This window comes from Ipomoea nil, unplaced genomic scaffold (assembly GCF_001879475.1).
Source record: "Ipomoea nil cultivar Tokyo-kokei standard unplaced genomic scaffold, Asagao_1.1 scaffold0380, whole genome shotgun sequence".
Taxonomy (NCBI): Eukaryota; Viridiplantae; Streptophyta; class Magnoliopsida; order Solanales; family Convolvulaceae; genus Ipomoea; species Ipomoea nil.
The window spans coordinates 449,886-571,756 of NW_017616808.1; the positions used below are offsets into that span (position 1 = coordinate 449,886).

The window sequence follows — 121,871 nt, forward strand, 5'->3', positions numbered from 1 at the left end:
CACAATATATATAATTTGCCTTGATAATTACCTTGACTATGCAAATAGTGAATAGTCGCTATAATCATGGTCCACTATGTGTATTATATACATTGGTCCAGATTATGTATATATAATTAATATATTATATGTCTTTCGTTTCCTAAGATTTACACTATTATACCATGTACTTTACGTCTTACGACACTCTGGCCTTCAAACTTTCTGTCGTTCTCCACTTTACACCTCATCTCTTCAGTCTTTGCGCTCTGAACCCCAACTTTATTTCTCAATCCAATTTAAGCCTAAGTGGAGATTATGTTCAAAGTGGAGATATCTCTTGTTAGGCATTTGACACTATCCGCTGAATCATTGAGTCACCGTAATTTATATCCTTTCAAATGCTCTATCGGCCCAGGGCGTGAGGGGCTTTGGGATTGTTCACATTTAATCACCTTTAAGGGATTGTTCATGATTAACCAAAGGACTTATTAGGGTTTTCGAAGAGAATCAGAAGAGCATAATAAGAATCTTCCCTTTTCACCATTACTATAAATCTATAATAACTAGTAATTAAAGTGATGAATTAACTCCTAACCAAATCCTCCACTAAAATTTCACTAGTGAGAAACAACAACAACAAAAGAGATAAAAAATGAAGCACTATTCCAAGAGTGACACTTCTTCCTCTTCAGCCTCCTCCACCTCCACCTCCGCCGCCGCCGCTGCCGCCAATATCCATGCCTGGAGCTGGAACTCTCCGGTGCCTTACCTTTTTGGTTGCTTAGCAGCAATATTCGTGCTTATTTTCGTGGCCTTGTTCGTCCTTGCCTGGGCACATTGCAAGAAGTTGCACAGATCATCTTCATCGTCAAGTGCCGGTGCCGGCGCCGGCGCCGAGGTTCAAGAAACCCCTGCCGCAACCGGAACGATGAGTATAGAAAATGATGAAGAATCAATAACAATAATGCAACCAAAGATCTTGGTCATCATGGCTGGAAATGACAAGCCTACTTGCATAGCTACTCCAATCTCCCTCATTTCTATTACCAATTCAATCAGTAGTACATAGTTATTGCATACATCTTGCTGCTACTGCATCTATAATATATGTTGAGTTTCTCTCATATAGCTATTATTATGAATATAGGAGTGAAACGGGTTGAGTTATTCATTAGATGTCTATAAATACATTGGTTAAATCCTTAAATATTATATCACTATTATCATTATCAATTAATTAATAAAAGAATAGTTTCATTTTTATAGACCTAGGCACATTATTGATTTACCGACCACTCAAATATTATTTTCTTTAATTTCTATTATTATTATTGTTTCTAGTTCTTGTTAATAATCTCATAATATATTATTGATGAATCATAATTAATAATTACCACGGTATTGTGAAATTAATTTTATGTGAAAATATAATCCCTAATGCCCCGCTTGGTTAGTGAAAAAATAAATAAATAAATAAATAAATATATATATATATATATATATATATATATATATATATATATATATATATATATATATATACAAATATTTGCTTGATTTCATTGTTTGATTGATGAAATTGATCGAATTGTTGAAAATATATAATTAGTATAATTAAAGACGTAAATATTTTAACGTAGTAATTAAAGATATATGAGATTAACGTAAATATTTGTATGACAATTTTTTCCCGCAAGGTGAAGACAAAATATTAAAGGAGAGTAATTTCATTAATTTTCCTCAAATTTGAGGGAGATCGAAATTCTCAATATTTTCCTATAAAACCAAACATGCCATAAATTCTTAATCAATTGTCTAACCAAGGACAAAGTGTAACTACATTGGGGATGGGTTGGTCCAAATAAAAACAATACTAAAAAAAGTGATGACTAATCTCAATCATGATCATCCCGTTCATCAATGATGGAGGCTTTTAGTAAAAAAAATATTTAATCAATTTTATAATTATTGTAAACTTTTAATTAAGTTGTAATATTTATAAAGCTAACACCACATTTTATCATACTTGAACTATCACTTATATATATATATATATATATATATATATATATATATATATATATATATATATATATATATATATACTTTTGTTCAAATGCAATCGTGCCCTCCGTGCGACTGTGCAGCCGCTTTCACAAAATACACCAACAGTGTTAACGTAACAAAAGACATCAATAGTGTTAGGAAAAAACACAACGATGAAATGCACAAATACACCAAAAAACACACAACACACATAAAAAATGCACCATCTAACTCCCCACCCCTAAGGATGTATTTCCAAATACTGTGTGGTGCTTTTATTCATACCTAATGATGCGTACCTAATTTGTACATGTTTTTTGTCGTGCATTTCCTAACATGTATAATTATTGGTGCGGCCACACTGACCGCACGGGAAGGAGCGACGGCACCTGAACTCGACTATATATATATATATATATATATATATATATATATATATATATATATATATATATATGTGTGTGTGTGTGTGTGTGTGTGTGTGTGTGTGTGTGTGTGTGTGTATGGGATAGTATCCCTAATAATCTTGAACATTATTTCATTCTAAATTCTCATTATACCACTAATTATTCTATCATAAATCCTCATTATTCTCATTATTATATCATAAATCATAAATATTGCTCATAATAACTCTTCATATCCATTGTGAATTGCTATTACCCTGCACCATGAATAATAGTCATTAACGTAGCATAAAAAATGTATCATTTTTCCCACTATAAAAGGGTTCCACAACCAAGGAGGAACACGACCAACTCTACAATTCGATCTACATCAAATTAAACACTCATGTTTGGAGTTAGTGAATAAGAGTTAATGTCATACAAGGTAATAAGTGGTTATGCCATGTTTAGTCCTAAACTCTCAAATTAGTCTTTGAACTTTAATTTCAAAATGTTACAATTTATGGTCCAAGTTAACCACACATGGTCTTTCAATTTTCAAAATTTAACCAGCAGCAGTTCTCCTATAAAGATCATGGGTAGTTAAAATTTGATAGTTGAAGAATCATGGGTGGTTAACTTGGATCATGGTAATATTTTAAAAGTCGAAGGACAACGGGTAGTCAATTTGAAAGTTTAAGACTAAACGTAGCAAAATCACTATACTCGAAAGATTCCAGATCGTATTGACTCGATCTAGTGAATAATCTCTCCAATAATCCATAAGCTCTCAATGCCCTTCGTTAAACTCCATAAAATATTCTAGCCCAAGCTCTATATTCTTCTTACAAAATCCGCAATGTTTAAGTTAAATATAATCCCTATATCCTATTTATTTTACTCTATATTCTTCTCACAAATACATATGAAATTATAAAAATAAACCTCTATTAAAATATTAAATTAGTTCCATCATATTCTAAGACTCAAAATCAAACAAATAAGCAATTGAGCATCATCCACATAATCACATAGCTATATATATATAGGGAAAATGAAGTCTTTGGCCTGTCAACACCTACTGGCCATCTAATTAAAATATCTAGCTAGCTAGCTAGATGCCCTGTCCAGAAAGAGCCTCAAAATGAGCACATCCCTTCCTATCTTTATTTTCACTTCTAAAATTTGTAAACGTGCATTAATATATATGCCCTGTTTGGTAAAAAAAAATGGCTTATAGGCCAATTTTGACTTATTTGATCACTATTAATTGTTTGATTTAGTTAAAATATCAATATAAATATTTGGTTTATTAGCTTTTTGCAACTTCAAAAGGCTAAAATTCAAAAAGCTACTCCAAGCAACTTTTTCAATTAACTTTTTGGAAAAAGAAATTATACCAAATAGCTATCAGCTAACAGCTAATTTACCACACTTTTCTACAATCAGCTAATGTTATCAACTATTTATACCCTCTAATTAACACAATCAGCTAACAACTAACAGCTATCAGCTAACAGTCATTTTATCAAACAGGGCCATAGGTTTGAAGTGATCAAAGTGGTGTCAAAACCCTGGTAGAAAATCATATATTAGGTGACAAGATCAGGAAAAAGAGATACGGAAGAGTGTAGTTAATTGAGTGTTAGTGGATGCCGCGGCTCGGAGGAATGATTACATGACGACACATTATATAACTTTTGTCCACCACTGTGAATAGTGAGCCACGACTAGCGTTGCTGATGCTTCACACCAACTCCTAAAATGCGATTCTATTTCCGAATAATATTCCTTCTTTTTTTCTTTAATAACATATAAATTTCTCGACTTCTTAACACTAAATTGTACACTTCTACAACATAAAAGATCAGAGTTATCCCAAACTTAAACCGCTAATATTTGTGGTAGCTAGGGATCAAACTCCCATTCTAACACCGGAAGAAAATATTTAGTGAGGTTTCACAGCTATTAGACCAACAATGTCCTAAGATATTCCAACTTTAATCACACTTGGCACCATGCAATTAAAGAAAAATGACTATTTATTAATTTATTTATGGGGATAAACTGGTAGAGGAAGTAAATTGCATCCATAGTGTATTGTTCCAGCAGTTATATCATGGAAGGTGGACCTGAGTCCAAAATACATAATTTAGATACTGAATGTTTACAATTTGAGTTGTGAACATTTACTCATTTAGTATGTGATTGTGTATGTAAATTGTGAACATTTAGTATGTAAATTGTGTATTTTTGGACTCGAGTCCACCTTGCAAGATGAACCCCGATTCACATAATAATTTGCTATAATTATGGTTCATCCGTGGTATTTTTGTCACAATTATGAACCTTTAGTATGTAAATTGTATATTTTGAACTCGGGTCTATGGTATAATTATTGTACAATAATTTTCCCTGCTATGGGTTAGAGTTGGGCCACCTAGTTTACCTCTTCCAATCTGTTTGTCCGACCGAAGTAGTGTACAATTTCCTTTGATCTCAGGCCAAGGAGCCCTACACAGATTCGAAGCCCAATTGGGCCCAGTCACCTCAAACACGCAAATTATGCCCTGGAAACGTGTTCACCGTGAATGGTGAACACAAGTCCAAACGATGTCGTTTTTACATTAAAAAAAAAAAAAATCGCGGATGTGGAGTTAACGGCGCGCGTTTGATCAAATTATGAATTTTCTGTTATGAGATTATGAATTTTTTGTTATGAGATTATGAATGTAATGTAGATTCATAATCTCATAACAGAAAATTCATAATCTCATAACTGAAAATTCATAATCTCATAACTGAAAATTCATAATCTTATAACAAAAAATTCATAATCTCATGGTTCCAAAGTGAATGTGTAGGCATGGTTCCAAAGTGAATGTGCAGGCATGGATTCATAATTTATGGATGTCCGTGATTTCGGACGGGAATGTGTAGGCATGCTTCCAAAGTGAATGTGCAGGCATGAATTCATAATTTATGAATGTCCAAAATCATTGCTTACCTCAAATTAAAGTGAAACCGCGAAATGTGAAAATGAAGAAGAAAAGTCATGCAATTAATTAAGAAAAAAAAAAGATAACGGTGTACTAACACCGTTGGAACCGTGTTCACCATGAATGGTGAACACGGTTCCATGGCATAACGATTGCCTCAAACATCAATTGGAAGATACAATTTTCCTAGGCAAATTATACTCTGAACTATGATCCATCTTGAATTATGAACTTAGATCCAAAACAATATCCATATTATGTATATATAATTAACATATTATGTACTTCAGTTAACAAATTATGTACATATAAATAAATTGAAAGTATATAATATTTTTAATTTAATAGGTACAAAATTTATTAACTGAAAGTACATGATATGTTAATTGCAATAAATAAACTGGACAAGATTCACTATGCGCATGGTAGATCTTAGTCCATAATATAACAATTTATTTTCTTATTAATAGTTATATCGTGGACTAGTGTGCATGTAGTAACATTCCCCCCAACACATCCCTATTTTTTAAATTTAAATTATTTTGTATATAAAATTAATGTATAAAAAATATATTATTAAAAAACTCTAATTGAGATTTTATAAATTACACTTATATTACTATATTTTAAAAATTAAAAATAAATTTATAGGTACATAAAGTCATTGTTTTAGCGTAAATGTGTAATGTTTATTTACATAAAGCTTTGTTTCTATGAACATATAGAATAAATATTATAAACTTACTACATAGTAAATGAATTGCAATTCTCTCATTTTCATGGAATTAAAATTCCATGAATTTTAATAAGAAAAAAAAGATAATAATGAGACAAAATTACCTCTCCATTTGTTAACCTAAAATTGATGCCGGCCAACAACAATGGACATTTTGAATTTTATACCACTTATTCCCTTTCAATTCTCATGTATATCAAACATTGGAATTGAAATTCTCAGTAATTTTATTATGATAAACCAAACATTTGAAATTTAAATTCTCACTTTATCACCAATAATCCATAAATTACAATTCATTTCCCACGTAATTCGCTCCCCAACCAATCGCCACGTAATAGTCCGCGATATAATTTACAGTTTTTCTACACCCGGTCCTAGTGTTGGTGGCCCGATCCGGGTCATGCCTCAAACCAACTGAACCCGCGGACACGACATTTCAAATGGAGCTACAGTTTCTCCAACGCAGGTTTGAGTTCAACATTCATCGGAGTCCAGATAAGCTCCTGATTTTGCCAGAACTTACTATGGAATTCATATAATTCAACTTTATTTTGCTCGGTAAGCACCAGATGAGCTCCTGATTTTACTTCTAAAAACATTTCTGATATCTTACTTCCAGGTGAAAATGATCGGTGTAATTCCGTAACGGAAGCATCGATCGAATAAGCAAGCTTCTAATCTCACATTACGATTTTGTTTCAGCATCAAGTTTGCAAAAATTGGTACGACTTTTCTAATTACTCCGTAACTTCTTTTTCAAAAAATGTTATTAGAGGAAATAGAGGTAGATTATGAGTTTTTTTTTTGTGTCCTTGAAAGATATTACTATCTCTATAGTTTGACGTAATATGTATTTTCAGTGTTTGGGTTTTGATTTCTAGACGTATTTCATAGAAGAAATGATGTTATACTATGATTCTTAGTAGTGAATATACTGTAGTAGTTTTATCAGCCAGTGTGTGTGTGTTGATTATGAGAAAATCCAGGAGAAAATAATTAAGCTAAAATGAATAATTTGAGGAGGAAGTACAAAAAAGGGGTTGGAGTTCCATTGGATTCTTGAGAGGCTCCCCCTTGTCTAGTTAATTCACAGTAGACAAACTGATCCTGCAAGGTCAATTCAGGGTGGACAAAATGATAGGTGTCCACCTGAAACCATTAGCATATATAAGAAGTTTGGAACAGTAGATCACAGGAGTCAGTGGAGTGTTACTTTGTGTTTCTCTTATTCTAGCAATTCTTTCCATTATCAAACATGTTAAACTATGATCAGTTCCTCTTTCTATCCTGTTATTCCATATTAGAGTTACAATTTTCACCTTTGCTCTGTTAGTCTGCTGCTGTTTGTTTTCCCTGCTGGTGACAGAACTAGTAATTTCCATCACTGTAATCTAATGTTACTTCAATTTTTCCCCTTTTATTTTTGGTTCTTTCCATCACAGGTTTTTAGCATTGTATTTCACATGCTGGTAGAGGAACATAGTGTTTGACTGTTTATTGTATTCTGACCATTAAGATTTTACGTAAAATTAACTATCAAGCGTGCTCCTATCAGTCATTGATTCCGTATTATTTCGTATTTTAGATGTTTGTGATAGTAAAATTGGCTCCTATTTAAAGGATGAATTATAACCTTACACCTTAATAACACCAGTAACTTACAAAGTCTAATGCCATAATGAAATCTAATACTTGAAATACTTAAAGTTTACCTCTTTCTATCTACTGCTAGGATGAAATCCTTATTGAATAGGATAGCACAGAAGAGAAGGAGAGACAAAGGAAAAACTAAATGAAGTCCTTCATTTCAACGACAAAAGCAGTAAAGGGTAATACTGAACCACAAAATTCATCTTAACTGGTCGTGATTGTGGAATTTGCAACATACTGAAGTACTTGTGCAGTTTTAAGATCAATCATGAAAGTGGTCACCATCAAGATCCTTTAAGCTAGGATAAGGACTATTAAGCTGCAGCTCTGTGATCATTTGGCGAAGTTCTGAATTTTCTTCTTTTAGTTGAGCATTCTCTTGAATTACTTGGTCATGGTGCTCTGATACATGGTTTAGTTTTTCTAGGAGCTGGTGATTCTCATTCCGGAGCCAGAGCACTTGAGACCAAAGCTCATCCAGATGCTTTTGTTTGCGCATGCGTGACCGCCTTGCAGACTCTCGGTTAGATATCATTCTTCTTTGTTTCCTCTCAATTATCAGGCTTAATTGCTGCTCATCAGCTTCATCAGATGTTGAGTTACTGCTGAAACATGTTGCTTTCGAATTGAGTTCTTGAACATTGGGAGCGATCTGAAGATAATATGAAGGGTTACAAAGTCTGCTTAGTTGAAATTCAGGGGTGTTGTGACTCAATCCAAAATGAGTGGGATATAGACTTTGGTTTGAAGGAAGTAGGTAATTGAGCTCTGTGATCTCAATGGGTTGCATGGCTAGATAGTGCCTGGGTATACAGAGACACGATTATGTCTTAGTGAAGGGCTTGGTGGAAGAATTTGTTTGAGAGCGAATGGAAACTAGAAGGAGAGGGGGTCCTTTTATAGGATAGGGAAAAGATAGTGGGCCCCGTTTTATTGTTTTGGAGAAATTTCAGGAATAGTAGAGTACCTTAATTCCTCAAAGATAAGACCACCAGACTATGATGGTGAGCGTGTGCAAGTACTCGTGTATATACTATAATGATAATTGTGTATTCAGAACAAGCAAGTACATATCTAATTAAAGGTCTGTATATCTTGATACTTACTGGGGTCCCTTTGCATCATTCAGTTGCTACATGTTCACATGATGTTGGTGAACAACTATAAGCTTGGAAAAGATAACGTTAATGAGCATGATAATATTATGATTCAAAAATTGCTCACAAATTTGAGAATGCACATGGATTCTGAGAGCTTATTAAATTAAACTGTTGGGAGTTTATCTGTTTAAATGAAGGAATTCATTGAAAGGAAGAAGATAGATGAATGATGTTCAAGAGCAGATCTGTAATTAGCACAATTGCGAGGCCCCCAGAAATGTCTTTCACTCTGCTATGGGCATTAGCCATTCATGCTCACTGATCTAATGTAATGGGAAGAAGAGAGATAGGAAAGGCATGGTGTTTTCTGCAAGTGGAAAGTCATAAGTTGTGAATGATGTCATAAGTTGTAAATGATGACTCATGTACCAGTGTACCGCTTATATGTGATCTATAACTGAAAGAAGAATTAAAGTCTGCTCTGTAGTTTCTACTTTCTACACAGTAAATGATTTATAGAGTCCCTAGATATGTGTTGAATCTTGGTTGGAAGGGTTTCTAGGTGTTGAACATTAAACCGTTCATAGCCGGTAAAATTAGTTTTTCTCTGTACCAGATTTTACAGTAGTTTCCTTCGTCATTACATGATAAAGCTAAAGTCAAATCCACTAATGCAATACTGATTTCTAACCAGGTTGCTATTACATCTTACTAAGGCGTGTTTAAGTTTCTGATTGAAAGGCAAACTTCACTGTTTTTCACTTGAGAATATTAGACATGAACTGGTGATTTGCTAGCCAGATATATGTAGCGGTCTAAAACTTCTTTAATTTTCTTTTTTGACTAACACTGGAGATATTACTAGGACCAAACAGTCACTTATCCATGTAAATTACTTGTTCCTGTTGCTTACTACAGTGCTAAACCTGACTTTAAGTCACAGTCACAGTCACAGTCACAGGCACCAACTTCATAAATTTGATGCACTTGAAAAGTCTTGTTATATGGTTGGTGGGGGAGAAATAGGTGGTGGTAAATTGGATGTACTTTGAAATTCAGTCCTCCACTAGTGAAAAGAAATGCATAATGCATCCAGAACTATAACTCTCATGGAAGCAAATGTTGCTCTCCCTACTTCATTGTGGGTCAGGCTGAGCTGACTGTGGTCAACAATATTATTAATCCATATTGACTCTTCTTTCTTTTCTTGTCTTCAATATCTTTTTCCTTGTTCCCATTTTTTCTGTGTTCTCCTGTATGCATTTCCTTTTCTGATAAAGACCCTTTTCAGGTGAGGACTCTGCAAAGAGTGATTAGTATGTCTACTTGTACTGATAAGGTACTCTTTAGACTGCACGTATTTCTCCTATGAAATGCTGCACAGGAAAGCAACTACTGAAAATATTGTCTTTCCCCTCTACTTGGTAATTGCATCTGGTCAAAATTATCATTCATGAGCATTTTATTTTGATCATCAAGCACATGGGCATACTTTATAGGATAGCTATTTAAGTCCAAGTATATCACTTAGCGTATGTTTGCTTTTTTGATTTAGTAAAGATTCTAGCACTGATTTGTGTGCTTTAAGCCATTGTCTTCTTTGCAAAAGAAAGGGAAAAGAGAAAAGAGAAAAGGAGAAAGCTGGGTTTGGCTGGAATGGTCTTCAAAGCCAAAAGAAAAGGTTAAATGGTGCTACCATAGTAGTGAAAAAACAGGATATGATAATACCCACTGAGAAGATGGATCTTATCTTTGAATTACCATTGCTGCATCTGCTCTTTTTTTTTTTCCCAATATTACCCCTGTGCTAGCCTGGTTCATCAAAATTCATGGAATTAAAGGAGATCAATGTCCAGAATCTAAAGAATATGGCTTCTAGTGGCCTGAACACAGATGCAGGGTCTTGCACGGATCGGAGGGATACTTGATTTGACATCTGACCCTTGTGATACAAACAAAACATCTGTTCTGTATGTACGCATGCAGAGTATGAGATGAGAAAAATGTGGGCGCACTGCGGTGGGCCCTCATTAACATGCACTCGTGGGTGGCAAGCACACCGGCCTCTACCAATAGGCTACCGGTCAGCTCATAAGTGTTCAACCCAAGGTCCTAACAAATGCAAAGCGAGATTTTTGTTGTTCAGGTATGCTCTCTCTCCCTCAAGCATATAGGTATACACCATCATGAACTAGAGTCCACCTTATTGTGGACACTGGTTCAAAATAATTTTCAGATTATGTGTATTTGTGCATGTAGATAAATAGAAGACACATTAATTACAAACACATAATGAGGGTGTTTGGTAAATAGCTATTAGCTGATTGAGTTAGTGGGTTTGACTAGTCTCAACATTGACGGATTGTAGAAAGATGTTTGGTAAATTAGTTGTTATATACAAAATGACTTTCTCAACCATCTGATCGAATTTGAATTTTTTAGTATTTTGGAGTGATAAGTTGTTATAAAAAGATAATTAATCAAACACTCATATTGGTTGTTTAACTAAGTCAAACAGTTAATAGTAGTCAAACAAACTAAAATTGGTTGATAAGCTAACTATTTTATCAAACATGGACAATATGTTAACTGTAAACACATAATATACTAACTGCATGTTAGTTATAGTATATTGTAGTCACATAATTTATTAATTAAAAGTACTAACTGCAAACATATAATTTTTGAATTAGATTCACAATTTAAAATGAACCCTAGTCCATGATATAATAATTTGGCATACACACACGCTTAGTCACGCCAATATAATCATGAGGGGCTTTCAAATTTGTGGTACTGTCACTTGTACCTTATGTGACCCATTCGTGCACCCCACTCAAGTAACCCATGCAATTTCCTTTCCTTTCCTTCGTGGGTAGTGAAAGCATTTACTTTACATATAATAATCACGCATTGAACCCAATCAAGTTTTTGGCCCCTATTGATTGGGAGACACAGGACAAATTGCTCTGTTGTTGCATCATGTTTATTCAACTTTGGTTGATTAATTTGAATTCTTAGCAATGGTATCCTTTAAAACTTTGTTTGTTCACTGTACCCCCTTTAAAATAGCACAAATGTACAGGTATCATGTTCATTTTGGCAGTATATTTGGTCAAGCCAATTACATTTTTAGATTCATAGAATGGATAAGAAAGGTTGTGTTATTTAAAGAGGTGAACAAATTTCTTTTGTTGTGTGGTTCTTGTTTAGTAACATCTCTTTCTGACTATACTGCTACTGATCATGTCCCAAAATGATTAATGCATTAATTAAGTCCCTGGAATATATATTTATTATTGCTTTATGAACACAACAGTAGTTTTAATAGAAAACTTAAAATTATGGTATGGTATCTCCATAATGAGGTCATCTGATCCTGTAGATGGATGAGAATGGGATAAGTTCAATGTATGCTGACTTCTCTTTATATCTTCATCTCCTTTTTTTAGTCAATCTCCCTTTGAAGTGGGTTTTATATTTTCTTATTAATTAAAATTTTTTAAAAAATAATTCTGGAAAATACATTACAAATGAATAACTTTAATTTATTAGAAAAATTGATTAACATTGGTGTTATTTTAAAATATACTCCGTAATAAATAATAATTGAATCACATGAAAAATCATTTCATGCATATGAGGAAAATATTTTTAATTTCTAATATATCATTGTCATGTGTAAATAACAAAAGGTTATAAGGGACAAAAAAATAATTTTATAGATTTTATGCCCCTTACTAGAAACAAGAATCATGTGACCCCTAACTTAGAATAACTTTTAAAAATTCATAGTTCTGATCTAAACTTGTTCAAATTAAAATTGCATCCGATGAAGTAATAAGTTTCCTTTTAAATTGAAGTTTGAATTTTCATGCTTACCAAACAACCTCTAATTAATGAAAATGTATTGCCATCCTAAACCAATTTTAGGTTAGATAGTTAAAGATGTTTTCTTCTATTAAATTTGACATCTTTTCTTGTAATATTTGAAGTATGATATTTCAATGATTTGTGCATAATACAAATTGTGCTTGTGTACCATCTGGTAAGGTTAGATCCACTAGCAATTTGGATAGCAAAGGTGTTTGGTTGTTTATAGGAAATGTGGCCTTTTCTTTTTATCTAAAATCATACTTTAATTGAGTCTTAACACATTAAACTAATGCACGCAAACATTAGACTAATGCACACACTTAACTTTGTTCTTTGCCATGTGTCAATTTCATAAGCTCTAGCTATGTTTTTTTTCTTCTGCTTTTGCAATCTTGCATGGTTTTGAATAATATAATGCTTCAATAATTGGGATTAGAGTGAACTAATTACATTTTTTCTACAGGATGAAATATATCTCAACTTCATTACCAACTTGCACCTGACACCAACAAAATAGCAGTCAAGGTAAAGATTGAGGTAATACATCATCAGATTTGTCTAGATGCTCTCTGTAAAGCAGTTTTATCAAATTTGCACGCTTGTTTTTTTTTTGAAATACTATATAAAAAAAAAAAAAAATCATAGTAGTATGATATTGCAGCTTTAATGAAGATTCACTGTGTCTAGTTGCTCTAGGCTACTAGGCTTTAAACTAGAGATGATATATGTAGGCTAGTCTGCAGACACTGCTTATATTGTGGTGCCTCTGTGTTTATTTGCAGAATTTGTTGCTTTGTGCCCTTCTTTCTTTCTAGTCTTTTGCTTTGGAGTGTCTTCTCAGAGATCAGGTCACAACGACCTTAATTATGATTTGTTTTACCAATATTATTTCTTGATATGATAAGAATAATATAATTTAAGATATTGCATGATGTAAATAAGTTTGGCATTTAGCAAACTAGCTGGTTTCCTTCAGTCTGGAATCGAATTAAATACGTTTTCACCGACCTATTGATAAAAAAAGATTCAGAATAGGCCACTAAATTGAGAACTAAAACCATTTCGAACAAGATTTGGTCTCTCTAAGTAGGATTATTTTGGATGAATTATTTTTCAGACCATCTCACAAATTTTTATCCGTGAAATGAGTCGTATTTAGATGAAAATATAATATTTATGATGAAAAATATAATACTAAGATTGTTACTTATAAAGGAAAGTGTATATTTATGAGGAAAATTGTGATATTTTGAAAAGAAAATGTTAATTTAAGTGATCTTTCTTAAATGTTACATTAAGATTGACCTTTAAATGTAATTTTTTTATAATAATTCTGATATTATAAAATATTAATTTAAGTTATTTATATTAAATTAATTTAAAATTAATAATCCCCTAAAAAGTAATAGAAATCATATTAAACAAACCATAATGTATTAACTTTTTTATTGATATTATAATTATCATTTATGAGTTAGTTTGATATTGTAATTCTTTACCAACTCGTTCTTGCATTTTCTCTCATTTTTTAAAATTTTGTTGATATTATAATTATCATTTTTTTTTATATAATAATGATCTTTTATGAATTTTTAATATAGAATAAGAATACGATCTTATCTTAATAATATTAAAATAACATATATATTTATAATATTACTCAATATTAGTAAATGCAATTTATATATCTATTGTATTGTATTACTTTTATAAATAAAGTAGCTTTCTTAAATGCATTTCGATTGGCTGGAACCAATTACTCCGTATATTGGTAACTTTAAATAAATAAAATAAAATAAACTTTTTAAAATAAAATAAACTTTAAAATAAATGAAATAGTGGGATAGTTATCGACTCATGTTCAAATTTAAACACATTTTTCCAAGATATTGTATTGTATTTATAATAAAACAATGTTTTATAAATCTATTTAATATGTATGTCATTAAAAAGGTTTCAAAGTAAATCTCAAATAAATTTTAAGTCTATTTAAGGCTTACATGTTAGTCTTTTTAAGACCTACATATATAACTAAATCAATAAGACGTAGGCTTGAAGACTAAGCCTTGTACATATAAGCTTGAGCCAATTTGCCTAAATAGGATTTAAGAATGTCTAGGCATAACCTTTTTACTAAATACGTCAGGCTAGGCTAGGCCCAAACTAAGCTAGGTTATAGGTCCTTACGAAGCAATCGTTATGCTGTGCAACCATGTGCACCATGCACGGTGCACACGGTTGCAAAACGACGCCGTTTCATTTATAAAAAATAAAGGAATAAGGTTCAAATTGGCCACTGAACGTAACCTGAAAATGCAATTAGGCCACTGAACGAAAAAAAGTGCAATTAGGCCACTGAACACTCCAAAAATGTGCAATTTCACCTGATAGCAGGTTACCCTCAATTTTAGCAGGTTATCTGCTTACGTGGCAGTTGAGTTGGCATTTTTAATAAATTTTAATTAATTTTTAATAAATTTTAATAATAATTTTTTATTAAATTTTTTTAAAAAAAATAAAAACAAATTTATTTTATTTTTTATTTAATTTTTTCCAATTTTTTATAAAATTTATTATTAAAATTAATTATTAACAATTATTTAAAAATTATTAAAAATGTCAACTAAGCTGCCACGTAAGCAGGTAACCTGCTAAAATTGATGGTAACCTGCTATCCGGTAAAATTGCATGCGTTTGGAGAGTTCAGTGGCCTAATTGCACATTTTTTGAGTGTTCAATGGTCTAATTGCACTTTTTTTTTTTTTTTCGTTCAGTGGCCTAATTGCATTTTCAGGTTACGTTCAGTGGCCAATTTGAACCTTATTCCAAAAATAAATAAATAAATAAAATTGTTCGGATTGTCATTAACCGCGTTAGGCGGTTTCCTTTCGTATTCAAACAGTAGGATATATCTAGAATTACATAACTATATATCCAGAATTACATAATTATATATTCATAATTTGACAACAGTAAATTCAGAAATAATACCTACACATTCATAATTTCATATCCATATATTCATAATTTCACAACTAGACATTCATAATTACATAACTCCATATTCAGAATTCTTAAAGTGCTTGTTCACAGAGAATTATATCCATAATTGCATAACTACACATCTATAATTTCAAAACTATATATCCATAACTTCATAAGTATATATCTATAACTTCATAATTATATATTCAGACTTACATAACTATATATTCATAATTACACGTCAGTTGTAATTTTTTAATAATAATAATAATAATAATAATAATAATAATAATAATAATAATAATAATAATAATAATAAAATTATTTGATTGGTGGAGTTAAATGGTGCCACTAATGGCACCGTTACTCCATCATAGTAAAACGGTGTCGTTTTACAACCGTGTGCAGCATGCATGGTGCACACGGTTACACAACATAATTTGCGCCTACGAAGGGGCATGACATATTTTCATCCATATTTCTAACCATTGATCATGTGAAGCCTAGTTCTATACACACATATTTTCCCTTCAACAAATTTAACATTCCATTTATTTCATTTTATGTGTCTCGTTCGATTAATGAGGCTTGACTGAAGTAATTTTGAATTTATTTTTTCATAACATTAAGTTTAATATTAGTATATAAAATTTATATATTTAGAAACTACATGAAAAGTACTATAAAACACAATTTTAATATAAAAATAATTAAAAACTAATAAAAAAAATAACCAAGGAAGAAATAATTGATTTGACCAATGAATAACAAAGACGATAGATAAAATGGGACAGAAAAAGTAACATTTATTACTCACTCCGTAGTTACTAAAATGTTCTTAAAACATGAATTTGAAATAAAATATACAGTTAAAGTGAAGTTCTATAGTGCTATACTGCTATATTCTCAAAATGAAAAGTGGTAATGTGATTTCAGAATTTCTGTAAACAGTTAAACTTGCACTCCTTTTTATTTTTAAAATAAACATTATGGCATTTTCTACATTTCATACTCTCATTTATAATGAACAAAATCGAAAATGTGTCACTTATTTAAAATATAAACATACTTTCTTAAATTTGATTTTTTAAAAAGAGAATACTTGTTACTGTATAGAAGTAATACAACATACCAATACATCCATTTTCACCCAAAGAATAGAGACAGGCTTTTAAAAAGAGAGTCAAGCTTTTTCGTTTGTTTTTCTTTTCTTTTCTTTCTTGATGCACGAGTGTTTTGATAGGGATTGAATTAAAAATCTCTTTTATATCTGTGGGAAATACAGACCATCTGTTTAATCTTTTAGCTCGGACTTTTAGGCAGCTTTATTCCATTGTTAATTAGCTTCCATCATTTACTTGGTGCTGGGCAATTGGGCATTCAAATGTTCAATTCCACAATGATTGAATCAATAATCTTCAGTCCCCACTCCACCTCTGGTAAAAAACATCATAGTTTCTGCCAAAAAAGGGGTCAGTAGAATGATAATCCAATGCCATAAACAAGGTTTCCTAGTAGTGCGGTTTTTCATTATCATACGCAGGCACTTAATGACCCATACTCACCCATTCTTATCACAATTTTTTTTTTTGGGAAGTTGCACCTTCTTGAAAAGTTGGATATGATGATGCTGCATCAATAAATCCATAGCTGAGCAAAGAGGAGCAGAGCAGAAGTGGATGCCATTAATTTATAGTATTTCCTTTGACTACACTATTGTAGAAATCGGCCTAGGCAATCACCTAGGCTCCGATTAGGCACTAGGCACCCCTAGACTGAAGAAATTGACACCCCTAGACCGAAGAAATTTCACCCTTGAACGGATCTTAGTCAACCAACTAGGTGACCTAAACACCCAAGACAGCCAACTCGGCTCCTGAGTCAACCAATTTGGCCGTGTTTTTTTTTTTTTTTGGGATGTGCAATGTGTTGTGTTTTTCTTATTATTATTACTCACCCGCCTATACACTAGGCAGTAGGCACCCCGGGCACCCCACTAGGTGGCTAGGCGCTAGCGCCTTCTACAACATTACCAAACCACTCAACAATATATTGGTATGATAACAGGTATTTGGGCAGACCCAAATGTCTTCAACATTTGCACCTTTAGTCTGCTGATGGCAAGCAAATGTGCCTATGAAGTTATAAAATTAGCCTAACATCACTACCTGCACATAAAGATTTTGAATTTTTTTGTTTTTCTTTGGCTAATTCCTGTCTATACCCAGAGACTGAGCAATATTGATGTCCATTTACCTTCATTCTGGGAGCAAACTCTAGCATTTTTGCACTTTGGTAAACAAGTATCAACCCCAGAATTGTGCAACAACTAGGCTATGAAGTTGCTGTCATTCTAGCATAGAGATGAATAGATGATGACCCAAATAACACCCTGATCTACTACATGCAGCTTGAGGATAAACAAACCAGGTTAGTGTGTCACCAGGTTACGACGATGCCCTAGCAACCCATATGGTACATATTTCTGAATTCTACTCCTCGACTCCCCCAAATCAACCGAGTATAAACCAGGTTGTGTATCACTTGGTTCCCCAAACCAGACTATTAGACATAACACCTAAGACTAGCACAGCTAACAACTATAAGGAGTTATGCAAACCAGAATTCAAAAGGGACTGAAAAAATCCGCTTTCTAATCTCAAAGGACAAGTAACCTCAAATTCAGAACAAACAGGATGACTAGGAGAAGCAAAAGGACCGTACGTACATCATGATAACCACAGAATTTGCAGACTTCACCAATTTGAACAGGAGTTACAACTGTCCAATCTCTTACAACATAAGAGTTTCAACACTTGCACTACATTATACATGACCCCAAAAAAAAAAAAAAAAAAAAAATCACATATGCAAAAGAGGTGTTTGCTCTGTCCAGGAATTCCTAAGTTATATATATATAAAAGGGATAAAATCTCATAATAAAAGTTCAAAATTATACCCAAGCTCCACAATCATTGATAGAGCCAGCTCCAGCCTCCAGTTGGCCTCTCACTTTTATTCTTCTCATAATCAGCATCATCTGTGGGCAATTCATAACGACAAACAGGGCATGTGTTCCGAATGCTTAGCCATGGCACAATGCAATCTCCATGGTAATGATGGGCACAAGGTAGCCTATTCACCTTCTCTCCAACCAAAATATCATCTTTACAAACCGCACAAGAGACGTTGTTTTTGCTCGCCTCCTCATTGGTGAAGACCACGCAAGGAAGACTTTCGACTACAGATTTGGAAGCAGGAGGACTACCCTTCAAAGCACCTTCGATCTCCAAAAGTTGGCCAAAGAGGGCATCATAGTCATAGTCTGTAGCATAAGCATGATCATCATTAACAGCTAAGTATGATATCCCATCACCAATACTTTCATTTTCGAATTCAAGATGTCTTTCAAGATCATTCATTGCCAACAGCACCTCCCATTCTAAACTCCTTTGCCCATCCTCTTCTCCTCCTCCATCACCAGAAATTGAGTTCTCCCCCTCAGAAGAAGAAATCTCTGAGGAAACTGAAATTTCTTCGATTCGATCAATCATTGAACTCAAATTATCCCTCTCCACGACCCTTTCATTCACTTCTTCCCACTCGAATTCTTCTTCTTCGTGCCGATTATCAAACCGAAGACAATTCAACAAAGCTGGCACATCCCCATTTCGATAACTAACCCCAGAATTCACCTCTGAATCCTCCGTGTCTGACTCCGAGGCCATCCCGACGATTCGAAGGCCATCAGTAGATGGAAAATTATGCGATTCGAAAGGAATAATTGCCGGATCGAAATCAGATCCAAACCCTAACCCTAACCCTAACCCTAACTCTAGCTCCTCCGAACTACTTACATCATTCGAGCCACCTGTATAAACCCTATCTATATCCCCATCGTCGCGAGAATCGAACAAATCGGTGACGAAATTCATTTGGTCTTCATCGTCGTCGTAAAAGAGGGAATTGGGAAGAGAATCGGAGTTGTCAGAATGCGAGGGTGAATTTGGGGCGAAGTTGAAATCATCAAAAGAAGCTGAAAGCGTGGGAGTGGGAGGTGAAAGAGAGTCATACTCGAAGGCGTAGAGATTGGTTTCCTCCTCGGCGAACGCCGCGGCTGCGGCGGCGGCGGCGGAACCGCCGGTGTTGGTGGTGATTTGGTGCTGCAGTTGATGTTGAAGAGTAGAATCTTCGGCTTCCGCTTCCGCATCCGCCATCAAAACGGAAAGCAGATTAAAGTGTAGAAGTGAATCTGGCTGGTTTTAGGTGAATTTATTTATTTTTATTTTTTGGAAGAGAATAATAAAAGGGGAGATTGATTATTTGGAAATTGTTGCGCTCAAAAATCAAAATCAAATGAACCTCATTTTTCGGCTCTCTTTCCGTCATCTTGCGGGGGTTCGGACTCGTAGGAAGGATACGTCCCTTTCTGTTTTACGGATCATTTTCTATTTTTTTCTTAGCATTGTTTAAGGTTTCTTCAAAAATTCAACTTCACAAAATTGCTAATTTAGTTCATAAAAGAGGTCATGCCAAACATAAGTCACAATTTTTTCGTCTCTGATAATTCGATCGAAATAATCGATCTTTATTTCGAGGGACTAAGACAACAAAAAAGAATTTAAAGAGCATGACAAAAAAATGAAATGTTTTTAATTTTTTTATTCAAGTGATTAGCAAGTTTATATCCAAATTGCATGATTTAATAGGATCATGCTTTCCTTTGGTATTATCTTAAATTGCATAGTTAAATAAAGAGTTAATTCCACAGGAAATCTCTTGTCTTTGGTGACAAGTCCAAATTTAATCTCAGACTATCGTTTTTGCCATTTTACATCTCAAAGTATCGTTTTTCGGACACATTTCTCATAATTTTTTCTATTTTTAGTAAAGGTATTTTTGTCTCTTCATATTTTTCTTTTGTTATTTTTCCGGTTTCAACCAGTTTAATTGGTTTAGAACTTTACTAAAATCTAGTTAAAAATATGATTACTAAAAATCAGAGGTTATCTAAAATTCTAAATCAATTAAACTGGTTGAAACCAAAAAAATAACAAAAGAAAAATATGAAGAGACAAAAATGCCTTTACTAAAAATATAAAAAAAATTATGAGAAGGACTAAAAGTGTCTAAAAATGATAATCTGGGATGTAAAATGACAAAAACAATAGTCTGAGACTAAATTTGAAATTATCACAAAAGACAAGGACCTCCAGTGAAATTAACTCTTAAATAAATTTTGAAATCTATTAAATATATTTTAAGTGATACAAGTTTATATTCAAAGTGAACAATTAATTTAAAAAACTGTGAACATTTAACAGTTGCATTGCATTATAGTTTTGATATAAATTACTCCGTCATTTCAGATTAATAATAATAATAATAATAATATTATTATTATGGACATTTTGATTTTATACTACTTATCCATTATATATATATATATATATATATATATATATATATATATATATATATAAGCTACTCCGCAGTACAATCAAAATTGTTTGAAGTTGTTAACCAACGGCTGCATATATTAATTATGACCGAAATATGAGTATAAATAGAGAGCATATTGTGATCAAACAAGATTCTGTTTCTTTCTCTAGTGTCTCAACACTGTTCAAAATTTTTGTCTAAACGAAACTGGGTTCAAAATTTTACCCTAAAGATGAGTTCATATGCTGATACAGAACAGCTAGGAGAGCAGGAATCATAATCAAAAGAGCAGCTGTGATGAAATACTTGGACTTAAGCTGCCTTGCATCTATGTCCCTTGTGGAATCAAGTTTGGATGTTGAAACAGCGTGTTCTTCTGTCTTTGGCTCATCCTCGAAAATTTCTTGAGATGTTTCACTTTCATCCTCATCCTGCTGCTCAGTATTCAAAAGGAAAATCAGGTTAGAGAATTTCAGAAATGAGAAATAAATAATCATTGTGAAGAAAGATAGTTTGGGATAAGCGTCTACGGTTCACGTGTTGCTGGCTTCGAATCTCTACGTCACCCGATAAGCGGCACACGTGAGGGGGCGTGTTGAGCATATAACCATTAATGTGCAATCCAACTATTAGCTTAGGCTTTTAGATGAGATGGAGCACATGCTTCAATTGTTTGTCGTATTGAGCATTTGATTTGATTTTTTTTTCTTTCTTTCTTAGAAAGTGAAGTCATCATATATGACTTAAGAAAGCAGATGAATTGGCACAATCACCTACCATGTTATCAGACAAAGGGACCTCCGTGGCTTCTTTTGTGCTCTCTTTTGGTGAATTTGCACTACACGACTTGTGCTCAGTGAGCATGGACTCTCCCGTATTTTCTGCATCATCTCCACCGAGAACTGCATCAGGAACCTTGTCCTTTTGCTCCAACTGCTTCATCAGAGTTTGCTCAAACTGCTTCATCAGCGCCTTTTTCTCTTTCATCAATGACGATATCTGAACATACCATACAAGTTACACAAATTTTAATTGAATATAAAGATGTAAATAATCAACTGTTCCATAGGAAACCCACCTTAATCAAATAGGTTATTCAGGAGAATGTCCTAAACTTATCTGTACACATAATTTGACCACAAATATCTTTATAGATTTGAAATTTGTATTTGCATTGGTTCGAGGGTATAGTTCTAGCATGTTGTACGTTATTGTGTTTTCGACATTTCATAAACCTAAATGTAGAACACCGGGCAAAAAGGCACTTAAAGCTCTATCAAATATGAAAAGGTAGGAGCTAGATTAGAAACCTGCTTATGAAGTCTTTCTCTTTCAAGTGCCAATTGCATAATCAAATCTGTTATCAGTTGAGTACGGAAGCTAATATCTCTGGCAGTTGCCTTCTTTGTTTCCTCAGCTTGATGCAAGGATGCCTCCATGCATTCCATTCTACTCCTCAGAAAATTCAATTCATCATTGAGACCAGCATTAGCTTCTGACAAGATGATACACTTTTCTTCAGCACTCTCAGTTAGAGTTTCAGCTTTAGAAACCTTCGACTTTAGACCCTCAATTAGATTTTCCATATCCTTTATAGTAAAATTTAACATCGTTTGCTTCTCCTGACTGGCTTCAGCAGATGCCACTGCATGTTGAAGATGAAGCTCAGATTCCTTCAACTGCCTCTCAAGCAGATAAATTCTCTCAGAAGTAACACTACTACTATTCCTAAAGAGACTGAGATCTTCGTTGAGCTCCATATTGACATCTCTTAATGATTTACACTCAGCTTCTGCAGTTTCGGCTCTTCTTTCAGCTATGGAACATTTTTCAATCAGATCATTTATTCTAGCTTCCATTTCATGAATCTTCATTTCCAAGTTTTTCTGAGCAGAGATTTTAGCAGTCTGTAAGAGAGAGTCAGAATCTTTCAATTGTTTATCAACTGAGTTCACTTTTGTCCTAAGTTCTTCACAGGTATTCTCTGCCTTCTGCAATAAGCTGTCTTTGGCTAAAACTAGTTCATTCAAATCTTTCAGTTTAGACTTCAAGTCTTCCTCTCTCTGTAAAGCACTGTTTAAATTAAAGTGTGTTCTTTGAAGTTTTCCCCTTAGCTCTTTTGAAACCCCAAGCAGGACTTCACTAGCATTTTCTGCTGTAAACAGCCTTCCACAAGCATCTTCGAGCTCTATTTCTAAGCAGAATAATTGTTGCTGAAAACTAATATTCAGCTCTTCTTCACGTTGTTTAGATTCAGAAAGTTTATTCTCAAGATCCAGCTCATTTGCCAGAGACTTTTCCAGCATTTGCAAAACCTGTCTTTGATGCTCTGCAATCTGCATTTTTATCTGTGTATTTGGAGTTAAAGGAGCAGCATTTTCAAGAATTTCCAAAACTTTTTCATCGTCTTCCCCTGCCATATTAAAAAAAATTTCACAAGTTTGATTGTATTGAAGAAAGTACTTGATAGAAAACTTTGTTCTTTGTTCTTCTATTTTATATATTTAATTATTATTAAGAAATAAAAACAAAAATAGGAAGGGGTGGGGTAGCTCTGATTGAATATGATACTCCACTTTCAATTTTATGAGTATATGTGTGTATAATATATATATATATATATATATATATATATATATATATATATAACAGATGTCTCCCATCAAATAAGAGATAAAATACAAGGAACTTACCGTTTACATTTTCCATGGTCAATAGAATCCTTTGAAAATTGGAAGATTGCTCCATCAATTCCGAAAGCTGTTCTTGTGACTGCTTTAGGAAACTCTCGGCATCATTCAACTTTTCTTCAATCACCCCATAAAGTTCTCCTGCATCCTCACATGAAGGTATGATCTGGCGGGAATACCCAATCTCCATTTGAAGAGAGGACAACAAAACACTTAGTTCCCTTACCTCAGAGTCCAAGAGTACAGATAAAAGCTCAAACTCCATCGCCTTCTGAACAGAATCATTTGAACTTTGCTCCTTCTCAGCAACAAAAGCCTCAAATTCATTTTCCCTTGTTTCCACATGCATTTTAAGTACACCTAAATTGGCAAGTTTCTCTGAGGAGCCTGCTAAATCTACTTCAATCTTAGCAATAACCTCCTCCTCAATACTTCCTAGTTCTTGCATGGTTTCTCCACTAGATACAATCACATCAAGAGAGTCAACATTCTTCGATTCTTCCTCCAGTTCACCAGAGCAGTGTTCATCCTTCCCAGAGTTGGCATCCATGATAGTTTTTGAGCTACAGACAGACGATCCTTAACAGTCCACAAATCCTGACAACTCCGTAAAGGTTATTCACCCAGGCTCAGGAGACTACATTTAAAAAGGTCCACACATCACGGGGCTATATTGCATGTCAGAAGTTCCAACAGCACACAAGTAGGATATGCATTTTCCAGAACATAGAACGAATCACAGAAAGGCTAAAAATGCATCCAGAAAGATCATGGATTGATAAATGTCAGGATCAAGCGTTTATCACTATACCAATAGCTATAGTTAATAGTGAAAGCGCAACTTTATTTCCTTATACTTGCGTAGCAGTCGGTGTCATGTTTCAATGGCAGGATGCTGGACTCGGCTCTCTGAGCCACCCCAATAGCTATAGTTAGTAGTAAAAGCGCAACTTTATTTCCTTATACTTGCGTAGTAGCAGTCAGTGCCATGTTTCGACGACAGAATGCTGGACTCGGCTCTCTGAGCCACCGCCCAACAATAACAATGGAGACAAATGGAACAAGGAAAGGGAAGTAAGCATGCAATCTAATTACTCCATATACAAATGAAGAGCATTAAGGAGTACACATTCTAACAATGAAACAATCGAATAGCTTTTGACAACCTTTTAATATCCTTATTTCTCAATTCTAGCAAATAGCTAATTGTTTTCAGATTCTGTTCAAATCCCTTCCTCCCTAAACACAGCTAAACCCATCAAAAGAGATAAGATCAATACAAATAACAGATGATTGATAAATGAAAATTCCACAACTATTCAAACACATCAAACATGACAAAATACAACCAAATCTTTAGGAACAAAAATTTCTTAAGAATTCAATAGTAATTACCGACACGATTCAAATTGCCCACATCAATAAATTGAAATATTCCTCCCTCTTTTTTTTCAACAATCAAGAATTTAAATGCTAAAAATAACAAAAACCAAAAAAATAAAAAAAAATTCTTGAATTATCGATAAAGTAAACCAAATTTAACGAGCGTTCACAAATTCAACACACCTGTTGGAAGAGTAGAAGAGCTGAGAGTGAGTCTGAACTGCTGAACTTCGTTTCGGTGGAAAAAAATAATTTCTTTTTGAAAAAGAAAAGAATTCGATCGATACTCGTACCGAAATGACGACATTCGAGACAGCGCAGTGCGTGTCACGTGCTGGTCATGTGACTGCCTTTGGTGGCCACGTGGCGTGTTTCGGTCTTCAGGCCAAAGTTGGGCCTCGTCGTTGAAAAGTGGGCCCATTTCATTATCAACCCATTTTATTTAAAGGAATCTGAAATCGGAGTTTTTCTCTCTCTTCGCGATCTGCAATTCTGCACCAAACGCACCTCGCCAAGGTATCTTCATTCGCTCGTAGTATTTTTATTTGAATTTTCCTTTTTTTTTTTTTTTAACGAAATGAATCAATTTTACGGATCTTTATGACACTGGCGATGCGTAATTGCTGCTTGTATTTTTTTATTTTTAGATTTTTTCTTCTTTAGAAATCAGGAATTTCTGTTTAATGATTCCTGGTTGTTATTTAGAGTTTAGGCAGTTTGGCTGATTATCCTGCAGAAAGATTGTAGCTTTAAGTATTTGCAAGCCACTGAAGAATCGTTTCAAAATCTTGTGCAACTCCCATTTGATAAATGTAGCTATTCTTGGGAGTTGGGACCAACCCATTTGTGAAGTTTGATAATCACAAGTTCTAAGTTCGAACTCTATTGGCCTTCTTGGTTTGAGCTGGTCAGTTGTGGGTGCCAATTAGGGATAACAAGCAAGCTTCACATAGAGTGTACCTTCAGACTTTTCCGTAAATCAAAAATCAAAATGTAGCTATTCTTAATCATGTTCTTGTATATTATATTTGTATGTATAAAAACTATGTTTCTTGTTGTTTTAGAATAACTGAATAAGGGGTGTAACTATATAGCATTCATAGTAAGGTTTTCATTTGTTGCTTTTCTGGCTGCATATTGCATTTTCTTCGATGGCATAGTAGTTGGAAGTTTAATATCCTCTAGTTTCTGCTCACTTCTTGTTTCAGGAAAGAAAAGAGAAGGGAAAACATTGAATTTTGCAAACTAAAATGGCTTCTGGAGATGATCGCGACCACTTGGCTGAATCACTCAATGACCTATTCACCAATGTCTCAAAGATGGTCAAGGGCGAGCTTCAGGTATGTGAAATATCTAATTATTAGCTTTTCCTTAGAATGAGTTTGCCCAATCGAGTGTGAAATTCTTGGATTTTAGTTCTCAAACTTCAAATAGAAAAGGATTGTTTAGTTCTCTGAAACATAAGCTCTTTCCACTTTTCATTTTGTCTTTGCTAAAATTGAATTTTTCGTTCTCAAACTCAGCAGCCTGGTCTCCATCCCTACCACACCATCTTAGCATTCCTTCATTACTCATAGTTAACAAGGAATTTATAGGTCATGTTTCATAGGTCATGGCAAATTAACTGCAGCATGATTTGCTTAAAACTCAGTTCTGATAAAAGCTTGCCTTGTTGTAGCTGGTGCTCTAGGCCTTCTTTTAACGGGAATTAACGCTTTTGATCAAATCACAGGAAACTAACAATCTACTCGAACTTTTGGAGAGAATGAATATACGAGTTGCTGAAGAGTATAAAGGCTTTGGTGATGTGGCTTCCGGGCTGAGAGTTTTTGTTGAGCAGCTCAAGTCCAAAAGCGGTAGCTTTGACGAGTATGTGCAGCAGATTGATTCAATAGAGGGGCAAGTAACTGAACTTGAAGCTGTAGTATCTATGCTTGATAAGTATGTTTCTTTGTTGGAATCAAAAGTTCAGTCTGTGTACCATACTCCACCTTCATGATGACTACACCTTTTAAATCCTCATATTGTTCATTAATTTTACTCTTTCTTAGGGTGTGTTTGGTTCATGGGATTAGACCCGAGGAATGGAAATGGAAGTCATACAGATTGTTTGGTTGATAATTTTTTTTTTTTTTAAACATAGGTATAGAATTTGATTTTATCCCTATAATTAAAAAACTCATTACCTAATTCATTCCATTAATTCAAACATACAAAATACTTTTACTAAAACTCAATCTAATTACTAAGTATTTGATTTCTATTCTAATTTCGATTTTCATGTTGGAACCAAACACACCCTCAATTCATCTCTTATACTGCTAATAATTTTAGTACTCTTTCATCATATATATGCCAATTTTGCTATATGCAGCACTGCAGCAGTGATGGACATCAATCTATCTCCACATATCTAATTGTATATACATGATACCCATCATACATAAAGGTGTGTTTGAAAACCGGAAAAAATAATTTTTGAAAAGGATAAAAAGTTAAAGTCAACAGGAAATGATTTTCGATCATGTAGAAAATAGTTTTATTTTCTTGGAGAATAACTTCTCTTTTTTTGGGTAAGTCATTTTTTAGATCCACACGACTTCTTCTTCCTTGCTTTTTCCACAACTTCTTCGGCTTTCTTCTACAAATGCATCAACTTTCTTCCACCATCCTCAACTTTCTACTTTCTTCCGACAAAAAACCAGACTGGTTTTTGTAGTTTTTAACAAAGTAGACTGGTTTCTACAATTTTTGTTGCAAACCAATAGAAACTAGACTAGTTTCCCTCAAAAATCAGTATTCTACAATTTTGTTTATTTTCTTGAAAATGATTCTTTATCCAGAAAATATTTTCTAAAACTCATTATCTTGATTTTCAAACACAACCTAAAAGTGAATAAAAACAAGTTTCAAAATGTGAGAGGCTCCTCAAATATAACTACAGATGGCCATTATGTTTGCCTTTATCACATATATAAGCAAACCAAACTTCTGACGTTCACCAAAGCTGGCATAGGTCTTGAGGCAAAACTTGCTGCTTGGCCTGAGCTTAGCATAGCATTAGCATGCGAAACTGGTTTTCTCAAAAACTCATCCCGGGATAAGAATGCGCCTATTTTCCAAAAACCCAATGTAGTAAAAAGCATTCATTCTAGCAAGAAATGGGATCAAAGGGTCTAAATATCACTAGTTTCTCAGACAAAACTGAATCTTGGGAGAACCCCAGAAAACTGCAATAATTAGATATATAAATGTAGTATAGCTTTCTGCATTTTCTGTCCAATCCTCAGAAAGCACAAGTTTATGTCCTATCTCGTTTCCATATCATGTTTCCTCACCTCAATGAAATTAAATACATCAAAAAAAAATTGACACTGGACGATAAATTTTCTCAAAAGAGATAGTCCCAAGTTTCTTGCGACCGGAACCAAGAGACTAATGTCTCTCGTATGAGGAAGTACACAAAGGATGTAATCAATAATTTCAAACTTTATCGTAACATCTTCAACCCGCATTGCACATTTGCACTGGATGCACCTCGAGAATTAGGGCCACGCCATACCCCTTGGGAAACTTCACCAATCCAGAACCGGGTGAAGAAGCAATCTGTGAGCAGTTGGGCAATATAGAATAAGGCATGCTTTATATTATATTATCAGAAATCAGAAAACCACAAAACGGGCAGTCTCAAATTCTCAATCATAGACTAAGAGCAAACTATGGTGAGAAGAGCCCAAATCCAAAAAAAAAAAAAAACTTTTTTCCCACAATGTTGAAGCTTTGAGAACAAACAGATTGAGAGGTACATATCTCATTAACGTTTTAAAGAATTATTGTTTAGAATTACTCTATCTAAACAAAACAAAACAAGAAAAAGCAAGAAAAGTAGAGTGGCTGATGAAACGCAAAAAGACGGACCTTTTCCTCTATCTAGAGACATTTGCTCCTGATGGCTTGAAGCAATCAATATTGCATAACACAGCCGATTTCATCATATCACCAAAGCTGCCACCATTAAATTCCGACAGTTATTATAATAATTGTAGAAAACATCATGCCATCATGGACTAATATTAACACGAGGCAAATAAATGAAACACTCTTAACCAGATAAGTTTAATCCGACCGGTCAAAGCTCTTCCTTGCTTTGTCATGTGATTCTGTATTGCTATTCGCCTTTTCACCTTGATCCAAACTCTTACGCGATCTTTCTCTCTTCTCAGTGCTAGCTCTTGGCTTATCTCTCAAGTCCGCACTTCTTCTAGGCTTCTCCCTCTTTTCTGTACTTATCCTAGGCTTCTCTTTCTGATCAGTGCTCGATCTGGGTCTACAGTCTGTGCTGTTTCGACGATCATCTTCATGGTCTGTACATGGTGAATCATTTTTTACAAGTGATAACTTCTCGATAGCTGACACAAACTTCTTCAGATGTTTAATGTACTCCGGGAAGAGCTCCAAGTCACAATGGTTACCACCCGTAACCCATAGTGGTTCATATTTCTGCTTACAAAGCTCCCAAAGCTGCTTGCCATGAGAGCAGTCCACAACTTCATCTGCAGTCCCCTGAAAGTGGCAAAAAAATGCATGCTACTAACCAACTTTTGTCATTATGAAAACCGGCAGAAAAAGAAAAGGTCGATTATAGTACTACACTTATCTTCCAAGAATGATCATATATTCATATTAATAATGCTAGAATGAAATTGAGACATAAATATACAGTAGGAGAAACGGAATAAGCAGACTTCTTTTCAAATTCAGGGAGATAAGTGGAGAAACCCCCACCACAATGCCAGTACAAAACATCAGAAATTAAAAATGAAAAAAAGTTTCAACAATTCAAGGTCCATATGCAATCAGTAACTAAAGGAACATCTTTGAGATATGGAAGAATTCAAGTAGCAAACTCACATGTATAACAAGAACGGGGCATTCAACCAAAGGTATCTTATCAATATTCTGCATTGGAAAGAAAAAGAAAATTATGAATTGAACTGCATATCATCATTTCTCAGTTGCATAATTACATTAAGAAAAGATCAATGAACCTTATATATGTCAAACCAGTATGTCTTCTTCACAGGATACATCACCCGTAGTCCAGACAATATTGGACTGTGCAAAACCACAGCCCTTAATCTTGACAAACGTGATGCAAGATCTATAGTGGGTCCACTGCCAACAGACTGACCATATAAAATAACATCTTCTTCTTTCACACCATACGTCTCACTAAGACATCTGTATGCTGCTTCAATGTCAGCATACGTGTTCTGCTCGCTTGCCTATAATCAAATAAACGAATAAAGTTTAGTAGCTTAATTTCAAGCATCACCAATACATATCAATCTATTTTATTCCCACATACCTTGCCGGTGGACAGGCCATACCCAGAATAGTCATACCTACAAGGAAACAAAAAGAAACAAGAACTCAAATTTAAAGCTTCATCTTAAAGGGCTAAAGCAGAATGGAAACTCAGAATAAGACCAAAAAAGCAATCATGCCAAGCAAATCCCCCAACCATTTCTGTCACTAACTAATTATGGCAGACACAATCCAATAGATTTGCAGTTGAAACAAGTCAACTACAACTCTTTTGCCACTTTGCAAAAGTTCAAAAAGTGTTCAGCATAATACTTAACCTCTCATGATTAACAATCAAGTATTTGAATCTAAATTCTTCTAAAGACTAAAACCAACCCACTAAGATCAGAGTACTAGAGCAGCAGCAGTTCATCTCTCAATCTGTATCAAATAATCTCAATTATCCTAATCAGAACTAAAAATCACAAAGAACTCAACTTTCATTTCAATCCAAAATCCTAAAGCACTGAGAAACCAAATGCATTTATCTATCATAGGGTTAATCTGGGGGAGGAAGGTTGGGTGTACCCCATCAGATTGACCCGAAGGTGAAGACTAAGTTCACACAGCAACTCGTACATCTGTCCCACATCGGCCGCGTTGCCGTGGGAGTAGAGCAGCGTCAGCGAGGCCGCAGGGTTCCTCACGTACATCGCCACAATCTCCGTCCCCCTCTTCGTCCCCAGCTTCAACACGTCCACGTTCTCCCTCTCCGGCACCTCCGTCATCTTCAACTTCCCGGTGGACTCCTCCACCGCCACCCCATACGACGGCGGATCCGGCGGAAAAAACGCAAACTTCGCCGCCATGGATGACGTCATCGCCCCCATCCTCACCACCACCCCTAATCTCTCTATCTATAAATGCACACCAATGTGCATATATATATATATATGTACAGATATGGATATATATACATACATACATATATAATATATATACAGCTGGATAAAGATATACGATCCTAATGGAGAGAATCTTAGTGCGATTTTAAAGCAATTTAGGGCTTAAAATTGCAATTTTGAGCATTCTCGCGATTGATTTCTGGATTTTTTCCCTTTTTTACTTTTATCTATCATCATATTCAATATTCATACGTCACTCCACACACATCAATGCGTGTATTGTGTGTGTGGGGGGTTCGAACGGAGAAGAAAGGTGCTGTGGAGGAATTTCCGGCGTTAAAAAGGAAAGGGAGCACGTGCGGTTTTATTTAAGGTATCGGAGGAGCAGAGACAACGTTAGAAACAAAGTGGGTGTACGGAGTAACGGAGCAACGGGGGTCTCGCTGTTGGACACGTGGGGCGTTAGGGTTTAGGCCATTGGTGTGAGAGAAAGAGAGGGTGTACGGGGTGGACTGTGCTGCAGTGGATATGATATCGCGGGGCCCTCCCGTTTCGGAGGGCTCGAAAAATAACCTGTTATCTTTGTTTTCTTCGGACAATACAAAATATAAATGGAACAAATTGGAATGAAATATGGAAATATGCATTTATTTTTGTGATTAGTGTTAGAAATATATTATATAAAAGGGAAAATAACATTTTTTTCTCCTATAACGTTTTTTCCCTTGAATTATTTATGTTTTCACCACCTCTACTAGTATATTTATTTATCATGATGATTGCTTGTTTCTATTTATCATAATATATATTTATTGATCTATATACCTTCTTACTTTTACCCAACCAAATTTCAATCGTTATGCGGTAGAACTAGAGCCGTCAAAAAATAGATTTTATCTGTCGGTCGACCCGTTCCGTACCGCCGTAGGTAGGGAACGAGTTCTTCAAATTTTGATCTACCAGGAGGCGGGCTTTTTAGCCCGTCCCGCCTATGTCAGGGGTCCAGGCGAGGCGGGTCAGGCGGGTCACGGGTTTAGCCCGCGACCTGCTAATACATATATATTTTGTATATATATTTAGTATTTAATACATATTATTTTTTGTGTTATTTTGGTTTGTGTAATTGTGTTAGTGTGTTATGACTTATAGTGTTAGAAAATACTATTTTATGTGGCTCAAATGCATGGAGAATAAGTCTTCCACGTTGCATGCACGTCCTTGTTGGTCTCGATTCTTCACGCCATGCCGCAACACGTTTCCATGTTTCATGCGATTATTTCTAGCGGAATAATGCGGAAGCGAAGAATCGAAAATTGAGAATTATAGAAGTTAAATAATAGGGAAATATATAAAAATGACAAAAGAATTAATAAGAATGAAAATATAAATATATATATATATATATTACTATCAAGAATATAATATATATATATAAGTATGCTACGTGAGAAAGAAAGAATGAATATAATATATATTGAATTGATGTGTATTAAACAAAGCAAAACACAAAGCTATTTATACATTACAAACAAGAGAAATAATCGCATGAAACATGGAAACGTGTTGCGGCATGGCGTGAAGAATCGAGACCAACAAGGACGTGCATGCAACGTGGAAGACTTATTCTCCATGCATTTGAGCCACATAAAATAGTATTTTCTAACAATCTCCACCTTGGATCAAATTCATCTGTGGAAATTAACAACTGGAATAATCAACTAAACTCAAGCACTGCTTGAACTTAGCAATAGGAAAAGCTTCAGAATATCAGGATGGATCACCATCAACTTCCTGTGTGACTGAAAGTGCATAAGCAACTATGTTGGTTTCATCATCACTAGCATACCTAGCAGGTTTTTTAATTGTCCTCCTAGGACGATCCATAGCAATGGAATACTCTCGTTGTGGCTCGACGAGAGGTGTTGTGCTAGTAGATGCATCATCTTTAGTATTACCGTCAGCAGTAGTAACACTATCAATAGGCCTGAATTCAAACTCCACCTTCTCACCAGTACTCTGTGTCTCACCTGTACTGGGAACTTTTCCAGAAGAAAGTAGTGCATTTTCATCAAAAGTGATATCTCGACTCAGAATGATTTTCCGAGAATCAGGAGACCATAGACGATACCCTTTTGACTCAGAAGCATAACCAAGGAAAATGCATTTGACAGCTCTCGGGTTTAATTTACCCGTACTGGAATGAGCATAAGCAGGACATCCAAAAACTCTTAAGATAGAGTAGTCAACAGGATTACCTGACCAAACTTCCTCTGGAATTTTGAAATCAAGGGATGAATGTGGAGATCTATTTACCAAATAGCAAGCAGTAGAAACGGCCTCGGCCCAAAAATCACGCCGTTTCCATAACCCAGCATTAGAGAGCATACAACGAGCTCTTTCCAATAGAGTCCTGTTCAAACGTTCGGCAACACCATTCTGCTGGGGTTTACCAGGCAAGGTCTTGTGCCTGGCAATTCCATTTGCCGCACAAAAGTCATTGAAATCTGACTCACAGAACTCCAAGCCATTGTCTGTCCTGAGCTTCTTGACTTTTTTACCTGTCTGAGTCTCAACAAGTATTTTCCACGTCTTGAAAATAGAAAACGCTTGATTTTTATGTTTCAGGAAATAGACCCAGACTTTACGAGAATAGTCATCAATAATAGACATAAAATATCTACAGCCTCCCATAGACTGGAATTTAGTTGGTCCCCATAAATCAGAATGTATGTATTCCAATACATCTTTGGTACGGTGTGTAGCAGTAGAGAAACTAACCCTCTTTTGTTTCCCAAAAATACAATGCTCACAAAATTGTAATTTACCCGTACCTGAACCACCAAGGAGACCTTTCTTGCTCAGGAGATGCATGCCTTTCTCACTCATATGCCCCAGATGCATATGCCATAATTGAGTGAGATTCGCATCAGACATCGATGAGGATACCGCTACTGAACCTGTCACAGTACTGCCATGCAAGACATACAAGCTTCCAGAACGAGAAGCTTTCATGAGAACAGAAGAGCCTTTGATGACCTTTAGAACTCCACCTTCAGCTATGTACTTGCACCCCAGAGATTCCAAGGTGCCCAATGATATCAGATTGCGTTTCAAATCAGGAATATACCGAACATTGGTAAGAGTCCTGACAACGTTATCATGAGTTTTAATCTGAACACTTCCAATTCCACTAACCTTGCATTGGGTATCATTACCCAGCAAGACAACTCCATCATCAACCGGTTCCAGAGAGATGAACCAATTTTTGTGGGGACACATGTGGAATGTACAACCAGAGTCCAAAATCCACTCAGTTTCACTCCGTTTCTCACCGGAGCTAACAGATAACAACACATCACCATCTGAATCACTTTCAACAACACTAGCTTCAGCGGACTTCTTTTCTCTCTCTTGCTTGTTTTTCAACTTGAAGCATTCAGTCACATCATGACCATGCTTCTTGCAGTACTTGCAGGATTTGTTGGACTTACGTCCTTTGGACTTGGATCTAGAATTTTTATTGCTACTCCCTGATTCAAGTGAACGACCCCTTACGGTCAAGCCTTCACCTTTGTCCTCAGACTTAATTTCAAAGTCAAACTTTTCTTTGGACAATAGGTTCGACTTAACATTGTCGAAAGTAAGGGTATCACTACTATTACCATACAGCATAATTTCTTTGAAATGCGTGTATGATCTAGGGAGAGAGACAAGCAATAAAACAGCGCGATCCTCATCTTCAATTATAACATCAATATTTTCCAAGTCCAATAAAATAGAATTGAATTCATCCAAGTGAGATTTAATAGAAGTACCTTCCGTCATACGGATTGTGTACAGACGCTCCTTCAGGCGTAGCGTGTTCGCCAGAGTTTTGGCCATGTAAAGCGTATCCAGCTTGGACCATAAATCTGACGCAGTCGTCTCACTTAACACCTCACGTAGAACCTCTTTAGACAGGCACAAAAGAATGGTTGAACGTGCCTTGTCATCCAGATCTTCTCAATCTACATCTGTCATTGTAGCCGGTTTCTTCTTCTTCCCAGCTAGCGCTTTCTTCAAACCGTTCTGGGTTAGAACGGCTTCCATCTGAACCTTCCAGATAGAAAAGCTAATTTTCCCGTCGAACTTCTCGATATCGAACTTAGTAACAGTCGACATCTTTGAAAATAATTCTCAAATAAACCGCTCTGATACCACTTGTTAGGAATATAGCGGAATAATGCGGAAGCGAAGAATCGAAAATTGAGAATTATAGAAGTTAAATAATAGGGAAATATATAAAAATGACAAAAGAATTAATAAGAATGAAAATATAAATATATATATATATTACTATCAAGAATATAATATATATATATAAGTATGCTACGTGAGAAAGAAAGAATGAATATAATATATATTGAATTGATGTGTATTAAACAAAGCAAAACACAAAGCTATTTATACATTACAAACAAGAGAAATAATCGCATGAAACATGGAAACGTGTTGCGGCATGGCGTGAAGAATCGAGACCAACAAGGACGTGCATGCAACGTGGAAGACTTATTCTCCATGCATTTGAGCCACATAAAATAGTATTTTCTAACAATCTCCACCTTGGATCAAATTCATCTGTGGAAATTAACAACTGGAATAATCGACTAAACTCAAGCACTGCTTGAACTTAGCAATAGGAAAAGCTTCAGAATATCAGGATGGATCACCATCAACTTCCTGTGTGACTGAAAGTGCATAAGCAACTATGTTGGTTTCATCATCACTAGCATACCTAGCAGGTTTTTTAATTGTCCTCCTAGGACGATCCATAGCAATGGAATACTCTCGTTGTGGCTCGACGAGAGGTGTTGTGCTAGTAGATGCATCATCTTTAGTATTACCGTCAGCAGTAGTAACACTATCAATAGGCCTGAATTCAAACTCCACCTTCTCACCAGTACTCTGTGTCTCACCTGTACTGGGAACTTTTCCAGAAGAAAGTAGTGCATTTTCATCAAAAGTGATATCTCGACTCTTGCTATTTGGTAAATAGATCTCCACATTCATCCCTTGATTTCAAAATTCCAGAGGAAGTTTGGTCAGGTAATCCTGTTGACTACTCTATCTTAAGAGTTTTTGGATGTCCTGCTTATGCTCATTCCAGTACGGGTAAATTAAACCCGAGAGCTGTCAAATGCATTTTCCTTGGTTATGCTTCTGAGTCAAAAGGGTATCGTCTATGGTCTCCTGATTCTCGGAAAATCATTCTGAGTCGAGATATCACTTTTGATGAAAATGCACTACTTTCTTCTGGAAAAGTTCCCAGTACAGGTGAGACACAGAGTACTGGTGAGAAGGTGGAGTTTGAATTCAGGCCTATTGATAGTGTTACTACTGCTGACGGTAATACTAAAGATGATGCATCTACTAGCACAACACCTCTCGTCGAGCCACAACGAGAGTATTCCATTGCTATGGATCGTCCTAGGAGGACAATTAAAAAACCTGCTAGGTATGCTAGTGATGATGAAACCAACATAGTTGCTTATGCACTTTCAGTCACACAGGAAGTTGATGGTGATCCATCCTGATATTCTGAAGCTTTTCCTATTGCTAAGTTCAAGCAGTGCTTGAGTTTAGTTGATTATTCCAGTTGTTAATTTCCACAGATGAATTTGATCCAAGGTGGAGATTGTTAGAAAATACTATTTTATGTGGCTCAAATGCATGGAGAATAAGTCTTCCACGTTGCATGCACGTCCTTGTTGGTCTCGATTCTTCACGCCATGCCGCAACACGTTTCCATGTTTCATGCGATTATTTCTCTTGTTTGTAATGTATAAATAGCTTTGTGTTTTGCTTTGTTTAATACACATCAATTCAATATATATTATATTCATTCTTTCTTTCTCACGTAGCATACTTATATATATATATTATATTCTTGATAGTAATATATATATATATATATTTATATTTTCATTCTTATTAATTCTTTTGTCATTTTTATATATTTCCCTATTATTTAACTTCTATAATTCTCAATTTTCGATTCTTCGCTTCCGCATTATTCCGCTATATTCCTAACATATAGAATTATAGATTTAATAGGAATACAATACTAGGTAGTGTACTGTACGTCTGTACAGTGATTTTTTTTTTTTTAAGGATATTGTACAGTGATTTTTTTTTTTTTAAAGAAAAAAGTAACATAGTGAAAAAAATTTTTGGCGGGTGATAGTACTAATTCCACGTGTTAAGCGGTCAAGTTCTTAAATAAGATCGAATAATAACAAATAAAAGTCTATTGATCAAGAAGGACCTAATACAATCTAAGTGATTATCCCGAGGGCCGACTGACTGCGGTCGGGCAGCTCTGTAGATAATCTATCGATCGTTCAAAAGTCCTTCACACTGTAGCCGCCGTGGGTACTTATAGCCGCTAGGCCGGAGACACAGCTCCGGCCGGCCGGCATGTAACCCACGTAGCATCCACGCGTCATCACTCCACGAGCCTTCTCTGTCAACGTGTAGTATTGCCACGTGCCTCTTCTCGAGATCCTTGATAAGGGTAACCAATCGGGTGACAAAAGCGATCGGTCAGGAAGTCTACCGGTCGGGTCCTACCGTCTTCTTTAAAAATATCCGACCTGTAAAACCTGCACAAAGAACAAGAGAAACCGAGCTACGTCGGTCGAGATATATCCTACTAGCGGGCTAGCCCGCTCCGCCAGCGGGCTTTGGCATGGCGGGGCGGGCCGACCACATTCCGAGCCCACTAAGAGGCGGGCTTCGTAGCGGTACGGGCTTTGGTGTGTTTTGGCTCGTCCCGCCCCGCGAGACCGTTTTGACGACTCTAGGTAGAAGTGTAGAACCGTGTCCACCTTGTAAACACGGTTCTATATTCATAATTATTGAATTATATGTTCATAATTATTAAAATATATATTCATAATTTTTGAATTTCATATTCATAATTATTGAACTCTATATTCATAATTACAGAACTCTATATTCATAATTACTAAACTATATGTTCATAATTATAAAGCTATATATTCACAATTTTTAAATTTCATATTCACAATTATTAAATCTCTATATTCATAATTACAGAACTATGTGTTCATAATTATGTTTACAACTCTATATTCATAATTATAGAACTATATATTCATAAGTTTTGAACTATATATTCATAATTATGAACAGTTTTAGAATCGTGTCAACTTTGTAAAGTGGACACGCCTCAATACCCTCAATTCCACCTATCTACTTCGTACTCACTAATCAATTAAACACTGCTATTTTTATTGCAATTATTGATTATTGATTGCTTTCACCTACCACAATCTATTTATCATCACCTCATCTATTTGCCCCTACCCCCAGTCCCCCACCACTACTATAGTACTGTTCTTTTAAAGGATGGGTAAACCTAACAAAGAACAAGTTAGTTAATGTTCACAAAAATCCTCCTAGACTGAGAATTCCTTTTTTTATCCTTGCAGACCGCTTCCCATCCGCAAGTGTATTTTGTTCTCTATACACATGTTTAATTGTCACATCCCAATATTTGTTAATATCATTTCCTATTGTAACACACATTCATATTTTTATATTAAAATTTTTGAATTTCAACAAACTCCATATATTCTAAATTGAAAAATAGTTAAATTATTTGAACATACCTTCAAAAAAAATTGTTTGAACATATTTTCCAATTTACCCAAAAATAAAAATAAAAAATTGACAATTATTGAATAATTGGAAAAAAAAAAAAACAAAAAACAAAAAAACCATAGCATTGTTTCATAATTGTACCTTCTATTTGGTAGAGTTATATCCAGCCTATATTACTTTCAACCAAGTGAAAAGCACAACTTTTTCATGTATACAATGGAAAGTTATTTTGTGGAACCCGGCCCAAAAATACACAATGTACATATTGAATATTTATAATTTACATAGTGAATGTTCACAATTTTTCATATACTAAATGTTCACAATTTATATACACAATTACATACTAAATGTCTACAATTCAGTATGTAAATTGTGTATTTTGAATCAGGATTCACATTGCAAGATGGACCCAGGTCTATGGTATAACTGATGGAATATAATGCATTCCATGCTTATGACACTAAAATTTTCAATAATTTTTTATGTAATTAAATATATGATTTCTATTCATTGTGTGCAATTGTTATATCGTGCATCAGGGCACACAATGCATTGTGCGTCCTAAAAAATTTCATGTTTCATATGTACAGAATTATATAGTAGAATACACATAAACTCCTAACATAATATATATATATATATATATATATATATATATATATATATATATATATATATATATATATATATATATATATATATTTTAACATAATACATAATACACATAAACACAAAAAATAAAATAAAATTGTAACGAAATTGGATGGACAGAACAGTGTCTGTCACGTCAACTCCCGCCAACTTATAAGAACGACGTCGTTTTAGGCCAAGACGCACAATACATTGTGCGCCCTGGTGCACGATATAATTTGCCCATTTTGGGTGACAATGCCAAGCCCAACTTTGAGGCCTTAGAGCATCCACACTTGTGCATATTATGGGGAGATTTCAGTTTGCATTCTTCCAACAAGAGATAATAGCTAATGTAGAGGGGAGATAATTGAAAAAAATTTGTCCTGCAAATGTTGGTATATTGTCAGAAAAAGAAGAAGAAAGAAAAAAAGAAACATCAGGCTGCTGTGCGCGTTTCGCGCACAGCAGCCCGCCCACACGGGCGCGTCAGGCGCGCCGTTCTTTTTTCTTTTTTTTTTTTTTCGTTTGTTTTTTAATTTTGGTTTTTTTATTTTTTTTTTCCTCCCTTCCCTATATTCTCTCTCCTAATCACTCTTACATTATCCCCATATTCTTCCCAACTAATGTGGATGCTCTTAGTAAAGATCCTAGTCATTAATAATTCTCATTTTCCGCATTCAAAAAAACAAAACAAAACAAAAATTGGATTAAAAAATAAATAAATAAACGAGTTAGAGAACTTGAAATTTGAGGTAAAAACATATTATAAGAGCGCACAAGAATTGTGTGTGTGTATATATATATATATATATATATATATATATATATATATATATATATATATATATGGTTTTTACAAGACTAGTTTAATCATAAATTAGGTTTTTAGCTAAAGGGCGAAAAAATTACTACTTATCATTTTCTGTTTAGCTTAAAGTTAATAAAATGTATTTTTTATGTTTAGTTCATTTTCTTAAAAATGAACATATTATTTGTTATATAATAATAATAATAATAATAATAATAATAATAATAATAATAATAATAATAATAATAATAATAATAATAATAGTAGCAGCAGTAGTAGTAACAGCAGCAGCAGCAGGAAACTAACTTGAAAAATGAAGAGAATAAATAAATATGAGAAAATAAATAATTCCAAAAATATCTTTCAATTAAAAAATTAGACATTTTTCGTTAAATTGTACATTTTTCGTTGACCAAAATAAAAATTTGCTTTTGACTTTATTTTCTTTAAGTAACCATTTTTAGATTGTTTTTAAAATTTTATAAATTTATGGGGCTTTAGACGAATGATCATTGACCAATTCACAAAAGTAGATGGCGAAAGTCATTTCATTTATCATCACACAATGAAGAATATTGAAATCCTATAATCTGTTTGTATTCGTTAAATTGCAAATTTTGAGAGATAATGAGAATATTAATATAATGTTACCTTGGTCATGACCATATCATTGATGGCGCTTAAACATTTAGACTGAATAAACCAAACAGAAAAGTATATATTCCTATTATTTTTAAAGTATTTATCAATGTCAAAATTAAGATGTATTTAATACAATTATCTATATATGTTTGATTGAAATGTATGCATATACTAGATCAAATCCGATAGATTAATACTGCAAACATTTTCATATTCGTATCCTACAATCTGCCTTAATTGGAAAGACTAAAAAATAAAAATAAAGAAAAATATATCATTTTAAATTCATGAGTAGTTAATACAATAAAAAAAATTAGAGTAAAAAAAACAATATGTAAAATAGAATTCAAACCAAACAAAATATTTGCTAGATTGCGGTTGGAAAGTGGCGGCTGCTAACTAACTACCCTATTGGGAGGATCAGTTCGACTTGCTCCAACAAGCAACAAGAAAACCTGCCACTTGACTATTCTAGATGAAAATGCACTGTTTGGTAAATAGTCATAATTGTTACCTAATTGGGTTAGTGATTTTGACTAATTGATAAAATTAATTATTGTAGAAAACTATTTAGTAAATTAGCTGATAACTTATTACATGCGAAATAATACTCTGTATGATTTCCTTTAAAAAGCTTATCAAAAAAGTTACTTTAAGTAAAAAAAAAATTGAATTTTAATATTTTGGAGCAATAAGTTGTTACAAAAAACTAATGAATCAAACACTCATAATGATGGTTTAACCAAGTCAAACAACTAATAGTGGTCAAATAAATTAAATTGACTGATACGCTAACTATTTTACCAATTAGCAGGGTCAATATGTTTTTGCTTCAAATTAAAGTTACATTTTTATTTTAGATAATAGATTTAGGATAAAAATTACCTAAGCAAATAATTCTATACAAATGATCATTTCAGTAATTAACTTTCGGAGAAAATGGTGCATGTGATGACCGAAATGGTCCATTGACTATAGTAAAATTACCAATTTGATCCCGAGATAACGGATGTCTAATGTTTATGACCATTTCGGGTAAAAATAGCATATTCGGAGACTAAATTGAGGAATTTTGAAAGTCGAGGACCAGATTGGTGAAATTCTCATAGTCGATGGACCAAATCGTTAATTAACTCTTTTAAAAAATTATTATTTAAAAATAATTATATATATATATATATATATATATATATATATATATATATATATATATATATATATATATATATATATAAAATAGCGTCCCTGCCGGAGACAAAGAAAGTTTCTTCATCTTTGGCCATAGAGACAAAGAAGGTTTCTTCGTCTCTGGCAGGAGACACTTTTTTTAAAAAAAAAATTAAATAATATTATTTTAAAATAATAAATTTTTAAAAATATTTTAAATTTGGGGTGACTTGTTAGAAACTGAAAAACCTGCAAATTGAACTAATTGTATGAAGCCAGGAAAGGGGGAGGAAAGAGATTTCGTTTTGAGATGGCATGGCTTTATGATGAGGGGTGTAGGGCAGTGGTGGCAGAGTCATGGGAGGAAGGAAAAGGTGGTGGCACACAGAGTTGCATTAAACATTGTGGAAACCGCCTGTCCCGATGGGGTGGAGACCGGTATCACAAGTTTGGAGAGAAAATTCGGCTGCTTCGTAAGGGGCAGGAACGATTACGGGGATGCACTGATCCAACTTCCCTAACTGAATACAATCGGCTGGAGGAGTCCTTGTCTCGGTTGGAGGTCCAGGAGGACGTATATTGGAGGCAGAGGGCCAAGCAGCACTGGCTAAAGAATGCTGATGCAAACACCAAATTCTATCACAGGTATGCCTCTCATCGAAAAAGGAAAAATACTTTACATAGACTTATGAATGGTGATGGGGAATGGGTGGAGGGAGATGATATGTCAGGTGTAGTGTTGGAATATTTCAAGCAAATCTTTGCAACAGAAAATCCAAGGAATGGTGATCTTATATTTGATAATGTTATGCCACGAGTCACACAAGCACAGAACGAATGGCTAATTCGGCCATTTGAGGTGGATGAAGTAAAATCTGCTCTGTTTTCAATGTTTCCTGATAAAGCACCGGGCCCGGACGGAATGAATCTAGGGTTTTATCAGAATTTTTGGGATATTGTAGGTGGGGATATTTCGAGTTTTATTGTTAATTGTTTGAATACGTGCTCATTTCCCCCGGGTCTCAATGACACTGATGTGGTATTAATTCCAAAAAAAAGAAAATCCGGAGTTGGTCTCTGATCTTAGACCGATTGCACTCAGTAATGTAATTTATAGAGTTATGACTAAAATGATGACGCAGAGGATGAAACCCCTAATGAATGATATTATATCTGAGTCACAAAGTGCATTCATATCTGGTAGATTGATTACGGATAATATCTTGGTGGCCTTGGAGGTAGGGCATTATTTGAATAGAAAGCAGTGTGGGGCGGTAGGTTGGAGTGCTCTGAAATTGGATATGGCCAAAGCCTATGATCGTATGGAATGGCCTTTTCTGAGAGGTATGCTTGTGGCAATGGGTTTCCATGAAAAGTGGATTGATCTTATTATGATGTGTGTCTCTACAGTTTCATATAGCTTTTTGGTGAATGGAACACGAAGTGATGCAATTATGCCAACTAGAGGATTGAGACAAGGTGATCCGTTATCCCCCTTTCTGTTTATTATTTGTGCTGAGGGCCTTTCACTGTTATTACAGAGAGCACAAGATAGGGGCCTAATACATGGATGCAGGGTAGCGCGTGGTGCCCCCGCTGTTTCACATCTTTTCTTTGCTGATGATAGTCTTTTATTTTTTAAAGCAACTGGTCAGGAGGCTATTGAGATAAAAAACTGTCTATCACTGTATGAGAAGTTGTCTGGACAGAAGGTCAATTTTCAGAAATCAAGTATATGTTTTAGCAGGAATACAACTGATGAAAAGAGGAATAATGTGGCGCAGGTGTTGGAGGTAATGCAGGCTCCTAACTTTGGAAAATATCTTGGCTTGCCATCATTTATTGGTAAAAATAAGAAAGCAGCATTTGCTTACATTGAGGATAAGATCCGGCAGAGAATAGGATCTTGGAATAAGAAATTGTTATCACAGGCTGGTAAGGAGATCTTATTGAAAAGTGTGGCCCAGGCTATGCCTACCTTCTCAATGAGTGTTTTTTTATTGCCAGTGTTTGTCTGTACCGCCATTGAGCGTCTTATGAACCGGTATTGGTGGGGATCTGGGACTGATAGAAAGATACATTGGACAGCTTGGGATAAGCTATGCCTCCCTAAGAAATATGGTGGATTGGGCTTTAAGGATCTTAAAGCTTTTAATGTGGCTCTTCTGGGTAAGCAGGCATGGAGATTGCTTACTAACACAGAATCATTGGTTTCAAAAGTTTATAAAGCCAGATACTATCATAGACTCTCGTTTATGGAAGCAGAACTGGGGAATAATCCTAGTCATTGCTGGAGGAGTATTATGGCTGCAAAAAGCCTAGTATGTAGTGGTGTGAAAAGGAGGATTGTGAATGGAAATTCAACCTCTGTGTGGAAGCATCCCTGGTTACAAGATGAGGAGGATCCCATGATCCAAACAGAAATGCCACCCCAGCTGGCTGATGCTAGAGTAGCCAACCTAATTGATCAGGAGACAGGAACATGGGATTATCATTTACTTACTGATATTTTTAAGCCAGATGATGTGTCACGAATCTTAAAAATACCAGTCTCCCAGGAATACAAGGACCAATGGTATTGGCATGGGGATCCCAATGGTTACTACTCAGTGAAAAATGGGTACAGACGTATTATTGGAAATTATGACAGTAGTATGAACTCGGGGTTTAATAAATGGCTCACTTTATGGAAGCAAAAAATACCGCCCAAATGGAGAATTTTTATATGGAAGGCCAACTTGCGTATTAAAAGGGTGGATGTGAGTCCATTGTGTGCCGTGTGTGGAGTAGAAAATGAAGATGTTATGCATGCATTAGTTTTGTGTGACTATGCTAAAGCCATTTGGACACAATCTAACCTACCATTACCAAACATTACGACAAATATTTTTTATGAATGGTTTGATGAATTATTGAATATCCTAGATTCTGATGGAATTCTCTACGCAGCTGCAATACTATACTACCTATGGAAAGCCCGAAATGGAGCAGTATGGGACGCTTGTTTGGCTTACCCAAGGAAGACGCTGGCTATGATCCATGTTGCGGTAAACTCGTGGCGCTAGGTGCATTTGCTGCCGCCAATTTCTGCTGCTTTAAATGGTACTGCCGACACCCATCCACTGGAAATGCTTATTGCCATGCAATTAATTCCAAGCCACCCACTTGGACAACGGCAACAGTGCAACAAATGTTACGTCGATGCGACCTATCACGATGGATCCAATCAAGCTTCGGTAGGTGCGGTACTTATGGGAGAGGATGGTCATTTTGTCTCGGCTTTCGTTGCGCCACTACCATATTGTTATTCACCATTGATGGCAGAGGCATATGCTTGCAAGGAAGCCCTCTCATGGCTACGTGATCGAGGAGTGCAAACGATTGAACTTTATACAGATTGTCAGACGCTACAAAAATATTTGACACCACCATATCAATTACCAAGATCATATATTGGCTATGCTCTAGATGGATGCAGAAACCATATTACTACTTTTACATATTGTCATGTTCATTTTATTCCTAGATCGCAAAATTATTTAGCGCATAGTTTAGCAGCCTCGGCTTCTCAGTATGAAACAGCTATGTATTGGGATGATATCCCACCTGATGCTATTTCAGCTTATCTATAAATACAACCCATTGGTTGACTTTCAAAAAAAAGAACTAATTGTATGAAATTGGTTAGTTTAGGGATTCAATTGTAGTTTTTGTAGATTCAGTGACATAATTGCATTATCATGTGCATAACCTATTTGACCCTTATTCAAAAAAAAAAAAAAAAATTAATACAAGCCTTCTCAAACTTCTTTAACTCGTCGTGACAAGGCTTCATTAAATTCTAAACTTATAGCCCGTTTGGTACATACTAATTTGGAGCGTTATGCTGTGCAACCGTGTGCACCATGCATGGTGCGCACGATTGCAAAAACGACGTCGTTTTGACGTCCGACAAAAAAAAAAAGTTTCAGTTTCAATTGCTGTTAACGACGTTATATATGTTGTGCATAATTTGAACTATATAGTTCATTCATTCTGGATATATAGTTCAAATTATGCACAACATAACGCCGTTAACGGTAATCGAAATTTTTTTTTTTTTTAAAGTCAGACGCGTCATTTTTAATCAAAAAGACGCCGTTTTGCATGGTGCACACGATTGCACGACATAATTTGCGCTGTAATTTGGTTGTAAAAGAATTGAAATTCAATGAACAAGGTGAATTACACTGGTTGGTTGGAGGGAGCATAATTGCAATTCAATGGATATGAGAAAGGAAAATATATAGATGAAATGACACTACTACCATTGGTTATTATTACTATTATTACTAGTAATTCACCTGCACGATGCACGGGAAAAAAATTATATTATTATAAATATAAATAAAAACTAGAAAAAAATAAAAATATTTTAAATTATTTAATATAATAATATTTTTGAGCTTCCATTGGTCAAGTATTTATTATTTTTATAGAATACAAAATTATAATTAAAATTTTGTAGGGTTAATATAATTTCTAATTATGTATATATTCAAATAAACTTATAGAGAGAATTTACATAATTACATTGATTTATTCTTAATTGTATTTCATCTATATTATAATTTTCACAATACGAATAATAACTAAGATAATTACATTTAGAAAGCAAATTTCAAATTTTGTATGAGTCAATTTAAACTCTAATTGAACACATTTTTTATATGATTATATAATATATTCTTTATGCACATGGCATTTCATAAACTCAAATGTCATTTTATAAGTCCAAGACCACTTTTTGTGGAGATAATTCAAATGTATTTTTTTTCTTTTAAAAGTCCTAAGTTTAGACATCCAGAAAAACATTAAAGACACATACGATATATACATTTATATATATTAAATTTTTATTTATGACTTAAATGATTTTATTTTTCAAATGTTGTGTTTTTTTTTTTTTTTTAATAGTAAAAAATGTTGTGGCTATTTTATATTTATAGCTAGTAATAATTATAATGTTGGTAATTAATTGTAACATTAATTACCTCCCAACCATATAGCTTTATTATATGTAAGATTACACAATGGTATTTTAGTCTTTATACCACTTATTTCCTTTTCAATTATAATAATTCGATTTCTCCATACCAAACAACGTAATTTGAATTCCTACTTTATTCCACCTTATTATTTTCCCGTCGAATTACAATCATTTCCCTCATAATTCATTCCTTCCAATCAAACGCTCTGTTATTTTAAAAGGAGAAAATAGAATTATTATTATTTTTAAAATATTCACCTACTTTAGAATTAAGATGAGTTTTGAAATTATATACTTCATTTGTTTCATTTTATTTGTTATACTTACTATTCATTAGTCAAATCAATTATTTCTTTTTTATTTTTTTTAATTATTATTATTATTATTATTATTATTATTATCATTAATATTATTTACTCATTTTTAGATTTAACTTTCCGTGTTTAATAGTATTTTTAGTGTAGTCTACTAGTCTCTAAATATATAAATTTTGTGTACTAATACTAAACATAATATTATAAAAAATTAAATTAAAAATAATTCCAATTCAGTCTCATTAACTGAACTAACCACATAAAATGAGACGAAGGCAGTATTGCCCGTCAAAATCGATGAATATAGACACTTTATTTTTTTGTTGAAAAATATAGACACTTCTAAACCATGTCTATTCCAACTCGTAACTTTAATTAAAAAGTAATGAAATTAATATTTCAGCCGAAGGACATACTTTATAGTTTATACTTACGGGCTACGCCCAAAATTGACCTACTCAACAAAGAGGTAGAGGTCAACCATGACTCCTGGAGACTCTGTCTGCTATGAATAACGAATCTTTGTACTCTACGCTCTACCAAACCAAACCCAAATCGCGTGCGCTAAAAAGCAAAAGCCAAAAGCCAAAAGCCATCCATGATCCATCTTGACTTGCAATACTCGAATAACACCCCCTTTACGGTTTATTTCTTGCGTTTGAGGATCAAAATCATTCTTTGATGGAAATTGCTGTTCGATCAGCTTCTTAGGTATGCGCTGTTTACTCTGAATTTCGATCCTTTTTCCCCCCCATTTTAACTGGCCCTGTTCGTTTTTGTTTCTTTTTGCTGTTGAATGCTCCCTTAATTTGCTCGATATCTCGTTCCAATAGCGTTACTCTGCCTCTATGCTTCCTCTTAGCTTTTCCTTTTTCCTCTTTATGTTTCATTTCTGGGATAAACTTACTTTTAGCTGGGTGTTTGTGAATTTCACACTAGCTGGGTTCTCAAATTTCCGATGCAGTGAAAATCCTTGTTTTTATTTTTATTTATTTTTATGTGCTGTAGTCTGGAGAGTGAGGAAAGGGAGTTCTGATTCAGCTGGGAAGAGTGATAATTAGATTGAACTATTGAAGCGCTAGTAATAATTTGATTTTTTCTTATTGTAGCTCGTAAATTTATAGTTTATAGACGTGCGTATTAAGCTTAATATTTAAAGCTTACTCTGCTGAATTTTTTCAGAGTAGTACTTGGAATTGCATTGATGTGTGTAGAGTCTGAAATTTTTAGTTTTTTAATTCATGAAAATGAACAATTTCACAAAAATCAGTCAGCAAATTTAGGGTTTCATCTTAAGTTATTTTTTGGTCATTTAACTGGGAAATTAATTATGCTTGCCATGCACCAATTCAGATTTCAGACTGCTGAGCTTATATCATTGGATGCTAAACTGTGTAGAAATTATATAATTAATGGTGTACTTGAGGGGATTCAAATTCTTTTGTTTTTTCTTCAGAGAGGGGGTGGGTGGACAGCTGGACAAGGCAAGAAATAATTTATATGCCTAATCTTGGTTTTTCCCTTTTTCTCTTTGCCAATTAACATCAACTTACTGTTAAGCTCTCAAGCTCTGCAGTATTTCCCATAACAATGTTGATTAACTTTGCATTTTTCTAGTATCTTGATGGAACACTTATTTTGTTGAGTTTCACTCTGACTAGTGCTTTTTTTTCTGGCGGTGATGACAGTGGCGCCTTGGCAAATCCCTGCAAGATGGTCCTGTTGACTGTTAATAGAAAAAAAGTCAAAGAATGGATCAAAAGGGTGATTTAGTTCTTATTGGTGTGTCAGTTGGTGTGGCTGTTGGAATTCTTATTGCATCACTTGTATTCTTTGGTGTTCGATGGTATAAATTACGAGCTCGCCGTCGTCGCTGTGCAAATGAGCAATCTCAAGCAACTCTTCCAATACGTACAAATGGCTTTGATATAAGCATTGAGTCTAGTGCTTCTATAAACATCAATAGACCACAATACCTTGCCAAAAGTTCTCAACAAAGCTGGTGGTCTCGCCCAAGTAAAGATCAGTTTACCTCAGTATCAGGCATACCTAGATATGCTTACAAGTATGTAATTCCTTGCTCCAATAGAGTATTAATCCATTTGGCTGGTAATCATATCTTCTAAATCTAAGTCATCCTTGTCATGCCTAATCATTATCATTTTATGATGGTTATCTCTTGGAGGATTTATCTGCTTGGCACTTTGGTGTTCATGCTAAGTAGTAAGTGATCTTTTCAATCTGAAAGCAATTTGATTGTGTATAGAATCTGTGTTGAACCCCTTCTGCAAAGTATCTTTAAAAAAAATTCTAAATATTTCCTATATATCTAGTATTCTTGCACCTCCCATTTAATTCTTATGTAGTAATACTTGTAACAACTTCAAGTTAGGATACCTACTTGTTTCTTATATTATGCTGGTTGGCTAAAGCTTATTTAATCCATATTATCAATATTATAAATTAAACCATCCACTTTTAATATGTTCTAGTAAAGATTATGGATTATATGTACGACATGTCAAAACCTTTTAGCTTTTATGTGACTTGGATCTGATATTCTGATTATAGATTTATTAATAATCCATAATCATAATCAGTAACTACAAGCTTTACTGAATAGGACTATTCCCAATGAAGATTGAGTTTGTAAACTTTGCTTATACTCTTTGTGGAATGGAGTGGAGAAGTATTTAATTCATGTTAAAATTTATTTTAAATTAGAATACAAACCCTCCATAAGATGGAAAGACATCTAAGGAGTGGAAAGGCTAGGAACATTTGAAACATGATTAGGAATATACTGTACAATATAAAGATAACTACAAGTTTTTCTGCCTTTCTGTTCACTGTATGTAAATAGAACTGATGGATGGAAAACATAAGCTACAAGCTTCTCTGCCTTTCTATTCACTACTGTCTTATGTGAGTATATGCGCAAAGATGTATAAAGGAATTAGAATATAAACTACAAGTTTCTCCGCATTGCTGTTTTCTACTGTCCTAATTGATTAAATGGGCAATGATTGCTTGATCTAATTCCAAGTGCATTCCCAGGGACATTCAAAAAGCTACAGAAAACTTTACAACCATCCTGGGACAGGGATCTTTTGGTCCAGTATACAAAGCTGCAATGCCTACTGGTGGAGTGGTTGCTGTAAAGGTCCTTGGTATCAACTCTAAACAAGGGGAAAAAGAGTTCCAGACAGAGGTAGTATCAAACTTTTTTCTTAAGAAACACTCCATAACACTATCTGCTTAAGGAATCTTTACTATTAGGATCTACTAAATTCTAAGTGGCATGCATTTGGCATTTGCATATCTCTCCCTTTGTTTAGGACCCAACTCTTGATTCCAAATTTCCAACACATACTGTTACTTGAAAGAGTATGTGCGGTTTTAGTAATGATGCTAAATCTGAAGTGGTTTCCTCTAATGCACTTGATCACTGGCTTGGGTGGAGGTGTCATGAATTAAAGTTTGATGCTATTCTGCTAAGGGTAGACAGTATTGTTATAAGATATAATGAAATGCTCTGAAGGGGAACGTAGCTGGAAGTTAATGGAATATTCTTTAAGAAAATGGTCACTTACACCCCCCACCCCCACAAAAATTTTAAATTAATAAAAATTAAATTAAATTAGAAAGAAGAAGAAGACAAGGAGGGAAAAGCCGAAGCACAGTATATGGAACAAAGCTCTCTGACAGTATTTGGCATCAATCTTATTCTTTCTTCAGATTATGTGAAACTCTATCTATATACAAAGTATTTTGTTTTTCAGGTTACACTTTTGGGCAGGCTTCATCACCGTAATTTGGTGAATTTAGTTGGATATTGTGTTGATAAAGGACAGCGGATGTTGATCTATGAATTCATGAGTAATGGAAGTTTGGCAAACCTTTTATACGGTAAGTAGAAAGATTTTTTACTTTGAGAGCCTAAACTCCTTGAAATTTCTTTCCTTCATATAATTGGTTAAATCTTTTGGCTGTTGCAAAAGCCATTTCTGAGATTATGAATAAGATTGATAATATGGATTGAATAATTGAAATGTCATCTTGGGCAAAAGACATAGTATCTTCTCCTTCATATAATTGGTTAAAATGTTCCGTTGATGCTTGTTAGACAATCATTGGGTACTGAAATGTGGTCTCTATATAATGATCTATTTAGACCCTCAAGCAGTGACATTATGCAGTGTTTTCTCTCAGATGAGGAACGGACTTTGAGTTGGGAAGAAAGACTGCAAATTGCTCTTGATATTTCACATGGCATCGAATATCTTCATGATGGGGTAGACTGATTTAATACTTAACCTCAATATTCTGTGATGAAGAGTTGAAGACATTAGATAGTCATTCAATGCTATTACTGTAAACAGGCTGTGCCACCAGTGATACATCGGGATTTGAAGTCTGCTAATATTTTGCTAGATCATGCTATGAGAGCTAAGGTCAGTTGCTAGACAACCTGTTTTTTTTTTTCTTTTTTTTTTTTTTTTCTTTTTTCTTGTAAGTGCAACAATCTTGGAAGAAAAGAAATACTGTACTTTCTCTTGTTTTGCTAATCCATGGGTTCAGAATCATTCTGATCTCTGTCTCTGCATAAGGTTTGTTTAAGTTCAGCTACTTGTTAGCATCTGAAATTTGCATGTTTCCTGCATTAGGTTGCTGATTTTGGACTGTCAAAGGAAGAGGTCTATGATGGCAGTATTTCAGGCCTTAAAGGCACATATGGCTACATAGATCCCATGTATATATCAACAAACAAGTTTACTACAAAGAGTGATGTTTATAGCTTCGGTATCATCCTCTTTGAAATTATCACAGCTATTCATCCGCACCAAAACTTGATGGAATATGTCAATCTTGTAAGTTCTTAACTCATCCTTTCAGAAATATTGATTATTACTCACTATCATCCAAACAAATTGAGGATTTTTTTCCACTTTGAAAGGCGTCTATGAGCCCAGATGGTATAGACGAGATTGTTGACAACCGAATTGTTGGGGCATGTAAATCAGAAGAAGTAAGGAGTCTGGCTGCAATTGCTCACAAGTGTTTGAAGAAAGCGCCTAGAAAACGTCCATCAATCGGAGAAATCTCCCATGCAATATCAAAGATAAAACAGAGGGGTCTTGTGAGAGAAGATACTATGTCTTTTGCCCAAGATGACATTTCAAGAATGGCAAGTAGGATTGAAAGGCAGCAAACGGAATTGAGAAGTATGGCTAGCATAAGTGAGAGAGAAGGTGAATGAAGACATATCCAATAATCTACACACATCATGATTAAAGAAAAAACCATGTAAATTTTCACTCCATAGCTTTTGACATCTACAAAGTTTTGCAGTGATATGATCTTCCTCAAGTGAAAATCTGATACAATTATAGTTTTGGTGATTGAAGTTGACTACAATTCATGTGTGATGTTGGAGTGCTTTGAGGTCTATGTTCCCTACAGGCTACAACTTGCTAAATGATTTTTCAACATTTTAGCTTCACTGTGCACTGTGCAGCATATATTTCGGTTGCCATTATTGATGAGCCTGAAACCATACAATTACCAAAAGCATTAGGGGTGGTCGTGGGTTTGATCCTTACAGACGGCGCCAAAATGATATTGCAAATACGGGGTATACGTAGAGGGTGACCGTGTGTACGACTGACTGGGTATTGAAGCTCGGGGTTCCTAACAGTGGGTCGGGAAGTTCCGGTTCAATTAAATGCCAAAAGTTCCTTTTCAGTAGCAATAAATGTCTTATTTATAGGAGACGGAGGGGACAGGCCTCCGGCATGAACGATACGTGACGGGCATGCACTAGACACTACCAAGGCCTTGAATCGCCGCGACACTCGGCCATACCTCTCTGACTTGACCTTTAAATATGGAGAAAGGTCAGACATTCCAAAGATATAAAGATGTGAAAAATTTAAAGCTATTTAATAATTTCATAAAACCTTATTTCAAAAAAAAAAAAAAAAAAAAAAAGAAAGAAAGAAAGAAGAAGAATAAACATTTAAAATAATCAACAATAATGATGATGGACCATGGTTGTAGGATGGGAAAATCTAGATATAGATTTGGCAATTGCTAAATTATATTGTGGACCAGGGTACCTCTTACCTGACGGATCCTAGTAAAAAATGATGTTATAATATTAAGTGACAATTAGTGCATCATATTTAATCATATCATCTTGTACTATATTCATTATATTTGTTCTATATGTTTATAAACTTGAATCTTAATGTCTATAATCATTAAACTAAATATACATTAAATGTATTTCTTTAAAAAAAATGTATTTCTTGAACATAGATACTAAATTAAATGTACATTATATGTATTTCCATTTACTTTATAGTACGTACAGATTTGTTTCTAAATTTTTTAAAAAGTATATCAATATAAGTGTCATTCAAAGTCTTTAATTAAGATTCTTTCATAATATATTTTTTATATATTAATTTTATTTGTATAAAAAAAGATAAAAATAAATTTATGTTGAAAAAAATGTATAAAGAAAAAAAATGCATCTAACAAAATGTACTCTGGTACACCATATATCTACTGTGGCAATTATCTTTTCCATGGGATTTGGCGTGCCATCACTCTTGCCCGATGGCCGACAATGGGGATTGTTCTCTGACGGCAGACCAATTAACTACATACTAAATAAATTTTCAATTTTATTTTAAACAAATTTATTATCAAAATTTTACTCCTTAATATATTACGGAGTATGTATTATTATCTTACCATTAAATATTGAAGACTATTTTGGTGTTGTATGTTTAGAGGTTTATTATCATTTATTGACAACTAGTCGTCTGTCTATTTCAAATTTTTTTGGCTACTCTTTAATAACTTTTGCCGTCAGGTGACCTATAATTCTAATTTTACCATTAAAAACTTCAAGGAACATTCCAACTTAACATGTTAGGGGAGGCAATATCTATCCAATTCAAGAATTTAAATACAAGAATACACACAAGAATCAAATGTGCGATACTTAATGGTAGAAGAGTAGTTTCTCTAAGACATTATTAACATCTGATACACGAGAGGTCTATGACATTTCTCCATTGTTGCGTCGTAAAAGAAGAGGAAGATGAAATAATGGTGTTTCTAAATGACCATATTCATGTTGGGAATTGTTGGGCTGACCATGGCTGAATTGGTCTAAAAAATTACATTGAAATTCTTATAGTAAAAAAATTTAGAAAATGGGGAAGGAAGCAAAGAAAGGTGAATCTATAAATACCATTTGGACCGGGTGAGAGTAGAATGCTTCGTAGCTACTACAAGAACTTATCCACAATTAGAGAATCTAACTTTCTAAAACTATAATATTTTCTTAAGACTTTTTTTGTGCATTGCAAATATGTAAAACAAATTTTCTATTCAATTATACACTTATATGACTTGTGTTTTTTGAGAGAAAATGAATTCTCATATTTACATTTACATTTATATTTTAATAGATATGAGTCGGAAATGACCACTACTCGAACAACTGAGGAACTAAATAAAATCACCTTTATAATTAAAAGACTGAATTTATCATTATGCCACAATTAAAAAAAAAAAAAAAAACCCTCATTTCCCCTATTTATCAATTACCCATGATTAGTGTTTTAGTGGCGATTTGGCGACAGAGGGAGAGTCCTAGTCTGTTATAATTAAGTGATTAAAAAAGATTAATTGGTGTAATTAATAATTCTAACACTTAATCAGTAGCCAACCAGCTAAGGGGTTAGAACACTATTTTACGCTTATTACGTTTCACCCACCGAATGAAAGGGAAAGAGGAGACAGCTTTATTCCCGCAATCTTGATAGGATTTCTCGGCGGAAAACCCAAAATCTACATTGTAAACTATGGGAAACAATCCAAGACTAGAGGCATCTATCCTCTATTGATTCATTTTTCTATGTTTTTTCCTCAAACAACAGACTTTGAGTCCACTCTCCTCCCAAGTAGAGGTATTTTTTTTTTCCTGTATTTATTGGTGCTTGTATTATTTGCTTGCTTGCTTGGTTCCCCCTTTAGCTAGCGGTAACCAGTTTCCAGTTTTGTTATCTTTAATGGGTATTCCTAATTTGATTGATAGAATGATACTACTGCCTAAAAATTTGATTTTTTAAAACAGGAATTTAATTCTCCTTGGATAATAATCTGATATGGGCCTTACTGAATAATATGATGGTTGATCTTCCATTCCTGGATTTCGAATCCTTTGCTTCAGTATAGAGGAATTGAAGAAGACCTTGCTCCATTCCTTGAATTTGCTGTCATTTTGGAAATGTTTTCCAGATTAGAATGCTTTCAGGTTTATGAATTTTTGTTTCCTATAACGTTTTCAGGTGATACTGGCTGTGATCTAGATAAGAAAAGGCCATTCAGGGTTGTTCTCAAGAGAGACTAATTGCTGGTTTGCACTCCCCCCACAGTTTCTGTGAGCCTAGGGTTCTCTATCAGTTTTCGGTCATCCCCGAGTTCTGTTTCACAAGCGTTTTGCTTTGAACTTGTGGCTTTTGGGGCTGTAAATGATACTAGAAAAAGAGGCGATTTGAAGGATAGACTCTGATTTTGGATGGTATAATGGGTGCTACCTGTTGTTGCTTGCGAGATGATTGCGATGATTTTGCTAATCCAAACAGCTCGATATACCGGAACTGTATATGCATGCGGTATCTTCTTCAGAGTTTATTGCACGTGGTATGGTCTGCTTAACTATCTTTTTATTCGATCATCTTTAAAATGGCCTGCATCTTCTTATACTTTACACTGATTTCTTTTTTCTGTTCGAAAAATAAGAAGGAAGAGAAAAAAGAAAATGTTGATCTGTGTTAGCACAGAAACACAATGGTAATACTGTTATACTTAAGTGCAAAGCAAATGAGTTTATATGATTCTGTTTAGCTATCAGTGTTTGTGTAGCTATCAAGATCCGAAGATGATCTAGCACTGTTAATATGCATTTAATCCATAATGTACCAGGTCTCGGGCCAATTGTGTGTAGAGATACCTAGAAGTTGTACTATACTATCTGCATAGAAATGATAGTTATTGTCCTATTGCTCACTAAAATCGGTTTGACTGGTGATTTCCCTTTGCTTCACTGTGCAGTATACATCATTATTTCATAGAGAACCACGTTCCATCACTTCATCCACTCAAGCGACAGCATCATTGAGTTCTGTTGTTTCACTTGATAACTCTCTATCTGACATGTATCGCTCTCCTCCAAGACCATTGCCTTATGATGCTGATCCCAGATTTTTCCGGTTACAACGAGATGGGCTAGTCTCGAGAAGGGAAAAGGGGTCGAGTCACTCGCATGAGGAGACTGAACCATTACGAAGAGGTGATATTGATGATGAAACGGATTCTCTGAGCACTGGAAACAAATGGGATGCTTCTTGTGAGGAAGGATCGAAAGACTACAACTCAAAAGCTTCACTTAAGCTCTCAACAGCTAAAACAACAACGGGATTTGCTCATATTTATTATTCCTCTTCTTCTTCAGAAGATGAAGATGCCTGCCCAACATGCCTTGAAGGTATAGTGCTGCAGCTTTATTCTGCCACCCCTCCCCATGCCAAAACAAGGATTATGAGTTTCCTCAATGACATTCTACCATTCTTGGTGGTTTGTTTTTTTGTTTTTTTTTTTTTTGGTGTAAACCACGAGGTGGTCCGGGTCTTTCTCTGTCCGTTTAACGGTCCAAGTCCACTCGACTGATCCCCGTTCGCTCTAGGAGGCCATGGAGCTGGCCCAGTGGGAATTGTCGCTTGTGGGAATCGAACCTGGGTTATCACAGAATTCTCCCCCACAAAGAGAATTCTTAGTGGTTTGTACTACTACTATTATGCAACCCTAAGCAAGTCATTTTTTACCCGGAAGGGCAAAAAATCTACTTCACTCTTACAGTAGTATAAATTATCGATCTGAGTGACTGAGTTGCAGTGGGAGAAGTGCGATATTACGTCTTTGCTTTAGTATTTATTTTCACACATTTGATGCATCTTTTCTATGCAGAATATACAGAAGAAAACCCCAAAATAATCCTGAAATGCTCTCATCATTTCCATCTTGGTTGCATATATGAGTGGATGGAGAGAAGTGATAACTGTCCAGTTTGTGGCAAGGTGACATTTTGAATTTGCTCTGTTTATGTGCAGCCTGCTGTGTTTTTTGTGAAATTAAATTTAGGGGTAAGATAAACTGGCGAGATGGCTTACCTGTTAAGCTTACCTTCTAAATCGTACTGGTAACATCAATGTTGCAGAAGGCGCTAGGCGCTAGTTTGGCCCCTGGGGGGCACCTAGGCGCCTCCTAGGTGGTCGAGTAATTTGAGTATATCGTCTCCACTTTTTCCACTCAAGGTTGTGAGTTGTTAGACTATTATAATCCACAAACTAGTCAACTACATGTGTTAGATGGTTAGTTGAGTACATAGCTGGAGGAATATAGAAGAGGAGCAACCGAGTAGGCAAAAAATACCACTCGGTCGAGTTTGGCCCCGACTCAGCCTAGTTGGGGGCCAACTAGGCGGAGTTAGGCACCCAACTCGGCGCCTAGTCGGCCAGCCAACTAAAAGCCGCCTAAGGCTGAAATTGCCTCGGCCTAGGGCAATTTTTACAACACTAGGTAACATTACTGGATCAATCTAAAATACTAAAGATGTTACTTTATCCACCATCCAACTCTAATTTTTGTTTCTACTAAAGCTGCTTTACTTGATATTAGTACCATTTAACTTTTCTGAGTGATTACTGAACTCCCCGTTCGTTCTTTCCCTTGCATGTGAAAGTAAGGAAACACAAGCAAGCAGGGAAATTGATAATGATGTGGTTTTTAGTAGTGCCATCTGCTCACCTAGTTTCCATTGCAAGGAATTATTCTAAAATTTTCTATCCTATATGCCTTCAAATGCTCTCATACACCAATAGAGAAAATAGTAATGCAATTTCTCATGCTATTTTCCCCATAATATACCGGTTTACAAGTGGATGTGTCAATGGATAACTAATATTTGTGTGATTTTATGTCTGTTTCTTCCAGGAGATGGCATTCGATGAGACAACTGATCTTGCTTAACATATTCCGGTGTTGGAAACCAACAAAGACACAATGATCCTGAAATACGATGTAAAGTTTCTGTTAATAGTTAAAAAATGTTGCCTTACATAGAACATAAAGTAATTGTTCTGCAAAACCTATTTGAGTGCATTCTTCTTGGTGGCATTGTTTTCTCTACTTTGACTGGAGTGCAGTTTCATTTATATAGAAGATGCAGAGTTGGTTTAGCCATGATTGTGGTTGATAAAAGCAACCAAGCATCTGCAACTACTTTGATGTTCTGGTGTATATATTATTTTGCTTGACCCCACAAAATTGAAATCTGTTCTGTTCTGTTCACTGACTGACTGGCTTTTTAATGATCACAAAGTTAGTTCTGAAGCTTATATTATTATGAGATAAAAGGATAGTATCTCTGATGCGTTTAAGATGTGCCAACAGCTGTGTGGACCATAGTTCGAAAATGGAGTTATTTCTTTGCTTAAAGAAAAGGCGGTCGTGATATTTAACAAATTCTGTATTTTTGGTGTGTTTAGAACAAAAAGAAATTACAGTGTATCTAAAATGAAATTGAATAACTTGTCTCACATATTGTGTTTATATTATCAAATGAAACTGTAATTGAATTGAAATGATACTTTAGTTGTGTTGAAATGAAATTACAGTATGTATACTGTAATAACAGAACAACATTATGCGAGCAAAAATCTAAGCGACTCCGCGTTGTCCGGACAGCTTACTCTCGGACGGAAAGGACTCGGATTAAATCACAATGCTAAAAGCTTGAAAGATGTTAGAGTAAGCAAAATATTTTCATTCAAGTTGACCCTAAAGCATTCATCTAAGTATGGAGCCCCGGGCGGCTTCGATTGGGTCAAACGCTTACTCTCCCTTGCTGTCGACTTCTTGAAACTCAGAGAGCGGACACAGATGATGGAGATATTAAAAACGGCCCAATAATAAGACCTAGGGTCCGGGAGCACATAGCTCAAGGCCAAGAAGAATCCAGAACTCGAAGCCTGCCTCCGGACCTGAAATGATAGGCCTTGATTTAATCTTGCGACCCGGGCCTTGACAAGTCTTGTAGCCCACCGGAAGTAGCAAATTTGTTAGGACTACCCTTTATAAATGCAATAGTTATGCTGTGCAACCGAATGCACCATGTGCATGGTGCATATGATGCAAAACGACGTCGTTTTGACTAAAAACGCGCGTCCCACTTAAAAAAAAATTCAGGTTCGATTCTCGGCAATAGCATTATTGTGGATATATAGTTATGAATTTATGGATATATAGTTATGAATTTCTGGATATATAGTTATGAATTTATGGATATTTAGTTCATTCATTGTGGATATTTAGTTCATTCATTGTGAATTTTTACTTCATTTATTCACTGTGGATATATAGTTGTGAATTTTTACTTCATTCATTCACTGTGGATATATAGTTATGAATTTATGGATATATAAAAATGCTATTGCCGGGAATCAAACCTGATTTCTTTTTTAAGTGGGACACACATTTTTTAACCAAAACGACATCGTTTTGCATCGAATGCACCATGCGCATGGTGCATTCGGTTGCACAACATAATTTGCGTTATAAATGGTCCATTGTACAATCATTACAGCGGCATGTTCTATGATATCACAATCTACTTTGTAATCATCTTTTGTCTTGTTATTATTGTATCTTCATTACAACATCTTTAATACAAGGCTATTCCGTCTCTTTCGAGCTATACTTTGTCTTGCCATATTATTATTTCTTCGTTTATTATTTCATTTATTTATCGGAATTAATAATTTGAATTATCCGGATTAATTAAATCCATCAATATCTATATAAAAAAAAAAAAGTATTACATGTCTCACACAAAATGTACGTTTTTATGAATTGGTTTGGCAACCTATGTTAGGAGTGTTGTCATTTTTAGTTATCCAGTTGTCATTGTAGTGATTCTTTTGTTCTTTCCTTAATATATATGTTGACCTTGTGCCGATATTTGACCCCGTCTGTAGGCATGATCACGGCTCGAACTGAACCGTGCACTATTGAACCGGAACTGAAATTGAACTGTCTGTACGGTTCGGGTTAAGGTTCGAGATGAAAAGGAACCGGAATCGGCGGTTCCGGTTCCAAATCGGAAAAAATTAAAAATTATAGTATTTTTTAAAAAATAAATCCGGTTAGAACTGACAGTTCCAATCGGAACCGTCGGTTCTGAACCGGAACCGTCGGTTCTGAACCGGAACCTTACTATAAGGTTTCGATTCCGATTTGTCTATTTGCGGAACCGGAACCGTAGTCACTCCTACCTGTCTGAGATTTGGGGTTGGGGATTCAACCTTTTCAGAGAAGAATTAACTGAACAAATTAATTCACTTAAACATTACAACCAAACAAGCACTTAATATAGAAGAGTCTGCAAACAGCAAAACTATTTGGACATAACTAACAACGGTCAACGTGTAATTAACCGTCTTTATTTGGAGATGACAACTCACAGCTGGTTTAGCGATAGCTGAACCCAGAATTTCATTCCATTCCTTGGTGCATATTCTCAGTTCAACGAGGCACATGAAACCCTTTTGCGTTGGAGAAACCGCAAAAGTTTGTGATAATCAGGAAGGTTTTGGTTGATGACAGGGTGTTCCTTGAAATTGTTGACCCATGAATGGAGACGAGGATAATTGTTTGGTTCCACAAGTTTGGATGCCATGATTTCTTCCATGGCCGCAAACCAGATTGCAAGCCACCCAAATGTTATGTCCACCAATCCAATCTTGTCTCCCCCAAAATATTTCTTGTCTCCCAAACCTAATTGCTCTTCTAACATCTTTAGAGCTTCCACCACCTCTTCCTTCACACTTTCATCCTCGGCCGTTCCAAAGAATTTTAGGAAGAGAGAATCCTAAAAGTACAAAATAAACCCAATTAAAATTGGTTAGCGAAGTTCGGATGAAGGGTCAAGTCCAGCATCAAGTCACTATGATCTATGAGATTTGATGGCGGAGGCCTGAAGGGCTAAGGTAAAATAGTAGATTATCAGTCAATTTTGGCTCATTTACTCACTATTAGTATAGTTAGATTATCAGTCAATTTTGGCTCATTTACTCACTATTTAGCTGTTTAACTTTGTTAAACAATCAATATGAATTTAATGTTTGATTAATTAACTTTTTATAACAATTTATTGTTCCAAAATGCTAAAATTCAAAAAGTTACTCAAATTAGCTTTTCTGATAAGCTTTTTAAGAAAGTTATTTTGTATGTGATCAACTAACAACTAACAGTTAATTTTTCAAACACTTTTCTACAATCAGCTAATGTTATCAATTAGTCAAACCTACTAACCTAATCAGATAGCTCCTAATCAGACAGCTATTAGCTAACCATTTACTAAACACCCCCTAAGTCTAGTAGAGGTGGATGAAGGGTCAAATCCAACACTAGGTGGCTAGAAGATTGTTGGGCGGAAGCCCGTGAAGGGTCAAGTCCAACACAAGTGATTAGGGAATTGACGAGCGGAGACCTGAAGGGTTAAGTCCAAAACCTTGCCTCTCGAAAATAAATGTGTCATTAGTAGGTATATAACTAAATAAAAATTATGTCTTTGCTACTACTTGCTATCTAGTGATAAACGTTTGATTTTAACAGGGATTTTAACAGATGGTATCAGAGTCATACTATGAAAAATAAAATTAGACCTTCACTAGACATAATGGTAAGCGATTGATCTTAATTAAGCTCATAAAACATCCATAACCAGTGGAGCATTACTTTATATTACATCGTTAGCTAGCTACATGAAACATTACCTTGTCATCTGCAAACTTCATCCAAAATCGAGCCATGGCTCTGTCAGCTGCATCTTGAGGTAGCAATGGATTGTGTGGCCATGTTTCTTCGACGTATTCTAGGATGACAAGAGACTCCGAGATGGGATTCCCATTGTGAACAAGCACAGGAACCTTCTTGTAAACTGGATTATACTGCAACAACAACCCACTCTTTCTGGATCTACACAGATTCTCTTCAATGTACTTGTATCTAACACCCTTAAGCCTTAGAGCCCAGATCACCCTGTAAACATATGGACTACCCCAATATCCATGCACCTTCACTTCTTCCTCCTCATCCATATCTTTTAATTTAATCTATAGCTAAATCACATGCATATCTACATATATGGTGAGGCATATATATATATATATATGATATGGACTAAAAAAGAAATATAACGGTAAAAATCACTTGGAGAAGTAAAAACATTATTGTGAATATGAAAATACTATTTTTAAGGTAAAATTGTACTGATAATTTATAGTATAAATATTTTTTTGAGTTATATTACATATATTTTCATTTTTACTCTTTCTTTTTTTTTTTTTACTATCTAATTATCTGAATGTACACTTTGATTCATTCCAAAAAAATATGAGTCACAGTTTTTATTATTATTATTTTTTTCTTTTCCCTTCCCATAAAATCAAGACAGGAAAATTTTATTCCTATAAAATCCATTTATCATTTACTTTTTATTTTACTGATGGGTCGGACAATGATTTATTCTGTCACATACCCTTTTCCAAGATAAAAGTAGTCAAAGTACTGATGTTTTAGAGTATGCTAGGCTGGGAGGTTTCTGTATCAATTTATTTAATGGGAGTATGGGACCTAAAAGTACTGATGTTTTGAAGTATGCCATGCTGGAAGGTTGTCGTATCAATTTATTTATGACACGTTTAGTTTGTGAAATAGGCTTGAAATCACTACAAAAAATTGTTTTTTTTTAGCGACATACACTTAGCGGCAGTTATATATAACCACCTCTAAATCGTATCTTGTACTAAAACTTAAAGAATATATAACTGCCACTAAATGAATATTTCGCGGCATTTATAACAACCGCCACTAAATCGTATCTTGTACTAAAACTTAAAGAATTAATTATTATTTAGTAACTATAATACACGAAACTGTAATCGGCGTTAATATGATGCGTATTTTAACGGCAGTTATAAATGACCGCCGCTAAAACTCAAACTAAAATACATATTGAATGGTTTTATTCTTCAATCCCAATTCTTCCACAATTCTTCAACCGCTCGTTTCTTTTATAACATGAGATTGTCCAATCCTTTGTAAATCTCCCATACCTGAGATTTCAAAAACACGAGGAGGCCGACGGAGTTCGATTACTGAATCGTTCATTCAATTCCCAATTCTTCAACAGCCGATCCGACGGAGTTCGATTACTATATTAACTTCAATCCGACAACGGAGTTCGACGAAGTTCAAACACGAGGACGTCCAAGCTGACAGAGTTCGTTGCTGCCGGAGTTTGATTTGGAATTGCCACTAAAGACAAGGGACCTCTGGTGGAATTAACTCTTTCAAATATCATATTTGTAACTATTTTGCTTGTATCTCATCATTTAATTTATTTTGGTGAAATATAGTGTTGAATAGAACCGTCAAAATGGGTTTAGCCCGCCGGACTTTCCCATCCCGCCCGCCAAAAGGGCGGGGTGGACTCGTGTTTTTGAAGCCCGTTTTAAAAACGGACTTTTTTTGCCCGCCCCACCTAGTAACTATTATATATATACGTACAGTAACTATTATATATATATATATATATATATATATATATATATATATATATATAAGTTACTGTACGTATATATATAACAGTAACTAATATATATATAATAGTTACTAGGCGGGGCGGGAAAGTTACTGTTATATATATACGTACAGTAACTAATATATATATATATATATATATATATATATATATATATATATATATATATATATATATATATATTAGTTACTGTACGTATATATATAATAATACAAATAATAGTGTCGGTTATTCAGTGACCGCGGTTTTATACACCTTCATAACTGATAAATAATTGAATAGTTAAATAATCGAATTTTTTTTGCCTTATAACCGATAATTGATCGATAATGGAAACATCGGTCGGTTCGATTATAGGTTATCAATTTTTCGGTAATTATACTTACCCCTATTGGTGTCATTATTGTCATAATGTGATGAACGAATTTATGTTATTTTCTTATGAATAAGTGTTTTAAGTAGATAGCAATTAAGTTATAATTAACAGTCACATTAGAGTTTAGATTTTATGGACACATCACACATGATTTTTTTTTAAAAAAAAAAAAAAAAAAAAAAAACAGGCGGGCTTTGGCGGGGGCCCGCGGGCCTAAGGTGGGGCAGGCTGCCCCTACCTAGGCCCGTATTCTTGGCAGGCTTTTTAGCCCGCCCCGCCAAAAGGCGGGCTTTGGCGGGCCCCGCCCCGCCAGTCCGCATTGACAGCTCTAGTGTTGAATTCATTAATATTTGATTTTTAGAATTTTTTGAGCAAATATAACATAATATGCAATCTGTGACATGCTCTGAGTACTTTTGTCATATCTCTTTCATACAGATTCCAAGCTAACAGAACATGTAGACCCTACCATGTTGACAACCACAAGCATGGTGCATGGTACCTATGGTGGCTAGTTTATTTGCTATTTTGGGTCCCCGCGACTTGCCAGACACTTCAAAACTTATCTTTTCGTTTTTACTTCCTTAGCCTTTTAATGCTACCAAAACATGTCTATATGTATCTAGATGTCTTCAAAACTCGTCCAATATAATATAATTGAGCTCAGATCTACATAATTTAGCAACTTCCATATCTAAATCATCGAGACACAATAATTAACAACCGAATAAGCAAGCAAAGCGCAATGGTTAGAAAGTGTATGAGCAACAATCCATGTGACAAGCTAAAAAATTGGAAGAAAAATATAAGCAAATATATGAGATTTATCAACTTCCCTCAGTTAAGTGTTTGCTTGCACTCAAGCAAACTAAAGCTTAGGCCTGAAATAAAACCAACAATCAAAGACATAGAGAGTACTATACGTATAGCTTTCCCATGATCAAACAAATTAAGAAATATTCATACATGGATTAAATTAAAAGGGATGAAATGCCGCAAATTAAACCTACATATCTATTGGCTAGCTTATGATCGATGAGGTGTTCAATATTTAGGGTACGTATTGATTTCTGTTGGATATTGGTGAATAAATCGATACACAAAATATATATAACATATATATTTGTCCCGAAAAAAAAGAATTTAATTTATAGAAAATTAATTCCAACCAATTTTGGTACGAAACCGAAATTACATATATATACAGCGTGTATATATTAACCAACTAGGGATTTATTTTATCAAAATAATCCCACTACAACTAGTACGAAACTAGTACACGGGACTTAATCTCCACGAAATTAATCCCACCGCAACTAGTACGAAACTAGTACAAGGATTTAATCTTTCCGAGATTAATCCCACCACTTGGTATGAAACCAAGAACAAAAAAAAAAAAAAAAAAAAAAAAAACAAGAGACGGGTTTCTAACCTTAGGTTTTAACCCAACGCGAAGAAAGAAGAAGCAGAGGAAGCCCGAGTCGTGTGTACACGTACACACTCTCCTTAAAACCGATTCGCCACCTCCCGAGGGTGCTAGGATCGTTGTGGCGTCAGTCTCTCAGGATAAAACGGACTACGACTTTGGCGTTCGAGCACTCCAACCCAAAGCCCGGCAAACTAGAACACAAGTTGAGCACTCCGATGTTTTATGGAAGATGTTGGCAGAATTTCTTTTCAAAACATGAGATGAGAGTAGAGAGAAAATGCAAAGGTTTTGAGAGTTTCAATCTTGAATGTTGTGTGTAAACATTCTGCCACCACCATAGCTATTTGTAGGGGAAAAATGAATAAATAACATATTCATGGCACATAAACCAACATTAATCCAATTTAAAAATTGAATTAAAACGTTTAAAACGGTCATACTTATTATCGAAATAATATCAACGGTCACGAACTTAATACGCGATTAATTCGTACCGACCATAACGATCCGTTTCAAAATATCTGAGTGACCGAGAAGTCCGTACAAACCCGAAGGTTTAACGAATTGGGACCGGAAACCACACCCGAGTGGTCCGCAAGCACCGAAACGGTGCAGCACGAATCAATGCATATAACATTTGATTCGTGCACATCGAATCCACAGCACGAAACGAGCTACTTTGGAATCCAAAGCTTAAGCTCAATTCATGCACAACTTTCGTCCATGCCTAAAGCATAGCACGAAAGTTCATTTTCCCAATTCACTAATCAAGCTTTCAAAAGCTTAATTACTATGTTGCAACTTAACCTTTTCCAATGCTAAATTACAAGCATTCCTTCGTGAATGCTAAGTAATTAGCACCAAGATTAGTGCTAATTTTAATTAGCCACTAAACAATAGGTTTAAGTTGTCGACTTCTCTCAAATAGGTTCACTTTGAGAATCAATTTCTCATTCACCTATTACTCATTTTGAGCGTACATTATATCAAATTCTTTGTCTCACTACGAGGAACCCGAATCCACTTCGACCCGATCCAAATCGGAAGTGGATCCACATATATTTGTACTACAAAATAATCACTCAAAATGCCATTTTTTGCTAAAAATTCCAACAATCCCCCACATGAATGAAAAATGATTTTCAGGACGAGAAAAAACGACATGAACGTGCTCAACGGTCGATCCCTGCATAGCATAGGTAGATGTTACCCTTTGAACCTTGCCTTGTGAAAATATGTTTACTCTACTGGCTGTATGGTAGAACTTGATGTCTTTGAACCAACTGCCGTTTGTGTAGACGATGACAGATCCCACACAGGAACCTTCCAACCTTTGTTCTGTTCTCATGGGTGTGCCCGTTTTGGTCATGGGTCACCTTCCTGGTTCTGCGAGAGTTTCTAAAGAATTGAGCCCATCAATTCTCCTTTGAAGCGACCTCACTTCTCTCTAACATAGGTGATTCTTTATCGAGTATCCTGCTTACTCACACATGTCAACCGACATTCGAATCATTAAAGCATCAACATGCTGGCCTCGTGCGAGAGTCACTGTTCTAACGAGGAATGGTAGGGAGTCCGGGACCCCCACAGTGACACGCTTCGTTCCATAATTTAGTTGTCCTATTGAACCTAGGTGCCAGCAAGGTTGGGTGTCAACTATAGAACTTTATTCCATGGGCTTCAACCCATTCCTCGTTCCAATTTCTCCACAACCATTTGCTTACCCTCGGGTTAGTGAGTTAGCGGCCGCTACGTTATCTTTTGACATCACATAGTCATTAGAGATAACCCATGTTGTGAGAAATTGTTTAATGGTATTATGTCTACGAGTCTAGACTTACCATTCCACATCTAACTCTGTACTTAACCAATTTTGGCTTGACTATCGCAACGCACACAAATTGGAGGTACGAGTTTATCTCTAGGAACATTCCCGAAAATTGGCATAGCCATTCGGCCTACTCGCTCGCGACACGAGTGTAAGGCTCTCAGCTTTGATCCCGTCATGGATCTTAGCTATCACAAATCGTTTCGAGAATTTCCTTACAACCAACTGCACTGGCCTACGTAAACACGTAGCCTTCAATGAATTTAACGTCCTTTGATATCTTTTAACGTGCTATATTTTCTAAATACAGCTAGATATCCCACGAAGTGCAGTCCAAAGTCACGAGCATACCTTAAGTATCTCATAACTTCCACTATTGCCTTCTAGTGCGTATCACTAGGGTTACTCGTATGTCTATCGAGTTTGTCAACCGCAAGGCAATATCCAGCGTAATACCACCCATTTGATACAATTAAACTACCAATAATCTGAATTTATTCTCCATGAGAAATACAATCTCCGTGATTATTGGCTAGTTGTACGTTAGTATCTAACGGTGTCCAAGCCACTTGATTATCATCCTTTGCAAGGATTCAATCAACACAATGAGATTGGCTTAACACGAGACCGTACGGTCTTCTCACGATTTTAATCTCGAAGATTAAATCTGCCAAACTCACACCTCTCATGTCAAATCTCAAATTTAACATGCTCCTGGTAGAATTGATCCTTTGATCGTTACTACCCACGATGAGTTTATCGTGTATAAACAATTAATGATATCACCGTCTATCGTATTCATTACGTAGACACACTTTTCATTTTCGTTTATACTAAACTCATTGGTTATCATTGCATGATCAAACTTCACGTGCCAATCCTTAGGCAATTGTTTTAAACCATACAACGATTTCACCAATCACACACTTTCTTTCTATAGCGCGGAACCACAAAACCCTCAGGTCGTTCCATGTCTATAAAGAAAGTGTTTTTCCACATCCATTTGATGAACTTCCATCAGCTATGGCAAGTATCATTCTAATGGATTTCATTCTCATCACAAGAGAATATATATCGAAGTAACCGTGGCTCTCGCGTTGCATGTAATCTACAATTACACGCCCGGCCATTTACTTCAATATAACCAACCAGTTTTTATCTTCCGACACATGATCCACTAAGATCCAGAGGTTTTACAACCCGGAGGAAGAACAACCAGTTTCAAGTATGATTCTTTAAGATAGAATCTACTTCACCTCGGTAGCCTCTCTCGTGTTGGTCCATCTATAGAAGTCACCACTTCTACATATGTTCGAGGCTCATTTTCTAACAACCATGTCAGAAAATCTGGTTCATTTTCTAGTAAACAAGTTAGAATATGCACATCACATTCTAACATGTACGTCAGAAAATATGGACCAAAGGATTTTTCAATCCTAGCTCTCTTGCTACGTCTAGCTTCGAGCTCGGGTTCTCTTTCATACCCTCCAACCATAGCTACGCCGAACGTTCATTTCAACGTGCTAGGTTCATTCATTGAACCTTCGCAGAAATACATTCTCAAAGAGTGATGAATTTCTTGATTCAATTTATCGTGTTCTTATGTACGTCCAGAACATAGGACTTGTGTACTAAGAACCAACGCCTTTGGCAAGACACTCCCACATTTCAGGTATTGGTAGGAAAGCTTCCTACGTACCTATAACCCATAAGAAGCCTTATCGAGTTTCGTGCGGGTAACCTTATTTAAAAGGTACTTACTTGTCCAAAGTCTTTTATTTCACCCCACACACTTTGAAGTAGACCCGAACTTATCAACGTCTTGATATTTATGTTCGGCAACAACGTTCGATTGAGGTGAATACTGTGTCGTATGCTCGAGTACGATACCAACGCTTACGCAGAATCACCAATAGGTGTTTCATATTCACTACATCAATCGTTTCTAACCGCCTTAATTCTACGATTAAGTTGGTTTTCCACTTTATTCTTATAAAGAATACGACATCGTTTTTGCTCTCAAGCAAAATTCACTTTGCACTATCGAGTGCTATCGTTGATACTCTGAGAAGTACATCCAAGATGTCACCCGAAGGTTACGTACCTCCACTTCTCGATAACTCGCCTATGACCGAAATGTACGTTTACTTCTCGATCACATGGCCTAGAGGTGCTTCTAGCACTTCTCAGACCCGAGATGTGCGCTTCACTTCTCGATGGTTTTGCCACATCACAAATATCATATTTGTGCTTATCATAAAATTTGGAATATGGTCCATGCTAATTAATCTACGTATAGATTCAAAATTACCATGACCTTGTCTACCGTGCCACAAACACGAAGAGTCAACCAAGCAAGACCAATTAATAATATTTTATTAATTACGATTATTACACCGAGCTTACAGCCCAATTAGTAATTAACCCTTGCCTTCATTCCAAAAATTAGACAAAACCTTGTCTTAATCCACAATAGTGACAACTTTATAAATCATTACACCATTACTCGCAAGTTAGGTGGTTCAAGATTTATTTTTTTGTCCCAACACTTCTGTCATTTGTCACAAATTAATTTCATACTAGTACAATTTGGTATCTTTAATCAAGTTAATTTCCACATAATTAACAAGATTATATCAACCAAATTTTCCCAACTAGTTGAATCAAGCTTATATAATCGTATTAAGAATATTATTTAAAATATTCAATACACTTAAGCTTTGACGCTCACGATTATATAGCCATCCCAATTTTGACAAATTGACTATACTTGAAATCTAGAACCGAAGTCCTTTACGAGATTTCAACCATGCAACACGTTTGTTACATACCACTATGGCCGTTAAGCCATTCAAGCATTTTCCGTGGAATGCTTCTTGAAGTCCTTTCTGCCCAAAGCCAACAAATGGATACCAGATTCCACTTGAAAGGCTTCACTCACGATCATTCCTTCGTCAACTTGACTTAGGACGATCCCGGAATCTACCATCTTGTATTCAAATAATCGGCTAACGACAAACATTTTTGCCTTAGCGTCATCACTATTATACTTTAGGTCCAAAGATTCCCACAACGAGTCACACAAACCGTTCAAAACATAGTTTAGGCATAGGAAAACCAAATATTTCCAAATCCGTACTATGCTAACAGGTTTAGCGTTAGACTCGTGTTCCTTTCCACTAGGAACCATCTCGGTCAAGAACCATGACATGCCGAGAATCATTAGGTTGTACAACATTTTAAGTTGCAACCCTTCGAAATTCAACTCCTTGAATTTCCACGGTCTTTCGACCAAACCACAAGGTACCGTCCCATGTACCTTCATCATAGGGATATACCCTTTAATGTCACCACCGGTCTCCGAACCAAAGTTCACCGGGGTTTCGGATTGTGCAACTACGTTGCCGATCGACCAATCGAATGTGCACCACGAGCAACATTCACGGTTCCACCACTCGTGGAATCCATCGACTTTATTCACCAAAAATTAATCGGTTTTAACATTGTTGGATATTGGTGAATAAATCGATACACAAAATATATATAACATATATATTTGTCCCGAAAAAAAGGAATTTAATTTATAGAAAATTAATTCCAACCAATTTTGGTACGAAACCAAAATTACATATATATACAGCGTGTATATATTAACCAACTAGGGATTTATTTTATCAAAATAATCCCACTACAACTAGTACGAAACTAGTACACGGGACTTAATCTCTACGAAATTAATCCCACCACAACTAGTACGAAACTAGTACAAGGATTTAATCTTTCCGAGATTAATCCCACCACTTGGTCCGAAACCAAGAACAAAAAAAAAAAAAAACAAGAGACGGGTTTCTAACCTGAGGTTTTAACCCAACGCGAAGAAAGAAAAAGCAGAGGAAGCCCGAGTCGTGTGTACACACACTCTCCTTAAAACCGGTTCGCCACCTCCCGAGGGTGCTAGGATCGTTGTGGCGTCAGTCTCCCAGGATAAAACGGACTACGACTTTGGCGTTCGAGCACTCCAACCCAAAGCCCGGCGAACTAGAACACAAGTTGAGCACTCCGATGTTTTATGGAAGATGTTGGCAGAATTTCTTTTCAAAACATGAGATGAGAGTAGAGAGAAAATGCAAAGGTTTTGAGAGTTTCAATCTTGAATGTTGTGTGTAAACATTCTGCCACCACCATAGCTATTTGTAGGGGAAAAATGAATAAATAACATATTCATGGCACATAAACCACCATTAATCCAATTTAAAAATTGAATTAAAACGTTTGAAACGGTCATACTTATCATCGAAATGATATCAACGGTCACGAACTTAATACGCGATTAATTCGTACCGACCATAACGATCCGTTTCAAAATATCTGAGTAACTGAGAAGTCCGTACAAACCCGAAGGTTTAATGAATTGGGACCGGAAACCACACCCGAGTGGTCCGCAAGCACCGAAACGGTGCAGCACGAATCAATGCATATAACATTTGATTCGTGCACACCGAATCCACAGCACGAAACGAGCTACTTTGGAATCCAAAGCTTAAGCTCAATTCATGCACAACTTTCGTCCATGCCTAAAGCATAGCACGAAAGTTCATTTTCCCAATTCACTAATCAAGCTTTCAAAAGCTTAATTACTATGTTGCAACTTAACCTTTTCCAATGCTAAATTACAAGCATTCCTTCGTGAATGCTAAGTAATTAGCACCAAGATTAGTGCTAATTTTAATTAGCCACTAAACAATAGGTTTAAGTTGTCGGCTTATCTCAAATAGATTCACTTTGAGAATCAATTTCTCATTCACCTATTAACCATTTTGAGCGTACATTATATCAAATTCTTCGTCTCACTACGAGGAACCCGAATCCACTTTGACCCGACCCAAATCGAAAGTGGATCCACATATATTTGTACCTCAAAATAATCACTCAAAATGCCATTTTTTGCTAAAAATTCCAACAATTTCTTAATAAGTCCATTTCCGAAAATGGATGGAGTCATGGAGACCTTCATTCTTTAAATTAAAGGACTATCATTAAGAAATCCACAATAATAATTAAGTAACTGGATATATAAAAATTGGAGTTGATTATTAAAGTATTTATTCTTAAAAAGAACTCGATCATAACTACAAGATTTAATAATACAAGACATGCATGCATTCATGCATACGGAATAATTTACTCAAATAAAACAAAATTAAACCAAATCTAGTACGTATGTAATTATTGAATTTCTCAGAAAATAAAGCCTCCATTCCAGAGGTTAACGGCATGATCAGTTCCATAACCACAAGGATTTTGAATCACTGCAGGATCATGCAAACAGTAGTCATCGTCTAGGTTCCATAATTCCCCTCCCCACAAACCATCCATGGCAAAGCTGTCTACCCAGGATTCAATGTCGTCTATGTTTTGATGATACAACGTAGTAGTAGTGTTGGCTGACGTGCCGCCCAGGTGGTTATTATCTTCCACGCAGACGCAGTCCATCGGTGCTGCGGTGGCGGCGGTGATGCACGAAGAATCATTAGTCATCGTCTCTTGTGGTTTGGTGTCGTTTTCTTGCTCTTCATTTATCTTTCTGAGCTTCTTTCTCCTATCTTGCTTTTCGCTGCCAGTCTTCCCAGTTGCAGGTTTCTTCTTGAAATGAGTTCTCCAGTAGTTCTTTATCTCATTGTCTGTTCTTCCTGGCAAGTATCTTGCTATAGTTGACCATCTACATTCATTTTTTTTAAAAATAATAATTATCACCTAAAAACGTACAGATTATGATAGATAATAAATATTATATATATTCCAGATAGAGAAATGAAAGATGCATTACTTGTTACCCCATAAAGCATGCAATTCAATAATGATGCCTTCCTCCTGTGGTGTTATATGGCCTCTCTTTAGCCCTGGCCTCAAGTAGTTCACCCACCTTAGCCTACAACTCTTCCCATTCCTATTCAAACCTGCATCCCAAAATGTTACAACTTAACTAAACTCAATCATATATACATGCAAAATAAATGAAAATATAACAAGCTTAGTTGACGTGAATGACCGTGCATTCTCATTTCAGCCTAATTAAAAGAAGTCAGGAGTTAAAAAAAAAACTCCTTATCTCGTATATGGGAAAAGCAATATGATCAGCATTATTTGCCTCTTACCTCTCATCTTTTATGGAAAAACTAATATGACAAGCAGTTTGCCCCTTAATAGGATTGGTCCACTGCAAACGAGTATTGTATGGAAAAACTAATATGACTACCACTTTGTCCAGCCCCTTAGTTGGGCTGGTCCATGCAAAACGAGAATTGTATGAAAAAAACCAATATGACCAGTATTTTGTCCCTTAATTTGGGTCAGCCTGGTACAGATGGTACATGCTTAAAGATGTCTGATATAGTCAAAGATTAGGCTACAGAACACCTCGTGATCTACCAAAAACTGAAAATATATGTACCTGCACATCTAGCCACACAGCTCCATCTTCCTTCACCATGCAAGCTAACATAATCGCCAAGAAGCTTGTCTTCCTCGGGCGTCCATGGCCCTTTCCTCCACCCTGCTTTCGCACCAGCTCCCACCATTGTTGCCGTTCTTGTTAATCACTTTGCACTCTCAACTTAAATATCTTGATTATTACTGCTCTAGCTAATATGCTGTCTCCTTTCTTAGGGACAGAATTTTCACAAGCCTTAGCCTTCTATTTATATCCATCCTCACCGGCTAGATATATAGTCTATTCAATAATGTCCCTTTCCATACATGAACCAACTGAACTTGCTTTCACTAACGTTAAAAATTAAAATAAACGTTAAACACAGAACTTAGTCATCACTCGGTTCTTTCAACCTTTATTGCGAAATCATTCTTTCCTGTTCCCACCATCCAAGAGAATCTTCCAATTGTTACCACGTGGTGCGCTTGGCTCATCCTTAGCCATTTAGGATTCACCAAGTGTTACGTCGTAATCTTAGGGAACCGTACCAAGATCTCAAATTAAATTAAAGGACAAACATCCCCATCTTAGTTCTCATGCATGTATGTAGGTAGTAGCACTTACGTAACTCAACTCAAACATCATGCCATAATAATAATTGATTTAAAAATGATTATTTGTTTTGGCATATTAGAAAACCAATACTACATTTGATGTCTCACCTTTTAGGTCATAGCGACTAGAAGTATCTAAAATTAAAGAATCAGTTTCATGATATTTTCTTAGAAAAAAAGTCATATAGACACTCGAACTTTATATGAAAAATAATTAGATCTCTAAATTAAACTTTAAACAGTTCAAATTAACATATCAATTTGTCATTTTTGTACATCAAAACCAAATAGTCGATTATTCATCATTAATAACTGATAATTAGGGTTCCTAAAACCGAAACCGATACCACTAAAGAAGGCAAGCGGCGGTCGCCTTTTTTCCTCAAAAGAAGAGGCAATTTTCTGGTTGTCTTCGTCACAAGAAGGATTCCTTTTTATTAAAAGGTTGATTCCTCATTAGGGGAATCCATGGTGATATAGTTTTTGAGAGCTAGTTTTTATGAGTTTTTGACTGATGTGGAGAAGAGCAAAGATTTGAGTTTTTCTGTCAAAGTTTTGAGAAAGTTTAGATTTTAATTTGATCATCACCACAATCTTAGAATCCGATTCTTCCTCCATGTTTCTTTGGACGACTGCTCTCCTTAGTAATAAAATATACCCCATAATAAAATTTTATTTGACACGATAAGTGTGACATTATAAAAAAGATTTTTACAATATATAGATCTTTAAATGCAATCAACATAATATATTAATACATAAATTTTATATGTGTGTGTTGGGGAGTGGGTGTGGTAGTAGGGGGGGGGGGTGGGGGTTAAAAAAACCCTATAGTTTAGTAGTATTTGGTACACGTAAGACTAGACAAAAGATCACGAGCGGACCAATTATTACATGACAGACAATGTGGTACTTAATATAATCCTGTATTGCACGCGATTAAATATGGGATACTGCTAATAATATCCTTAATATTTTAAACCAAAGATGACAGAAGCTTCTAGGATGCTATTTCGGGATAATGGAGCATTAGAATATCTGAAAAAAATGAGAGTTGTGGAATGGACACGTGGTGTTGGTTGACAGTCAAGCAGCATTTTTAGAATGTTTGGGCATTGTTTAATTGGCTAAACTCCATTAATTTATTTACAAAATGCCATTTATAGGTAATGATGTGTATTAAACCACTAATTATTAGTTTATAGATTAATTAATCGTATCTATCCTCGCTAGAGATCGACACAGATCTCTCCGGGCCAAAAGTGGTATGACAAGTGCTTGTGGATCGGGTGTTTGGAAAGCAAAGCATGACGACTTTAATTTGACTCAACAACGTAACAATGAATTAAGCTGGAAAAGCAGCTTCTGCTCTTCAATTTTTAATTACCTTTCAAAGATTAAAATTTTGGGAGGCATTTAATATAATTGTGATCTGAGGTGGTTAGTTATTGTTGTTAAATTAATCCTCGGATGTTGGGGGTATAAGGTATTGTGAATCGAATCCAACGCCTGCATTTTAGTTTTAATTTGGGTCTTATGTTGAAAAAGGTTTCTAGAGAGATTAGTTGGGCCATTGAGATTATCAGACTTGAATCTATCATTGGTTTGGTGCAAGATATTTTTAACGTTGAGGTTAAATTATTAACTCTTTTAATTATTAGATTGATTTGTGATAATTGTATTCGTATTTTCTTAAGTACAATATCGACTAAGGACATCTTCATTACTTATTAGTGCTTCTTGATTTGGTTTTTGAAGAGCCATACTAAAGTGGAGGACATAGTGTTGTGAAGTTGGAGCAGAAGGATGGAAGATAAAGAGGAAAAAAAGGGAATTGATTAACTGTCAAAAAGGAAGCTCAACATGAGCTTATATACAGAGTACATAGATAAGAAAGAAGCAGTTATAACTGCCAAAAGCGTCTACTAAAGACGTACCAAGCGCGTCTACGAAAGGTGTCTACCAAAGACGTCTATCAAACGCGTCTACCAAAGGCGTCGTCTACCAAAGACGTCTACCAAGCGCGTCTTCTTCATTCTGTTGCTGCACTTGATGTTGAGCTGTCATTCTTATCTCCTGAGAGCCCCCCTCAAGATGGATTGTATATGTTGAGCAATCCAAGCTTGGAAACATAGCTGTAGAAGGTGCTGGGACAGTGAGCCTTGGTGAGGATGTCTGCCAATTGATTTGCAGAGCTAACATGGAAGAGTTTGATAACTCCTTTGTGAGATTTCTCTCTGACTAGATGACAGTCAATTTCAATGTGCTTCGTACGCTCGTGGAACACCGGATTCTCAGTTATTGCTATGGCAGATTTACTATCACAGTAGATAGCTGTAGGAATGGCAGGGTGCACTCCAAACTCAGCAAGCAAATAAAGCAACCATTGCACTTCACATGTAGTAGAAGCCAGAGCTCTATATTCTGCCTCTGAAGAGGACTTAGAAATGGTGGCTTGCTTCTTAGATTTCCATGAAATCAAAGCCTCTCCCAGGAAAACACAGAAACCTGTTACTGACTTCCTGGAATCAACACAAGCTCCCCAATCTGCATCAGAGAAAGCCTTCAACTGCAAGTCAGATGAAGCTGGAAAGAACAATCCTTGTCCAGGGGCACCCTTGATGTATCTCAATACCCTATGAGCTGCCTGTAGATGTAGATTAGTGGGACTGTCTAGAAATTGAGCCAGTTGTTGTGTGGCAAAACTGATGTCAGGTCTTGTGATGGTAAGATACAAGAGCTTGCCAACTAGCCTTCTGTATGGAGTAGTGTCATCAAGTAGATCTCCCTCATTTTTGCTGAGTTTATGAGAAGGAACTGTGGGGCTGTAAACAGGTTTAGAGTCACTGAAACCTGTTTCCTCTAATAGTTCAAGAGCATACTTCCTTTGTGACACTGCAACTCCTTTCTTTTGCCTTGCTATCTCCAAACCCAAAAAGTATTTTAAGGATCCTAGATCCTTGATCTGAAAACTGTCATTAAGCTGCACCTTGATTTGTTTAATTAGATTCAAATCACTGCTGGCCACCACTATGTCATCAACATAAACCAATAGTGCCACAAAGGATGAGCCTTTACCTTTGGTAAACAAGGAATTATCTGGAACTGATTGCTTAAACCCCATTTTCTGCAAAGCAACACATAACTTGGTGTTCCATTGTCTGCTAGCCTGTTTTAGACCATACAAGGATTTGTTTAACTTACAGACTTGGCCATCCTTTTGTCCTGCAACTCCAAGAGGGAGTTCCATGTACACATCTTCTTCCAAATCCCCATTAAGGAAGGCATTATTCACATCCATTTGATGAAGATGCCAACCCTTTGCAGCTGCTATAGCTAAGAGAGTCCTGATAGTGGTCATCTTGGCCACTGGACTGAAAGTGTCAAGATAGTCAATGCCAAGAGTTTGGGTGTATCCCTTAGCCACAAGCCTTGCTTTGTATCTGTCAATGGTTCCATCAGCCTTGCACTTGATTTTGTACACCCATCTACATCCAATAGGCTTCTTAGATGGTGGCAGATCAACTAGAATCCAAGTCTAATTCTTTTGCAAAGCATCAATTTCTTCCTGCATAGCTTTTCTCCAACACTCATGTTTTGTTGCCTCCTTGTAGGATTTAGGTTCAGTAGTGCATGACACATTCATGATAAAGGACTGAAAGGATGGAGAGAGTTTATCATAGCCTACAACTGTGGAGATATCATGAGGAGATGTTCTTACCTCAGAAGTGTGACAAACATAGTCCTTCAAGTAGACAGGAACCTGCTTATGTCTAGTGGACTTTCTGGCAGGTTGTTGTTGTGGCCTTTGGGGAGAAGGACTGAATGTTTGTTCAGGTGGAGCATGGTTTGATTCTTCAACAGAAACTGTGTGCTCAGAATGGTGATGGTTGTGATTCTGTTCAGAGGTATGCTCAGGACTTCTATCAGACTGATAACAGATTTGTGGCTCATCAGAAACTGTGTTGTCAGTCAGGGCAGGAAGAATGATATCAGAAAACTTGCTCTTCTCAGGATTATCAACAAGCTGAAAGGGGAAGATGTGCTCATAAAAGGACACATCTCTAGACATAAACACATGCTTGGAATGAAGATCATACAATTTGTAACCTTTAGTACCATTAGTGTATCCAAGAAAAACACACTTTCTAGCTCTTGGATCAAATTTTGACTTGGGACCCAAGGTGGCAGCATAAGCAAGGCAACCAAAAATTTTCAAGTGATGGTACTGTGGTGTCTTATGGAGGAGGACTTGATACGGTATCTGATTATTTATAGCATTAGAGGGCAGTCTATTTATAATGTAGGCTGCATGTAACACACACTCTCCCCAAAAATATTCTGGTAAGTTGGCCTGAAACCTCAGTGCCCTAGCAGTAGACAAAAGATGTCCATGCTTCCTTTCAACCCTGCTATTTTGTTGTGGGGGTGTAGGTACAGGAAGTCTGATGAAGTATCCCTTTTTGGTTAAAGAACTCAGCCATATCAAATTCTAATCCATTGTCTGTTCTAATGCACTTAACATGTGACTCAAACTGGATCTCAACCATACTGCAGAAACTTCTAATCAGATCTCTAGTTTCAGACTTTCTCTTCATCAAGTAGACCCATACTGCCCTACTATGATCATCTAGTATAGTAAGAAAGTATTGATGCCCCTGAAGAGAAGCAACTCTGTAGGGTCCCCAAATATCCATATGTAACAAGTCAAAGCAGGCAGCGGAAATAGAGTCACTAGAACAGAAAGGCATTCTCTTTTGCTTAGCAAAATGACAAGACTCACAAACCAGATCTTTATTCATGTAAATTGTGGGATCCACCTTATTCAAACATTGTAGCTTAGAATAGGAAGCATGCCCTAATCTATCATGCCACAAAGCACATTTATTCATACTTGAACTAACAGTGTGTACAGAAATGAAACTAGCAGGAAAAACCAAATAGTACAGCCCATTCTGAAGTTCAGCGTTTCCAATCATCTTCCCATGGACAACATCCTGTATTATGCACTGGTTATTATGTAACTTCATGGTGCAATTGGAACCCTTAATGAAAGCCCCCACAGAAATCAAATTATAATAGAATCCATGAATATATAAAGCATTGTGCAGAGTGAACTCATCAGATAAATGAACATTTCCAATGCATGAAATGGCAACTTGTTGTCCATTGGGTAGTCTGACATGCATGTTGTGGACTTTCCTGGGACTGGTTAATAGATCCATATGGCACACAATGTGGTGAGTAGCACCACTGTCTAATATCCATACATTCTTATTGTGGCTAGCATATTCAAGGGAAGAGTTAGTACCTTCCATCTGATTAGCAGAGATAGTATTAGCATGTATATTCAGATCAAGAGGAGTGTTGTTGATTGGAGATCCCTTCTCTCCATGTGACTTCTGGACCTGCACAAATTCCAGAAATTTCTTAAAGTCATCTTGAGTAAAGGATATACCTCCATCAGAGTTTGACTGCTGAATCCCCAATGACCCCTGAGTATTATTCACATGCCCTTGATTCTTTGGTCTTGGTTTCCACCTGGGTGGATAACCATGTTTCTTGTAACACTTATCCTCTGTGTGTCCTGTGAAACCACAGAAGGTGCATATGGCTTTCTTATTTCCTCCTGTGAACTTCTTATAATTCTGTTGTCCATTATTTGTTCTGCTAGCCATAAAAATACTCCCTGCTGCACTATTTTCTCCAGATTGAGACAATTGACTGCCAAAACCAGTGGAAACCATGTTAAACTGCCTCTCCTGTTGTGCTATCATGGAGTAGGCTTCACTGACTTCCGGCAATGGCTTCATCAACATAATTTGGTTTCTTGCACCTGTAAATCTGTCATGAAGTCCAATAAAAAATATGGACAGTTTATCCTTCTCCATCTGATCATTGATCTCATCAATTTTCCTCCCACATTCACACCTATTACCACAATTGCAAAACATGAGCGGTCTGAATATGTGTAGTTCGTCCCACAATAACTTCTGTTGAGTGAAATACTCATTCAAGGAGCTATCTCCTTGCTTAGACTGATAGATTTCGCATTTGATTTCCGCAATTCGAAACAAATCCTGTTGGCTGAACCTCTTTCTTAGGTCATTCCATACTCCATACGCTGTGTCGATCCAGAGGACACTCCGACCGATCATCGGTGATAAGGATCGAACTAGCCAAGTAACAACCATATTGTTACATCGCTCCCAATAGGGATATCTGCGATCATCTTTAGAAGGTTTAGTGATGGTGCTGTCCACAAAAACGAGCTTATTCTTGCACGACAGCGCCATAGACACAGCCCTAGCCCAAGGATGATAGTTTGGGCCTTCTAATGGTGTGGATACCAGCTCTAAGGCTGGACTTTCATTGGCGTGCATGAAATACGGATTCGATTGTGCTTGGGAATCGAGAGATACCTCAGTAGTGTTTGACGCACTCGGAAGAGTTGGAGAAGCAGGTGTTGGCGCCGGACTTCCAATCGCCGGTCCTCCTGTTGTATTATCGATCGGAGTTGTCCGATTGCCGATTGACGGCCACGCTGCCATGGTAGTTCCTCTTCTAAACGGAGACTCCTCACAGGAGCTCTGATACCATGTTGTGAAGTTGGAGCAGAAGGATTGAAGATAAAGAGGAAAAAAAGGGAATTGATTAACTGCCAAAAAGGAAGCTCAACATGAGCTTATATACAGAGTACAGAGATAAGAAAGAAGCAGTTATAACTGCCAAAAGCGTCTACTAAAGACGTCTACCAAGCGCGTCTACGAAAGGTGTCTACCAAAGACGTCTATCAAACGCGTCTACCAAAGGCGTCTACCAAAGACGTCTACCAAGCGCGTCTTCTTCATTCTGTTGCTGCACTTGATGTTGAGCTGTCATTCTTATCTCCTGAGACATAGGGAAAGGAGATAGAGAGAGAGTACAGTAAAAAAAATCTCATCTGATCTAAAGGATCGAAGCTTGGTTTTTGTCAGTGAGCCCCACCAATAACGAAACAAGCAGTTACGCCTCGTGTGAGGCGCAACTCCCGAACGTGTAAATCTTTAATTTTTTTTCTCTCCCTACTCATCTTCTCTTTTCTAGTCACACTCGCAAAAACTATTAATGTTGATGATGCTCTAAGAGACTACTATTAAATCAAACATAAAATAATCTTACTAAAGTGTTTTCTAATGACGTTAGAATTCGTAACCAAGGGTATTAGCGCGTGATAAAAAAATATTGTAATTATTGTATTGATTATATATATATATATATATATATATATATATATATATATATATATATATATATATATATATATATATATATATATGCTTGCTTTCACATGAGAACGTAAGGATAAATGGTAGCCATTTAATTTTAGATTTGGATGGACGTGATGATTTTGAAAATATAGATATTAATTAATATGAAAGGAATTAATAAGGGAAACACGAAATTTGAATAGCAATTAAATAAGGATATTATTTAACAACCCCACATTCCTCCCCGACCATGCACCAGCTCCACTCCACTACCAAACACCACACTCCTATAGGAAAAAAAAAAAAAAAAAAAAAGCACATCAGACTAAAATGAAAACTTACCTGCTGCCGTCGACTAAAAAAGAATTAAAAACTTACAATACACACGCCAAACAAATACCATCATAAAAATCTAAACCCATTCTAAGGAGACCACTACTAAGAAGCAACCCTGATTTGCTCCATAATATACACTTAACATGGAAAACAAACTTGCATTAATATTTATGACTAATGAGACTCAATAATATTCTTTCAATAGAAAATAGCAGGATGTTTTATACAAGGTATAATTAAATTAACTAAATGATCATTAAATAAAGGTGAAAAAGTAAGAATACAGATGCAATGCAGACACTAATGGTACAAATAAAAGTGTAAAACAACTAATGATGGCTAAATGACCGAGCTAATGATGGATATATTGGGGTTGGATTCGGAGCGACTCAGGGAGAAAAGCGATAGCAACCTGAAGCAGACTCTGCAACCGAGCTCGGCGCTTCGGCCTTGGGCGCCTGGTGCACCCAAGACTGGCTTCGACCCGGCATCAGCCTTCGGCCTGGGGTGCCCCGTACACCCAAGGCCAGCCTCGGCCTCGGCCACGGCCACGAACTCGGTGAAAGGGGTTAACCGCCCGCCCTATTCTCGTTGGGGCAGTTACGGGGCAACTTTAGTATAAATTAGCTTGTCTTTGTTTTGTTAAGACATTATTTTCTATCACTCACTCTCTTATAATAGCATTACACAAGTATTAATATAATATAAATATTCTTTGTCTTTTCCATCTCATTATATTGTCTTTACCCATTTAACATTGTTCTTTATTAACTGGGTTATTTGATACGGGTCACTCAGATCAATTTAACCCCTCAACAAGAATCACCCATTCTTGTTGAGGCGTAATTCTTATTTCAATGATAGGTCGGGAATGTACGGGTCGAAATTAAAGCTAAACTCCAGAAACTGACCGAAGAAGAAAAGACATGATTATGCTTCGGATAGGGGTGTTAGCGAACAGAGCTTTCGGCAAAGTACTCGTGTTCGTGTTCGGTAAGCGTTCGTTTATGTTCGTTTGTTAAGGTAAACGAACCATTAACAAACAAAATTTAGAGCTCGGTTGATAAACGAACAGAGCTTGAACAGTTGTATGCTCGTTTGCTAAGAGATCGTGAACAAGCTCGTTTGTGTTCGTTTAATAATGTTCGTGAACAAGTTCGTTTGTGTTCGTTTAATAATGTTCGTGAACAAGCTCATTTTGTTTTCGTTTAATAATGTTAACGAACATGTTCACAAACATATATATATATATATATATATATATATATATATATATATATATATATATATATATATATATGATACTGCTAATTATACGTGAGCAATATATAACAACACGAGACCAATTAAAGCAAGTAAATATCTTTATTGATCACGGTAAAGGCCCTAAGTACAATCTACTTGGTTGCTCTGAGTACCGACTGACTGCGGTCGGGATTCTCTAACAACAACCTATCGATCGTCCAAAAGTCCCTTACACTGTAGCTACTGTGGGTATTTATAGCCGTTATGCCGGGGACAGGATTCTAGCCGTTCGGCATGTCCTCCACGTAGCCACCACGTGTCGCCCTCCCGGGTACCCTGTCTGTCGTCGCAGAGAATCGCCACGTGTCTTTCGTCAGCTCTCTCGCCAAAGGGCTACCGCTCGGCAGTCGACACCGTCGCTCGGGCAACTCCCGGTCGGCCCCCGACCGGGTTCTTCTCAAGGAGCCCAACCTGCTACCTGCGAAGACAAAGAGAAAAAGACAAAGGCCTCTCGGTCGTGGTGAAGCTATGTCGGTCGGGATATTCCCTACCAAGAGCCCCCCAGCCCGGGCCTTTTTGATTGTCCGGGAAAAAATGGGCCGGGATGCAGAAGTCCAACCGCCGGCCGCTAAACCGACCGGCCAGCTGTCATTCCCTTCTTCGCCACGTGTCGGCTACTGCCGGCCTCGGCGACTGCAACCGTTGCCTCGGAATCAGCGCTGGTCGTGTTGCGCAAGTGGACGACTTTTCCGCCTAAATGCCCTCCTATAAATAGGCCCTTGAGGCCCTCATTTGAACTTTCCTCAATCTTCTGAAGCAATCGGTACCCTCAGAGAGTCCCGAGCAGCAGATCAGCAATCCGACCAAGCAAAGCAAAACTTCAAATCCTCTTCCAAGTTTCTTCACTCGGTAAGCTCCTAGCCCTTCTCCTTTCTTTACACTTCCATGTTAGGTAGAACTGCTAGGTCAACTAACTGTCCCGGACACTTTAAGTCCTTCACTAACCCCGACCGACCTTTAGGTAGATTGAAATGACGGACTCTGACAGTCAAAACGCATCGACCGCGGATTATGACGAGGAGGTCGAGCACCTCAGCGACGAGGAGGTGGACATCATGTCCTACTCCCCCGAAGCTACCAGCCGACCGGGGCCAGCCCCCGAGCAGGCCGCCGCACAAGACACGTCATCCAGCTCATCCGGGTCGTCGAGCTCTAGCTCAAGCGGATCGGGGAGCTCCGATGAAGAAGAAGAAGGAACCACGTCGGGGAGACAAGGATCTCCGACCGAAGGCGTTAGGGAAACGCCCACCCGGGTGGTTGGGGACCACCCGAGTCCTGCTCCCGAGCCGGCCGAAGAAGACACGGCCGGGCCGGCCGCCCCAGCCGCAGCGGAGTTCGAATTCTTGAACAGCGAGAATGTCGAACAACAGATGAGCCAGCTGACCAAAGGCGAAGCGGCCAGGATCGCCGAGAAGCTCAGGGGTCGGGTAGAGTTCGACACGAGCCGGAAGCTGGGGAACGTTATCGATCGGCATCGGGGCAAATGGATCGGAATGCACTACGACTCCCTGATGGCCCCGATCGCCATTCCCTTCACCCCCCTCCTGAACGCTTTCTTGGCCTACTACCGGGTCGTCCCGGCCCAGATTTGCCCCAATGCGCACCGGATTATCGCCTGCTTTCCGCAGATATGCGCTCGGCACGAAGCCGCCTGTACGATGGAGTTGTTCAACTTCATTTACCAGGTCAAAATCCTTCCGGGCAACTATGGAGGCGGGTTCCTAATGTTACAATCCCGGGCCGATATGTGCGCAATCAAAGGCCTGCCCGGGAACAACAGGGGGTGGAAGAATAGGATCTTCTCCCTCAAATACGATCCCTGGATCCTCCCGGTTGACCGTGCTTGGAGCACCCACTTTCGGAAACAAGTGGTGCCGGTCGAGACGCAAGCGCTGAGGGAAACGGTCAGCCGGATTTCGAGCGAGCTGCACGAGTACACAATCTTCCGGACGGCTGAAAGTCTCGAGGCGGCTAAACTCCCGCCCCCTACATACGAGCTACAGGAGAAGTATCTGCCCGTGCCGATGGGCGTGACGGTCGCCAAACCCGCGAGGCGAACGAAGAAAGGTTTAACTCGAGCTAAACCCCCCCCCCCTGACTCATCTTTATGCCTCGATCACACTAACGATCTCTTTGTTTTGCAGCTATGGCAGACTTCGGTGATGAAGAGGCCCCCCTTCCCCCGCCCGCCAAGATCTCCCTTGGCGGCAAGAAGAAGAGCAAGGCGAAGCCGGCCGGGGAGAAGGAGATCCCCTTGGCCCGACCACTGAGTACCTCGACCGTGACGACGGGCGAGGGCTTCATCGTCGAGCCCTCCGATGTCCTGGTCACCCGGGTGGAAGTCGCCCGGGGAAAAGAGAAGGTGCCCGAGCAGGGCGCGAAGGAGGTGGGCGGCATGAAACGCCGCCGTGAGCAACGAAGCCCGAGCCCTTCGGTCGGGCGGGAAAGGGACGCCTCGTCCATCTTGGCCCGAATTGGCAATGCGGGGCGGGCCAAGGAAGATCTGGGGGAAGATGACCCCGACCCAGGTAGCCGAGAGGATCGGCTATGACCTGGCCGAGGTAAGCCTTCTTTAACTATCCATATTTCATCTTTTGTGCAAGTGCCTTCAACCGGGCTAACCCGTCTGTTTTCGCCTTTGCAGATCTCCCGAGCGGCCCAAGTCCTTCAGGGCCGGGCTATGCTGGCCGAGGAGGCCGACCACCACAAGAAGACGGCCGCCCGTCGCCTTCTGGAGGTTAAAGAGCTCCAAGCCGAGCTCGAGAAGGTCCAGAAGGCCTTGAAGAAGAGCGAGGAGGACCGGGCCCTTGCGGAGAAGGTCGCCCAGCGGGCTATCGGCGAAAACAAGGAGCTGAAGACCCGCCTGGAGAGCCCGGAGGAGCTGGCCCATTCGGCCTTCAAGGACGACCAGATCGGCTCGGGCTTCCTCACAGCTGCTCGGAGGACCAAGGTCGGGGAGGACCTGATTCTCTCCTTCGGTCGGTGGGCCTTCAAGGCCGGCCAAAGGAAGATGCTAGAAAAAGCCCAAAAACGGTTGGGGGAAGCCCTCGAAGGCGACGACCTCCAGCTCGTACTATCTGCCCTTCCTCCCGACCTAGCTGACCCTGGCCCCTCTCCCTTTGCTCAGAAAGAAAGAACGGCTGAGCCCGGTGGAACCTCAGCGGCCACCCCGAGCGGAAAGGAAACGGCTGCCGGAGCTCGGGAAACGAAGAAGTAGAATAGGCTTCTTTTCTTCTTCTTCTTTTTTGTAAAGGGCCATTGATCGGGAGCCCGGTCCCGATTTGTACCGGGCACTCCATTACATCAATGACACTTATTTTTGTTAAACTCCTACTGTTCGTCTTTCTTCCTGCTTTTTACTTTACTCACGCGCAAGCCGAACCTTAATGCTTGACCTCATAGCCTTTTGGCCCGGTCTTGCATTACTCGACCCGCTCGACGTCCGACCTTGGGGCTTTATAGCCCGGTCGTGCGTCCGAGATTTCGACATCAAACTGGCCAACCTGATCGGGTTTACCCGGTCTCCAGGCCAAACCCGATCTCCAAGCCTTGTCAAAATTCTTAAAAATAGATTCGTCCTAATATTGACCTATCCGACCAAGTTTACCCGGTCTCCAGGTCTTGACGAATTTTCGAAAAACCAGCCCCACGGTCAGGATATACCGAGCGATATGGGCCTATCAGCACTTCATATATCCCAGCCCCCACACTATCGTGCCTTCGAGGCACGAGTGGGTGCGATAGTGGACAGAAGTTGGACGAATCGGGGAATTATGCTGTGAGCTCCTGGCTTCCCCGATCAATGGCGTGACTCGAATGTCCGCCGATGTGGAGCGCATCTGACCGGTCGATAGATTCGCCCGGTCGGTGTAGCTTGGGGATAAGTTGATCTGCATGCACTGGAGGTATAGGAAATAAGCGATCGGGCCGCCGTATGCAAACGGTCGGGCAATCACCGATCGTATATACATTAATCCTTCCCGCTCGCAGGCGGTCTATTAAATATTTACAAACTTAGAAATTCAATTACAAGCGTCGACCGGGACCTACACGCAGGTCAAGCCCCCTCTTCGTCCAAAGATTACAAAAAAGAGGCCTAATGCCTAAACATAACGAGGTGCTCGGAATTCCAAGTCCCCTCGATTACCCGACCAGTTGTCGTCTCCAGTCGGTATGTTCCCGGCCGTATGATCGCACTGATGATATACGGCCCCTCCCAGTTCTGAGCTAGCTTTCCACCCTCTAGAGGTTGACTGGCCTCCCTTCGTCGTAGGACGTAGTCTCCGACCTGAAAATAACGAGGGTTAACCCGAACATCTTTAGAACTCTTGACGCGCTTCTGATACTCGGCTATACGCCGAGCGGCTAGCTCTCTTTTTTCTTCGACCCCATCGAGATCCACCGCCATGGCATGTTCATTTTCCTCGGCATTGTAGGTTCTCTCTCGATCGGTCGGGATCCAAGCCTCGATCGGGAGTCGGGCTTCTGCTCCATAAACCAGGGCGAAAGGGGTCTCCAAAGTAGCTTCCCTCGGGGTCGTCCGATAAGTCCATAAGACATATGGCAACTCATCGGCCCAACTACGACCAGCCGAGTGTAACTTCTTTTTCAGACCTTCCAAAATCGTCCGGTTCGCGTTCTCCACTTGACCGTTTCCCTGAGGGTAAGCCACCGACGACCGGACGTGAGTCGTCCCGATCGTGGCCAAGAAGTTCTGGAAATATTGGCTTACGAATTGGCGGCCGTTGTCGCTGATGAGATGCACAGGCACACCAAAGCGGGAAACCACATTGCGCCAAAGGAAGCGAGCACATTGCTGAGAGGTAATCGTGGCTAAGGGCTCGGCTTCTATCCACTTGGAGAAGTAATCAATGGCGACGATCACGAACTTTCTTCGACCAGAGAGCTGAGGGAAGGGGCCCAAGATGTCTACCCCCCACCTAGCGAAGGGAATTGCGGTCGTGACCGGTTGATAGAAGGTTGCCGGTCGTCCAGGCATCCGGGCGTACAGTTGGCACGTCTCACATTCCCGAGCTAACTTTTCACAGTCTAGCTGGAGGGACGGCCAATAGTACCCGATCAGCATGATACGACGGGCCAGGGACCGGCCTCCTTGATGCGAAGAGCAAATTCCCGAGTGCAGTTCCTTCATAACTAAATCGGCCTCAAATGCGGTCAAGCAACGCATGAGGGGGCCTCCATACGATCGTCGATATAGACGACCGTCCAAGACTTGGAACCTTGGGGCTCGAAGCTTGGCCTTCCGAGCACGCTGTGGGTCGTCTGGGAGGCGACCGTGCTCGAGGTACTCCTTCAGATCGGTGATCCAACTGTCATCGGCCGGTTGGATGGGATTGACCGGTAGCCGGTGAATACTATGCCTCGGGATCACCAAGATCCGAGCTATCTTCGACATGTGTTCCGGGGCGTCTTGAGCTAATTTGGACAAGATATCTGCATCAGCGTTATCCAATCGGGGTATGTGTCGGACGGTATACCCCCGGAACTGAGCAAGCTTCTCCATGGCAAGATCTCGGTAAAGCTGCAGACGTTCTCCATTGATTTCATAATCCCCAAGAACTTGCCCGACCACGAGCGCGGAATCTGTCTGAGCTCGGATGTACTCAGCCCCCAAGTCCCGAGCGCACTGTAAGCCGTTAACGAACGCTTCGTACTCGGCTTCGTTGTTGGTCGGGTGGAACTGGTACATGAGAGCAAAGTAGACCTTGAATCCTTCCGGGCTCGTGACCACCACTCCTCCTCCTGCTCCTTTCTTGCTACTCGACCCATCTGTAGCCAGCGACCACCACTCAGCCTCGGGATCCGCAACCTCAGGGGGCCGGGTATCCCGGGCGGTGCACTCAACCAAGAAGTCCGCAAGAGCTTGACCTTTAATAGCCGGTCTCGGTCGGTACTCGATCGCGTACTGGGTCAGCATTAAAGCCCACTTGACTAGGCGACCTGATGATGAAGCAGTTCGGAGGACTGGCCCGATCGGCTGATCGGTCAACACGCGAATTGCTCGACCTTGGAAGTAGGGAGCCAACTTCTTCGCGGCATTGTATAAGGCATAGACGACCTTCTCTAGCCGGGAGTACCGGAGCTCAGGACCATGTAGCGCGTGGCTTACATAGTACACCGGTCGCTGGACCCCTTCCGGATCGGTACGGCACAACACTGCGCTTACTGCGCGATCGGACACGGCGAGGTACACGTCTAGCTCTTCTCCGAGCTCAGGCTTTGAGAGCACGATCGGTGACATGAGATATTCCTTCAGCTCATCAAAAGCCGCTCGGCATTCTTCGTCCCAGACGAACCCATTAACCTTTCGCAATACCTTGAAGAAAGGTAAAGCACGCTCGGCTAGCTTAGAGAGGAACCGGCTGAGGGCTGCCAACCGACCGGTCAATTGCTGGACTTCCCGAACGGTGGAAGGTGGCTGCATGTCCAGAATCGCTTTTACTTTGGCCGGGTTAGGCTCGATTCCTCTCTTGGTCATCATATAGCCGAGGAACTTGCCGGTTTGAACCGCGAATGTGCACTTGGTCGGGTTCAGCCGCAACTGGTACTTCCTCATGATCTGGAAGCACTCCCGAAGGTCCCGAGTGTGGTCGGATCGGTCCCGACTCTTGACCAGCATATCATCGATGTAAGCTTCCATCGTTCGGCCCAGTAGATCAGCAAAGAGCATGTTGACCATCCTTTGGTAGGTCGCTCCTGCATTTCGGAGGCCGAACGGCATCACTCGGTAACAATACAGCCCATCCGGGGTCACGAAGGCTGTCTTACTTTCGTCTTCATGGTGCATCATAATCTGATGGTACCCCTTAAAGGCATCCATGAAGCTCATTAACTCGGCCCCGGCCGTCTCGTCGACCATCTGATGAATGCTCGGTAGAGGATACGGGTCGAGCGGACAGGCTTTGTTGAGGTCCGTGAAGTCGATACACATCCTCCAGGCTGGGGGCTTAGGAACAAGAACGATATTTGCCACCCACTCGGGATAAACCACCGGGCGGATGTGCTCGATCGCCGCCATCTTTTTTACTTCCTCTCTTACAAACTCGCGGCGATCGGAGGAAAGGTGTCGTGTTTTCTGCATGACCGGCTTAGCTGCGGGATCGACGGCCAATTTGTGACAGATGACCGACCGATCGATCCCGGGCATGTCTTCGGGCCCCCACGCAAAGATATCAGCATACTCCCGGAGTATGGCCAAAACTTCCGCTCGAAGCTCGGGGGTGAGGGCTAGGCCAATCTTGATCTTCCTATCCGGGTGATCCTCGGATAGGGGAACTTCTTCAATTTCTTCGGAAGGTTCAGGCTGCTCCTTCCGTTCCTTAGCCTCCTCTTTGGCTATGGTGTTCACCCGGGAAGATGGACCGGAGTCACGTCTATTGACCGCTCGGGTGTAACACTTCCGGGCGGACTGGACATCGCCACGGACCACGCCGACCCCGTTGGGGGTGGGAAATTTCATGCACAGGTGGGGCATAGAAATTATCCCACCGATCTTCATAATGGCGGGTCGGCCCAAGATAATGTTGTGGACGCAATGGAGGTTGACCACAACAAATTCCAGCTCCGTTTGGATCGACTTTGGAGGCGTGCCGATCTCGACCGGGAGCGTTATTTTTCCCTCGGGGTAGATAAGAGCCCCGGTAAATCCTGACAGTGGTACGCCGACCGGAGTCAGCTCCTTCCTGTCGAGGTCAAGCTTCTCAAACACGTCCAAGTATAGGACGTTCACACTGCTGCCCGTGTCAACCATAACCCTCTGGACGTCTGTCCCCTTAACGTCAATCGTGACCACGAGCGCCTCCATGCCGTGATCGCTGCTGGTAGGTTGGTCCTCAAGGGTGAAGGTTATGGGTTCCATCTTCTGCCTCTTCCCGGTTCCCCGGGAATCCACTATTGCGACCGGGCAATTAGTCCGCGGTCGGGAAGCATCTTCCAGCCCACCAAAAATGACGTGGATGGTAGGTTTTCCGGACGGGCGGCTACCGGACGGAGGGTCGGGGTCCCGTCGGTCATCCTGACGATCATCCCTTTTGTCTTGCCCAGATCGATCAGAGCGGTGATGGGAACGTCTATGATCCCTCCGATCGGTGTTCCTTTTGTTTTCCTCTCTCTTCCCCACACACTTGTCCAATTTTCCCCTGTTAAGCAGATCTTCCAACAATTGGCGCAAGTGGGTACACTCCTCCGTGTCATGCCCAGCACATCGATGGTAAGCACAGTGCTTACTCTTGTCAGGGCCGTCTCTATCGGGATGGGGGAGTTTGATGAGATTGTAGGACTGGGCGTATTGCATGGCTTCCGCTGCGGATCGGTTCAAGGCCGTAAATTCTCCAGGCCTGGTGCGGGATCGGGGGTTGTCATCTCCCGACCTATGTTCCGCCCGGCCGGCCGGTTTACGGGACGAAGAGCCGACCTCCTGCAAGCGCTTGACGGCATTCGCCTCGCCGGCGTTGGCATAGTCTGTGACCCTCCGAAGGGCCTCCTCGTAAGTGGTCGGGGGGTGTAGGATGAAGTCCTGATACAAATGTCCCGCCCGGAGAGATATGTGAAGCATGTGGGTTGCGGTCGCATCGTCCATAGGCTCGACCTCCCCGACCGCCGCTTTCCATTTGATGAGGAAATCGGTCAAGCTTTCCCCTTCCAGCTGCTTGGCCTTCTCGAGATACATGTAGGACTTCCTCACCACTTTGGAAGTGATGAACTTCCTCACAAATTTGATCGCCAGGGTCTCAAATTTATCGGTCGACCCCGGTGGCAGGGTACGGAACCACTCTGCTGCCCGACCGGTGAGGGTCGAGTAAAAGGCTCTGCACATCACGGCGTCCGAAACGCCCTTCAGCATCATGTTGCTGAAAAAATCATTCACGTGGGCCTCAGGATCTGCTCGCCCGTCATAACTCTTTTCTCCAGAGACCTTTAAGTCAAGCGGGTAAGGCTGGGCCATTACCGCTGCTGTGAAAGGCGTCTGGTGCAGGGTTGATTGGTTGACCGGGGGTGTTCCAGGGTACGCATTCCTGAGCTGCGCAACTTCCGCCTGGAGGTTATAGAGTAATCCTCGGGTTTCGTTGAGCTCGGCGGCTTGAGTGGCTTGGGCTGTTTCCCGAGCGCGTCGCCATCGGTGAGATCTCGACCCGCTATACCCGGATGAAGCCTCGTGGCTAGCTTCCTGCATTTGTACGTCCTCTTGCCCGCGGTTCGGGTCTTGGGGTCCCAAACGCTGGCGCATCTCCGGTCGAAGACGGTCAAAAGCTACCGCTCGGGCAACTTCTTCAGGGTCCTCCGCTTGAACGGCCTGAGCTGGTGCCTCCATCGCATCAGCACCCCCCGACCCCAACCGCGAATGAGCTGAGCGTCGAGCCCGGGATGTGGACTGACGCTGCGGCTCTACTTGTGCGGTCGGTTGTACTGGAGGGGCGGCGGCTGGAGCTGTATAAGCTGGCGTATACGGTGGATAACCAACCGGGAAAGTGTAGCACATCGGTTGGCCCGGCCAATACCCGTACGGTGGAGGTGGGACCGTGTACGGATACTGGGCGGGATACATCATCGGCTGCTGCTGGTACGGCAGACCGGGTGGTGGGTATCCCGGTTGGATGTAATTCACCGGCTGCTGGGCGGCCGGGTATGCATTTGACGGATGCGGTGGTGAGAGGTTGAGGTTGAGGTCCATCGTCTGACCCTGCTGTTGGGTAGCATAGTAGTCGGAGGAGCTCGCCGCATCCGCCTGGTCGTCGGCAAAGTTGTTGTGTGCCCACGGATACATGTCGATGTAATGATCGGGTGCTCGTCAAGACGTTGGTTTCTTGCACAGGTCCCCACGGACGGCGCCAAAATGATACTGCTAATTATACGTGAGCAATATATAACAACACGAGACCAATTAAAGCAAGTAAATATCTTTATTGATCACGGTAAAGGCCCTAAGTACAATCTACTTGGTTGCTCTGAGTACCGACTGACTGCGGTCGGGATTCTCTAACAACAACCTATCGATCGTCCAAAAGTCCCTTACACTGTAGCTACTGTGGGTATTTATAGCCGTTATGCCGGGGACAGGATTCCAGCCGTTCGGCATGTCCTCCACGTAGCCACCACGTGTCGCCCTCCCGGGTGCCCTGTCTGTCGTCGCAGAGAATCGCCACGTGTCTTTCGTCAGCTCTCTCGCCAAAGGGCTACCGCTCGGCAGTCGACACCGTCGCTCGGGCAACTCCCGGTCGGCCCCCGACCGGGTTCTTCTCAAGGGGCCCGACCTGCTACCTGCGAAGACAAAGAGAAAAAGACAAAGGCCTCTCGGTCGTGGTGAAGCTATGTCGGTCGGGATATTCCCTACCAATATATATATATATATATATATATATATATATATATATATATATATATATATATATATATATATATATATATATATATATATATATATATATATATATATAGATTATATTGTGATCATGAACGTTGATTATTTCTTGAACGTAGATTATTTGTTGTTCACGAACGAATTGTGATCATGAATATGTGCAGGTGTTTGGTTATTAAAGGTTCACGAACGTGTTCATGAACGTAAACCAACATGTTCGTGAACATGCTTGTTAACGAACATGTTTGTGAACGTGTTTGTTAACGTTAACGAACACGTTCGTGAACGTTAACAAACACGTTCGCGAACATGTTCGTTAACGTAAACGAACACGTTCATGAACGTGTTTCAACGTTAACAAACACTAATGAACGCTTAAGAAACGAACACGAACAGGATTTTCAAAAACCTTAACAAACGAACACGAACACGAACACTCTAAAATTCTTAACAAACGAACACGAACAACCTCCGTTCGTTTATGTTCGGTTCGTTAACAACCTTAGCTTCAGATGACAGTCCAATTCCAAGAAAAGAGAAATGATAAAATAGAAAGTCTCTAGACCAATTCAATATATTTTTCATTGTTTTTATTCATTTACATAGGTAGTTATATATACCAAATTATAAAAACCACCCACTATCCCATGGACTACTTGTAAAGTACTATAACTAACTATTAAATGCCTAGAATAGTGATAATAATAATAATAATACAACAACAACAACAGCAACATTACACCATGGGTGTATCAACACAAACACATTTCTATTATATATATATATATATATATATATATATATATATATATAGATTCTCGCACTCTTAGTACACACTTTTATTTAATAACTTTCTCAATTTTCTCAACAAGACTAACATAAATTAAGACCGAAAGTCTACGTACAGATACTTATGCTACCTGGGCATATATTATTAGAACACATATATACCAACATTTTAATTAACACAATAAGATTGATTGTTGAGAGAGAGTTAATGGCTTCACTTACGCTTGGTGAGCTTGACCTTCAAACCATGTTTCTTTTCAAGAAGAATTGAATCCAGGGGCGGAGCCACCTGTGTGTAGCAGGGGGCCTTGGCCCCCCTCCCCCAACATTTTTTTTTTAATTAGTACTCCTGTATTGAGGAGCAGTGCCGCAGCAGGGGCCTTGGCGGCTTGGCCCCCCCAAAACGGTAGGTTGATGATTTTTTTTTTTTTTTTTTTTTTTGTATATATTAGTTGTAAGGGGATGGGAGCCTAACACACAGGGTTTAACCACAAAGCCATATTGACAAATCCAATCACAACATTTGACTAAGATGTATTTAGGAAATGAAAAATAGGAGGGTTTCCAATAATCTTGTAGTCGAACATTCTTAGAACTATTTAGCCCAAATATTCACTATTGCTTTCAATTACATTTTTTTTATTATTTGTAATTGAGATTCAAAAAAAATGATTGATATATACAAATAGATCAGAACACATATTGTCCTTGATTTTGAATGCAAGTAGTTTTTGAACAAAGAGATCCACAAATTGTGTAAGATATTAATGTAGGTTGATTATTTCTAATATCTGAAAATGACGGTTTGAGCTCTAAGATCATCAATTGTGCACAGTACACTTTCATTTTGAATAATAAACAGTGTTGTAAAATGAAATGATGATTCGAAAAGAAAATGCATATAATCTAAATATCATATCCACATATCTATAAGGTGTTATATTTTATAGTGTCTGTTGGTCTATCAACTCCTAACCGGTGAACTTGCAGGTCATATACTCAAAGAGGTAGAATAAACATAAAGATGTAGGAACCAAGAGAGTAGAGAGAGAAGGGAGCTTTTTCTTTATTCATGTCTTCACCTTACATTCTTACGTACAATACATGACAATGTATATAGATATATAATACAAAAGTCATAATGATGGTATTAATAATAACTGTTACCTCCATTACAAAAATAATGTCAATTTATTATATATTTATAACACAAAATAATTTAGTATAAACTCAATTATTATTCTCTCTCAAATTGTGATTAGCCCCCCGTACCAACAAATCCTGGCTCCGCCCCTGAATTGAATCCGTAAGTAAAACTGGAGAATGAGGTTCTACCAGCTGACACTCAAAGCGACATATTGTACTAGCGGCCATCATTTTCATTACGGTGAAAATCATATTCCTGCAGTCCAGCATTGAAGGCCGGAAACTTGTAAGATGGGTTGTGCTTGATTCCTCCTCCATCGGGTGAAATCCATCTCATTATATATATAAATTTTTTTGAATTGTGGACAAGATTAAAATTTTTATTTATTAGTTCAGCATAGCCCAATCCATATCTTATTTAGTTGAACTAGCGAATTCTAGTTCAAAAATAACCAAATAGATAAGGGATCAACCGACTCATTTGACACCACTTGAGGAAGAGAGGCAATTGAGCATTAATAGAAATCCAAAAAATGCCTCCCAAGTAAATATTTTTGTCAAATGAGTCATTTCTTCTTTGATTTGAATGGGTATTTTTTATTGACTTCATTTTATGTTCATAGCCAAACACTAATGACCCGTTTGGTTCACGGAATAGGCCGGGAATGGCATATCATTCCCAGTAATAGGCCTATTCCGTTGTTTGGTAACCATTTCTATTACCAGGAATAATATTTCTGGTAATAGCCTATTACCTCAAATAAGGTAATAGCTATTACTAGGGCCCCCCCTGGTATTAGCCTATTACTGAACGCTCATGAATAGATTTTAGAATTTATTTTCTTTTTTACCCCTTTCTTTAACCAAAATTTTTTATCTTATATATAAATTTATCCTATTTCACCACTGTTGTCGCCGCCACCACCATCATCGTCGCCGCCACCACCACCACCGCCGCCGCCGCCGTCGCCGCCGCCACCACCACCACCACCACCACCACTACCATCGCCGCCGGCCGCCACACCAACCACCACCACCACAACCGTTACCGCCGCCCCCACCACTGCACTGCCACCACCACCCACCATCACCGCCACCGCCACCACCATCGCCGCCACCACCACCACCACCGCCACTAGAACACCACCCAACAGCACCACCGCCACAACAGTCGCTGCTCCACTACCACTGCCATAACCGTCACCGTCACCGTCCCACCGCCACCCCGTCGCCCCACCACTGCCACCGGCCAAGCCATCACATATTTTTATAAGGGTATTTATGTCTTTTAAAACATATTTCATTTCTATTCCTTAAATCAACCAAACACTGTAATATAATTCCTAAGGTCTATTCCTTCCGCGAACCAAACAATAGAATACAATTCCTATTATATTCCTTCCCTATTCCATTCCTTATGGAATAGCATTCCTATTACCTCAAAATTCATTCCGTGAACCAAACGTGTTGTAAAAACTTTAAAAAATATATTTGAAAGTCATTTTTCAAGTTTCTAACCCGACCCTTAATAATAATTTCCTAATAACATCCTAGGTATAGTATATTCTCTATTTAGCTTGAACTAAAACTTTTCTTAAATACAAACTTATTATTCCTCCGATATTACTCTATTTAGCTTTAATATAATTAAGATTTATTTAAATAGAACTAAGGGGGTGTTTGGTTATTGGTTGATAGCCAAATTTTAGCTGATTTGATCAAGTTTGACCCACTAATAAGCTGTTTTGAAGTGTTTGGTGAATGACTGATTGGGCCAATAAGCCAAAAATTGAAAAGCTAGTGGATGTAGCTTTTTGGATCAACTTGTTGAAATCAATTGTATATTGACTATTTTATTCTTGGGAATCAATGTGATTTGCTTTTAAATGGGTGGTGGGTTTGCCATTTTATAATAATAATAATAATAATAATAATAATAATAATAATAATAATAATAATAACAATAACAATAACAATAACAATAACAATAACAATAACAATAACAATAACAGTAACAGTAACAACAACAACAACAACAACAACAATAACAACAACAGCAATAATAATAATAATAATAATAATAATAATAATAATAATAATAATAATAATGATAATAATGATAATAATAATAATTAATAATAATAATAATAATAATAATAATAATAATAATAATAATAATAATAATAATAATAATAAAACGGGTGGTGGTGGGTTTGCCATTTAATAATAATAATAATAATAATAATAATAATAATAATAATAATTATTATTATTATTATTATTATTATTATTTTTTGACAGGATAATGGTGCTGGCACCCGACCCGGATCATCAACAGGCACTCGACCCGGCACCACGTGGAAACTCAACGGATAGAATTCCAACGGGCAGAACACCAACCGGTGGTGACTTTAGTGCCACTTATTGCTACCATTGAAGCCACCATTGATGAGAGAGAATTAAAGGCATCAGCTCCTCATTTATGTCCCACCATGTTACCGTTAGGGCTTAGTATAAGTAGAAGGTCCCCTCAGCTTGAAAGGACACGCCATATTCTGTACTGAAAAGATTGAACACTTAGCAATACAATTATCTCAGTTCACTTATGCAACTATTGTTAGTCATATTATATTATCCGGTAACATATTTATCGTCATTGGTGCTTTCATTGAGAGCCTGAGTCCAACACTCAAGCAGGCGACGACACACACAACTCTTTCCCTCTTTCAATGCCAAGCTTGAAAGAATGGCGTCCCGCAGCTTCAACGGTTCCCGCAACGTGAACAACGACAACGCCTCAGGTGACTTCCGGGACCAACTCACCAACAACCGTGGAGGGGACCTCCGAGAACAGCTCAACAACGGGAGGCCCGTGGACATTCGAGACCAACTCAACAATGGAGGGGCGAACCAAGCCGTGAACCTCCAGGCGACCGCCGAAGCCATTCAGCAAGCGGCGACGACGCTAAATCAAGCGGCGGCGGGACTGCAAGGCCAAGTCGCCCCGCCGCGACCTCAGGAAATAGAGGTAGAATCCCCGTAGAGGATAAATGCCCGGCAACGATGGGACGCAACCCGTGCAGCGAGGGACGCAGGGGGTCCAAAGGAGGGCAACCAAAGAAGTGGACCGACCAGATGGCGACCAGGACCCTCCCACTCTACCCTTGAACGATTGGGACACAGGGCGCCTGCGCGGCAAAGATTAGGATCACGGGCCGAGGGTCCTCTACCAGAGGCCCTCGCCGACACGAAAACAGAAAAGCATAGAGATCACAAACAGAGAAGATGGGCGAGTCTCGTGAGCCGGCCCCATGCCAGCACGTTGATGAGTCGGCCCTACGTCGACACTCGGATGAACGGCACGTCGATGAGCCGGCTCCACGTCGACACTCGGATGAGCGATGCGTCGATGAGCCGGCTCTGCGTCGACACTCGGCGGACGAGCGACGCGCTGATGAGCGGGCTCCACACCGACACTTGGATGGACGGCACGTCGAGGAACCAGCTCCGCGTCAACACTCGGATGGACGGCACGTCGATGAGCCGGCTCCACACCGACACTTGGGCGAGCGGCACGTCGACGAGCTAGCTCCACGCCGACACATGGATGAGCGGCAGCCGGCCCCGTGCCGGCACCCTGACGAATTGGCCCTGGTCGAGAGGTTGCAAAGAAGAATCGAGGAGTTAGCAAGAAGGATGGAGGAACGGGAGCAGTCGCCGGAACCCGAGGTACGGATGGCAGCACCATTCTCCCCAAGTATAATGGACGTACCTTTGCCGAGGGACTTTAGGCTGCCCGCTATCAAGGCGTACACGGGGGCCACTGACCCGCGTGTCCACATGATGAGATACGAGGCTGCTATGGTAATGATCGAGGCAGGGGACGTCGCCATGTGCCGAGCATTCTTGTATACCCTAGATGGAGCGGCCCAAGACTGGTTCAACACCATCCCGGATGGGTCGATCCAAAACTTTGGGGAATGGTCCAAGAGCTTCCTGACATACTTCTCCGGTAGCATAAAATGTAAGAAACCCTTCTCTCACCTCTGCGTAGTAAAGCAAGATAGAGGCGAGAGCCTCAAAGACTTCCTGAACAAATGGAAAAAGGAAGTCAATAATGTCTACGACTTCGACTCCAAGGCGGCGATCCCGATATTTATCCATGTCTTAAGATCGGGGTATTTCCACAAGCAGTTGAGCGCACATCAACCCCGCTCTTACGAAGATTTGATGAGAACGTCCAACCGTTATGCGGAAGCAGAGGAGGTTGATAGGAAGAAGAAGGATGAAGAAGATGGTAGAAAAGGTGGAAAGCCTGGGAAAGCTAGTCCGCCCAGCCAGGCACCACGCCCAAACCACTCGCCCGCAGGGAAAAACCGAGACCACGAGCGACCCCGCTTGGTCCCCCTACGTAACTTGACCCCGCTTACCCATCCTATCAGTGTCATTCTAAAGTAAGCCGAGGAGATGGGATAGTAGAATTTCTGGAGGAGTGCATGAAGGTCTCCCCAAAGGCAGACCAAACAAAGTACTGCAGGTTTCATAGGCAAGCCGGCCACGATACGGATGAATGTCACGTTTTGAAGAGACAGATAGAGGAACTCATTCAAAGGGGATACTTCACTCAGTTTGTGAAGCATCCAGGGTAACAACAACAGCATTGGCAACCCATGAACAAAAACACGTGGCGAAAGGGAGAGGGCCCAGAGCCATCCTCCTTAGACACAAAGAGGGGGTACGATCAGATTATGGAAGAAGGAAACAATGAGCTAGAGGGGGAGCCCGTGCAGCGCAAAAAGCATGTTATTCGCTAAAACACGACAAAATCAGCAATATAGGTATTGATGTAACTATTGTTCATGGTCCGCCCTGATCAATTGTGTGGAATAAGAAAAAAAAAATTCCATGGAGACCTTGTGTTAGTAAAGTGGGAGGCATGTCCGAAACAAATAAGAGAGGCCACGCGCCTCGGCCTCTACCATAGTCCTCGGCCATGGTAGGGGAGGCGGTGCTCCATTTCCAAAAAAAAAAAACAATAATATTAATTACCGCACTCCATTCCTAAGGGTCAGCACGGGATCCGATCCCGCTAGCTACCCGACGGAAGGGCGCTTTCTTGGCCAAGCTCATAGTTTAGTTATGGAAATGCTATTTCATAAGGGTCAGTACGAGGTCTGACCTCGCTGACTACCCTACATGTACTGCATTCCCTAAGGGCCAGCAAGTGATCCGATCCCGCTAGCTACCCGACGGAAGGGCGCTTTCTTGGCCAAGCTCATAGTTTGGTTACAAAAATGCTATTTCCTAAGGGTAGTACAAGGTATGACCTCGCTCACTACTCTACAGAAGAGCCGACCTTTGACTGAGCCTACAGCCTGTCGAAGTAAGCTACGAAAAAACATGCAAAAAAAAAAAACAAAAAACAAAACTGAGGCAAATGCCTCAGCCGACATTAGCTGAGGCGCCCGCCTCGGCCAGCGTTGGTCGAGGCCCGCCACGGCCATCATCGGTCGAGGCGCACGCCTCTGCCAGCATTGGCCGAGGCACATGCCTTTGCCATCATTGGCCGAGGCCCCGCGCCTCGGCTAGCATCTGCCATCATGGCCAGCATCAGCCGCGGCGCACGCCTCGGCTATCATCGGCCGAGGCGCCTGCCTCGGCCAACATCGGTCGAGGCCCTGCGCCTCGACCATCATCGGCCAGCATCGGCCGAGGCACACGCCTCGGCCATCATCGGCCGAAGCTCGCCTCGGCCAGCATCGGCAGGGGCCCGCGCCTCGGCTAGCATCTGCTATCATCGGCCGAGGCGCACGCCTCGGCCAGCATCGACCACGACACACGTCTCAGCCAATGTTGGCCGAGTCCCGGCCATCATCAGCCGAGGCACATGCCTCGATCACCATCGACTGAGGCCCCGCACCTCGACCATCATCGGCCAGTAGCATCGGCTAACGTCAGCCGAGGCCCCGCGCCTCGGCCAGCATCGGCCAACGTCAGCCGATGCACACGCCTTGGCCATCATCGGTCGAAGCCCGCCTCAAGGGACTTTGGTTTAAAAAAAAAAAAAAGACTATCTTTGATTCAGTCTTACTCCCAAGCCAACTCAAGCACATCCGTAGTCTCGGCAGTTGGGGGACTGGTGACAGGATAATGGTGCTGGCATCCGACCCGGATTATCAACAGGCACTCAACCTGCAGGCACCACGTGGAAACCCAACGGATAGAATTCCAACGGGCAGAACACCAACGGGTGGTGACTTTAGTGCCACTTATTGCTATCATTGAAGCCTTCATTGATGAGAGAGAATTAAAGGCCTCAGCTCCTCATTTATGTCCCACCATGTTACCGTTAAAGCTTAATATAAGTAGAAGGTCCCCTCAGCTTGAAAGGACACGCCATATTCTGTACTGAAAAGACTGAACACTTAGCAATACAATTATCTCAGTTCACTTATGCAACTATTGTTGGTCATATTATATTATCCGGTAACATATTTACCTTCATTATTATTATTATTATTATTATTATTATTGTTGTTGTTGTTGTTGTTGTTGTTGTTGTTATTTTTACAATAATTTATTTTAAATTATTAAAATTGAAATTAATCAATAAAAAATATTTTAAAATATAATTTAATAAGAGTTAAATAAACAAAAATAACTAACTTATGTCGTTATAAAAAGTATAGATGATACCTAAATTTTATAATTATTTATTAATATGAGTTTATCATCGTGTTATATTTAAAGGTTAAAATAACACAATATAACTCATACACTTAAATGTCATTTTACATTCTATCAGCTACTAATAAACAGCTAATTTAACAAACAGTTGTTTAAAATCAGCTAATACAACCAACTGGTCAAACCAACTAATACAATCAACCATTAACTACTAGCTAAACCAATCAGCTATCCGTCGTTAGCCAAACACCCCCAAATCTTTTTAACCTAGTCATGGATAATAATTAATAAATACACTCACCTTTGTGGATTATATAAGATGATCGAGTATTAAATGTTTTATCCATCTTGTCTTTATTATGTGTATGAGATTTGATAAATTATACTCCGTAATTAATAAGTTGGCCTGGTAGTAATTTTCAAAAATAATAATAATAATAATAATAATAATAATAATGATAATAAGAAGTTGGTAGTAGTAGTAGGTAGTAGGTAGTGGGTAGTAGACTAAGTAGTCAAATGTGCAGATGTTATTTTTAAGAGTTAATTCCAGCAATGGTCCTCCGGCTATAGTGATTTTCCAAAATTAGTCCCCGACTTTTAATTTGGACACTTTAGGTCCCTTGACTTTCAATTTCTTTCCAATTGAGGTCCTTTCGTTAGAATACGGTTCATTAGACTTTAAATGAAGGGGTAAACTCGTCCTTTTACCTGCCTATGCATTATTCTTCGTATTTCTCCCTTCGTATTTCGCTGTTATACCTTGTAAACATCTCAATAATAGAGGAACGCACACACGAGTAGTCAGCAAATGGGGAACGACGATGAATATTTTACGGTTTCGACTAAGATTATCTTGATATATATCGCATATACAATGGAGAAATACTAAGAATAATACACATGCAGGTGAAATGATGAGTTTACCCCTTCATTTAAAATTCAATTAACCGTATTCTGACGAAAGGACCTCAATTGGAAAGAAATTGAAAGTCAAGGGACCTAAAGTGTCCAAATTAAAAGTCAAGGACTAATTTTGGAAAATCAATATAGTCGGAGGACCATTGCTGGAATTAACTCTTATTTTTAACGTTTTTCTAAATACGAAAAGGTAAAAACTCTTTTCCTTACGTAAAAGTTGAATATTAAATACTTTGACTCAACCACCACGTATCAATTTTGGGAGTTAATTATGAAAATTTTGATGACATGAAAAAAAAAACATATATATGTATCTATTTATTTACATTTTATGGTGATTTGGAAATTATAAAATATAATTTAGCAACAATTATTGTAATGAGTGAAGTTGGATTTTTATTTATTAATTTTGGTTTATATGAAAATTGGCTAGGGCTTTAGTGTATAATTTTTTTTTATATATGTATAATTTAAAAGTCAGCTAACACTATGAAATTGCAGAATATAAAGGACATTTACACCACTTAGAGGAAGAGAAGCAACTGAGCATTAATAGAAATCTAAAAATGTCTTCCGAGTAAATATCTCAAAAGACATTTTTGCCAAAATCAGTCAAACTTTCTTTGATTTGAATGCATTTTTTTTTTTTTGTTAACTTCATTTTTTTTTTCATTGCCAAACACTGAACACATTTAAAAATGCTTTCAGAAGTTATTTTTCTAGTTTTCAATGGAACCCTTAATTTAGTAATAATTTCCTAACATCTTGTACTTATATTTCTATGAGTTAATTATCGAAATGGTCCATTGACTATAGTAAAATTACCAATTAATTTGGTCAATGACTTTTTTTTTTTGACCAATTAAGTCCATCAACTTAAATTTTTTTAACAAATTTGGTCATCCGTTTGTTTTGCCATTAGACATACCCGTTAACTAAGGACCAAATTAGTAATTTCGCTATAGTCAATGGATCATTTTAGTAATTAACTTTTAAGAGAAAATGGTGCATGTAATGACCAAAATGGTCCCTTGACTATAGCAAAATTACCAATTTGGTCCCGAATTAACGGATATCTAACGAATTGAAAAAACAAACGGATGACCAAATTGATTAAGATTTTTTAAAATTGAGAGACTTAATTGGTTAAAAAAATAGTCAATAACCAAATCAGTAATTTCGCTATAGTCAATGGACCATTTCGCTAATTAACTCTATTCTCTATTTAGCTTGAACTAAAACTTTTCTTAAATACAAAATTACTATTCCTCCGATATTACTCTATTTAGCTTTAATATAATTAAGATTATATTTGAATATATATATATATATATATATATATATATATATATATATATATATATATATATATATATATATATATATATATATACTAGCATTTTGTACGCGCGATGCGCAAAAACTTATGCCCAATATTAAAATATTTATAAGTAACAAAATTTTAAAAATTAGTTAAAATTATGTTTTGCAATTTCTTAAAGTAATGATACTTTTGAATTATCATATATTTGAATAATATAGTGATCAAAAAAAAAATTATAACCCACATATATGATATATTGATATGGATACACAAATAATATACATACATATTATATATATATATATATATATATATATATATATATATATATATATATATATATATATGATACACATATATAATTTAACATTCATATAAATATTTAATTAAAATATAATTTATATTTCAATTAATTGTTATATGATAATTTTAATAAAATGATAATTAAAAATAGAAAAAAGATATGATAGATGTAGGTGTATGATAAGATTGTTAGATATATTAAAAACTAACGGTGTTATAACGGTGTAAGGGTGATTTTGTCCAATGCAAATGAAAGTACAACAATTAAAGCCAAATGTATATATTTATTAGCATATAAAATAGGGACAAAAATTAAGGACATAACTTGTATTGACACTTATTATGTTTTTAGATATATATATATATATATATATATATATATATATATATATATATATATATATATATATATATATATATAAGGACGTAATAATATATTTAATTTAATATTTAATATTTAATATAATAATAATGATGTAATAGAAATAAAATTATATTAGGAAGTAATGATTTAATATAAAACTTTACCAATAAATGTGAACACAATAAATGCAATCATATTACTAGTTTTTGAACCTAACAGGGTAGCTCAAGTGGCAAATGAGTTCTCTGTGTGGGAAAAAATTCCGGGATAATTCGGGTTCGATTCCCACAAGTGAAGATTTCCTTTGGGCCAACTGCGAATCGGGTGGATGTGGCTCCTTAAACGGATAGAGAAAGAACTAAAAATATTGTTAGTCTCATTTGACCCTTTATTATTACTATAACTATATTAGTATATTATTATTATTATTATTAAATAATAAATAATTATTAGACAAAGTTTAAGATTGTCAGAATTATGGGGATGGTTTAATAAGAATAATAAGTATTATTAAGATAAGTACTTATTTTGTTGTTTATTATTATTATTATTGGTAAGTAATTATTATTAATTAATTGGTTTTAATTAATTTCCAATCAAACTATAGTATATTTATTTTTTAGTGTTGCAACACACACACACACACACACACACACACACACACACACACACACACACACACACATATATATATATATATATATATATATATATATATATATATATATATATATTAGGGCGTAATAATATATTTATTTTAATATTCAATATAATAATAATAATAATAATGATGATGATGATGTAATAGAAGTAAAATTATATTAATAATTTAATATAAAATTTTATCAATAAATGTATTCATATTGCTAATCTCATTTGACCAATTATTGCTATAAATATTATATTATTATTATTATTAAATTATTAAATAATAAATAATTATTAAACAAAGTTTAAGATTGTCAGAATTACGAAGAGGGTTTAATAAGAATAATAAGTATCTAAAAACATAATAAGTGTGAATGAAAGTTATACCCCTGATTTATGTCCATTTTTTCCGTTAAGTTTTTTTTTTTTTTTGTACATTATGCTATAAAGGTTGTACATTAAAATATTTTGGACAAACATACCCCTACCGTTATAACTTCCGTTATCTTTTCCACTATTGTTACCATGCACATGCATCCACCATATATTTTTTATCTTCTTCATTAATAATAATATATACACATTAAATATTTGAGTTATATGTTAATTATTTCATAAATATAAATATCAAATTTATAAAAATGATTTACATTATTATTATTATTATTATTATTATTATTATTATTATTATTATTATTATTATTATTATTATCATTATTATTATTATTTAGAATAATTTAAATATCTAAAATTTAAATAAATTTAAAATTTTAATATAATGTATTTATATTGGGCACCTATTTTTTGCGCATCACGCATAAAAAATACTAGTTATTAAGATAAGTACATATTTTGTTTTATTATTATTATTATTATCATCGGTAAGTAATTATTATTATTAAATAATTATTAGATAAAGTTTGGGATGGTTAGAAATATGGAGAATGTTTAATAAGAATAATAAATATTATTAAGGTAAGTACTTATTATTATTATTATTATTATTATTATTATTATTATTATTATTATTATTATTATTAAATAATTGTTAGACAAAGTTTAGGATTGTCAGAATTATGTAGATGATTTAATAAGAATAATTAGTATTATTAAGGTTTTCTGGAATTAGTATTATTAAGGTAAGTATTATTATTATTATTATTATTATTATTATTATTAAATAATTATTAGACAAAGTTTAGGATTGTCAGAATTGTATATGATTTAATAAGAATAATTAGTATTATTAAGGTAAGTATTATTATTATTTTGTTATAATTATTATTATTGTTGCTTTCACACTTTGGTGGAAATTATTAAGGACAATAACTATATTAATATGTTATTATTATTATTATTAAATAATAAATAATTATTAGACAAAGTTTAGGATTGTCAGAATTATGGGGAGGGTTTAATAAGAATAATAAGTATTATTAAGATAAGTACTTATTTTGTTTATTATTATTATTATTATTATTGGTAAGTAATTATTATTAATTAATTGGTTTTAATTAATTTCCAATCAAACTATAGTATATTTATTTTTTAGTGTTGCAACACACACACACACAGATATATATATTAGGGCGTAATAATATATTTATTTTAATATTCAATATAATAATAATAATAATAATGATGATGATGATGATGTAATAGAAGTAAAATTATATTAATAATTTAATATAAAATTTTATCAATAAATGTATTCATATTGCTAATCTCATTTGACCAATTATTGTTATTATTCTTATTATTACTATAAATATTATATTATTATTATTATTAAATTATAAATAATTATTAAACAAAGTTTAAGATTGTCAGAATTACGAAGAGGGTTTAATAAGAATAATAAGTATCTAAAAACATAATAAGTTTGAATGAAAATTATACCCCTGATTTATGTCCATTTTTTCCGTTAAGTTTTTTTTTTTTTGTACATTATGCTATAAAGGTTGTACATTAAAATATTTTGGACAAACATACCCCTACCGTTATAACTTCCGTTATCTTTTCCACTATTGTTACCATGCACATGCATCCACCATATATTTTTTATCTTCTTCATTAATAATAATATATACACATTAAATATTTGAGTTATATGTTAATTATTTCATAAATATAAATATCAAATTTATAAAAATGATTTACATTATTATTATTATTATTATTATTATTATTATTATTATTATTATTATTATTATTATTATTATTATCATTATTATTATTATTTAGAATAATTTAAATATCTAAAATTTAAATAAATTTAAAATTTTAATATAATGTATTTATATTGGGCACCTATTTTTTGCGCATCTCGCATAAAAAATACTAGTTATTAAGATAAGTACTTATTTTGTTTTATTATTATTATTATTATTATTATCATCGGTAAGTAATTATTATTATTAAATAATTATTAGACAAAGTTTAGGATGGTTAGAATTATGGAGAATGTTTAATAAAAATAATAAATATTATTAAGGTAAGTACTTATTTTGTTTATTATTATTATTATTATTATTATTGATATTATTAAATAATTGTTAGACAAAGTTTAGGATTGTCAGAATTATGTAGATGATTTAATAAGAATAATTAGTATTATTAAGGTTTTCTGGAATTAGTATTATTAAGGTAAGTATTATTATTATTATTATTAAATAATTATTAGACAAAGTTTAGGATTGTCAGAATTATGTATATGATTTAATAAGAATAATTAGTATTATTAAGGTAAGTATTATTATTAATTTGTTATCATTATTATTATTGTTGCTTTCACACTTTGGTGGGAAAAATTTTGTGCCAATCATTTTGCTTTTATATATATATATATATATATATATATATATATATATATATATATATATATAGAAGAGCGCTCATATGCGGTGGGGTCTTACCGTGCGGCGGTGCGGCGAAATTCCAGAATACACCAACAGTGTTAATAATATGCACCAACAATGTAATAAAAACACACCACAATGAAATGCAATAAAACATCACAAAATACACAACAGACTCAAAAAAATACACCATATAACTCACCACCCCAATGATGTATTTCCGAACAGTGTATGGTGTTTTTACTCACACCTAATGGTGTGTGTTTGGTGATGCAGGACTCTGTTTACTCTGTTTTGTGTGGTGTATTTTCCTAATGTTGATGGTGCATATTTGTTGAACTATTGGTGTTGCCGCACCGTAAGAATTCGCCGCACCGTAAGACACTGTCGCACCTGAACTCGCATATATATATATATATATATATATATATATATATATATATATATATATATATATATAACCAAATCTTTAATTTTTATCCTAATCATGGATAATAATTAATAAACACACTCACCTTTGTGGATTATACGAATACGTGCTAAATGGCAGCTATAAATACCTCCCCATTATATTCCTATACCCACAGCGATCTTAAACACAATCATAATTCATATCTTCTATTATAATATAGCAGAAACTATAGTTCCCGCCAAAAGTAATAAAAAATAAAAAATAAATAAAATAATATATATTGAATTGAATATATTGAATTAACAAATGCAATGTCGTGTCTATTCAGAATCCAAGTCTGTTATAAAATAATAATAATAATAAAATTGAATATATTGGATTAACAAATGCAATGCCGCGTCTATTTAGAATCCAAGTCAGTTCAGAATTCAAATCAATTCAAGTCTGTTCAATGAAGAATTAAACAAATACATTAAAGAATTAAATACATTGTTGATACAAAATTAAATTCTTCAATGCCTTTTTCAAAAAAAATTCTTCAATGCCTATGTCTGTTCAGACTCCACGTCTGTTCAGAATTCATCAAATCAAATCAAATACATACATACATAAAAATAAGGATACAACTTTTGGGATTACTAACGTAAATATGGAACAATTTGATTCCTTAACAATTCTATAAATAGTGAATTACAGGCCTATGCATTCAACCACACGTTGCTGAACAACAAGTAATATCTCTCATCTCTCATACAGTATGTATCCAATGTATGTTCTTGGAAGTGATATCTCACCCTTCAATGTTACGAGTGCAATGAAGGTTCGCGTTATTCGTGCATACAATGTATCGGAGAGGACAGGAAGCAATGCAATCAGATGCAAGGAAATTGTGTTTCATGATTCTGAGGTGATAACAGATGCAAGGAAATCAATGCAATCTCATATTGAATATAACACTGTTTAATTTCAATATTTATATATTTATTTAAATTTCAATATATATATATATATATATATATATATATATATATATATATATATATATATATATATATATATATATATATATATATATATATATATATATATGCAGGGAACATTGGTACATGCCCACATCCCAAAACAATTGGTTCCAAAATTCATTAACAATTTTAAGGAAGGTTCAGTTTGGGCTGTTAAGAATTTCTTGGTCATCAACAACTTCTACACGTACAGGACAACCCCTCACAAGTACATGATCAAGTTCAATTACCAGACTATAACTAAGCAATTCAAAAGAATTGAGTTTCCAAGTCAGATGTTCCGTCTCACACCATTTGAGGCTCTAAAAGTTGAAGGTGTTAATGATAAGCTGTTGGTTGGTACGTATATTATGTTGAAATTACCTTTTTTTTTTTAAAAAAAATTATTTTTATTTTCCAGTGTGTTAAATTTTGTTTTAAATTTCATTACAGATGTAATTGGAAAAGTGGCTGAAATATACTCACCTCAAGAAAAAATGATTTCTGGGAGAACAACTCGGCTTATAGACTTTATCATTGAGGATTTAAGGTAATTATTTAATATATATATATTTAAATCTGTATTATATATCAACTCAGGAAAAAATGATTTCCTGGAGAACAACTTGGCTTATAGCCTTTATCATTGAGGATTTAAGGTAATTATTTAATATATATTTAAATTAAGAAAGTCAAGTTGCTAATGAGATAATGTTAAGGGAAAAGGGAGACCAAATCTTAGTCTGGTCATGATTGGTTGGATCAATCACCATGCCTGGTGGAAAATTAAGGCATCAATTTATTATAGGTTTATCACCACTAAAAATCATTTCATGATAATATTATATCAACTTGAAAAGAAGTAGGATGTGCAATGGTGAAAGAGTAACGGAACCAGTGATCTCAACAGTTAAACAAAGGCACTCAAATGGAGACTTACAGTAAGAGGATTGCCCAAAGGGTTCCCAGTCTGTGGATCCCAGCATATAAGCTCCCCAATTTTAATTATTTATACTACATTTATACATCATTTATAAGCTCCCAGCCATAAAGTTGGGTACTTATTTATGTTTTGGTATTAAAAGTTTGAGAAATCTAATTTCCCTCAACTTTTACAGTGGAAATCAGATTAGGTGTACTCTATGGGATGATCATGTTGGTAAGATTGAGCCATTTTTTAATGCAAGTAGTCATGAACCAATGGTGGTGATCTTGCAGTTCTGTCAAATTAGGAGAGATGCCACGAGTAAGTACATATATACTTATATATACACTATTCTGTGTAAAATATGTGTAACATTTGTTAAATGTCTAGATGGCGAGGTGAGGCTTTGCAGCTCATATGATGTGACACAAGTCCTTATTAACCAGCAATCTAAAGAGTTTTTGGAGTTTAGGGAGAGGTAAAAGTAATTTATTTTTAAGTATTGTACTATTTTTTTAAAAAAAAATTGTTTCTTATGACTTTACTATTTTTAGTTTAATTCTTCGTGGTGTGCAAACACCCATGAGGAGCATTGAATCCTTTCCAATGATGGAGCAGACCCAATGTAATGCTCAAGATATGAAAACTATCAGTGAAATTTACCAAACCAGAGAGGTAATTGGTTTGTGTTGTATAATAATAAAAATCTACTGTATTAGGTTTTAAAATATATAAAAACCTAATACAGTAGAGCCACAAATGGTGTGAGATTATAGCAACTATCCATGCAGTACTTATATGCATTTTACAACTTTTTATGCTATAGTATGGGGACTACTGGGTTGCAGCTAGGATAGTTGCTATAGAGGATTCTGTCAATTGGTATTACAGTTCATGTAGAGCTTCTGGCTGTAACAAGAAGCTTGAGTCAACAGGTGGGCTATATTACTGTACAAAGTGTGAAAAGAGCTGTCGAGAAGGTAATTTGAGATACAGGTTGAAGATCAGAGTTGCAGATCTAGAAGGAAATGCACCTTTTCTCCTTTGGGACAGAGAGTGCAATCAGCTATTGGGAATTTCTGTTGCAGAGTTGAAGTCAAGGCATTCAAATGTATATTTTTATAACATTTTAGTTCTGGGAATATATATAAATGTATTTTACAGTACGTGTTGTTGTGTTGTTGATTCTTAACGGGAGATTTATTTTTTATTGTTAGGCAACTCAACTGATCCCATCAGAATTACAATCCTTGGTTAAACAGTGCATGCTATTTAGGGTGGTCGTTAGGAAAGAACAATTTGAGAATCTCGACAACGTATTTTCTGTCATGAGGATAAACACTGACCAAAGATTGATTCAAGTGCATGCACCAGAGCTTCTGCGCATTCCTGACAAGTATTTGAGCTCCAAAGTTGACCAAATGGTGGAGGATGATGATTTTGAGGAGGTACACTTTATGTTATTTTATTGTAACGATTATTATGTGCAAATAATAAGTTTGATTTTTTTTTTAATTAGGAATTTGTTGAGGTTGATGAAGGGGAAAATCTTCTTGGGGTTGGTGTTGCTTGCAATCAAGATGATGTGGGTGATAGTTCAGTTGTAAAGAGGCGCCTTCTAGACGAGTCTTCATCAACCCAGACATCAAAGAACAAAGGGATTAAGGAGGAAAGTGATTGAATATAAATTGCTTTGCTGAGGTTTCTGATGCATGTGGACCAGGATGCCTGTTGGCATTTTATCTTTTTTTTTTTTTTGGTTATTGGGTTACAAAGACAGTATGATGCCTTTTGGCATTTCTTTTCTTTTTTAATTTTGGTTACATCTGCTACTAGGGTCTTTGGTGGCTCAAGGACAAAAAATGGTACATGGATCTTTTAATAAATTGTGCCTGACTCAAGGATCGTTTTGCTTATTTACCGTGGTTTGAAAAATTTACTGTTTTAAAATATTTGTGAATATTAGGTTTGATTATCAAGTTTTTCAATCACCTCCTCTTCCAAGTAGGTGGTTGCATTGTAATCAAATTGTTTGGATTGTTGAATATTTTTTTGCAGTGAGTTCAAGTATTCCTAAACATATATAGCAGATGTGGTGATTAGCTGATGTGATGATTTGGTGATTAGAGTCCACGGTGAAGAAATTCCTGTGGATCTATAATAGTCCATTGTTTTTACATCGAGTGAGAAGCAGAAATATTTATAGATCTATAATAGATGTTTATAGAGAGTCCATTATTTTTTTTTCTTCGGATGTATAAATGTGTAGATTATTATAGTTTTGAGTTATACAATATTGTAAAGTATTGAAAATAAGTACTTTTGAATGTATAGATGTATAGATTATTATATTTTTGAGTTATACAATATTGTAAAGTATTGAAAATAAGTACTTTTGATAATTCTCATGATTGAAAATCTCAAATTAGTGCAACAATATCCTCAAATTATGTACTCAGAACATTACAATTAGCTTTTGTAAAAAAAATTTACAGTCTAAAACTTAGTAATAAAAGACAACAATATAAAGTTAACTAATGCTGTGAAAAAAAATAATGTGCAACAATGTGAGTAAGAGGCCGAGAAATGGGAATTTCTAATTGACATATATGTTAATGAGCAATTGAGCATAGAGTGTATGTATAGTGTATAGTGAGCTTACAGGAGAGTGGTATTTCCTTCCAAGCCTCGCATGCCCTTTGCCGTAGTTTCTCGAGAGGGTAAACACCAGCCACGCAGAAATTAGCGGGATCCTCATGCCGCATTGTGTACTCCTTTAGGTATATCGGCTTGGCATAGTTTCTCGAGAGGGTAGACGTCATCCATACAAAAATTAGCGGGATAAATTATCAAAATATCTCAAAACTAATATTAAGAATTCTATGACAAACTAAGACAAGCAGCAAACTACTATGTTGTCTGAATGGAGTAGTTTTAACAGAGCTGACATTGTAAGAGAATTGTGCAAACTTACTTAATGGTTGGGGGAGAGTTAAGTGTTTGCATAGACCGTCAATCCCAGCATCAATGATGGAAGCCAGACCGAGGTATGGGTTTGCACATCCGTCAAACACCTTAACCTCAAAGTCGTTAAAGCCATTCGGAACTCTAGGTGAACTGGCTGTTCTTAGATGATGAGTGCACTACACCATGCTTTCTGAACAAGACACCAAAAGACAAACAGACGAAGATTTCGTCTCAGAACTGAAATAATAAATATTTTTCCTTTAATATCACTAAGATGAACAGATGTTATGCTCAGGTTATCAACAGAAGTACACAAATATAGAGGATTAAGCAAAACCATCTCAGAAAAATGAGCTTTACTCTGTAATTTTAGGAAACACCGAAACACAAAACCTCACCCCTCAAAGCCCCTACCCTCCTTCCCGACTCTAACTCCCCATACATGCTCAGCACAGATAAGCAGGTTGTCAATTGAGCATCACATCACTCAATAATGGACAAGAACGCTGGAACCATCTGGACAAGGGCATAAAGCCATAAATACAATGGAAGTTTACACTCACCAATACCCACAAATTTAGGCCCAAGTTACACACAGATGTGGGGTTTATTTTCATAGTATGGGAGATAGCTGCCAACATGATTGTCCTAAAGACAGTAACCTCAAAACGACATTGAGATCATCTTAAGTGAAATACTAAAAGCTTCTTCATTTAGCACTTTATTAAGAGAGTTATTAAATATAAGGGCCTAAGGGGAAGCAAAATGCTGAGCAGCAATATTAAACGGTAATAATAAAATTCAACATTCACTTTCTAAATTCATAACATTCACGGTAATGGTTGACATCAACTCACTATGTATGCACAAAAACTGGAGTACCCATATACTCTTCCACCCTTCTCCATTTTTATCTTTGTTTTCCTTTTCAGAAGGAAAACTGGAACATTGAAAAAATTAAAGAGAGCAAATAGAGATGATGGGTTAGGTATGCCATGGTTTAGGAAGTCTACCTGCAATCGAATGTGAGGCCAGTCTCATTTTCCTTCCAAGGCTCCCTCCCCTGCCATATAATCTCGGCTGTGGACTGCATCAAATGCAACCGTTAATAAGGACTAATAAGCCACAAATTGTTCTCGGGCAGCAGAAAAAACTAAACAAATGTTCTAAAACCTTTGCACGCGAGATTAGACTTGCAAAACATTGGTCATAAAATAATATTTTAGAATTTTTACTAAAATATATTATTTTCACGGTCAAAAAATACTAATTTTATTTTCGACATTTAACACTGCAAAATATGAATAGGCAACACAATTAATAATCAAATTGGTATTTAGAATCCAACTATTAGTATTCCACTAACTGAACAGCTGCTATAAATCTAAGCTATCACTACTTTAAAGCTATTTAGTGAGAAATGAAGAAACTTACAGGTTCTGTTTGTATAGGATCCAAGCGAAGGACTGCTGAGAACCACAGAGGTCAGTCTAACATTCATCTCTTCTTAAAGCATTATAAGTGGTGTAATAGAAGTACGAAAGCTATGCGGAGTACATTCATCCCTATCTCATCAAATCATCCCAATCCTCTCTCTCTCTCTCTGTTACCCGCCTCAGTTGCGATCTGACCATTTCCCATACTTTTCATGCTGATCTGACTATTTCCGCATTGAACAACCCGAACCCGTGGATGTTTCGTCATTCAGTGATCTCAGTCTCACCCTGGACCTCCCCTCTAACCGAACCAGTGGATTCATACTTCATAGTGAAATCTCAGAATATTTTAGGATCTATGAACTTGAGATGTGAAAAAATACATAGATCCACAACCTTGAGCTTTCCAAAAAAACATATCCAAGTAGGAGAAGTAGAAGCATCTTCTTCGTTTTGAAAAGTGTAGAGAGAGACAGAAATGGTGAAATGAGAAGCTTCCCGAGAGACATATTTATTGACTATCATTTTCTTTATTACTCCGTATTATTATTATTATTATTATTATTATTATTATTATTATTATTATTATTATTATTATTATTATTATTATTGGCGTGGGGATTATTGTTAACATTTTTTTTATTTAATGTATTATTTACTTTATAAAAACTATAATTACCATTTTTTACATTGTATAAATAATATTAGTCAATTATAATATTACAAAACGAATGGATAGAATTTTAATAATATTTCTTTTGTTCATCTATTTATATTTCTGGGGGTAATATTTTTTGGTCTTTGGGTCAATAAATTACATTAAATAAATCACAGTAATACTTTATTTAAAAAACATTCGAACCAATCTTTTTTATACATTTATTTTTCTATTTAGTTATAGTTAGTAAGTTAGTATTATTATTAGAACATAACAATATTTATAGAATGTTATTTTCTTTTATATTTTATAGTATTTAATTATTTAATTATTATTACGGTATAAAATAAAAATTATAATTTCCATTTGTAGTCAATTTCCTTTGCACTTATCTGTAGATAACATTTTTTTTTGAAAGTCTGTAGATAACATTAAATATATTGTTATATATATATATATATATATATATTTATTTATTTATTTATTTATTTATTTATTTATTTATTGTTTATTTTCTCAGAGAATGAAATTGTGTCAAGTTCTAAGATAAGTAAAGCTTCAACCAGTGGAGGTCTATGTGATATTACAACACGAAATCATATCTATGGTGTATTTCAAGCATCACTCTCTACCCCGTTGCGTATAGTTTCTCACGGTTAGACTTAAAGTCTTTTTTTTTTTTTTTGTATGTTATTTTTTGTAATGTGAATTATTAATTTTTTTAATGTCATCATTTGTAGAACGCACATTAATTAGTTCATCAATCCACGACATACATCATGCGTCAGACAATGGATCATCTACACGTACGAATATTCAAAATCAAAATTTGATATATATAAAAAAAAAAACAATGAAAGTATATATTCTGTTCAAATTTACTTATTATTATTATAACATCTAATAAGATGTTAATTCTATTAGGATGTGGGAATGGTACAATAAATGATGTGCAAATGCATTTGGAGTCAAATTGTGATTCAGCTCTCCCGACTCAAAACAACTATCCCAACCTAAGTGTAGAAATGGATGAAGTGCTTGGTCATCAAACAAACACATCAAACATACAAGATGGTTAGTTTATAAGAATTTGATTGTATAAAGTAAATATTGTCTCACAAATTCTTAATATTCTATACTACAATTTCAGTTGAATCTGTAGACCTTGGTGACCCGGACGACATATGTGAGCATTGTGGTGGTTTTTTTTGGTATGAGGAAAGACTCTACAAGTCAAAAACAAAAAACACAGTTAAATACTCAGGATGTTGTGTGAACGGGAAAATCAAACTGCCTAGAAACACACTACCTCCAAAGAAGTTATATGATCTTTTTTTTACATTGAGTGAAAAGCAGAAATATTTTCTTCAAAATATAAGATCGTATAATAATATGTTCTGTTTTACATCAATGGGTGCTAAGATAGACAGGACAATAAACAATGGGTCATCCCCTCCAATTTTCAGAATCCGTGGTCAGAACTTCCATCGTATTGGTAGCCTGATTCCACCAAATGGGACCTATCCGAAGTTTGCACAATTGTATATTCATGATACTGATAATGAAATTAAGAATCGTATTACTTCTGTCAGGTATAGTACATGATGCCACAATTTGTTAATTTCATCAATTCATTTAACAATTACTTTAAATAAATATAACGAGTCATTTTCTTTATTCCTCTATAAAGGGAGAACATAGCTACACAAGATTTGCATGTTGAGGTGGTGGAGGACATTAAGGAGGTTTTAGACGGGAATAATGTGTTGGTTAAATCATTCCGTATGGCCAAGGCAGAAATTGAGAGAAATCCACGTGTAGAGATAAAAATGAGATTAATTGGTAAGAGAACTAAAGATGCAAGAACTTATAACCTACCAACGACGTCAGAGGTTGCTGCACTTATTGTTGGTGATTTAGATCCATCCATAGGCCACAGAGATATTTTGGTTGAGAGCAATTCCGGGGTGCTTAAGCGAATTACTGAATTAAATCCATCATACCTACCATTGCAATATCCTATTCTATTTCCTTATGGGGAAGATGGATATAGAGAGGATATACAGTTTGCAACCAATGGTTCTAACAACAACAATGCAAGGCAACGTATATCTCAACGGGAGTATTTTGCTTATCGATTACATGAAAGGTTAGAAGAGATTTCTACCATATTGTATGCTCGGAGGTTATTTCAACAATTTATAGTGGATGCATACACAATGGTTGAATCTGCCAGGCTTATATACATAAGGACACACCAAAAATCGCTGAGGTGCGAAGCTTTGAAAGGACTGACAGATGCATTGACGCGAGGTGAAGTACAAGCTAGCACCCAAGGAAAGCGAATACTTTTACCATCAAGTTTTACGGGCGGAGCAAGGTACATGATCCAGAATTACCAGGATGCAATGGCCATTTGTAGACACATTGGTTACCCCAACCTATTCATAACGTTCACGTGTAATCCAAAATGGCCCGAAATACAGCGGTACATTACCAAGAGAAATCTCAATGCAGAAGATCGTCCGGATATTTTATCCCGTATATTCAAGATGAAATTGGATTGTCTAATAAAGGAAGTAAAGAATGGTGAGCTTTTTGGTCCTGTGAAATCAGGTATATATTGAATTCCATTAAACGCTATGTTTTTTTTTATTTTACTTTTGTCTACGTATATCATGTTAAACTAATGGAAGATTATTATGTAAATGTAGTTATTTACACCATTGAATTCCAAAAACGTGGACTACCGCATGCACATATTCTAATATTCCTCAAGAACAAAGTTGACATGACGAGTCCGACGTACATGGATTCAATCATAAAGGCTGAGGTACCAGACAAGACAATGCAAATGAAATACTACAATGCAGTCGAGGAATTCATGGTTCATGGACCATGTGGAATCGCCAGAAGGAATTCTCCGTGCATGGTTAATGGAAAGTGTTCAAAGCACTTCCCCAAACGATTTGTAGCAGAGTCTAAGTTTGACCAGGATGGGTATCCAGTTTATATGCGTCGGGACAATGGTAGAACAGTCAAGAAGAATGGTATAGAACTAGACAACCGATATGTTGTCCCGCATAATAGATATTTGCTTTTGAGGTACAAGGCTCATATCAACGTAGAATGGTGCAACCAGTCGAGATCAATCAAGTACCTCTTCAAGTATGTCAACAAGGGTAATGACCGTGTCACAGCAGAATTCTACAATAGTACCATCGATGAAAACGGTGAGGAGGTGGTGGATGAGATTAATATGTACTATGATTGTAGGTACGTTTCAGCATGCGAGGCAGCCTGGCGACTATTCAGTTTTGAGGTCCAATATCGGACACCGGCTGTTGAAAGATTAAGCTTCCACCTTCCAGATTGTCAGTCCATTGTATTCGCTGATGATGAAAATATTGATAATGTTTTAGGTCGTGAAACAGTGGGACAAAGTATGTTCAAAGGATGGTTCGAAGCCAATAAGAAATATGAAGATGCACGCTCATTAACATACATTGAAATGCCCAATAAATTTGTTTGGAAGAGAGATATTCGAGAGTGGCATCCAAGAAAGAAGGGGTTTTCAATTGGTCGCATCTTCTTCGTACCTCCTGGTAGTGGTGAAATATACTATCTTAGATGTCTTTTGAATATTGTTCGTGGACCAACCAGTTTTAAAGACATTATGACATTTAATGGGGTAGAATACATGACATTCAGGGATGCATGTTACGCACGTGGATTATTAGATGACGACAAAGAGTATATTGATGCAATTGAGGAAGCAAGTTATTGGTCATCTGGACATGCGATGAGAAAGTTGTTTGTTATACTATTGCTTTCAAACTCATTATCCAGACCTGAACATGTATGGGATGAGGTGTGGCATCATTTAGTCGAAGATGCTGAATTCATGCATAGAAAACAACTAAATAAACCAGGTTTTAGAATCGTGCATAAAACATATATTTAATTACATAATATATTTAATTACATATATATATATATATATATATATATATATATATATATATATATATATATATATATATATATATATATATATAATATAATAACTAATAACTAATAACTAACAATACTATTACTTTTTTTTTTTTACTTTACAGATTTGATACTAAAAGAGTGTGAGAAAAAAAACTTCGGTTTAATTGAGCTAGAAAAATTGTTGATAATACACAATAAGTCTCTTAAAAACTTTCCTCCGATGCCAACACCTAACATGGATGATTCAAGATTGGTTGATAACATTTTGTTATTTGAGGAGTTGAACTATGATCGCGAAGCACTCCAAGCAGAGAGCGAAGAATTGGCATCAAGATTGACTGATGAGCAGAAAGAGATCTACAACACAATCATCCAAAATTTGTCTAATGGCAGTGGTGGACTATTCTTCGTTTATGGTTACGGTGGTACTGGGAAAACTTATCTATGGAAGGCGTTGTCATCAACATTGCGAGCTAGCGGTGATATTGTTATCAATGTGGCATCCAGTGGTATTGCGTCGTTGTTACTTCCTGGTGGTCGAACCGCTCATTCAAGGTTTTCCATCCCTATTGCAATAAACGAAGACTCCACATGTAATATTAAACAAGGTAGCCATCTAGCCGAATTGATCGTCCGGAGTAAATTGATTATATGGGACGAAGCTCCTATGATGCACAAACACTGCTTTGAAGCGTTGGATAGGACAATGAGAGATTTGCTTCAATTTCAAAATCCAACAGTGCTGACCAAACATTTGGTGGAAAGACGGTGGTGTTTGGTGGCGATTTCCGGCAAATATTACCAGTTGTACCAAAAGGATCTAGACAGGATATTATTTCTGCAACAATCAACTCATCGTATCTATGGAACAATTGTAAGGTTTTGAGATTGACAAAAAACCTTCGATTAAATCGAAGCATGCCGGGGATTGACATGAAAAAACTAGAGGACTTTGCAGATTGGATTGCGAGTATAGGTGATGGAACTATGGTGGT

The 121,871-nt window shown here is 36.9% G+C and overlaps 13 protein-coding genes and 2 long non-coding RNA genes across 19 annotated transcripts; 7 read left to right on the forward strand and 8 right to left on the reverse strand.

Annotated features, from left to right (window-relative positions):
• The first annotated feature begins 634 nt into the window (after positions 1–634).
• On the forward strand, positions 635–1,051 carry LOC109171738 (protein GLUTAMINE DUMPER 6-like). The gene has a single exon (XM_019320793.1). The coding sequence runs from the start codon at positions 635–637 to the stop codon at positions 1,049–1,051; it is 417 nt and encodes a 138-aa protein (XP_019176338.1).
• Positions 1,052–7,747: 6,696 nt separating this feature from the next.
• LOC109171745 (basic leucine zipper 43-like) lies at positions 7,748–8,757 on the reverse strand. The gene has a single exon (XM_019320799.1). It carries the CDS (start codon positions 8,590–8,592, stop codon positions 8,065–8,067), a length of 528 nt encoding a protein of 175 aa, XP_019176344.1. The 5' UTR covers positions 8,593–8,757; the 3' UTR covers positions 7,748–8,064.
• Positions 8,758–16,854: 8,097 nt separating this feature from the next.
• On the reverse strand, positions 16,855–17,604 carry LOC109171747. The gene is made up of 2 exons (XR_002052650.1): positions 17,329–17,604; positions 16,855–17,221 (listed from the first exon to the last, which is right to left on the reverse strand). It is a non-coding gene; the product is annotated as an uncharacterized LOC109171747 (long non-coding RNA).
• Positions 17,605–18,735: 1,131 nt separating this feature from the next.
• Positions 18,736–19,980, reverse strand: LOC109171739 (E3 ubiquitin-protein ligase Praja-2-like). Its single transcript, XM_019320794.1, has one exon. The coding sequence runs from the start codon at positions 19,978–19,980 to the stop codon at positions 18,736–18,738; it is 1,245 nt and encodes a 414-aa protein (XP_019176339.1).
• A 1,299-nt stretch (positions 19,981–21,279) lies between these two features.
• On the reverse strand, positions 21,280–25,556 carry LOC109171766 (WPP domain-interacting tail-anchored protein 1). Of its 2 annotated transcripts, none has more exons than XM_019320831.1 (5): positions 25,462–25,556; positions 23,899–24,532; positions 22,516–23,618; positions 21,983–22,204; positions 21,280–21,636 (listed from the first exon to the last, which is right to left on the reverse strand). In XM_019320831.1, the coding sequence occupies exons 2-5, from the start codon at positions 24,443–24,445 to the stop codon at positions 21,427–21,429; spliced, it is 2,082 nt and encodes a 693-aa protein (XP_019176376.1). In that variant the 5' UTR covers positions 24,446–24,532; positions 25,462–25,556; the 3' UTR covers positions 21,280–21,426. The 2 variants fall into 2 exon arrangements, with proteins under 2 accessions (XP_019176376.1, XP_019176374.1); XM_019320829.1 differs by having other exon boundaries at positions 21,280–21,639.
• Positions 25,557–25,709: 153 nt separating this feature from the next.
• LOC109171768 (biogenesis of lysosome-related organelles complex 1 subunit 2) lies at positions 25,710–27,396 on the forward strand. Of its 2 annotated transcripts, none has more exons than XM_019320834.1 (3): positions 25,710–25,794; positions 26,487–26,618; positions 27,011–27,396. In XM_019320834.1, exons 2-3 carry the CDS (start codon positions 26,529–26,531, stop codon positions 27,275–27,277), a joined length of 357 nt encoding a protein of 118 aa, XP_019176379.1. In that variant the 5' UTR covers positions 25,710–25,794; positions 26,487–26,528; the 3' UTR covers positions 27,278–27,396. The 2 variants fall into 2 exon arrangements, with proteins under 2 accessions (XP_019176379.1, XP_019176380.1); XM_019320835.1 differs by having other exon boundaries at positions 25,738–25,778; positions 26,485–26,618.
• A 1,072-nt stretch (positions 27,397–28,468) lies between these two features.
• Positions 28,469–31,936, reverse strand: LOC109171767 (protein ABHD17C-like). 2 transcript variants are annotated; one of them, XM_019320832.1, is made up of 7 exons: positions 31,174–31,936; positions 30,647–30,683; positions 30,327–30,563; positions 30,190–30,237; positions 29,405–29,841; positions 29,198–29,283; positions 28,469–28,886 (listed from the first exon to the last, which is right to left on the reverse strand). In XM_019320832.1, the coding sequence occupies exons 1-6, from the start codon at positions 31,473–31,475 to the stop codon at positions 29,205–29,207; spliced, it is 1,140 nt and encodes a 379-aa protein (XP_019176377.1). In that variant the 5' UTR covers positions 31,476–31,936; the 3' UTR covers positions 28,469–28,886; positions 29,198–29,204. The 2 variants fall into 2 exon arrangements, with proteins under 2 accessions (XP_019176377.1, XP_019176378.1); XM_019320833.1 differs by lacking the exon at positions 28,469–28,886 and having other exon boundaries at positions 29,197–29,283; positions 29,386–29,841; positions 31,174–31,935.
• A 10,782-nt stretch (positions 31,937–42,718) lies between these two features.
• LOC109171740 lies at positions 42,719–45,444 on the forward strand. Its single transcript, XM_019320795.1, has 6 exons — positions 42,719–43,447; positions 43,551–43,752; positions 43,819–43,887; positions 44,053–44,343; positions 44,416–45,167; positions 45,334–45,444. The coding sequence occupies exons 1-6, from the start codon at positions 42,719–42,721 to the stop codon at positions 45,442–45,444; spliced, it is 2,154 nt and encodes a 717-aa protein (XP_019176340.1).
• A 2,752-nt stretch (positions 45,445–48,196) lies between these two features.
• LOC109171769 (calcium/calmodulin-regulated receptor-like kinase 2) lies at positions 48,197–53,247 on the forward strand. The gene is made up of 8 exons (XM_019320836.1): positions 48,197–48,462; positions 49,440–49,816; positions 50,809–50,962; positions 51,534–51,660; positions 51,964–52,046; positions 52,134–52,205; positions 52,419–52,622; positions 52,709–53,247. Exons 2-8 carry the CDS (start codon positions 49,503–49,505, stop codon positions 53,009–53,011), a joined length of 1,257 nt encoding a protein of 418 aa, XP_019176381.1. The 5' UTR covers positions 48,197–48,462; positions 49,440–49,502; the 3' UTR covers positions 53,012–53,247.
• A 2,277-nt stretch (positions 53,248–55,524) lies between these two features.
• LOC109171770 (E3 ubiquitin-protein ligase At3g02290-like) lies at positions 55,525–59,019 on the forward strand. Its single transcript, XM_019320837.1, has 5 exons — positions 55,525–55,739; positions 56,121–56,475; positions 56,887–57,319; positions 57,799–57,908; positions 58,825–59,019. Exons 2-5 carry the CDS (start codon positions 56,359–56,361, stop codon positions 58,858–58,860), a joined length of 696 nt encoding a protein of 231 aa, XP_019176382.1. The 5' UTR covers positions 55,525–55,739; positions 56,121–56,358; the 3' UTR covers positions 58,861–59,019.
• Positions 57,915–58,535, forward strand: LOC109171773. Its single transcript, XR_002052655.1, has 2 exons — positions 57,915–58,030; positions 58,411–58,535. It is a non-coding gene; the product is annotated as an uncharacterized LOC109171773 (long non-coding RNA).
• Positions 59,020–61,206: 2,187 nt separating the features above from the next.
• Positions 61,207–63,042, reverse strand: LOC109171771 (probable glutathione S-transferase). Of its 2 annotated transcripts, none has more exons than XM_019320839.1 (3): positions 62,667–63,042; positions 61,383–61,759; positions 61,207–61,352 (listed from the first exon to the last, which is right to left on the reverse strand). In XM_019320839.1, exons 1-2 carry the CDS (start codon positions 62,988–62,990, stop codon positions 61,409–61,411), a joined length of 675 nt encoding a protein of 224 aa, XP_019176384.1. In that variant the 5' UTR covers positions 62,991–63,042; the 3' UTR covers positions 61,207–61,352; positions 61,383–61,408. The 2 variants fall into 2 exon arrangements, with proteins under 2 accessions (XP_019176384.1, XP_019176383.1); XM_019320838.1 differs by having other exon boundaries at positions 61,207–61,349; positions 61,380–61,759.
• Positions 63,043–73,198: 10,156 nt separating this feature from the next.
• On the reverse strand, positions 73,199–74,801 carry LOC109171746 (myb-related protein 340-like). The gene is made up of 3 exons (XM_019320800.1): positions 74,580–74,801; positions 73,956–74,085; positions 73,199–73,847 (listed from the first exon to the last, which is right to left on the reverse strand). Exons 1-3 carry the CDS (start codon positions 74,704–74,706, stop codon positions 73,367–73,369), a joined length of 738 nt encoding a protein of 245 aa, XP_019176345.1. The 5' UTR covers positions 74,707–74,801; the 3' UTR covers positions 73,199–73,366.
• A 2,460-nt stretch (positions 74,802–77,261) lies between these two features.
• On the reverse strand, positions 77,262–78,533 carry LOC109171741 (uncharacterized mitochondrial protein AtMg00810-like). Its single transcript, XM_019320796.1, has one exon. It carries the CDS (start codon positions 78,531–78,533, stop codon positions 77,262–77,264), a length of 1,272 nt encoding a protein of 423 aa, XP_019176341.1.
• Positions 78,534–118,290: 39,757 nt separating this feature from the next.
• LOC109171743 lies at positions 118,291–121,762 on the forward strand. The gene is made up of 4 exons (XM_019320797.1): positions 118,291–118,472; positions 118,571–119,496; positions 119,595–120,812; positions 120,999–121,762. The coding sequence occupies exons 1-4, from the start codon at positions 118,291–118,293 to the stop codon at positions 121,760–121,762; spliced, it is 3,090 nt and encodes a 1,029-aa protein (XP_019176342.1).
• Positions 121,763–121,871: the final 109 nt, after the last annotated feature.

Excerpts from the sequence above, each read along its gene's own strand:
- LOC109171738 (XM_019320793.1), top strand. The coding sequence starts at position 635 with ATGAAGCACTATTCCAAGAGTGACACTTCTTCCTCTTCAGCCTCCTCC.
- LOC109171745 (XM_019320799.1), bottom strand. The coding sequence starts at position 8,592 with ATGCAACCCATTGAGATCACAGAGCTCAATTACCTACTTCCTTCAAAC.
- LOC109171739 (XM_019320794.1), bottom strand. The coding sequence starts at position 19,980 with ATGGCGGATGCGGAAGCGGAAGCCGAAGATTCTACTCTTCAACATCAA.
- LOC109171766 (XM_019320829.1), bottom strand. The coding sequence starts at position 24,445 with ATGGATGCCAACTCTGGGAAGGATGAACACTGCTCTGGTGAACTGGAG. Across the intron at positions 23,619-23,898 it reads GACCATGGAAAATGTAAACG|GGGAAGACGATGAAAAAGTT; the intron begins GTAAGTTCCTTG and ends TTAATATGGCAG. Across the intron at positions 21,640-21,982 it reads TCCCTTTGTCTGATAACATG|CAGGATGAGGATGAAAGTGA; the intron begins GTAGGTGATTGT and ends AATACTGAGCAG.
- LOC109171768 (XM_019320834.1), top strand. The coding sequence starts at position 26,529 with ATGGCTTCTGGAGATGATCGCGACCACTTGGCTGAATCACTCAATGAC. Across the intron at positions 26,619-27,010 it reads TGGTCAAGGGCGAGCTTCAG|GAAACTAACAATCTACTCGA; the intron begins GTATGTGAAATA and ends ATCAAATCACAG.
- LOC109171767 (XM_019320832.1), bottom strand. The coding sequence starts at position 31,475 with ATGGGGGCGATGACGTCATCCATGGCGGCGAAGTTTGCGTTTTTTCCG. Across the intron at positions 30,238-30,326 it reads ACTGGTTTGACATATATAAG|AATATTGATAAGATACCTTT; the intron begins GTTCATTGATCT and ends TTTCCAATGCAG. Across the intron at positions 29,284-29,404 it reads GCAAGGAAGAGCTTTGACCG|CTTTGGTGATATGATGAAAT; the intron begins GTCGGATTAAAC and ends TAATGGTGGCAG.
- LOC109171740 (XM_019320795.1), top strand. The coding sequence starts at position 42,719 with ATGGCATGGCTTTATGATGAGGGGTGTAGGGCAGTGGTGGCAGAGTCA. Across the intron at positions 43,888-44,052 it reads AACTAGAGGATTGAGACAAG|CAACTGGTCAGGAGGCTATT; the intron begins GTGATCCGTTAT and ends TATTTTTTAAAG. Across the intron at positions 44,344-44,415 it reads GAAATTGTTATCACAGGCTG|TGTTTGTCTGTACCGCCATT; the intron begins GTAAGGAGATCT and ends TTTTATTGCCAG.
- LOC109171769 (XM_019320836.1), top strand. The coding sequence starts at position 49,503 with ATGGATCAAAAGGGTGATTTAGTTCTTATTGGTGTGTCAGTTGGTGTG. Across the intron at positions 49,817-50,808 it reads ATACCTAGATATGCTTACAA|GGACATTCAAAAAGCTACAG; the intron begins GTATGTAATTCC and ends GTGCATTCCCAG. Across the intron at positions 52,623-52,708 it reads TGATGGAATATGTCAATCTT|GCGTCTATGAGCCCAGATGG; the intron begins GTAAGTTCTTAA and ends CCACTTTGAAAG.
- LOC109171770 (XM_019320837.1), top strand. The coding sequence starts at position 56,359 with ATGGGTGCTACCTGTTGTTGCTTGCGAGATGATTGCGATGATTTTGCT. Across the intron at positions 56,476-56,886 it reads TTCAGAGTTTATTGCACGTG|TATACATCATTATTTCATAG; the intron begins GTATGGTCTGCT and ends TTCACTGTGCAG. Across the intron at positions 57,909-58,824 it reads ACTGTCCAGTTTGTGGCAAG|GAGATGGCATTCGATGAGAC; the intron begins GTGACATTTTGA and ends TGTTTCTTCCAG.
- LOC109171771 (XM_019320839.1), bottom strand. The coding sequence starts at position 62,990 with ATGGATGAGGAGGAAGAAGTGAAGGTGCATGGATATTGGGGTAGTCCA. Across the intron at positions 61,760-62,666 it reads TGAAGTTTGCAGATGACAAG|GATTCTCTCTTCCTAAAATT; the intron begins GTAATGTTTCAT and ends TTGTACTTTTAG.
- LOC109171746 (XM_019320800.1), bottom strand. The coding sequence starts at position 74,706 with ATGGTGGGAGCTGGTGCGAAAGCAGGGTGGAGGAAAGGGCCATGGACG. Across the intron at positions 74,086-74,579 it reads CTGTGTGGCTAGATGTGCAG|GTTTGAATAGGAATGGGAAG; the intron begins GTACATATATTT and ends TTTGGGATGCAG. Across the intron at positions 73,848-73,955 it reads CATGCTTTATGGGGTAACAA|ATGGTCAACTATAGCAAGAT; the intron begins GTAATGCATCTT and ends AAATGAATGTAG.
- LOC109171741 (XM_019320796.1), bottom strand. The coding sequence starts at position 78,533 with ATGACCACTATCAGGACTCTCTTAGCTATAGCAGCTGCAAAGGGTTGG.
- LOC109171743 (XM_019320797.1), top strand. The coding sequence starts at position 118,291 with ATGGGTGCTAAGATAGACAGGACAATAAACAATGGGTCATCCCCTCCA. Across the intron at positions 118,473-118,570 it reads AATCGTATTACTTCTGTCAG|GGAGAACATAGCTACACAAG; the intron begins GTATAGTACATG and ends TCCTCTATAAAG. Across the intron at positions 119,497-119,594 it reads TTTTGGTCCTGTGAAATCAG|TTATTTACACCATTGAATTC; the intron begins GTATATATTGAA and ends ATGTAAATGTAG.